Source organism: Larus michahellis, chromosome 23, assembly GCF_964199755.1.
Source record: "Larus michahellis chromosome 23, bLarMic1.1, whole genome shotgun sequence".
Lineage (NCBI taxonomy): Eukaryota > Metazoa > Chordata > Aves > Charadriiformes > Laridae > Larus > Larus michahellis.
Window position 1 is genome coordinate 4,802,470 of NC_133918.1, and position 132,986 is coordinate 4,935,455.

Below are 132,986 nucleotides of genomic sequence, written 5' to 3' on the forward strand. Positions count from 1 at the left end.
CTACAAACACTTAACAATACATTGTACAAACCCGACAGAACATTTAAAGGTTCACTGCAGGAAACAATTAAATACACTTGCTAAGACGGACAGTAGAAGAGCACAGACGGGTGTTATTTCATCCTGATTTCTCCCGCAGTTCTGTACAACCTGAACTACCCACGTGATTTTTTTTCTCACTCGCTTCTCGCCAGCGCGGCGAGAACTGCCGTACAGCACGGAAAAATTATGGAAAAAGGTTCATCCAGCATGATTTGGAGGGGTCAGTAATTCTCTAAAGGAAAACAGGACATTACCGAACCCCTTCTATCATAATTTTACTTTCTGGAGAATTTAGAAAAACTGAATAAAATTAAAGCAGTGAAGTAACATGGAATACGTTGCGCTGAACTCCATGTGTCCACAGGCAGCGTCGCAACTTAAGGCCCAAACATTTTAATCAATGTCCATTTTTCACTCCTGGTGCCGCAGCGAGTGCGCAAATGGGGGGACAGGGAATACATTTCAGGATTTTTATTTTATTTAAATTCCCTAGCTGCCAAATCTAGATTTTCTGCGCACGTGGGCCTTTCTGATGGTCATACTGTAGGAAATGAAATACAACAGGCAAACACTTCTTCAGACTGCGTTCTCTATACATATATAAGTTTTTACACTATCTACAAAACAGTGATTAGATGCTTCCGTGTAAGTTCTTGCTACTCCTTTAAAAATACTAGAGAAAAAAAACTGTACAGTTCTCTAAATTACATCTTTAGAAGAATAATTTTTTTTTTTTAGAAGTTCATAAAAGACTTCATGTTTCTTTCTATAGAGAATTAAATGATTGGACAAGAAAGATTAGAAATATGTTGTTCAAATCAAGTTAGACAGACCGAGCACTTAACAGAACATTAGCTGTAAACTTCTAGTTTTCTGTTCAACTTTACATACGCATTCGAAAATTAGGAAGAACTTCAGTCATGAGGTCCTTGTTTTAATCTCTGCTACATACAAAAGATACTGAAAAGCAAAAACTATTAAATAATTTAATATACAAGTGTAGTTAAAAAGCACTGTACATTGTAACAAATGTACATTGAATTTCAGAGATAGAAAAATCACCGAGTTATTTTCAAATTTACATGATTTTTTTTTTTTTTTTTTAATTGTGGGATGGGAAGAGGACTCTGGAAAAGGAGCAGAGTTGTGGACGCCCCCGGGCTGGGGGTGCGTGCAGCCGAGTGCGAAAGGCCCAGGTGAAGCTGCTTCTCACGGACGGGGAAAATCCCAGAGTTGTAACGTCGGGAGGAACAAGTTCAGCTGCCGCATTTCCCGAATGGTTCCTGTTAAAACCTGGGCGCACTTAGACCAGAAGCGAGCAGGAGCCTTTCCCTCAAGTACTTCCTTCCCTCCCCAGAACAGCCCAGCGAGGGATTTCAACTACAAACCAACTGGCTTCACGCACAAGTACCCGCAACCAGAAGCCGGAAAAATCAGCGCTTTTCGCTCCCCGTAACACAACCTTCCGCCCGGCGGGTCCCCCAGCTGGGAGGGAAGGTCAGGAGATGCGGGCACCCGAACCGGCGCTGATGGGCATCTCGCTTGCTGCAAAATGCTTTTTCTTAAACTCAGCCCAAACCACAGCTCTCCAGAGTTGGGATTTTTTTTTTTTTTTTTTAATATCGCCTTATAAAAGCAGCACTTTTTTTTGGGCCAGCATTTAAAGCAAATTATTAGCGTTGCCATGGGCATGTAATCAGTTAAATAACAGCCTCAGATTGGATGAAAAAAAAAAAAAAAAAGAAAAAGAGAATGCCTGAATTACCTGGATTATTTCTAGCAGACTTTAAAGTACATCTTTTTCAGTTACTCGTCATTCCTCCGCTGCTAAGAGCACTCAAGACAGTGGCCACTGCACCTGGGTGCTTAAAACCAGGTAGTGAGTTCCTGCAACTCAGTGACTTACAGAGGGACCAGCCAGAGAGAGGTACTGCCTCCTATACACGCCCCAAAAAACAGGGGAAAGACTTAAAAATAGTCCATGGGGTATCAATATTCCCAAGGCAGGATTTACCTGATCATTCCTGATCAAAATCCAAGCATGTCGGAGCCGCTGAAGTTGTTCTAAGGGCTGCCTGCGGCATGGCCCGGCTGTCCCGGACCAGCAGCGGAGCCAGTGAAGCCACCACCTCTCGCCACAGGCCACATGGGCAGCCAAGTGCCACCAAGGCGCCAGCATGGAGACGAGCTCCTGCCCCCAGTGCTGGGTGCCCGGCAGCTCCTATGGGAATGCCACAGCTCCCATGGGAATGCCACAGCAGGCCAGCCATCGGCTCTGCCACCCAAAGCCTCAGAGGGGACAGGAGACCGTGACAGCCGGGTGGCAGCCATGGAACAGGACCTCAACGAGCACGCGATGCAGAACAGGGTCCACCCGCATGGGTTCTCCCTGGATTTGGTACCTCCAAATACCCCACGCGCTAACTCACAAATATCTTTCCTATTTTTTGAGTTCTAAGGGAGATTTTAAACAGCCCTGAATTCTTTCCTTGCAAACCCAGCAATAAAACTCTCTCTTCCCTACATCAATACTGAGGCCATGTTTTCCCTGTAGGAGTTTTAACAAGGCCTCTTGTTATATACATGGCTTCTGCAAGAGTAAATGGCTAAAAACAGGATCTAAATCGGCATCGCGTGTCCAGTAGAGAAAAGATAAAATCCTGTTTTGGTGATTGGACAAGCGCTTGTCCAGTTATTGTCATTCAGTGGTAAAAATGGAGGGGTTTGAATGACAAAAAGCAAGTGTGTCCGTGAGCTGTTGCTAGAGAGGGGACAAACTGAAAAAGAATGACCACTGGAGACAGATTTCACAGTATTCCTTCTACAATAAAAGTTCTAAAGGTTTAAGGGGGTCAGATATTTCCTCTAAAACATTCTCCTCCTCCCTCAGAAAAAGAAGCAAGCACAGAAAGCCCTACGCAAGTTCATTTTTCTAGCAGATTCCTCTTCCCTCCCCCTTTTAAGTTGGGAGATAAATATGCAGAGCTACCAAGAGAGAAAAACACCTTTATTCAACCCCATGAACCTCGCAAGCTTTACAGGGCGCTACGACGGACTGGCACGCATCCTCGCTAGAAAGCTGCTGACGCTCCATGGAATTAACAACTCCCATTAACTATTTTGTGCAGAACAACCCTGGGCCTCGTCCCTCTCCTGTTCCGAGAGAGCTGCAGAGGCGCAGGCAAACGCAGCGAGAATTCACAAAAAACTGAGCTAGAACAGGAAAGCTAACACAGAAAAGTTTGGAAACTTTAAAATTTTTGCCAAGGGTAAGACTAGAGTTTAGTTTTTATCATAAGCCTCTGGCTTATATTAGATCTGGGTTTTAACCACCTCGTTTAACTCTGACTTCAATCACTTGTAAAAATCATTAAGGCACAGACGCTGCCTTCCCTTGGCGAGGCTGCAGCAAAGATGCAAAACGCTGTTTCCCAGTTGCTTGGCCACAGAGGGATTACACGGGGGGACGAGAAATTTCCCCCTTCCCTACGAATCATGACAAAGTAGCAGAGCTGGAGAGAGCTGTGGTTCTGCCTTACCCCGCGCGGGACTGGACGTCACTGCGGGGAGATGGAAGGAAGACCCTCATAGGGACAAAGCGGTGGCACATTGTCACACGCTCAGGAATCTGGGACACGGAACCTGCTCCTCTGCCAACGACGTCTGCTCCGCTCAGCCTGGAGCGGACCCCGAGGACACAAACACACCCCCGTCAGAACTCGCATCTCCCCAATCTCATCCTTACCTTCACCTGCAAGGCTACAACAGCACCAGCAGCAGCTTGCAGACAACGAGAAGGAAAGAATATTACCTCAGAAACTAAATTTAGAACTTTAGGGCACCCTACGATCAAGCATGATTTAATCCAATTATTCCCAGGAGCGAAAGGGTGCAGGAAACATTAAACTGGGCACGCATCGTACTTCGGGGAAGGTTGAAGTATTTAGAATACAATTAGTATTCAAAACTGTGTGAGTCCTCTTCATTTCCTGTGACAGTTTTTTTAAAAAGTCGGTATCTAAGAATTTAAGGAACAAGCGTCCTTTGGACTAAACCTTAATTCTCAGCAAGAGGAAAGCAGATTAAAACCAGCAGGTATATACACACTAGCTGTATATTCACACACAGGTAAAAGCAGCTTAAAATGCCCTTCTCACTTTGCAAGTCTATGAAATGTACGTTGTCTTTCTGCAATCGGTTTCCTACAAGGCCCTCACTAGAAGAGGAATTTGCTGCCTTTTCTTTGAAGAAAAGATTTTTGCATGAATTTTTTTTTTCTCCTTTTTTGGCATTTTTTTTTTTTTCTTTCTTTCTTTCTTTTTAAACATACTGTCCCGATAGTTATTCTGTTTCACAGGAGACTGGCCAGGCTGGTGGTGGGTCCGTTCTGTGCCTGGAACTGTACAGGAGGTGGTCCATCTGTCCACTGAAAGATAACAAACAGCATGAAAATCCTACAGCCGCTGCTGGGGAGGAACGGCGGCGGGGCTGGAGGAAGGAGCTCGCCATGCAGACGTTCACTTCCTCCTGACGAAATCTTTAATTAGCTCAAGAAGTTGCGTATCAGGTTTGACTTTGTTTTACGTGTGTGGAGCTCCCGGCGCTTGACTACCTTTGGAACCGCAGCCACTCCACGCGCCCGTCGTTCCAAACCTGACTCCCGGGCTGCAGCCAGGGTGAGCGACAACCCAGCGAAAGCCTTTCCTGCTCTCACCGGGAAACCTCCCACCCTCCGAACAGGGAAACTACGACTTGCACAAACAAGCGGCCCCGCTTTAGATGGGTCTGAGCCCATCAAACTGCAGCTACGGCCTTTCCAGAGCAAGTAACACGTCTGGTTCTCACCTGTTTCATCACTCAAGTATTTTCCTCTTTAATTAGTCAAAATCTCCTAAAATGGGCAAATTTAATATTTGGTTCTTAATCCTCTTCCCCCTCCAGATTTTTAATCCATCACAGATTATGCAAAAGCCAGCGCTGGCGAGCAGAGACAGGGGAGGTGGGAGCACGGGCCCAAGGACTGCCGTGACGGATGGAGTCGGGCACCTGGCTGCATCGCAAACACTTCCATTCTCCCAAGTCTCAGGATCCTTTTGCAAGTAAATCCAGGAAATAACATAGAATCATAGAATTGTTGAGGTTGGAAGGGACCTTTAAGATCATCGAGTCCAACCTTTAGCCTACCCTGACAAAAGCCACTTCTAAACCGTGTCCCTCAGTGCCCCATCTACCCTTTTTTTAAACACCTCCAGGGATGGTGAATCCACCACCTCCCTGGGCAGCCTGTTCCAATGTTTAATAACCCTTTCAGTGAAAACATCTTCCTATTGGCCTTTTTTCCTCCCTTCTACTCCCCAAAAGGGAATGTTGGGGAAAAGATCTCAAGTTCCTCGCATCCCACATGCCCATTTGGACATTATTTCAGTCCAGAACATTAAATTATCTTATGTTGTTGCTGAGTTGCAGCTTAGGAGACCATTCTGTATTTTTAAATCAGTGTTAAAAATGTTTCTCAGAGAAAGGACATCAATATTTGAAGTCCAAAGAAAGTTGCACTTTAAGGCGATGGCTATACAGGCATCAAACGGTGTATTAAGTACCAATTCAGATTTACAGGTAACGGGAGAAAACCCTTAGGAATGCTCAAGTATCAACAGAAACTGTACTTTTAGCAGCATACGACAAAGCATTCCCCAGAACAAGGGATGATCTAAACATTAAAATTAAAACTTGAGAACGCGGTAAGGTTCTTCCAAAAGTAATGGCTGGCCCCAAAACAAAGTGGCCACCTCCTACAAAAACCATTTAAAACGCATAAGTTCTGGCGTGCCAAGAAAACACTTCTAATGAAGAAAGACCATACTTACCAAATAAACATTACAAAAGTGAATTAATTAACTGAGTCACACTTCCTTTTCCTGTTATCAGTCCAGTTTAAATATAGGGAAGTAGCCCGAATTTTGGCAACTTCCTGAGAAGTGTGGTCAGCAGAAGGAATGGGAAAGGAAAGCAAAGCACGTTGTTTTGTCCCAAAACCGCTCGTAACTGCACGACAACGATTCTTACCGTGATGAGGTTGTGTTCTGGAAGACTGCACGCTTCGATGTGATCCTGCAGGAGCTGCTGTGAGAAGTTCTGATGCATCTGTGCCGCCTCGTGTGCATCCATGGCGTTTCCGCAGGCTTTGTTCAGGTCTGGAAGACAAGAGCATCGTGTGCTCACCAAGAAACGCTCTTTGTACTTGTTTTCAACGGAACCAGCTCTCTTATCTGAAAAGATCATTCTCTGTGTTTGGTGGATCCCTACATTTGATGGCTAAATCATTTAAACAGCCAATATACTGAAGTCACGTAACTTCTGAGTAAAAACCTCCAAGAGAAGCGGGGGCACATGGGGAACCCGAAGCCTTCCCTTTTCCAATAGCACTGGCAGAGCACACTGCAGGATTTGGTGTCATTTTAGTTGCCAACTATTAAAAAAAAATAGCATGACAGGAGCTCCAAGAGGAGGAAGCAAACGCCTCACTCCAAAAACAGCCCCTGCGCAGTTTGGGGCCGCATTCTGAGTTTCCAGCACCACCTAGTGGGAAGAGGGAAGACGCGTGGGTTCCTCGCTGCGGCTCCGCGCTCCGGCAGCACAGGTCTCAGACAGCAAGCAACTTTTATTTTTTTGTGAATCCTGGCTTTTGGGGTTCTACAGAAGGCTCCTGCTTTGCGGACGCTGTGAGCTGATCCTAGCGTCTCGTTTTCCGAGATTTACTCGCAGGCATTCGCTCAATCAGATTTAAGGCCGGTAACCTACTGAAAATCACGCTATTTCAGCTGTAAATTACAAGCAGCACAGCATGGCGGGGGCTGAGACGCTGCACCTCCTGTCGCTGAACATGTGGTTGTGTTTTGTTATTCCTCATCAAGCACCTTATCTTCAAGAGTAGGTAATTAGTTCTAGAGAGGAAGCTCTTAGGGGAAAAATGAAAGCAGAACGGAAACTGCCTCTTGCTGTTCCCAGGCTGGTGGATACGACCGGAGGCAACAGCAGCTGAGTACGGGACGGTGTTTCATCTACAGCAGATTCAACATCGTACTATCGGCATGTTTTGGACGTGAACTACCACTTGGAAACGAATAAGAAAATTATTTCAATTGCCTGGAAGCACTTTTGAAGCGAAGGCAATGGCAAAGCAGAAAATCAGCCTGGCCCACGGCGCTCAACGCAGAGCAGCTTACAGTAAACATGACAATTTAATATAAATGGAAGCTGCGGGGTAAGTTCTTGGAAAAAAGGGTAGAGTTACCGCTTTATTTTCTAGTGAGAGCAAATCAATTGCAGCATTAATGTTGATGGTCTGCCAAGAAGCTAGTCAATATTTGAACAAAGCATCCTGGGGCCTGTGCAAGTCAGATTAAACAATATTTACGTATGGAGTGATATAATTAAAGGCCATACACAGAAGAAAAGCTTAAGTGAAACTTAATCAAATGTTTACTACGGTTGGAACTGCAGTCAAAGAAAAGCAGAGCGGTGGCAGAGTGGCTGCTTCGCGGGTGCGAACCGGAGGGCTCCAAAGGGTCACCACTTACTGTTTCTATCATAAAGGCCACCCAGCCCCGACGGGAGAAACCCGTGCGAGGCACCAGTCACACGGGGATGCTGGAGCTCTGCGGGGCCTTCTCACCGCCCCCCAAACCCAACTGGAGGATCCGAGAGCAGTGCCAGGGCTGCAGACCAGTAACTGGAAGAACCATCCTGCAGCTCTACTGGTATTTCATAAACCCAGGCAGTCTCCTGGCGAGACACATCCCCGTTCTCAAGCCCCAGTCGGCAGCAACAGGCTTTTTGCCACTTTTTTTAAGAACAAGACCGTTTCCTAACTTACCTCTCAACAGAGCTGAGGACCACAGCTGCACAGACATATCTGGTATCTTGCTCGCAAGCTGCATGGCTGGTACTACCATATTATTACTTTCCTGGTGAAGAACAGATCATCAACATAAAATGAATATTATTTTTTTCCCCTCCTTGCAAACACACATTACATAGAGATATTAAACTTGTGATGAAAAATTTGCCTACTTTAATTGCTGCCGTGTTCTAGCTAACAAGTGGAAGTGCTTAATGGGACAATAACCCAAACACATCATCTAAAGCTGCCTAGAATTTTGCTCTGTCCTAGGAATTATGGTGTCTCTGTTGGGCAAGATAATAGAAATATTTCACGTGTTCTGGCATATGGTGAGAATTAAGGAGCTTGTACCCACAATTCCTTCCAAAACAATCCGGTTGAATGATGTTATTTGTCCTTTATTCAGCTCCTTTTTTTTTTTTCCCCCAAGTGATTTCAGGCATTATAGAAACACACGCTTCTAGAACAGACTCCCAACACCACTACTTCGTTAAAGTGTTATTAAACGTGCAAATTACAGCTGCAGAATTATGTAAGTCAATAAGCTGCCAACTTTTAGTGGGACACCAATAAACAAGTGTTCTTAAAATAAGATCAATTTCACAAAACGTCCTGATTCTCTTTGGCAAACGACAAGTCAAACCCGGACGCGGTAAGAGCAGCGAGAGCAGAGGCTTACCCTGTGATTCCCTAACACATAGAATATATGACCCAGGAGTACAAGAGAACACGCCGTTAATCGGTTCAAGTCTTCGGCATTTGACATTTTCAGCGTCTCTCGCAAAAATCGTCTACCAAAACAGAGCAAAAATAAAGTGTTTTAAAAACTCTGCTTTCCCTCCAGCATGCAAAAAAACATAATTAAGAACTGAATTAATTTGCCAACTGGCAAATATTAGCACTCGGGAATAAACATGTGCTGCAGGTGACCTTAAACAAAGCACTTAATTCCCAACGCTCACCTTTCATTTAGCAAAAATGACTTTAAGAGAGCTTTGAAAAGCTTGTTTCAGATGTGCCGTGCTCTGCGGTGGCACAGCTATTATTATTATCAGCATTCAGAACTAAAGAGGTCCAAACTGAACAACTTCCCGGTATTTTCCGCCAAGTAAAACAGAAGGTTGACTTAAATCCACAGGGAGAAGCGCTGGCGGGTTTGAAAGCAAGGCCTCGGGGGTTTCATTTTTATCTTAAAAAGCTTGATTTAGTTTCTCCTTTTTTCCCCACCTTCCAAGCGCAGCGATTTGTACTCACTTTGCCTCGTTGTATCTTCCTTGAAAGAAGGAGAAGAGGCCTCGGATGTAGAAAGCTGCTGCTCGAAGACAGTGAGAGCTACGGACAAAGGAAGGCACTGAGATCTCGGCATTGTGCAGGGACCACACGCATTACAGACAAGATTTCTAGGAATTTGCCTAATAATCAAATCTCCAAACAAACCATTATATTTAACCCATGGTCAGAACTTCTGCCTTGAAAAGGAGTCGATTATTTTGTTTTCTTTTAAAAAAAGCCTGCTGTAAATCCAGTATTACCATCACCAATGCAACATCAGCATGTAGTTTCTGGAATTCTCACCTCACAGGGAAGTTATGGTCTGGATTTATCCTTTCCAACAAGCTGTAAAGCTACAAAGTGGGAGGAGAAAAGAGAGACAGTCAGCGTTTCTCACAAATACGAGCTTACGGTACCGACAGCAAGTGTTTCTATAGGAAGCGCACATCAAATCAAAACGGTGCAAGTCACCACAAACACACCCAAAGTTTACTTGTGCTGGTTAAATCATAGCACAAACATTCCAATATTAGGAGTTTTCATGCCCATTTTGATCCTAAAATCAAGTTTTATACAAAATACGTTCCCTCAGACTTTACAGAACTTTCTATACAATGTTAATATTTCCTCAGAAAACTTATAGCTGTCGCGTCTAACCAAGCTGTTGGAGACCCAAATGAACGCTGTATCGGATCTGCTATTCAATTAAAACCAGAAACCAGCTAAGCAAAAAAAAAGGGTCATCTTTTTTTATTATTATTTTTGCTCTCTAAGCTTTTTAACAAAGTACTGCGTGCTTGGTGAAAGAAGTCGATTTACAGCCTCTGAAAGATCACGCACAGCTGAATTTTCACGTTAACGTTGCTTCAGGCCCAGTGCTGAGGCAAAAGGAACACACGTGTGCGTGTACCTATTTCTGGATGTTTAGTTAAACCTTGCTAGGTTTCACGCAATCTAATAAAACCCCCGAACAGATGGAAACCGAAGCAAACAGGTTGAATGAGTCGAGATGACAGAGTTAAGCACGCCCTTCACACTGGGAAGTTCGCTGGAGAGAATTCTGTGTACGATCCAGAACACGCTGCTTCGGCGCTTTGCGGGGACAGCTCATACCACTGGTTCTTTACCGTTAATTGACACTACGCTAATTAAGGAGGCGCCTGGCCATCAGACAAGGCACCGCTTTGCAAAAATGGTCAGAAAAAAAAGAATAATCCAAGCACAGGAGCAGTTTTCTCTCCGAGAAAAGTTCTGACTTTTAGAACAAGTCAGACGCAAGCTTACCTCTTGATGCCGGTTGCCTTCCCTGATGTACACGCTGGCTAAGTTCGTCACAATAAACGCCCACAGTTCTTGATGTGTAGTGAGCTAAAATAAAACACGATGACACCAGCACAGTCAAATACTTCAGCACCTAACTCAGGATTTGCTCACCCCATACACATCACAGAGGGGGTGTCCGACGTTTTGCTATTAATAAATCCCCCTGACCTGAACTGTAATCAGCACGGAAAAAAAAAAATGAACCAGTGCAACTCCTACAGATGATCCCCGATTTCCCTTCCAGCCTCAACTGTTCGGTGACCCACACAACCACCGCCACAAGCCCATTTCCACACTGAACATCCCCAGTAAATAGTTTGGGAAGAAAATCTTACCCTCAGTGCTGTAGTAAACTGTGCTTCTGCATTGTCCATGCAATTAACAGAAATGCAGTAGAGCCCCTGTAAAGACACGATATTTCTAAGGTAACGCAGAATACAATTATAGCGAGCCGAGAATGCAAAGAGAGGCGTGCACAAAACCACAGAAATCTCAAGATATTAGCAGGGAAAAAGGTAACCAACAAGTCTTAGTTTTGCTTGGCTCTGGGAAAAATAAGCAATTTCTACACAAAGTCCTTCAAAATAACATGTTCCTATAAAAAAATGCCCCATTTATCTAAAAAATAGCAATGCTACATAAATTCTTCCTCTTACGCAGTTGCCACAACACCCTGTCTGAAACGTGCGCAGCAGAAATCTCGCGTATTTACCTTGCATGCTATCACGCTACACGTCACTGATTTTAAACAGGGATTTAAGCTTTCCACAGGCTTAAATAACACCGGGCGCGAGTTCCCACAGCAGGGCTGGCAATCGGTAACGCACACCCCGTTACTCAGCAGGAAACCTCGCTGTCTGCATTACTGCCTCCTCAGCGGTTACTGGTGACCGATCAGTACGAGCCCTGGGCAGGGTCTTCCGAAGAGCCAGAAGTTTATTACTAATCACAGACACTTACTAATAGCGTGTGCAGCTGGGCAGCGTGATTAGAGAACAGCCTGGGAGACTGCTGGCAGAGCTGACAGACTTGTGAAATCTGTTAGGAAAAAAAATAATAACATTTTAAGACACTTCTTTTCTCCATTTCATTTGATGCTCTAAATCCATCTACTTGCATCACACACGTCATTCGGTACGTTTCGGTGACTGGTTCAAGAATCCCAAGTCAGGCTCCGAGGGAAAAGCGGAGGCTGGACTTGCCTGAAGCCAAGGCACACACGCCGCTCCATACACACTCCTCCCACGCAGCCGCACACTCAAACTGGTTTTGAATTATTTGCTTTGCAGCAGCTCCACCATATGGTGGCACCACCTGCAACCCAAGTCACAGCTCTCTTCTGACACACTCAGAATTTGGGTTGGCACGCAACAGGAAAAAACGAATCAAAACCTTCCACGGGGTATGTGCTTGTGACAAGTTTCAAGAGCCAGAAGCAATGACTATTCTTTAAGCAAGCTAAATGTCCCCCCGCCCCCCGAGTACGTTCACGAGAAGCTGACGGCAGAGGTTGAGATGATACAGCAGCACGTCCTATAAATAAGGGATGGATGAACAGGAATTAAAAATGACTGTGAGAACAGAAAAAGCACAGTTTTTCCTTGCATTAGAGAACACTGTTGCCCTCTTCCTTCCCCCCCAAACTACATAAGAGGAGGAAAGGACAGAAAGGCAGGAAACCTTAAAAACTGAGAAACACTCGGACAAGACAGGGACACTAACAGGAAGAGTTAAGAGCCACTCTGTCATGAATCCGAGGAAAAGGGAAAAGACACCAGAGTCAGACTGCAAAGTACGGTCAGGAAGGCGTCCGCTTTAGCCACCGATCAATTATTGGTGACTCCATGAGCAACTCCAAAGCGTTCTTAAAGAGAATATTTAAGAGGAGGCCAGTTCCACAGCTTCAGAGTTGCAGTACCCTGAGCACACCGCCAGGCCTGGCTGTAGCTGTTAGTTCCAGCAGTCTGCACCGCTGGAATCCCCATCTCAGCCCGAGTATCTTTCTCAAAACTAGAATTCCTGTATTATAGGAGTTACGACTGCATACACCCACAACTAGGGAAATGACGAAACCCCATTTTTACCTCCTGCAATGCTGTGGCTTTGTGTCCCGTGACAAGCCGGCACATGATAATGTGTTCCAACAAAATAACTTGGAAAGATGACAAGATGGGACTGCAGTCCAACACTGAGGAGGGAAAAGTAGTTCAGTAAGTGAAGTGAAGGCAACACGAACGTCCCAACCACACGGCCTCCCTGCACCCAGCCAGCTTCCTCAGTCCCAGGTGCCTCAGGAAGACTTCAATACAAAGATTCCTTTGCGGAAATCTTTGGCTGGACCACCTGGTGTCAGAAGAGCCAGCACACTGCCCTGCTCCTCTACCACATGCCATGGGGAGGATGGCATAGGTTTAAATAAAAAACACCACCACCACAAACCCAACAACTCCACCAAAACCACAATGCCTGAGCTGTCAGGAGCGAGAGTCTGAGCACCAGTTAAAGAAAAACATTATAGAGAATCGAAGGCTTGGAAAACCAAATACACAGACAATCAGAAAGGCAGCATGAACACGTGTGTATTTACAGCCCCATTTACTGAGTTACAATAAAAACCGCAAAACTTAATTCCCACATTCAAAGTAACTACCCAGTTTTAAAACAGAGCAAAGTTCCTAGCTGCAGCAGAAACAACCTGACAGCAGGCTGTTCCCGTGAGCCAAATAAGGTTGCTGTGGTTTTGGTTTGTATTTTTCATTTAAGTTAGCAACAAGTAATGGAAACTTGCAGCATAAGCTAAATGATAATCCTCATCCTTACTTTTTAGCTTCTCTAGCTGCATGAGTGCTTTGTCTGTGTACTTCTGAGCCTTCTCCAGGTATCCTGCTTGCATGGAATGCATCACTGTCACCTGCCGGAGAACAAAGGAAATATTACAAAATATTATCTTTGCAAAGAGGAAAGGGTTGGAAAACTCCTCAGGTTGAAACTCCTCAGCCAGCAGCTTTTTGAAATAACTTTTGTCATTATTTAGTAGTATAATCATATTCAAGAAGTGGGGCAACTGGTTTCAGGACTTTGAAGTCAAGATCGTCGCTCTTGCTGGTAAAAATAAGCCAACGTAGCTCTACTTGGTACAAGTTAATCCGATTCTATTTGGCTCAGATATTAATAAGTTACATTCTAGTTTCCAGACTTCTTGCACAGTCTCTTCAAACACTGACATCACCGAAAGCAACAGTCTCACAGATGCTGTGGCAGAATTAAACTGTCAGTGTAACGTAAAGCAGCATATGGTCTGCAGAATCTATCGCTGCTGGCTCTAAGCAATTTTTAACCAATTCCTCATTAATTAGCAATATACATGAAGTAAAAAAGCGCTTCTCACCAAGTAGACAAGCACACACATGTGCTCCTTGGGCAGCCAGTGAAAGAGATCAGCGGGGTTGCTGGGCAGAATTTCATCGTCGTGCAGCGTGGAGATGGTCTGGATGCACTGCTGAAGCTGCTTCAGGCACGGCTTCACGCTTTTCACCTGTGAAAGATGATTCACATCAGCCATCACTGCTGCAGCCCAGATGCCTGAACATTGACTTAGTTGGGAAAACTTGCCAGGCAATAAATAATCCCTACATTCAGGAAATTAGTTCATGCATAAATCCCAACACCATCATGACAGAACAGCGACTACTTTAGGCCCGTTCCAGGATTAACAACAATCAGCCCTTCGTATTTGCATATATGACCAACAGACGCCCAAAATGTTTTTCAAAATTATGCCCAAAGCCTGTTATCTCCACCAACATTATACAGAGGCAAGAGTGGCTGCTGTGGTTACGAGCATATCACAGTAAACATTTTCCTTGAGGAAGAAGTTGTTAATCTAATTTCTTCACTCCTCATTTTATTTGGGATTAAAATCTGTGGAAATTAAGTTTCATTAACAAAAAGCACAGCGCAGCAAAAAATAAAAATAGATCCCCCCGAATCACATCAGTGTAATAATTAACTACTTTTAAGGCAGTCGTCTTTTTCCCCAGTTCTCACCACACAGGATCTATAAGAAGCAGAACTGGGACGTACCTGCCCAGCATCCAGGTAATGCGTGACCTGCAGGACTAGGAAGAACACGCGTAACGACTCCTTCTGGATGGGGTTTCCTTGCCAGTTTTCAACTATTTGCCCACAAAGAGTAAGGAGAGGGTGCACCTCCTGCAGCTTCCGTTCCATTAGAAGGAGCTGTAATTTAAAAGAGAAATTCACTGTTTTTGCGCTAAACGGTTTAAACACTCCGAGAACCACGGCAGAGCCCCAGGTACATCGATCTATTTAAAACAAAACCAGACTCATCAAAGACATCTTATCACAAGAGCGCCAGCCTTTTCACATGAGCAGATTTCTTCCTCCCTAATTACAAGGGCTCCAGTGACAGTTTGCAGCTATCCATCCAGAAAATTATTTGTCATAATTAGTAAGGGAAGGAAAAAAGTCAAACCCATTCACAAGAATTCCACAAGAATCCTGCAGATATTTCAATACTTTGCTTGCTCACACACAGACAAAACAGTATATATAAAGCACAGATAAGCATGCAAAATACCTTAAAACAAATAACCTACATTCAGGCAAGTTACATTCTACTGCTCTGTAACATGCATTACGCTAGTTAAACAAGGAAATAGTTTATTTAAAAAGTACTTTCAACTTACCATCCCCTTGCTTAGCAGAAACAGTGCTCTGAAATGAAACAAAACGATGTCATACTCAGAAAAAGTTACTCAAACGACAACCGTATACAAAAACCCTGAGGAAAAAAAAAATATCTGCCATTCTCCCCCTCAAAGACAGTAGACAAAAGGGTATTTAGGAACCTGATGGAGAAAGAACATTTAAAAGCTAGATGGGACAGTTCAATCACAGCCCCAGGAATCCAAACCCCAGCCTCTCAGGTCTGTATCCAGGCTTTGGACAGTTTGAGTTACAATAGTATCTAAGGCCAAACCAGGCTACTGGGAAAATTTGCTGATAAAGAGAATAAGGAAAAGGAAAGACCTGGAGAAACTCTCAGATCCAAGAAAACCCTCAGAAATATTGGTTTGCCTTTAAAACCCATGTAGCAATCACATCTCTAAATAAAACCAGAATAACTCTAAATAAAAAGTAGAGGAAACCAAAATATTTTCTGTGGGAAGGGAAAAAAGTCCAGGGAACTCACCTGGTATACTCTGATCCTACCACCCGAGCATATTCTGCCCCAACTCCGAGAAGGTCACATGCAGATACTAAGTCTTTTTCAAGCGTATGTAGTTGCTGAAAAAAAAAAAAAAACAACACAGAAGAGATCAGCATTTTCTTTGTGAATCCAATTAGCAATTTTAAAAAACGTAATTATTTCTGTGCTTTACACGTGACAAGTGCTAAACTGGCACTTGTTAAATGTACCATCTGATTTTAGACGCATTTTCCCGGAAGACCTGGCATTCTCCAAAAAAAAGAAAAAAGAAAAGTCCGTAACATTTCAAAGAAAATGTCTCAGCCCAGTTTCATGCCACTCAAAGCTGTTAGAATTCATCAAGTTCAAGTGCAGATCAGATCCCAACAGCTCCAGAGTAACCATGGACCTTTACTGGAGTAACTGGAACGACAGAGTGTGTTTTCCAGCAGAAAGAGCAGAGCGAATCTGCAAGGTACGTTTCAGGTGATGGAGAGAGGATGACGCAGCTGCCAGAGCACCTCTCGCTCCCTCCTGCTGTGACTTTTGTGCCTTCTCCCAACTCAGGTAGAAAACCGCACGGTTGTAGAAGAACAGGCACCAAGACAACGAGACACACAGGCCTCCACGGTCAAGCAAATGGCAGAGAGGAAATACCACACAGAAGAGAAATCAGCAAAGAATGTCAAGCTTCGAGGAAGGATCCTCTTCAGAGGGAGGCACTGAGAAAAACGCTTAAGCTGCTTCTGAGTACTCAGGCATTAACTCATTGCAAAGTAAACATTTGTCCTTTAATCGATAGGAAAGTCAGGCTCTCCACAATTCCCTGTTCCTAAACTACACAAAGGAGCTTGGCAATTCTTTTTAAACTGAGCCGTCTGCTTGTTTAAGCTCATCAGGAAGGGGGAAAAGACAAGTACAGGTGACTATTAAGACAGTCTTCAAAGATAAAATTGCTTCCTAACTAGCTCTCTGCTGCAGAGTACTTGTAAAGAGCAATTAACTCCCTCAACTCTCACGTTAAACACCTCGAGGCTCTTTAGGAGCAGAGAAGAGGCATAACCTGGAAAAACAGGGGGAGGTAGTAATAATCTGCTTTTCCCACTGATCAGTTAACTTTTTGGATATACTCCCCACCTCATGCATTGGATCACTGAGGAAATTTCAGAGTAGCTACACAGATGAAAACTGTAACAAACGTTAAACACTGCAAATTCCAACACGCACCAGTTTATTCCCAGAAGCAAAGACGGTCCGACCCGTGCAGCTGAAGCCACGCTTAAGAGCACATTACAGAACAGGAAGAGTAACATTGCTTGGAGGCCTTTGCACCAGCTGCTTTTCCCATCCCGGTTCTGCTCTGTGTGCTAATTAGGTTCAAAATAATCAAACGAAGCTCCAATTCCAGCAGGCTTTATGAGATCATTTGCCCTTACTGCTAGCCATGCGTTTTATTTCGCTCTGTCTCTGAAGTCGTGTGTTACTAGAGCCCACAGAACGATCCTTGCTGCCTTCTGCCCTAAGAAGTGTGTCTTTATCCAATCCATAGTCATGAACATATCATTATTTTATAGCATAAACTTTTCTTCGTCTCCCCATTAGCAGCAATGATTGGTGGAGGGGGGGAAAGCATCCAAGCTCTTTTTAAGGACAATACAGATATTTTCCAGCCAGTTTTTCCAATCACAGCGCTACAGTAACAGGACTATCAATATAAATCACTTACTGCAAGTTGAAAAAGCAATCTACAGTGCCAGTACGGAGTCTGCTGTGAAATCTGAATGGCTTTGCGTAACAGAGGTTTTGCTGTATCCACTGAATTCTGAAACAGAAACATGCACCCTAGTCAACATAAAAACCAGGGTACTGGGAACTTCATCACTAACAATAACAACTTTTAAACTAGTTGCGTTCTCTGTCAACTCCCCATTAAAGTCTCATAGGTCAGAAACCTTAAGACATGAAACAAAACCACGTATTTAACACGCAGGCCCACACATCTACACTTGACGCAAAGTCTGAAAGTATTAAATATTTAATTCCTTTGACCACTATTCCGATATGTGCTTTTTTGCTGCATGCGAGAGAAAAGGCAAACATTTACTTTAGACAAAGTAAAGACTAGTTAAGGCTTTTCTAGAGAAAAAGAACAAAAATAGCCTAGAAACACAACAAAAGCCTGAGGAAAACCATCTACTTCCCTCCCTCCCCCCAAATTAGCTTGTCTTTGTCTAAACAAGGGCTAAAGAAATACTTTGGCCAAGTAAACTTCCTTTGCTGTAGGAGACCTGCACTGCAACTCCAGCAGCAACTTTCACATGAAGAAAGACCAAGTGTTTTTTAGGCTTACACCTTAGTACTCTGTATTTACATTACAGCTACCTTCTAAAAATTTAATAAGTCTTATTTTTAACCGCGATATACTGCTTCAAGACTAAAGATACTCAAATTAAATGCAGCCCCAGGACAACCGACAATTCCTGCGGTAGTCTCAGTGCACTCACCTCCTGACAATACAGCTCGGACAGAAGGCTGGCTGCCTCAAACTTAACGTCTTCAAACTGGGGAATCTAGCAGCATCAGAGTTAAGTAAATAATAAACACGGCCCGGGACACAGCAGCACCCTGACGTCCAAAAAAAGCCCTTAACAAAACACAGGTGTTAAGAAAGCGACCCGCAACCACGGAAGCAGATTAAAAATACCAGCTAAATCCCCATCCCCAGGGCCAGGGTCTCTCTGCCGAGGTGTTTTGCTGTCGGAGCCCTCGCTGCGGGAGCGAGGTGGCTGGGCAGCGATGCTCCTTGCCCGGGCGTTCAGGAAAAGGATACTTGTTGGGATATCAACCACTGCAAGAGAAGACAGCAGGTTAGTCTGCGGCCACCACAGCCCGGCCCCGCTGACAGGGCCTCTCCCCTCACAACCACCCTCCCCAGAGCCTCACCGCCTTCTCCAGGTGCCCGCGGGCCTGGTCGCCGTTGCGGGTGTGGTGGTAGAGGACGGAGCCGAGCTGGAGGTGGGTGCGGGCCTCCATGCGGGCCGGGGGCTTGCGGGGCAGCACGGCCTGCAGGCAGTGCACGCAGAGCCGCACCTTGGGCGGGCTGGACGTACGGAAGTGCTCGGCCAGGCCCAGCAACGCCAGGTACCACGACTCCCCCCCGGCCGCGCCGCCGCCCGACCCCGACCCCGGTGCGGGCCCAGCGCCGCCGCCGCCGCCACCTCCTCCACCCGCCCCACCACCGCCTCCGCCGCCCGCCTCCCCGGAACCCGCCGCGCCACCCGCTGCCGGCTGCGACGGCTGCTGAGGCGGCGGTTGCTGCTGAGGGGCCGCGCCGGCCGCCGAGCCCGACGCGCCCGCCGCCACCGCCGCCATCTCAGGGCCGCCGCGACAACACGGGCGGGAGGGGAGGGGCGGGGGCGAGGAGCGGCGCGCGGGGGCCGACGGGATATGGAGTCCGCCCCGCCGCGGGCCGCCGGGAGGCGGCGGCGGGCGCCGCCGGGAAATGGCGGGGCGCGCAGGGCCTCATGGGAGTCGTAGTCTAACCAACCTCCACCTCCAGGCTGCTTCAGGGCGCCGGGAAAGGAACGTGGCGACGGCAACCAGCCAGGTAGAAGGCCGGTTCAGCCCCCGGAGCGGCCTCGCTGCGGAAGGAGGCGCGGGAGGGGAGGGGGAACCCCCGGCGGGACTACAACTCCCGGAGGGCTTTGCGGCAGAGCCGCCTCGCACCGCCCGCCCCGCCCGCCGCGGTGCATCGTGGGACGGGAGCTCCAAAATGGACAACCCCAGAGATGCACCAGGTACCGCCGGTCCCGCTGTGCCCCCGGGCCCTGCCCCGCCGCCCCTGGGTCGCTGATTCCCCCCTCCCCGCTTCCCCCGTGGCCTGGTAACCGGCTGCAGCGCGGGAGTGGTGGCCTAGCGGGCCCGTCGGCCTCCCCGCCGCTGTGAGGGCAGTGAGCTGGGGCGGGGGGTGGGGAGGGGGGGTGTGGGTGTGTGTGTGCCCGGGGCAGGGCCGCGGCATCATCCCCCCCCGTCCCGGGGAGGCCCCAAAGGCCGCAGCTTTAATTCTTATCCCTCTCTTCCCTTAGGGAAAGCGAGTCGGTGGTTTGGGGTCGCGCAGTCCAAATCCGCCAAGACAAACGTGAATATTCTTCACCAGGAGGAGCTGATAGCGCAGAAAAAGAGAGAAATCGAGGCCAGGCTGGAGCAGCAAGCGAGGCAGAACTACCTGAGCATACAGCAGCTGCCTCTGTTGGGAGAGTATGTGTGAATTACGGTGCTTTTAGGCGTGAGCTTTGCTGGCAGAGACCAGGCATGAAACCGAAGAGATGAGCTGTACAAATCTCTGGTTCTCAGAGGCGAACACTGAGAGAGTTGAAATTGATAATTGAGTAAATGTTGGAATAGGGTAGTCGCACCTTAATTGATCTAGCCAGGTTTTTCAGACACTAGCAAGAACAGATTGGTGCCAACAGCAATCATATTTTTAACAGGATATTATTACACTTTTCTTCTGCTTCCTATTTGTTACCTTTCTTATAATTGCGACACCTAAGAGTTAATGCAATTCTCCAGCTAAATGCTTGCCTGAGATTCTTGGAAGCAGGGCGCATAACAGAGCGAGGTAGAAATCCTGTTTCAGCAGAGTAGTAAAGGAACCAGGTGGAGAGCGTGGGTAAATGCTGTAAGCAGCAGGCTGAATGGTTCTGCGTTTGAAAAGCAGGTGTGTTCTCAGCATTAGATGAGAGAAATTAATAATCATTAGTGTTTGTCTTGTTTTCTGTTCGCAATAAATGGGGAGCTGGGGAGGATGATGAGTACCATCACCGACTTTTCTTTTTCTATTCAGAGATGACGGTACTGACAATGAAGCCTGTGTTTCCAACAAGTTTGTTAATGATGGCAGTTTCCTCCAGCAGTTTCTCAAGCTGCAGAAGGAAAAGTCGAGTACTGGTAGGTCGACTTCTGAGAAACAGGAGGCCTGCCTTCTGGTGATACCAGCTTTGTGTGAGCTGCCTCCATGTATGTTCGCTTTAGAAACCCTGCTATGAGCTGTTACTAGTACGAGTAAGTTCTAAAGCAACAATGACCCCTTTGAATTTGGATTAAAGTCTTTCTTCGAGATGCGATAGGGAGGTTTGCCCTCTTCCCCTATTTAGGTACTGCAAAGACAAGCATCTCTCTTCTAGCTTCAATCTCGCGTTGTAAAAATCATCACAGCTTTCCTTTCATTACACAGCTTTTACCAGTCAATGTCTTTAACTTACTCTGAAAATAACAGCCTGTTGCAGCTGTGTTACTGCCTGAGTTGTTATTTGTAACCGTCTGAGATTGAAACAGTAAGGATGCACAGGAATTATTCTCCCCTCATTCTTTTCTAAGAACCTCCCCCGAGTTCTACTAATAACTCAGCAAACGCTTCTGCATCAAACGTTGGGAAGAAACCTATGCTGTTTGGGAAGCGCCCCGGTCAGGTCCTGAGCAGCATGCTGCACCAAGCGAAGAACTACTCGCATTCCAAACAGAGCCCAGTCGTTAACCGCCTCAGTGTGTTTCAGTCGCCAGATGAAGATGAGGAGGAAGATTATGAGCAGTGGTTGGAAATTAAAGGTAAATGGCACCTTGTACTACATTGTTTGTTTTGGGGGGCAGGTCCCCCCTTACCTTAGTGATAGGAGTTGAGTGTGGGAAGAGGATTCCCTCAATGCTCTTCCCCAGTGGAGGGTTGGATTTTTTCTCCTTATGCTGTGGATTGATATTCTTAGCACAGTTCCTGTGTGCAGACTTCTGCCTCATGAAATATAAATGACAGCGGTTAATGCTGGTGGACTCCTCCAAACCAGCTGCAGCAGAAAACCCAAGGTCTGAATGCTGTTAGATATTAGTGATCCGGCCTGAGCCCGATACGGGAGATGGGTCACTCACTTTAGCTAGACTGGGTCTGTTTTGTGCCTAGAAGATTTATTTTCTGAGTTTTCAAGGCAAGTGCCTCACCAGTCTATATATCCCTGTAAAAAATAATCTGTATAGAAGAAATATGTTCTGCTCTTAATGGAGCTTGATTGTTTGCTTAAGAATTCTGCTGTTGTACAATTGAAATCTGTTATGGCTAGTACCAAGTTCTCTAGAATCTATGTAGATATAATGCTTGTATTTAAAGTGGAATTCTAGTTTTTTAAATGATAGAAAACAAAAAGTGCTCAGTTTGGCTGTGGCTGTGCAGGGGGAAAAATTGTATGTGTTAATAAATAAGATTACATGTAAGGCATGGAACTATGAGCAGGTAAAAATCAAAGTTCCTGCCTCTCTTCAAAGTTTCATTAGTGAATCTCACCTCTAGGTCTTGCCTGCTTTAAGTAGGATGGAAAACCAGTGAAGGATATTGCAGCACTTAACCAAGTTTCTCTGGATAGCCTAGGTTAGGAAGCCAGAAGGCAGATTTGCTTAATAATCTGAATTTCATGCGTGTGTATTAATCAAGTATAAAATTAGATTGGAGTTGCTAAATAAGTCACACTAAGCTTTGTGTCATAATTTATTTCATTATAGGTTTACAAAACCGTGTCTAGCTATTTCTGGTGGGATTTATAAGAGCATAATCTTAGCCAGTCTGAACTTAAGCGTGAAATGCAGTACAGGATTGTGAGAAATAGCCATTGGTAGAATATGGACCCTTAATTTAAAGATTGTGGGTCTGAATCTAGTCTAGAGCAGTGTAGAGCGCTCTGCTCCTGTGTGCTCTTTGTTCAGCGCCCTACCCAAAATATCGTTGTCTAGACAAATGCCTGTGTTTAGTTCCTGTTGAATGTGTCCTGCATCAGCTCTGTAATCGCTCTCAGTGTTAGTGGGTTCCTTTCTTGGCACAGAAGCCAGAACAGTTCCTTGGAGACTGAGCTCTCTTCTTACCTCTGGTGGGATTCCCTCCAAGTGAGGGTTGAGACATGGGCATATGCCAGTCGGAAGAACTATATGCTCCAGCTACACAATCTGTCTCTGCTGTCTGGGTACAGAGCGATGTCTTGGGAGCTGGAATCTGTCATCTTTAGTGAGCAATGTGGTGGTTAAAAAAGACAAACCAAATTCCTGTTCCTCCCCATCGTGTGTTTTGTGTGGAGTAGAATTGTCAGAAGCAAACATGCTACAATTGAAGTTGCACCCTAAGCTGTGGTGATCCAAATCTTAGGCTTTTCCCTGTAGGAAAAATCTAGACAAACTATTAACTTCTACTAGGGGAGTGCAGAGGCTGAGACAGTAACCTAGGGATTGTAATTTGTACCGCTGTGTAAGACTGGGTCCCCCATTTCATCCTTTTTCTTCCCATTCCCGTTCTACTTTTGTCTGCCGCCGTGGTTCTTAGAAGTAATGTACCTGTTGCCTGTTTGGTGTGTGAGTTGAACCCCAGTACTGACAGCCTGCTTAAAGTTTTACCCCCAGAGGATGCGGAGACCCGGCAAGTGGTGGAAAAGCTGGCTAGGTTCGTGGCTGAAGGGGGACCAGAATTAGAGAAGGTCGCTATGGAAGACTACAAGGATAACCCAGCTTTTTCGTAAGTGTGGTGATAACTCTTGTCTTCCAAAGCAGAACGCTGTCTCTTTGTAGGAGAAAAACATCAGCCTTGTCTGTATAGTTCTTGTGAATATGTTTGGTTTAATTATCGTTTGGTGGATTCGAGCTTTGTTGCGAGTAATTTGGACTGGATCTCGGGACCGGTTGTGTCTCCCCTACCATTGACCCGCTGTGTGGCTGCGGACAGAGGGTTCCCTCCTGTATCAGGAGAGACCGTTATTTATTTCCCTTCAAGTGATGCAAAAAATTTGGATGCAAGTCCATAGATTAAAGCTATGTGTATTTACACATGCTGAAGACTTTGTAGTCCACATTTTAAATGCAATCTGAGTAATTTATCTATTTTTATTTTTTTGGCTTGAGCTGTTTATATCCCACACTATCAGTGTTTGTGTATACTTGTTGCTGATGCATGTTTTTTTGCCTTTTTTTCCTCCATCTCCACCCTAGGTTTTTGCATGATAAGAACAGCAGAGAATTCCTTTACTACAGAAAGAAAGTGGCAGAGATAAGAAAAGAGAATCAAAGTTCTCAGGCATCCTCTTCTCAGAAAGGTAATTAAGAGCGGGATCTGGAGAATATGAATTGAATAAGTCAAAATTGACTTCTTTACTCTCTGTAACTTCTTGTTAGGTCTGTTGTGGAAACAGTTGGAGTGGATATTCGGCTGTCAATCCACTACCTGTACATAAAACTTCAAAATGGAAGGAGACGGTGATCAAACATCACCATGATGGCGTCAAACTCTTGTGCCAAAATGGTTGTTTCCCAAGCCCAGAGCATGCTATGCCATGCTCTATGGGAAGGGCTATTGAAAGAGATATCCCTTCTATTTCTCCAAAATCCTTAAAGTGAATGGAAATGATTCTCCATTGTGTGTGTTCTGGAAAGCGTTTCAGCCCTGAAAATGCATTTAGGAAAATTGTTTTTTGTCAAATGTTCTTATTTGATTTGTTATAAATGAAGATGATTTGGTTGTTGAACATAATCCCCATTTCTGCTGCTGCTTCCTTATCTGAAGCTTTTATTTTCTGCTTGGGACGTGAGTCCATGCAAGTTAAGGGACTGTGTTTTCAGGTGGGGAAAACAGCAGAAATGGATGATCTGCCAACAGACAGGTGGTGTGAGCAGTGGAATCTGATTAACTGCGTTAAGAGAAGGAAATGATTTAGTGGGTGAAGTGTGGTCTGTGGGCCAGGCATTTATCGCTTCTTGTCCAGCCTGCGCGTGGCCCTGGCGAATCGCTCAGCCTCTCTGTGTCAGCTTCTTTTGCTGAAGAAAGGAGCCTTAATGCAATTTAGCTGTCACGCTGATGAGTTAACAGCTCAGACATAATAAACTGTAGGCTGAAAGAACTTGTTACCAATATCAACTAACTGATACCACAGTTTGGAAGCTAAGCAGTATTATCCATACTTTACAGGTGTGCAATATTAAAGCAAGGAAAGGTTATGACTTGTCTATGGCTTATAATCGTGTCTTCTGCCTCCTGGTCCTGTGTCAGCACACTGGAGTACTGGCACTGGTACTGTGCAGGTAGCAAAGGTCAGATAAGGCTGTCTGGCTAAATAACCTATTTGCCCGCCTCCTTATAAACATCAAATACGCTTGAAATATTAATGGTCAGAGCCTTCTCTGTGCCTTTGGACTAAGGCAGCAGTAGGCATCTCTTCCAGGTGAGGATTGGCACTATTCCTTGGAGAATTTCCTCTGGCCTATGACCTTCCCCTAAAATGGCCAGCAGATGTGTGGTGACAGTAGGTACAAGTGAGATTACGGAGCAGCGTTAATTTGCTATTTTTTCTAATGCCTTCCCATTGCTCCTGGGGACGTCAGTGGCAAAGTCTTTGACTAGAGATGATTGTGGGTGCTGAGGTGTAACCCTTTGGAAAAGTGCCTGACACGGGGAAGAAACAAACTTCCTCTGCAGCAGAGAGAACAGTGTTTCTTCCGTCTTTGAAGACAAAAGCTGGTTTGTCTGTTAATCTGCTCTCATCTAGCTCCTGGCACAGAGGAAGCTGATGTGTGAATGGGCACTCCTCTGGTTACAAAGTTGTTGTACCGCCTTATGCAATATCATGTTTTTGTGATATAAACTCTATGATTGTTTTTGTGTAATGTTTCTAAAAATTAAACTCGACCTTTTGCCCTTATTCTGCTCTTGGGGTTCTTAGAACAGATAGGCTTTGACTGTTGCTTGTGTGAGTTGGGCCCAGTACTGACAGCCTGCTTAAAGTTTCACCCCCAGACGACGAAGAGACAAAGAACTCTGCTGAGAAACTGGCCAGGTTCATAGCAGACGGGGGTCCCGAGGTGGAAGCTATTGCCTTGCAGAACAACCGAGAGAACCATGCTTTCAGGTAAAGGAAGAAACCTGCTGCGGGGTGTAATGGCGGGGGGGTGGGGGGCGCTTTGATAGGTTTGGGTTTGGTTTTTTTGAAGGGGAAATAATAGGCAATCTTGTGATAAGTCAGAAGTTACAAAGGACAGTGCCCTGCTGTGCCTTTACGTTCTCAAGCTTCACAGTTTGAAGGAAGTCACAGAGAGAGGAATCGATTGCTTCCCCCCAAATTAATTTATTACTTCCACCCTTCCTCCCCTGCTTTCGGTTCCAACGTGACAGTATATTTCTAACCTTTATACTTTTCCCTATAGCTATGTTTTGGTGTGGGCCCCCATCCACCACTCGTAGCGCTGCTGTCCAATTAATTTCCTGGGTTGCACTTTACAAAGCATCTTCACTAATGCACAGGTAGCGCTCCTTCACCATTAGGTTCCCCTTTGGAATATCTTTTTCAGCCTTTCCGATGTGAATTGTGCTCTTCAGTGCTCACTGGCAGCTGTTTAATGCCTCCCTTTGGTGTTCTGTGGCGTTATATGCCTCTACTTTGTGTTGTATTTTTCTGCTCTTACAAACAATTTGGTGCGTTCTCTGGAAATGAAGCGGGGCTCAGCAAGCCTTATTTTGTTGCTGATATTTTGGTGTTTTATTGGCTGCCTTCTGGCCCTCTGGGGTACTCCCCTTCTGTTGTGAATTACATTAGACAGATGTGCTAATATCTGAGCTGCTTCATTATTTACTTTAAAGCACTGCTGTGATCCCACCTGAGCACGGTCAAGTTAAACGCTATCGCCTCTGTTAGGATTTCATCAGGTTTGTTGTAGGGAGGGTCCTGTGCTGCCCTCTGCTCGCTCCTGAAGCGATCCTTAGTGCTGTTATTCCAATGGAGGGGGATGCAACACCACACTTAGTGAGTTTTAAACACGTCCCAGAGCTGTTTGTGTTTGCCTGCGCATGTTGTGCAGGGGTAGATGGGAAAGGCCCATCATCTCTTATGTTTTCTTGTGGGAGCAGGCACTATCCCCCAGGAGATGTTATATCAGGTATTAAACTGCTCCTCTAAAAAGGGAAAATTGTAGAGGAGTTAGGAATAGACAAGTTTTCTGTGTGAAGTATTTAAACTGGAGTGAGCCCAAAAAGATAACGTGTTTGTAACAAACATGACTGTATTGATTTTTTTTTTTTGCGTAGCTGCTAGATTGAGGATTGTTCATGTTCTTCCCACAGAGACTAAGGAGTTTTATTTTACCCAGAAGGTCAGAGATGCCTATTTCTGGAAGGGGTAGCAAATAAAGCAATGTTTTTCTTGTGTATGAGGGAACAGAAGGCGGAGTCATGGGGTAATTGGGCAGACTGGTAATGTCAATGCTTCCAGCTTGAATAGAGGGCTGGGAGCAGTTTCTTTAGGCAGTGGTTTGGTGTTCCCATTAGTAAGACCGGAATGTTTGTTTTCTCCTGTGAACTGAAACCTGACATGTTGGAGCCCTTTTGCTTTTTCCAAACGTGTTCTGGAAGGCAGGTGAATTCTGGGGGAGGACCTTGCATTTCCACAAATGTAACATGATCCTTTTTAGTCCTGTGTGTTTGTTTGGCACCAAAAATAGCTGTGGTTTGCTCGTGAATGGGAAATAACGCTTCCTAATCCCAAAGGCTTGCAGCCTACCTTGCAAGAGCACGCAGAGCCTGCGTTGCACAGACGTACACACAGGATGGTGCTGGAGAGCAAGGAGTGTGTGGGAAGGCGAGTTGTGCAAGAGCATTGCAGGAAAGAAAAGCCCTGGCCAAGCTGTGCTGTACCCAACCCCTGCATGTGGCTGTTACATCGAAACTTTTTCTTCTTTTTTATTTCTGTATAGGTTTTTATATGAACCAAACAGCAAAGGCTACAAGTATTACCGGCAGAAGCTGGAGGAGTTCCGTAAGGCCAAAAGCAGCACTGCGTGTGCCCCCTTGCCTGTAGAGCCCAGTCTGAAAAGGAAGACCAGTCCTGAGGCATCACCGTCGCCTTTGTGCTTACCGTCTTTGCCCTTGCCCTCTCCTCTGCCCTTGCCCTTGCCTGTTCCCTCTCCTCTGCCCTTGCCCTTGCCCTTGCCCTTGCCCGTTCCCTCTCCTCTGCCCTCACCCTTGCCTGTTCCTTCGCCCCTGCCTGTTCCCTTGCCCGTGCCCTCATCCTTGCCCTCACCTTCACCATCATCCTCTACGACTCCACCTGATCAGACGGCTACAACTACTGCTGCAACAACAACTACAGCTACAGGCACTACTAAAAAGAAGCGGAAGAGCAGGTGGGGGCCAGAGGAGGACAAGGTTGAATTGCCCCTCCCACAGCTTGTCCAACAGCTGGATTCTCCCTCCCCTCTTTCAGGTGAGTGGGTCTGTGTATTGTGTTGAATAACTGCTTTTCCTGGGGAGTCCATTCTGCCTTAGCCCAGCTGGCTTTGTAAACAGAAAGCCCGACACGTCTACCTCTTGTTGTAATCTCTGTGGTTGCCAGCCCCCTATCTTTCAGCTAGGTCTAGCAGCTAACTCTCCCCTGCGTGGAAACCCAGATAAACCACTTTATCTCGCTGACACCAGGGATTGGATCTTATCGTTCTCCAGCTGTATCTAAAACCCTGCTGTGCTATAGCTCATTACAGCCTCAGCCTCTACACTATTTAGGGCTATTTCACTTCAGGAAGAGAGTCTGTCAGAAAACAAATATCAAAGGCTGAACTGTGCTTATTCCCCATGGTAGGATGAAATCCCTGGGCAGCACTTCCATCTCGCTCTGACTGATCAGAAGGTTAAATGGGAAAAGCTGTTCCCCAAATGCCAGCAGACGCAAGGATAACTTCCAGTTCCAATTTATACCCATTTCAGTTCCTTTGATTATAGACGGGGTTCGCAGTCCTCAGCCAGCATTGAGGCTCATGCTGCTGTTACTTCACCTGCCAAGTTCACCCAGGGGCTGCAGCTCTCTTCGAGGGCTGGAAGATAATTCTTCCAGTCGAGGCACTTCTAGGGAGCTCTCGGAGGTTGAACTCTGGTGGCCCATCTGTGCGTGTGCAGATCAGTAATTAGGCAGGCGGTTAGAGATGCATACAAAAACTGAGTCACTCAAGGACAACAGGTGAATGCAGATATTTAAGATGGCATCTCTGAGTCCTTTGCCCAATTAGCGTGGTGCGGGGAAAGGATGTGAAAAGGAGAAAGAGAAGATGTGAGGCATTGGTGTTGGCAAACTGAGAGAATTAATAGTATGAGGCTGGAGTCACAGGAATAGTAATAAGCACCTGTCTCAATAAGGACCTTTTTCAAAAAGCAATAGCAGAACAGATGAAGTGGGACAAGTAATAGAAAACAAGCTATAATTTTCTGAGCTGCAGGGTGAGACCACAGATAATTTTCAAGCCATGGTCATCCTGTACAGTTCATTGTTCTGGCAAGTCTGTGGGTCTTCTGCTTTGGCTGGATTTTAGAGGAGATAATTGCTCAGCCGCTAATAGCTTTGATTGTTAGGCTGGGGTAAGACATAGGATTGGCCTGTGTGCTGTGGGGTCTGTTGATTCTGTGGAGGTCAGGAAGGAAGGACTCTTGTCTCCTAATCCAGCACTTCGAATGTAGGTGAAGAGAAGTTCCTATGTAATTCCATCTTCTGATCACAGCGCTGTGCAGAAGTCTTGGCTCTACATCTCACATGTACAGGACGAGATACCAGCATGGATGGCTTCTTCATTTGACCTTGAGTTGCTGCTCATAGTAAGGCAGAAATCGGATGCAAAAGCCTTTCCTGATTTTGTACCTCTAGAGTATTTTTTTTTTTTTTTCTTGCAGACAGTAATGAAGCTTCGATGATGAAGCTGGGCAGGCGCTATCAAAACAAGCATCAGATTCCGTCTTAATACCTCCTGCTGCAGTGGGGGGGCTGCAAGGGTATCCATGTGCTCATTCCAGCATGCTTCCTGCTGAAATCTCCCTTGGCTCTTTCAGCCTCCCCTTAATTAGACAGAGACATGCTCCTTGTGTTCACGCTCACTTTCTGCAGGGCTTTGTGTCAAGTAGAAGAAAAGGACAGCAAACAATTTGCCAGGCATAACAAATCAGCCGTTAATGCGCTGTTAATGCTCTGCAGGGGGAAGGATTTTTTTTTTTATCAGTTCAGATGGACTAATCCCTTTTTAGAATTGACATCTTCAACCTGACAGGTGAAGAGAATTCCAGATGACACCCCTGGTCCTGTGGAAGGTTAGAGTTGCACAGTACACTTTGGTACCGAAGTATCTATGTCTTAGTCCTTTATCCTTAGCAATTGTTTTGGATTTAGTAGAGGACTGTTCTCATTCTTTTCCTGTCTTCTCTTAGTAATAAATCAGTATCGTGGAAAGGAGAAAGTGTAGCCCTTTTGGACAGAAACAAATTCCTCTTAAGTGTATTTGTATCAAAACACTTTACTGCAGGGACTAATACATCTGGAAAGCTGAACAGAGCAGAGATACTGTGATTAGTGTACTCTGTGGGCTAATGGGAAATTACAGGCTGTCATTAGAATTTGCTGAAACCTAATAAGGGATTGGTTTGGGACTGATTAGCTTTAATTGAGTAAGATCTTCAGACTTAGGAAGCAAAAAAACCAGGCACTTCTGTATTGGGGTTTCTCCTGCTGTCCTTAAAGGACGTTCACTCCTCTTGTAACAAGCTCCTCTTTGGGCATGTGGGAAAGGGATAAACCTTCAGGTAGTCTTCTGCCAATGCTGCAGATAGACTGCACCATTAACCCTGTAGGCAAAGCTGATGTCATTCAAGGCAAAAAAAAAAAAAAGTCTTTTTCCCAGGCCTGCTGAACATGACTGAGAAGCAACTCCTTATCTTTTGGTTGGTGTTTGCCTGGTGCTAGACCAGTGTAAGGAACTTGCGAATCTTATCTATTTTTATGCAAATTCCTTGACTGATCTTATTTATGAATAGACTTTTCTATCTTCAGGTGTGGGCTAGGGGTGGAGCTTCGCTTTTTCTGTCCGCTTTGCCTCTGTTGTGATACTTTGGGCCAAGCCTACAAAAATATCCCCCAGAGCTAAATTTCTGCGGTGACTTTCAGCATCTCTCAGCGTAAAGTCTGCGAGGTACCAGAACGGTCAGACCAAACCAGATGTAGTTTTAGCACAAGAAGGAGCAGTGGCATATGCTTTCTGGGAACTAAAAGAAGATGGTACAGCCTCACCTTTCTCCTTTAAGGTGGTTATAGATGCTGGCAAGCCACCAGCTCGCGGGGCCTCTAGAGCCATGCCTGGCTCTTAGCCTGAGTGTTTATGCAATTCAGAACTAAGCCAAAGAGCTGCTGACCTCTGTGAAGGGCAGAGAGTCTTCCTCGGTGCATTCAGCGAAAGCTTTCCCATGCCCTGAGATAGGAGGTGAATCTTTCACTGGGGCTGATGCTGAAGTGCCCCAGTCCCACATAACGTTCGGGGCCAGATTCTTCTTTCCGTGGAACAGGCGTAGTGTGTTCATGAAAACCGTCTCCAAATCTCAGTGCTCTCCGAGACAAAAATTGGGCAGTTTATCAATAATAGATAGGTTTATTTTCCTATTCGTTCTTATTTCTTGGGAGCTGAAAGTGCATATCCTAGCACCAAGCCTAGTGTCACACGGCTTCTTGCTTCCCTTCTCTCGGAAAGCCTCTTGCAGTGTTTTACATAACTCTTCCTGCAGAGTTGACTCCCGGCGCGAATGTGCAGAGGCTGTAGCTGTGCGAGGGAGGGTGGATGCTCTGGTTTATGTTCTCCTCGGGAGGCTGGAGTTAAGGAAACCGCTTTCCAATCCTGGCGTGCTCAGCCGAAAGCATGCGGGGAAAGGAGGGGAGATAAGAGTGCTCAGATCAATTGCCCTGAGTGCGAATAAGAGGAAGGGAGAAGACGACCCCTGGGGCCTAATTAGCATGCTGTATAGACATTGGGTGTCATGAACAATGATCTTATTATTATCTGGCTTCATAATTAATAGATAATGAATAATTAATGAAGCATCATTTAACTGTAGTCTGGACTTACATTCAAATGGAGGTTTTTGCAGTCATTAGGAAGAAATCCTTTTCCTTGTATTGAAAAATGCAACACTCTTTCAAGTGCGGTTGTGTGTCTTCTTTTAATCCCTTAAATATTTAACTGTTAGGATCTTAGCTCGGAGGTGCTTCAGAGGGGAGCTGCCAGCCCTGTTACATATCTATGAACCAAGTTTACAAGGCAATCTCCCTTGTAAATCTCTCTTTTTGCAGCCCCAGCAATGTTTCTATTATTTTCTTTCATGGTGTAGCAATTACAAGTAGGCTTCCTTTCCCCCCCCTTTCCTTTAACTCGCCCTTTGAACTTAGAGTGTCATTTTAAATCAGTAGGTGCCCTGCCCAGATAATGTTAATGTCTAATTTCAGAGCTTATCTGATAAAACAGCAAAAATCATTCCGAAGGAGGAGCATCCAAAAGGGAATGCTGGAGAAAAAGGAGGGTACATCAATGGGATTGTCAAGCAGAGACTTAAAGTGCCCCCTCTTTGAAAGCAGCGGCAACATCCCCGGCAATGCTGCTCTTGAGCCTGTAGATTAGAAACTAAAATCTCCTTGGGGAATGGCAACTTCCAAAAGCAGCATAATGCTCATGTCTTTATTCTAATGTGGTCATTTGCTTTTCATTTTGAATGAAGTAGCTGTTTACATAGTAATCAGGAGACACTTACGTGTGCAGATTGGGCAATATGCTGACAGGCTCAGATCTGCTTGTGACTCAGTTCTGAATAATTAAGTATCGCTCTTCGCAATGGCTGGGGTTCATGAGGTTCATGAGGAAGCCTTATGAAGAGAATTAATCTTAAAGAGGAATGATTTTTAAAGCATGGCGTAGCAGATTGCCATGCAGCGTGACCTCTGAGGATGCGAGAGGCGGTTTGCAAGTCTGCTAACGTGGTATGGGCAGAGCCTTGGACCAGAGGGAGGGAATTCTCTGAGCTGGCTGGAGAAGGAGGTGCGACCCGGTGGCTCTTCCTGCTCCTCTGGTTCCTAAATCCTACCAGGCAGTTGTTATTCAGTTAGGCGTCTCAATGCTTGGAACCATGAAGTAAGTGTAAAACTTCATGTGGGGATCTTGAGATACGGTTTCGCTGGTCTCAACAGCTGTCTCAGATTTTTGAAAGTCTTTTAACATGTGCTTGTTACAGTTCAGGACCTCAAGGGTCTTGGTTATGAAAAAGGGAAACCGGTTGGTTTGGTGGGCGTGACAGAGCTCTCCGAAGCCCAGAAGAAGCAGCTGAAGGAGCAGCAGGAGGTAATGCCCTGAAATGATTTCCAAATTCATTTGTGTACCAGCATATTGCGTCGCAACATGGCCGGGTTAGCTGGGAAAATGGAGGTGGAGATAGCAAAGAAACTTTCCCAGTGGCCCACAAATAAATCTCGAGGATTTGTGCTGAATGCCTAAGAATCATGTGGTGCTGCAGTCAGCAGAAATATTAGAGGACTTTGGGGAATATGAATTAAGGCGGCCAATTGCTGTCCTACCGAACTAAAACCCAAAATCTATAAGGTCTGTTGTGTCACATCTGCAGCTGCTTATGTATTGCTCCAGCAGCGGGGAGAAGGTGAGTGATTACTTGCAAGTTTTGGGGGGGGATGAAAGCAGAATTAGCTTTTGTGAGACCGTGAGGGGGATGTTTAAACTGTGTGGGGCTGCTCAGATGGCAGCAGTCCTCAGTGTTCATAGCAAGGTACTTCTGTCGGAAGAACCAGCACATAATGCTCCTGTTTGATCTGCGAAGGGAGCGGAGCAGATCAAACAGCAGCGCTGCCTGGTGGGATTTGTAGTTGTCATAACCCGTATTCTGTACCGCAGCTGGGCGGGTGCGGGCTCTGCCGCAGAACTCTGTGGCAGACCCTGCTCCTGGGAACGGGTTGTTTTATTGAGTGCGCTGTTGCATCTCTTCCCTCAGATGCAGCAGATGTATGATATGATCATGAAGCACAAGCGAGCCATGCAGGAGATGCAGATGATGTGGGAAAAGGCAATTCAGCAGCACCAACATGGCTACGACAGCGATGAAGAGGTGGACAGTGAGCTGGGAACGTGGGAGCACCAGCTTCGACGCATGGAGATGGACAAGACGCGAGGTGTGTAGGGAGCTGCCACGCAAGTCTTGCTCTGTGGTTGCCCAGAGGCCTCCAGAGGGAGATGTCTGAGATCACGTTGGCGTTGGGAGCTGCAGGGTCGCTTTTCACTGGTCTGTGCCATGGCTTCCCTGCCTGTTGAGTGGAGATAATAACCCTCTGTTGCTGGGAGGCTTTATGCTTCACAAACCCGCTGAAATTCCGAGTCAAAGAACGCTGCCTTATTGCTGGTTTCTCTCATCTGTGCTCTTGGGCAGAGTGGGCGGAGCAGCTGACCCAGATGGGCAGAGGGAAACATTTCATCGGAGACTTTCTTCCACCTGACGAGCTGGAGAAATTCATGGAGACGTTCAAGGCATTGAAGGTGAAATAGCGGACACTTCGCAGGGCGGTGGCAGTGCTTCAGGCTCATCCCGTAGCAGGGAGGGAGAGATCTCAAGCGTGCTTGGCCCCTTTTCACAGCAGTTAGCTACCTTGCAGCCTTCAGGCACTTCTGCCGGGACCTCCGTTGCTTCTGGAGGAAACAAGGGGTCAGGTTTTTTGCTCTTTGCAGAGAAATGGCTGTAGCAAATTAGAGAACAGACAATTGGGCCGGTATTTGGGGGCTTGCTGAAATTACAGACAGACATCTCGGACTACCCACCATTTGTCTGCAGTTCCTGTTTCGAGTAAGTGGTTGCTGATGCCAAGCAAGGAAAACTTGCGGTTTTTATTCAGTGAAAAAGTGAAAAATAAAGTGAATAAAAAAGTGAAAATAAAAAGTCTGCAAAAAGCTTATGCAAAGCACTTCAATACCTGCCAATTCTTCCTAAACTGTAGAACTTCTTCATGCTGGCACATCCCTCATAATGTTTTCGTGTAACCAGCACGGGGTCTGACGTTCCCTGGAGATCCTGGCTTAAATAAGAACCGTATCTGAAGCTTGATCCAGTGAGCAATTTTAAATTCAGGAGCTAAATATTTCTCAGCTTAATCTCGCAGTAGCATTCCCTGCTTCTTGCAGATTATGTTATAGGGCTGCGCAGTGCTTTATCATTTACCCACTTTCTTCTCTGTGGTGTTGCAGAACTGGAATCCCAAGAAGTCATGCTAGTTATTAATTGTTTGCCAGAACCGTCCTAACTTTGAGTAGCTGAAGCTGGTTTTCCCCTCCTCTGACCCACAAAGGTGGGTGCATATAAAAAATAACCAACGCTACCTTTTGTGTCTCTGCAGGAAGGACGGGAGCCCGATTATTCTGAATACAAAGAGTTCAAACTGACTGTGGAAAACATAGGTTATCAAATGCTAATGAAGATGGGCTGGAAGGAAGGCGAGGGACTTGGCTCCGATGGACAGGGGATTAAAAACCCCGTCAGCAAGTAAGCAGAATTCTCCTACTATTGATTTAGTCCTTTCCTCTTGGTCTGGTAATTGATGCTCCGGTAGCCTACTGGAAGCAGCTGCGGTGAATGTGACTGTAATTCATCCCTTGAACAGAATATGGAATCCTCGCAGGAAAGGAGAAAAACGGGTTCTGATTTCTTTGGGGTTCCCTCCCCCCAAGGCCTGGGGTTGTTACTTTATCTCAGGCAGGAGGTATGATCTGAGCCAACAGTATTTTGTTTCTAGTCTCAGTTTGTGTCGTGTGCTCTTCTGAGAGGTGCCTTCTCCCCAGTTTCCCCATCTATAAAATGAAGATACTTGTCTGCGCTTCGCCTCTCCCAGGGCATGTGAGGATTAAGTCATGTCTTTAAAGTCATAAACTTATTGAAGTATTAAAGAACATGCCTTTTGCATCTGAAGCGCTGTTGGTGCCTGCTGGCTAATCCCCGGTGTGCTGTGGGTGAAAGGCGATTACTAGTATTGCTGCAGCTCGACCCGCGTCTGAAAGATGTTTCAGTCCAGATCAGAGCTTTGTGCGTGATCATGAAACAGTCTTGACGTCACCCTTTGGCACAGAAGTTTTCTGATTTGATCACACTTTGTGTATAATAAAGCTTTATGAGAGTTCTCTCCAAAAATAGATGAGCATCTCTTTTTAGGTAGATCATCTGGTGGTAACATATGCTGAACTTCAAAACCAAATATTGGGGATAGGAAATACTCTGAATTGTTTTTTAGCGTTAGATCTTTTTAGAAATATCAGTTGCTTGTTTACCGCACAATAGAAAGTATCTCTACAAAGCACTTCTGCTCCTCTTTCGCAAGACGATCTCTCTGGCAACATGTTTATTGGTTCAAAGAAGTCCTGTGATAAAAAATCGCTGTAATCAAAACAGCAAGGCTTACAGACAACAGCAGGAAGGCAGTTACTGTCCATCACGGGGTTGAACAAGGGTTGTGATTTGCTTGGGCTCTGCTATCTCTGGTGTTCTCAGAATGGGTAAGAAGGTGCTACTGTAGATGGAAAGGAATTGCTTCCGCTTCTGGACTGTTCTGGAGTGAAGGAACGGGAGGCAGGCACATTGTTTAACAGTTCCGTGTACCTCCAGTCAGTGCGGTACAAATCAACGCATTTGATTGCCAAAAGTTGGTCTGCCAGTCAGAGCGCCATTCAGCAGGGAGGCGTCCAAAGCATAGACGGTATTTCTGGTCTGGCTGTAAAAGGTTAAGCAAATATATGTTGACACCACTGCTTCATCTAACAATAGCAAGCCTCATTGATTTGGAAGGGCAACGTAGAAACGTGGCAAATGCAATAAGCTGCTCGGTATTAGCTGTCCGTCTCGAGGCAGCGCGCTCTGTGTGAGGATGCCCAGTGCTCCCTGGTGCTTGTTCCCTGGGCTCTGAGCAGGTATTTCTGGGGAAGAGGAAGGTGATCTGTCACATCGCCTTACCTCGGAGCCTTTGTGTCCTCTTTCCAACCAGGGGAACTACTGCTGTGGACGGAGCTGGTTTTGGCATCGATCGTCCCGCCGAGCTGACCAAGGAGGATGATGAGTACGAGGCATTCCGTAAGCGAATGATGCTCGCCTACCGCTTCCGACCAAATCCATTGGTAAGTGCTTCCGAAACCAGAGCAGACCTAGTGACAAATCCATTGAGGCTTCTGTGCGTGTCTTGGAAGGGTGGGAGTGTTTCTAGCGCTTTGCCAAGAGAGCGAATGCTGGGAAAGTTTCTCTTTGACTCTGTTCTCATGCTGAATCAGATTATCGCTGCCAAAACATCCATGGATGCGCCATTTTCCTTGCTGTGATTGCTTTTAATACAAAAGCCCGATTTTAATTTTAGCTGGTACGTACAAAGTATAGACTCTGCGCACAAAGGAAGCAGATGGATTGTCCATGAATTCATGGTTTATTTTGAATAATTGTTTCCCTGGTTGCCAAAGGCTTGTAAGTTTGCATTTGCCTCTGTTACACTGAGCATGCCAACACACCTAGAAAGCCGCATTTGTAATTTTTGATGGGAAACCTCAGGTTTCACTGTCAAAAAATGTCATGTTTCAGTGGCTTTTTCGGATAATTAAGCTCAGATGCTCATTGTTCTACGAAGACAGCAATTCTGATTAATTTTCTCTTGTTATTCCCCACAGAACAATCCGCGACGACCTTACTACTGAGAATGTTTTTGGGACAATGTATTTTCAAAACAATTGTAACTTTACTGTGAAATGTTATGAAACTGCGTTATCATTCTCTTATTTGCTAATATTGTAAAACTTAATGGAAGTCACAGTTGCCATCTCTTGCCCCGAAGAGGGGCCTGCGAGCCCACTCACTGCACGCTCGAGTGTCATGACAGCCGCGTGGTGACGAGGCCTGGGTGGTGTGCGGAGAGGAGAGCGGAGAGGTGAGAGCGGAGATCTTTACGCGGTGCCCTGCCGACGGCGGAAGGGGAGCACCAAAGATACCAGTGGGAATAGTTCAGGGACTCCATTCCTGTTTAGCTCAGTGCCATGTTACAAGAAATGCATTTTATTTTTTTTTTGCCTGACGGCAGATCCTCTGTCATTCAGATCTGCGGCTTGTGCTGCTCTGGGGTTTGGGTGGTTTTTTTGTTTAGTTTCTTTTTTTTTTTAATTGCAAATACAACAAGGGACTGTCTCTGACCCAGCTTTTGGGGCGGCTGTTCTGTCAGGCTATTGTTCCCTGAAGAACTGGGTTCTGATGGTGTCATGAAGCCGAAATTATAGTCTGACCTTCAAGTGACGTTGGAAAACCAGTGCCTAGGTGGTTTACCTCTGCCCTGTGGAAGACGAGGCATGGATCGGTGTGGGGCACGGCCGCAAGGCTTGAGGGGCGCAGGGCAAGCTCGTTCTTGAACTCTTAAGTTTCTTGGTTTCTTGAACACTAAGTTCACCCCCAGCTTCCTAGAGACTCGCTCACACTTTCTGTGGATTGGGGTGACGAAGAACCGAACCTCCAAACACATTTTGTCGAAGGCCATTTGCATTTTGTTGTCATAAGAAGACCCTCTACGAATACAAATTTTCCTTGTTCAGTCTGTAAATAAAATAAAACTCATTTGTTCCTTAGTTTTAATCGCTGAATTTTTGGAAAGGGTGGTTCTACTGTGGGTTTTCATAGGCTGAAAGACTGTTCCAGATCTCCTTCCTTCCAAGCATCTTAGAGAAAATGGGTTGAGGTTGGTCGGTTTGGTTTCTTTTGCGTTTGTTTTCCCTCAGTCCGAATAACTTGGTGTGTTGATTCTCTTTTGTTAACTTTTCTTAACAACGTAGGGTCAAGGACTTGGCTCTCAATAAAAACGCTTGAAACGGTAAATGCAGTAGGGCTTCATTCTGAGAAAAAATCAAAGCCCGAGAGCACCTTGTGAACACACGGAGCTGGGCGGCTCCTGGGTGCCGGCACATTCCGTACAGTCGCCACAGCTCCTGCAGGGGGCTGTTGTGCTTGGGCTGGCTTATCAGCACGGGCAGTAATCGTGGAAGATTGGGAAATAACGATAACAAATCTGGCGGGTCTTCAGCAGGGCCAAGCTTCTGCACAAATGATTAAGGTCACGGTGACAACTGCGCTTTCCTGGGAAGCTGGGGACACCCATCCCTTTGGTCTCTCCCTCTTGGGCTGGTGCTGCTGGTTCCTGGCCGGCACAAGCCGGAGCTGGTTTTCCTGAATTGCCGAGACTGGAGCATCGCTGGGCTGCCCGGCTCACGGCTGGGTTTTCTGGAGGAGTAGGGGAGGCTGCCGGGGGGCAGAGGCGTTTTCGGAGTCTGTTTTGCTTCCAGACGTGCGCAGTATGACATCCTTGGGGCACTGGCGCTGACCTGGTCCCAGCGTGGCGTTAGAGGCAGGGTGAGCGGGCTCTGCTGCTGCTGATCGGGTCGTTAAAGCTAATCTGATGCTACAGCGCTCCCCACGTACGTCGTTGATGTCGTGTTGGCAAAAGTTGTTTAATTCCTTTATTTCAGCACAGCAGCCTTGGTCTTCCTGAGCCACTTCTCTTGATAACCCTGTTCCAGAAGTGCTTTGCTCTGTTTTTTTTTTCTTACGTTGTTGTTAAGTCACGCACTGTTCCCCGTGCCCTGCCGCTGGGAGCAGCAGGCAGGGTCAGCCCTGCAGAAGCCACTTAGCGCCGTCCTCCTCCTTGCCATCATTAGCTCCAAGCGGGGATTCAGCCTTCAGAAAGCGAATCAAACGGGCGGCTGCTGCGCCGGGCCCAGAAGGGTCACCGGAGTTGGTGATCAAAGAGTAAATTCCCGATGCCCGCCGTGCACAGGCCGTGCCAGCCGCTCATGCGGCGTGAACCCACGGGTGACCGAGCACGGCACCGGGGGGGGGAGACACTGGGAAACCACCCGGTTGGGGCTGCTTTTCCCCGAGTGGCTGTTGCCGGAGCTGGGAGACCGGTGCAACACTCGTAGGGGTTTGGTGTTTGGGAAGATGTGACGGTTCTTGCACCGAGTCACCCCAAATTGCCTGGTTTCACCCCCCTTTTTTTCCGTCTCACAGGGCGTTGCGCTGGTTTTTGTGCATCTCCCTGTACAAATAGAGCTGGTGGGTGGTTTCTCAGCCGCAAAGCCACGTCTCGTTACTGACCCCCGGAGACTGAACGCCCCTTGCGCCCACCTAACGAGCCTCTCCTCGTCGGCGACGAGCCTGCTCGCGACCTCCCTGCTGACGAGGCACGCGGGGCTCCTCGGCCTTCCTCCCGCACGGAGGAATGACGAACAAACCCAGGGCAAAGTGCAGGGCGGGCAGCTCGGCCCCCGGACTCTGAAGCAAGAGGGCAAAAGAGTGACGTGACACGGCGGCAGGTTGGGGAAGGGTTTGTGAGAAGGGGGAAAGGTTGAGTGGACGCCTTGGGGCTCTGCTAAGTTCCGTGGAAGTTTCTAAGTGTGTTCCCATTTCGGGGCCGCTGGGGCAGGTCTCTCCCCGGGCTGGTGGGGAGGTAAACGCCCGTGTTTTGAGCAGAGGATGTGAGAGGAGGAGGTCGGGGGAACGCTGGGCTCCCAGCTGGGTGCAGAGACCTTGAAACTCCTGCTCTCTGCTCAGTTCAATTCGTTATTAAAGGCAGGGATGAAGTGCTGGCTTTCATGTGCTTCACTCCCTCTCTCTTCCTCTTACAGATCTGGAGAGGTATGTCCTCTTGGCTTTTTTTAAGTCCTTAAAGTTTCCAGAATGAATTGGGGAAAAAAAAAAAAAAAAAACAAAACACAAAACAAAACAGTCCCTGAGCTTTCAGAGCCTCTTCTGGAGTGGTTTTACGTTTCCCCCGCAGCTCTTAGCGCTGTTTCTCAAGGCAGTCCTTGAGCACGGAGACCAGCACGGACCATCGTACAGAGCTACGTGTGTTCAGCTGCAGCCTGCACCCCCCGAGACCCCCCCGGACCCCCCAGCCCTCCTCCTGGCCGGCTCTGGCGCTTTAAGGGCGCTGCCTGTTCTCGGGGCCAAAGTCCACGGGCTCCGGCGCGGCGGCCGTGCCGGGGATGCAGCTCCCCGCCGTGCCAGGCGCCCTCGCCCCCTCCCTGCTCGCCATCCCCGTGGCCTTCGGCATCAATGCTGCGACCGCCTTGGCAGAGTGAGTGCGGGACCGGGAGAAGGCTCTGGGGTTGGGATGCTGCCGTTCGGCTGGGTCTCGGGTCCCTCTGCGGTCCTGGATGGGTCCAGTCGGGGTCTTGGGGGGGAAACCATCCTGGGAGCGGTGTCCAGGGGAGGGTGTCCTGGGACTGGGGTCCAGCCCGGGGCAGGGGGCTCAGTCTGGGTGCTCCTGGCCCAGCTGAGCCCACGGAAGGGCCGTTGCGGGCTGGGACGTCACCGACGTGGTTCATGGCTGCCTTTATGCCTTTTAAATCCCGCTGGCAGCAAAGAGACACGCGCAGCAGGGTTGCTCAGGGCCATTGCACAACGCGGAGGGTACCGGGGCTCGCCGACAGCCCGGATCCCCCAGGGACGGGGGTGCTCAGCGCCTCCCTGGTTTATGAGCATCCTCTCAAGCTGCCCGGCCCTGGTGTAGCCCCCCAGGCCAGACGGACAGAACCGGGACACTGGGTGTCCCCTCTGGACACATCCATACCTCCCCAGGCACTGGGGACCCCTCCAAGCCCCATCTCCCCCTCCCAGAGCGACCCCCCCCAAGCAACTCGGCTGCTGGCACGTCCCAGCGTGGCCGATGCCACGCCTCCATGCCGGCCTCGTCATCGCCACCATCACGCTGCCTGATAACAGCCCCGCTTTCGGTTTTACTGCTGAGCGACACCCCCGCCATGCCCCAACCCAGCCTGTCCTGGCCGCCCAGCGCGTCCCCGGCTGCCCGTCACCCTGGCTTCGGGGCTTCGCGACCCACCACCAGCCAGAGTCAGCCCCCTGGTGAGGTGGCCGGAGCCCCACCACTTCCTTACATCCATTATTTCTGTAAAGCCACGCTCTGGCCGGTTATTTTCCTCTTTATTGCCAGTCTCACGCCCCAGGATCTGCCAGCTTTGGGCTCCCCCCTGTCCTTCCCTCCCTTCACTGGTGTCTGTCCCTTCGTTCCTGCCAGGCTCCTTCGCCCTCCTTTTCCCATTCCTTAGACATTCCTCTTTATAGCCAACTCTGCTTTTGCTGTTCCAGCAGGAAGCACTTTTGACCAAACTTCTAATCGCGGAGCCGGGGCTTTCCTGGCCACCTCATGAGCTTCACTTGAAGATCTCCCGATTTTCATTCCCATCTTTTCGGTCTCCTCTTTCCCTTCCATCCCGCAGCCCGGATCTCCGGGATCTCTCTCCATGAAACCCGCAGCCCATCTGCCCAACACGGTGCCGGTGAAAACCCTCTGTAGCTGTGGGGAGCGCTGACCCCCACCCCCAGCCCCCCAAACCCAAGCCCATGACAACACGATTCTCCTGCCCAGGCTGTGGCCGGGGGTTGTGGAGCGGGAATATCCCCCTGTTTTTTAATCCGTCCCTGCGGCAGGACGAGCGGTGGTGGCCTCCGAGCCCCTCAGCCTGGCCGGGTGGCCGCGGTGCCGGCGTGTGTTGGTGTGTCTCGAGCCCCGTCACCCGCACGGTCACGTCCCGCGGTGACCGGAGGAGCCGGGCGTTGTGCTGCTCCGCCGCCACATCTGCATTTGACTTCTGAATTAATCATTCCATGGGAGTAATTAGTTGTGTAGTAATTAATTATACACCGGTAATAATGCACTCAGGCGGTGGCACTTCAGTTGTTTGATTGTTTTGAGGTGGTTTGGGTTCTTTTCTGTGCTGGTTCGGATGCTTATGGCGTGCGGTGAGGACGGGCTCAGCGCTGCTGTGACACCCTGTCCTGGCGCTCCCTGTCCCTTGTCCCCATCCCCATCCCTGTCCCTGGAAGAGCGATTCCGCCTGCGCACGGCGAACACGAGCCGGGTGTTGTCGCAGCCTCCGAAAACGGGACCTGAGCTGTTCCCAGCGGGGTGACGCCGGGCCGGGGGGACGGCTGGCCTTTCGTCGCCAGCCCCCACGCTGCGCCGAGGAGCGCTGGGGCTGCCCGTCGGGTGGTTCCCCAGGATGAGCTACCAACACCCGTGTCTGCGCAGACGGCCGGCCGCGACTTTGCCTTTTCTTTTCCTTTGGTGACAGCGTTAAAGGCTTGAGTGAAAAATTCCGTGACGTTTTCCGTGTTTCCTAGAAGTGCTGGCTGGAGCAGAGCTGCAGCTATCCCAGCTGAGGCGGCAGCTTCTTGGAGGGGGCGCAGCAAGCTTGGGATAGATTTCCCTCCAACTTCTTCCCTCTCTTAGGACGCATTTTCAGTATCTGTCTCCTCGTTATCGATTTGCTTTATAATTGGTTTCCCCGGTCTCTTAGAGCACCGGCCCTTCTCCAGGGGGAGGGAGGACCACGCGGGGGCTTCTCCCCTGCGCTGCCGCAGGAGCCTTGGCTCCTTCCCCATCCATGGCCGGGTGTCAGACGCAGCCTTCCCCCAGCTTCGCTCCCCCCGGGGTTATTTCAGACCCTGCAGGAGCCCTTTCCCCGCCCCCCCGCTCCCGAAGCGCCCTGTGCCGCCGCGGGACCCCACCTGTGCCGGGGTGCGGGGTCTGATCCTGCCGTTCCCCCTGCTTTGGCAGAGACCGGTCAAAATCGGTGGGGGCAAAGGGTGTTTCAGCTGGACCGGGGGAAAGGGGGCTTCACACACCCCCCAGCCCCGTCTGCGCCCGGGGTGCTTGAACCCGTCCCGCTGTTCCGCAGCAGCCCGCTGGCGCTGATGCTGACGGGGGTGCTGCTGCTCGCCGGCCTCATCTCCATCATCTTCTTCGTAAGCGGAGGGAGCCACTTCCAGGACCCCCTTTTCTGCGGTGAGTCCGTCCATCCCCCCTCCTCCCCCCCCGCACACACCCCGGGGTGCGGGGATCGATCCCGTGCCGGGGCAGGGAGCGGAGATGTGGGATTTGGGGGGGGTGCCGTGGGACCCGCTGGGAGCCGGCTCGCTCTCCGGCAGTGTTCGTGGTGCTCTCCTTCACCTCCGTCGCCGACTTGATCATCTCGCTGGAGGAGGATGGCTACATTTCTGGCTTCATGGAGGTCTACGTCCGAGAGGTACCCCCTCACCGCCCCCCCTCGGGCTCTCGCACCCCCCGGTCGTGCGACGAGCAGCCCCGCGCACCCAGGGCAAGCAGGGATGCTGCTCCCGCTCCCAAAGGGACCGTGCAGGGAGCAGCCCCGGCTCCCGCAGGGTCCCCCGGGGTGGGGGGGGTGGGAAGGCGCCGGCCCCCGCCCCATATGATCCACAATCTTCCGAACGGGCAGGGCGAGCCCTACCTGCGCACGGCGCACGGCATCATGATCTGTTACTGGGACGGCATCATCCACTACGGGCTCTACCTCGCCATGATGGCGGCCATCGGCCAGAGGTGAGCGGGGACGGCGACGGAGATCCCGTGGCCACGTGGCATCTTCACGGATGGGGAGCTCGGAGGGGCTTGCGGGGGAAGGGGGCTCCCTTCTCCAGTTTTGTGGGAGAAGGGAGCTCTGAGCCTGGCCGAGGCGTCTGATCCCGGTGTCTCCGCAGAAAGAGCTACAGGAACCTGGGTCTCTTCTGGCTGGGCTCTCTGATGATGAGCATCGTCGTCTTCCTGCTTGGGAACCTGATAGGTACGGGGGTGCGGAGGGGGGCTCGGTGGGGACCCCCAGCCCTCACTGATGACCCAGTGTGCCCAGGTGGCCAAGAGGGCCAATGGCATCCTGGCTTGTATTAGAAATAGCGTGACCAGCAGGAGGAGGGAGGTGACTGTCCCCCTGTACTCGGCACTGGTGAGGCCACACCTGGAGCATTGTGTCCAGTTCTGGGCACCTCAATACGAGAGAGATCTCGAGGTGCTGGAGCGAGGGCAGAGGAGGGCAACGAAGCTGGTGAAGGGCCTGGAGAATAAACCTGATGAGGAGCGATTGAAGGAGCTGGGACTGTTTAGTTTGAGGAAGAGGAGGCTGAGGGGAGACCTCATCGCTCTCTACAACTCCTCGAAAGGCCATTGTAGAGAGGTTGGTGCTGGTCTCTTCTCACAGGTAATTAGCGATAGAACAAGAGGGAATGGGCTCAAGCAGCAGCAGGGGAGGTTTAGGCTGGACATTAGGAAAAAATTCTTCCCAGAAAGAGTGGTCAGACACTGGAACAGGCTGCCCAGGGAGGTGGTGGAGTCGCCATCCCTGGATGTGTTTGAGACTCGTTTAGATGTGGTGTTGGGGGATATGGTGTAAGGGAGAACTTTGTGGAGTGGAGATGATGGTTGGACTCAATGATCCCAAGGGCCTTTTCCAACCTAAATGATTCTATGATTCTATGATTCTGATCCCTCCAGGCTGCCTCCATCCCCCCGTCTGTCCGGCGGGTTTGCTCCCTGGCTCTTGCCCCTCGGGGAGAGGAGGAAGGTGCTGACCTGGGGGTGGGTCTGGGTCCTGGGTGCCCAGCGCTCCCTCCTGCCTACCCCGTGCTCTCCTTCCCCAGGGAAATACAGCTCCGACCTCAGCCCTTCCTTCCTGCTCAACCTGCCCTACATCCTCATCCCGCTCTGGGCTGGGGTGAGGCTCTTCCAGCAGCCCAAGGCCCTGCCGTGCCTCAGCCCTGAGAAGGTGAGCTGGGAGCCGGGGCGAGAGCTCCACGGGAGCTGCACCGGGAGCCATCGGTCTTCTCCCACTCCCCGGGGCTGGACCACGGGGTGCGGAGCCAAAAATACGGCGTTTTCCCTCTCCCAGGTTGCAAAGGAACAAGGCAAGTGCCTGTACCAGCGGCCCCAGGACATGGGGCTGGTCCTGGTCCTGCTCCTCACCGCCGCCTTCACCTTCTTCAGGGGGATGGTGAGTGCTGGGCCCACACGTGGGGGTCCTGGAGGGGTTGTAGGGGTCCTGGAGGGGCCGTGAGGGGTCCTCAAGGGGCCATAGTGGTCTGGGGTGGGTACATCTGCCCCATACCCACCTCCCCTCCGCTCTCTGCATCCCCAGGTGGTTTTGGACTGTCCTGCTGATTCGTGCTTCGAGTACATCTACCAGCACGAGCCGTACCTGCGCGACCCCGTCGGCTACCCCAAAGTGCAGGTGAGTGGGGTCGAAGCAGGGCCGGAGCCCCCCTCCCCGTGCCGCTGGGGACGGGGTGACCCTCTCCGTGTCCCCCCCAGATGCTGATCTACTTGTTCTACGTCCTCCCCTTCTTCTGCCTCTCCATCTACGGGCTGGTGCTGCCCGGCTGCTCCTGGCTGCCCGACTGGAGCCTGGTGTTTGCCGGCGCCATTGCGCAGGTGAGGGCTGCCCCATCATCCTTCCCCCCTCTGCGGGGCTGGGGGGGGACACACGGTGGGACCCCCGGGATGGGTTTTGGTCCCCAGCAAGTGGGGAGCTGGGGCTGAGCCGGGGGTGTGGGGGGAGAACAGATCCGCACCCGCGGCTGCGTGCGGAGCAGTTCCCACCGCCGCCGCCCGATAATTACTTTGGCCTCGGTGGATCTTAATGGAGCCGGGGATTAGTTTGACAGAAATAGGCTGGAGCGAGCCCGCAGGTCTATAGATAGGACGCGCTGGGTGTGCTCCTGCGAAACACCCTTTGGTGCCGGGTGGGACACCCCATCGCTGCCGGTCCCCCCCGTTCCCCCCCTGCCTCATGTCACCCTGTGTCCCCAGGCTCAGTTCTCCCACCTGGGCTCCTCGCTGCACGCCCGCACGCCCTTCCCCTACCAGACCCCCGAAGATGTCTGGTGGAGCTTCCTCCTCACCAACGTCCTCTACGCGCTGGGCCCCCAGCTCCTGGCCTTCCGCTGCCTGCGCTGCCCGGCCTTCTTCCTGCCCGCCACTCCTGCCAGCCGCGGCAAGAAGCACCAGTGACACGTCCTGCCCGCCCCGGGGGGGGGACTGCTGCCTGCCCCCCCTTTTCCCGCTGCAAAAGCGGCCTGTGGTGGGACCTGGCTGGCAGAGGTGTCCCCAGGGATGCTCCGGTCCCTGCCGTGTCCCCTAACGCCGTGGGGATCCCGGGGTGCTCTGCGGGGGCATTGCTGCAGTCACGGCCCTGCCCTTGTCTGTGCTTGGGGGGGTCTCACCGGCGGGGGGCTGCGGGAGCCGGACTCCCCTCCCGGCTGGTCCCCAGGGACTGTGGGGGTCCTGTCCCACCCTGGTGCTCCCGGCCACGCTGGAAGGACGCAGGAGCGGGGACCGTGCCAGGAAAACACTGTTTACAAAATAAAGGAGTGAGGGTACAGCTTCCGAACCCCTCTCCGTGCTCCCGACGGCAGCGTCACCCCCGTGGCGGTGGATGAAGCACCGCACCGCGTTCCCCCCACCCCACGTCATCCGCCGGTGTCCTGCCGGTTCCCAGCCCCTGCTGGCAACCGGGGCCGGGAGGAGCTGCCGGGCTTTGCCCCTTTGGGGTGCGGGGGGGCTCCTGCCGCCCGCGCTGAGCTCGGCCTCGGGCTGGGAGGGGGGAGCCGGGGCAAGGGGTGCCCCTGCGTGTGCCAGGGATGCCCAGGGGTGGGCAGGGGGGGCGAGGGGTGGGGATGTGTGCCCACGGCGGGGGGGGGAGGCACATGGGTGGGGATGCGCAGGGGGGGGCGCGCAGGTGGGGGTGCTGGCGGTAGCTCGGGGCTGCCCTTGCAGGGTCCGGGGGGGGTGGCGGATTTACCCGGCAAAACTCCTTTTGCCCCGCGGGTTCCCCGCTCGCAGCCCGGGCCGGGGGTACCGGCAGTACCGGGGGTTACCGGCGGTACCGGGGGGACGGTGCCGGGCGGGACGGTGACCTTGGCGAGCCGGCGGCCCTGCGCAGCGCCGGGAGCCGGGGCAGGGCCGGGCCGAGCTGAGCTGCCGGTGCCGCCCCCTGCGCGGAGCCGCACCGGCAGCACCGGCGGCACCGGAGCGCTCCTGCGGCCGGGCCCCTCCCGCCGGCCGGCACCGGCGCCCGCCGAGACACGGTGAGTGCGGGGGGCTGCGGCGGCGGCGGCGGCTCCGCTCGCTGCGGGGCGGCCGCGGGGAACCGGGACGGGACCCCCGGTACCGGCAGCCCGGGCGGGGGCTGCTCCCGGTGGGGCGGAGGGCGGTCGCGGTGGGGGTCGGCGGCCGGGCCGGTTCCGCCCCGCGCTGCGCTGCCCGCTCCCGGGCACCGGCGTCCCGCAGCCCCGGGGCTGCCGCCGCAGTGTCCCGCACTGCAACACCGCACCGGCCCCGGGGCCGCCGGCGGGGGGGAGCCGGGGCTCCCCGCTCCCGCCGCCCCCAGCCGGGCACCGGGACCCCCGAGGGGGCTCCCCTGCTCCCCCGACCGGGCACCGCTCCCCCTCACCCCGACTGGCAACCGGGTCCCTCGGTGGGGCTTCCCCGCTCCCCCTGCCCCCTCGACCGGACACCGGGACCCCCGGAGGGGCTGCCCCGCTCCCCCTGACACCGGCCGGGCATCGGGACCCGCGGGAGGGCTTCCCCGCTCCCTCTGCCCCACACCGGGCACCGGGACCCCCGGGGGCCCTTCCCTGTTCGTTTGCCCTGCCCCCGACCGGGAACCGGGACCGTCGGGGGGGCTTCCCTGCTTCCCCTGCTCTCCGACCGGGCACCGGGACACCCGGGGGTCTTCCCTATTCGTTTCCCCTGCCCCCCGACCGGGCACCGGGACCCTCGAGGGGCTTCTCCATTCCCCCTGCGTCCGACTGGACACCGGGACCCCCGGGGGGGCTTCCTCGTTCCTCCTGCCCCCTCGACCGGACACCGGCAACCCCGGGGGAGTTTCCCTGCTCCTCCGACCTTGACCGGGCACCGGGACCCCCGGGGGGCTTCCCCCCTCCCCCTGCCCCCCGACCGGGCACCAGGACCCTTGTGGGGGCTGCCCCGCTTCCCCTACCCCGCAGCCAAGCCCAGGCTCCCCTTCCCCTGCCCCACGGGGGGGGGTCATTCCCACCGGGGGGGCACACAGCCGGTCTGCCCGTGCTGGGATCCGGGGCACCCCCAAGAACACGGGGCTCAGGCCCCAGCCCGCAGTGCGGGGGGTTCGCAGCCCCCCAGGGACTGGGGGGGCTCTGGCCCACACTTCCCCCGTTGTCCCCATGGAAGGGGGGATGCAGCCGGAGGGGGCTCTGGGGGCTCCGGCAGCCGCAGCCCACTCCCGCGCCATCAGTTCAGTTTCCAGCTGTGCCATCGCGGACATAAATAACTCACGAGATCCGGCCCGGCGCGTCTGCCATGAAATATTCATCCCGCTGTAACTGAGCGGGTGAAGCGGAGTTCAGCGCAGGCCGGGGGCGCGGGGGGCCCCGCGGGCGGGGGGTGCTCGGGGCGGGGTGGGGGGAGGCAATGGGTGACCCAGCGCTTGGGTGGGTGAGGCGGGAGATGGGGTGGGGGCACCCCCACGAGGGGTGGTGGCGGGTGACGGCATCTCCTTCCCCTGGATGGGGGCGCGGGCTGGGGACCGGCATTGCTGCTGGGGGGCTACCAAAGCCGGGGGTCAGGCAGAGCGTGGGTTTGCCTCACCGCTCTCCTCCCTGGGGGGTCGGTGGGTGCTAAGGGGCTCTGCTCTCCCCCTAGATGCGTCCCCGAGGTCCCTGGGCCGCCGGCCCGGCAGCTCTGCTGCTCCTTGCTGGCGTCCTCGCCTCCGACGTGCTGCCCAGCACCCGGGGACGGAAGAAGGTGGTCCATGTCATGGGTGAGTGGGGACAGGGGTCCGCAGCGGGGAGCTGGGCTGGACCCCCAGGGTGGGACAGGGGGAGCCACCCTGCAGCCATCGGGCTGTTGGGTTTAAGATCCACTAAAGTGCCATCAGGGTTGCTGGGACATCCATTGTGTCCCCCTTGCCCTGGCCAGGAGCTGCCCAACCCTTGTTGGGGTTTGCAAAGCCCCCAAAAGAGGCAAATTGCCCCCAAAGGTGGTCCTGCACCCAACCTGCTTGTCCCCATGGTCCTGCCCATGTGCCAGCACTGCCTGGGGTGGAGGCAGGGGCAGGCTTGGGGACAGGGACTCCCCTGAGCTCAGTGTCCCTTGCAGAAGGTGACAGCGGGGCCGTGGTCGTGCAAACGGCCCCGGGGAAGGTGGTGACGCACCGGGGCGGCACCATCATCCTGCCCTGCCGGTACCACTACGACATGGCCGCCCACGACCCGGCCGAGATCCGCCTCAAGTGGACCAAGGTGACGGAGCCCATGGCCTTCGTGGACGTCTTCGTGGCGCTGGGGAAGGCGCGGCGGGCGTTCGGCAGCTACCGCGGCCGCACGGCCCTGCAGGAGGACGGCTTCGGCGACGCCTCGCTCATCATCCGCAACGTCACCCTGCAAGACTACGGCCGCTACGAGTGCGAGGTCACCAACGAGCTCGAGGACGACACCGGCATGGTCAAGCTGGACCTCGAAGGTAACGGCGCGGCTGCGCCGGGGAGGAGGGACAGGGACAAGGAGGGCCCCGGGTGTCCCCGTGTCCCAGGCGGGATGGCCAGGACACGGTTCCCAGCGCCGCGTTCCCAAGCTGGGCTCGGTCCTGCTTTACGGCCGGTTGTTTTTCCTGGCGTGTGCCGTGGTTTATTGCCTCGGTTATTGGCTTTTATTGTTGCTCCAGGTTTACGGGCTGGCAGCTAATAAACGCTGGAGATAGATAGCGGCACGGCCTCGTAAAGCACCGGGGGGGGACAGGGATGGGATGTGGCAGCAGCGTTGGTGCCGTGCATGGCTACAAGATGCTGGGATGGGGGGGGGGACACCGGGAAAGGGGGAAAACCCTTTTTTGGGGGCTCGGGAGGCACAGCAGCGCTGCTCCAGCTGGTACGGGCTTGCCCCGGGGACGCCAGGGCTTGGCTGGACCCTGCGTGGCCACCACCGATGTCCCCGTGTCCCAGAGCAGCAGCTCCTGGGACCCGGGGGTGCCCCGGGGGTTCTTGAGGTCACAGGGCTGGGGGGCTTTGGGGTTGCCGAGCACCTGGAGCACCCGAAGTCCCCGAGCAGGGACGATGGCAGCTCGGCTGCGCTGGGCTTTGCAGCCGGGTCTCCCCCCTGCAGCAGCCCCTGTCCCCCGCCAGTGCCTTGCGCCGATGACCCCGTTCATTGGGTGCAGCTGCAAAATAAGGTGGGGGAACCCGCCCCCCAAGACCCTAACCCTCCCTTCCGTGTGTCCCCCCCCGCCCAGGCGTCATCTTCCCCTACCACCCGCGCCTGGGTCGCTACACCCTGAACTTCCACGAGGCGCAGCAGGCGTGCCTGGAGCAGGACGGCATCCTGGCCTCGCACGACCAGCTGCACCAGGCCTGGCTGGAGGGCATGGACTGGTGCAACGCCGGCTGGCTGGAGGACGGCTCGGTGCAGTACCCCATCTCCCGCCCGCGGGAGGAGTGCGGCCGCAAGGACACGCCGGTGGGGGTACGCAACTACGGCTACCGGCACAAGGAGAGCGAGCACTACGACGCCTTCTGCTTCACCTCCAACCTCAACGGTAACGGCGGGGAGGGGGGGAAACTGAGGCACGGAGCACCCACAATGCACAGAGTGCATCACCCAGCTCCCTGGTTTGACCGGGCAGGGTGGGGGGTTCCCATGATGGTCCAGGAAGGCGCTTAGCCCTGGGTGAGACTTCACGTCCCTTCCCCAGGCTGCATGTCCCTTCCCCGGGCTCCCCAGCACATCAAGAGGGGGTTCGGTGTCGGGAACCCCCATAAATGATCAGGATCTGTCCCCATCACCTTTGGGGCTGGGGCACCCGGTTTTAGCAAGCCCCATCTTCCCCGGGCGGCAGCAGGGGACAGAGGTAATTGCAGCAGCAAACGGGCCGGGTGATGGATGAGGCCGGGGCCGCGCAAGACAGATGGGAGCCGGGAGGGCTCCCGGGCTGTGTAAATTCCTCCCGGCTGGCAGGGCCGCGCGGGGGGGCTCTGCCGATGTTTGTTTAATGGTGGCAGGCAGGATAAATAGCGGGTGTAATCGCCACCAGGAGCCATCGCCGACCGCCGCCGTGTAGCCCCCATAAATCTGCCAGCGCCGTGACGGTGGCTCCCCAGAGCCCACCCGGCCGGTCGCCTCCTCAGGACCGACCCCCCCTGCCCAAATATGTGTTTTGGGGTGGGGGGGTTCGCAGGGCTTGCACCGCTCAACCCCATCCTACCCTGCTGGGTACCGGTGCCGTGCCGGATGCGGGATGCTGCAGGTGGGTCCCCATCCCCGACACCCCCCAACTATGTGTGTGTGTGTGTGTGTGTGTGTGTGTGTGTGTGTGTGTCCCCTCCCCAAAGGCAAAGTCTACTTCTTGAAGACGTACCGCAAGCTGAGCTACGCCGAGGCGGTGCAGGCCTGCAAGAACAACGGGGCGGCCGTGGCCAAGGTGGGCCAGCTCTACGCCGCCTGGAAGATCCAGCTGCTGGACCGCTGCGAGGCCGGCTGGCTGGAGGACGGCAGCATCCGCTACCCCATCGTCAACCCCCGGGCACGCTGCGGGGGCCGGGAGCCCGGCGTGCGCAACCTGGGCTTCCCGGACAAGAAGTACAAGCTTTTTGGGGTTTATTGCTTCAAAAAAGCCGGTGAGGCCGCTCCGGAGAAGGCGCTGGGTGGGGGTCACCCCAATCGTGTGTGAGGCTCAGCCACGCTGGGAGCACCCCCAGATTTGGCCGGGGCGACCCCTCCTCGTGTGCTGGGCTCCCCGGCGTCGCTGCCTCCCGGGATGCGGCAGCGCGGGGAGCTGCGGGCAGCCCCTGCCTTGGACTGGGAGAGGTGCCCGTGCGATGCCGGGGCGGCTGCTGCGCCGCAGGCTGAGGACAAAGCCCGGGGACGCTTGGGGAAACTGAGGCAGCGGGAGGGGAACGACTTCAGGAGCCCAGCCAGGAGCCTGCGCGCGGATCCAGGGCCGGCTCCCCAGCTCGTTGCAGCTCTTGCTTATCAATTATCGCATGTGCTAACGGCCCAGCCAGAGCAAAGCAGGCTTGAGCCCTCGATGTCCTCATCCTCGTGCCTGGGGTCCCCAACTCCGCGCTGTCCCTGGGGCGTCTCTCTGAACCCCCCCGGGAGATGCTGTGGGCAACCACATCATGGGAGCAGCAGGTCTCTGGGGGGGGGGGGCTGACCTGCCACGAGCCCCCCAAAATCCCAGCGTGGTGCTGGGCAAGGACTGGGGGTGCTGGGCAAGGACTGGGGGCACTGGGCTTGGCTTTCATGTAACATGGGCGGCCGGGGGGGCTGGGGGGGATCGCCTGCAGCCCTTCCAGCATCCGCATGCACCCGCTCACCGCTGGCCACCCCGGGGGGCTGCTGCTGGGCCAGCCCAGTGCCCCACGCCGCCAGCCCGGGGCCGCTCCTTAGCGCTTGGCTTGGTGGGGAAGCGGCGGATGCCGGGAGCGGGAAGGTGCTGGGTGGGCACCGTCCCCTGCGCCCCCCCGGGCCGAGCACCGTCCCGAGGCTTCCTGCAGCCCCGGCGCTCCCCAGCTGGACGTAGATGAAATAAAAGCTTCGGCCGCTTTTGAGAGCTGAGCCGGGCTCTCGTGTCTCCTTGGCTGGTGCCACCCTCCGGGGGCATCTCGGGTGCAAGGGGACCCCGCGCCCTGGGGGCCACTTCCCCCCCCGCAGCTCTTGTATTCGCTCGGAATTCGAAGCCCCGGTGTCCCTGTCCCCGCTGCGCCCTCCCTCCCCGCCGGAGCTGGGCACCTTCGGAGCGTCGCGATGGCATCCCCCTTGGATTTATCAGGACCAAATCCAAGGGTGCAGCATCGGCAGAGCCGCCTCGGGGCATCGCAGCGCTGGCAGCCACCACGGGGGACAGCGGGGGACGACCCTGGGGGGTCCCCCATGCCGGAGGGGCTTCCTCCACGGCCGGTGCAGCTGAGCCCAGTCCATCCATCACCGTCACCGACTGCCAGCGCCGGTGACAATAAATAGCTGCTGGGAGCTGCCACCCCTAGCCACCGCGACCCTCGGGGGGCAAGAGTGGGGACCGCAGGTGCCGGGGGCCACCGGAGCCCCAGGTGGTGGCCACCACACGCTGATGGATAGCAGCTGGGGTCGGGGGGGGGTCACGCAGCCCCTGCACCCATGGATAACACGGGCAGCACCCCGATAAAATTCATCAGCGTCTCCGCAGCTCGTGGGGGCGGGCAGGGAAAGCCGCGGCCGCGCTGCTCCCCGCTGGCGTGATTCATGAGCTCTCGGCTCACACGGCCGGGCCCGCGAGAAGGATTAGGTTTGCTTAAAATTAATTTAGTGGCGGTGAAAGGAGGCAGATGGAGAGCGCCGGCGAGGCACTCCCCGGCCAAGGGCCGCACGGGGACTGTCCCCGGGGTCCCCGTCCCCCCCCCGCCCCGTCCCCAGGAAAGCACAGAGTCGAGGCCACTCAACTGTTAAAAAAATTTATTAAAATGTCCAGCAGTACAGAAAGGCAAAGTCAGAAATGGCACGGGGCTCGGGGAGGGGAGGGGAGGGGGGGGACAGGGATGGGGAGGGGGCTCGGGACACGGCAGTCACGTCGCAAACAGCAGAGATCAGAAAGCGCCGTACACACACACACACACACGCCAACTCCAACGGGGACCCGACGACAAACGGAAAGGGAAAATAAAAATCAACCCCCAAAACCAGGCGGCAGAGTGGGACACCGGTCCCGGTGGCATCGTCATCGTCCCCCCCCCCCGCCACCCAGCGCCGGGCAGGGTCCCCATGCCGGTCACAGGGACGCCCCACGAGCAGGACTGGGGGGCTGGGGCGGGAAGATGGAGGGGGGGCTGCTAAAAAACTGGAGCCACCCTGGGCCACGATGGCCAAGGTGGGACACGGGAAGGGGGGGGGCTGGCGGATTAACCCCCCTCTTTGGGGAGGGGGCCGGAGCCCAGCCGGGGAACAGCCCCCACGCGGGATGGGGGGGTCCCCATGTGGGGCTGGGGGCTCGACCCCGGGTCGGGGGGGCTGAGCGTGGGGCATGCAGGGAGGGCTGGGGACGCACACGCAGCCGCCCCCTCCGGATCCTATTCCCTACGGGGCCGGGCATCCTAGGAGCTAAAGCCAAGGGTTGGCGGGGGGGAGGTTATAAAAGAGGGAGAGGGGTTGGGAGGGAGGGGGCCAGGAAATGTCACCGCATCCCTTCGGGGACCTTTGTGCTTCCTCGTCCCCCCCCCGGCTCTAGAAGTAGTGGCCCTCCTCCATCCAGTCCAGCCGGAGGTGCTTGCGGTGTTTTCGCCGCTCCTTGCGGGGTTTGTGGTGGTGGTGCTGGTGGTGGGGGTGGCTGTGCCGGTGGTGGTGGTGCCGCCGCGCTCGGTGCGACCGCCTGGCTAACGGGGGCAAGGGAGGGCACCCGGGGGGGTCAGGGAGCGCGGCCCCCGGCAGGCAGCCGGTGCCTTGACACCCTCCCTTATCCCTCCCCCCCGCCTTCCCCGTCCCCACTAACGTTTTGTGCAGAGGATTTTGGGCCGGTCCCACTTGCCGGTGCTGTGGCACTTGATGGTGGGCACGTGGCGCTGGGTGAAGCCCTCCTCGCACTGGTAGCGCACGCTGGAGTGGATGCTGTACTTCTCCTTCTTCTTCCCCACCAGGAAGGCGTTTGCCACCTCCGGCGGGGGCCCGCACAGCACTGGAGGTGGAGGGGGGGGACACAGACCGCTGTCACCCCCCTGTCACCAGGAGGGGATAAGGGGACACCTTGTCGATGCCACCGGTTCTCTCCGGAGCGGTGGTGGATGGCTTTAGGAGGGGCTCCTCCGTCAGGTTGGCAGTGAGGTGTTCCCCAGGATTAACTTCGTTAATTAATGGCCTTATCGGGGCCAGCGCATCGTTAAGACGCAGCCGGCGGGAGAGGGCGGCACGCTCCTCCGGCTCGCAACGAGCAGCTGGAGGTTAATATAACTTTCAAGATAAGGAATGAGAACTTAATAGTTTTAATGGTGGCAAATTAAACAAATTAAAGCGGAGAGGGAAGAATTGACTGCAGGGGCGGGGGGGGGTGGGGAGGAAAAAAATGGAGATTAAGGGGAACTGCTCAAGTTTTCCTGGGTGAGGGGCTGGGAGAGGTTTCCCGAGGATGAGGAGGTGCCTGGGGGCTGCGGGATGGGGATGTGGGATGGGGATGCTGGGGGCTGCGGGATGGAGAAGTGGGACAAGGATGGGGATGCCGGGGGCTGTGGGACAGGGATACGGGATGAGGATGGAGTTGCCGGGGGCTGCAGGATGGGGATGCGGGACACGGATGGGGATGCTGGGGGCTGTGGGATGGGGATGCGGGACATGGATGGGGATGCCGGGGGCTGCGGGATGGGGATGCCCAGGGTGGGGACGCCGGGGCGGGCGGTACCTGTGCCTTTCTTGCAGATGTAGGGCAGGTTGTAGTTGCAGGGCACGTCGTTCCACTTGCCGATCTCGTGGGACACCAGCACCACACAGTCCTCGCCGCCCGCAAAGAAGTTGTCGGGTTGGTTCTCCCGCCAGTTCTCGTATTGCTGGTGGGACAGGAGAGAGGGTGAGAACCCCTGCGCCCCCCCCCACGCCCTGCACCCTGAGCCCCCCCACCCTGCACCTCCCAGGGTCTCACCAAGCCGGTGTTGTCGGTCCACTGGAAGTCCTGCTCCACGATCCTGTCATTGAGCCCGATCCAGGTGTTCTCGTGCCCGAAGCCTACGGAGAGAGGCACCCACGGCTCGCGCAGTGCAGGCCAGGAGCACCCAGGGGTGCTGACGCATGGAGAGCTGCAGGAGGGGGCGTTACCCGCCCCCAGCCCGCACCGTTGATGAAGCCGTGCTCCTCCTGCGAGTGGATGCTGGTGAGGTGGCCGGCGCGGCGGCGGCAATCCCGCTCTGCGTCCTCCCAGGAGCGCCGGCGGGCGAAGTACCGGTAGCAGTGACCCTGGAACTTGTGCCAGTTGTGGTCACAGCCCTCCGTGTCTGCGGGGAGATGGGGACGGTGGGGACAGCGAAGGGGACCGGCCCCCCAGCACCCTGGGGAGGGATGCGGAGAGCATCCTGCATCCTCTTCCCGGCTCCCCATGCTGATCCCCAAAGGGACAGGGGCTGGGCAGTGTCCCCGTGGGGGTCTCGCCCACCCCATGGCGACACACCCCGGGGGGGACATCAGGGGCTGCGCTCCCCACCTTTCTCGCAGCGGCTGCCGCCGTAGCTGGGCAGGCAGAGGCAGACGAAGGAGTTGACCTCGTCGATGCAGGTGCCGCCGTTCTGGCAGGGGCTGGACAGGCAGTCGTCGATGTCTGCGGGGACACGCCGAGAGCTGCAGGACACGGGAGACCCCCCGCCACCGCCCACCCAGCCCACCGTCCCCTCCGCCAGCACCGGTGCCTGAGGATGGGGGGGATCGAGCCGGACTTAGAGCGGCAGCCCCATTCCCCTCCCGGATTTCCAAGCTCCATGCGGCGCCTGGCTCTGCCCCGGCACAGCGGGATGCTCCGGCCGCTCACCGATCTCGCAGTTCTCCCCGGTGAAGCCCGGGGCGCAGCTGCAGCCGCAGACGGTGCCGTTGGCGCGGCAGGTCCCGCCGTGCAGGCAGGGGTTGTTCTGGCAGGGGTCGGACGGGGCTGCGGGGTGCAAATGGGCGCCCTGAGCCAGGGGCTGGGGGGGACGCCGCGGCACCCACCCCCTTCCCCACCAGGACCCAGGGCCTGGCCGTGACCCTGCCGGCTGCCGCGCATTAACCGTGGTGCCTTTTCCGCCTGGCTGTGGCTCGACTCTTTAAATACATTTGTTGTTTGTTTGGCAGCCGGGGCCGGGCAGCGTGTGCCACGCGTCCCCCGCCAGCAGCCGCCTCTCCAGCTATTATTATTACGAGCAACTGCAAATATTAAACATTTAAGAGGATGCTTTCCCAGCTCACGTTGATAGCTCGGCTCCCTTCGAAAAACCCAGGACCTGCTTCCAGCCCACCGCAGTTGCCAGAAACTCCCCGGAAAGTAAATTGGTTTGGCTGAAAGGCGAGACCCGCAAAAACTTCCGCCTTAACCCCCTGGGTCGGTCCTCTTGCCACCCAGCCTGATTTTCCCCAGTGCCCACCAGCTCTAGGTGCCCCCAGCACCCCGACCCCCCCAGCGCCGCACTCACCGTGCCGGCTGGCGTTGTCGGCGCCTGCCCAGGCCAGCAGCTCCCGCTCCTCCAGCCCCGGCTCCTCGCCGCTCCCGCTGTCGGCATCCAGCAGCGGGGACCCCCCCGTCAAAGCTGCCGTGGAGGGCTCAAAGAGCAGCCCCGTGCTCGGGGACTCGGAAGCCTCCGGCACCCATGGGTGGGGGGCAGTGGGTGACGGCCGGGGGCTGCGGGTGGCCGAGCCAGGGGGTGCAGGGGTCTCTTCCCTCTTCGCCTGCCCGGAGGCATCCTCCTCGCCGGGGGCCATTGGTGCATCCTCATGGCTGGGGACACCCGGGGGGCCGGGGCTGGCGGGAGGCTGCCGAGGGGCTGGGGGGGGCAGGAGGAGCTGCTCCGCTCCCCCCAGCTCCGGTGCAAGGTGGCTGGTGGGCTGTGGGGCCACGGAGGCGAAGCCCGTGGACCCCTCCTCGGCTGCCGGCTCCAGCGCATCCGCCTCCACCGGCCACTCGGTGCTGGCCCACAGGGTCACCTCGCTGGCCACGGGGGCAGGCGAAGACGAGGGGACATCACGCACTGGGGGGGACACGGCTGCTTCGCTGCTTGGCTTGGCTGAGCCCTTCCCGGCATCACCATACCCGACCAGCTGCTCATGGCTGGGCTCAGACGGCGGCTCAGATGGCGGCTCAAACGGCCCGTGGGGAGCCGTGGGGCTGAGCTCCCCCCGGGGCTGGGGAGCAGCCACCTCGGTGGGGCTGGGGGTGACGGGGTGCCCCATGGAGGGGCTGGCTGGGTGAAAGAAGGTCACCGCTTTCCTCTGCCTCTCCAGTGAGCCATTGCCCGGGGCCCCGCTGCCGTCACCGCCGTCACCGCGGGGCTGCGGGGCCATCTCGGGGCTCTCGGCCACCAGCGGGGCTGGGGGCAGCGGGGGCCGTGGCGGGACGGAGCCACCATCCTCCTGGGAGAGAGCGTCCCCGGAGAAGTCCTCGGTGGCATCCGCGGGTGGCCGGGGAGAGTCCCCGCGGGCGCTGGGGACGCGGGGCTGAGCCCGGAGTGTGGTGATGTCCTGGTGGCTGAGAGCATCGTGGGGACCAACAGAGGCAGGCAGGGCTGGGGACGGCAGAGGGGGCGTCCGTGCGGGTCCCTCGGGATTGTGGGGGGCCATGCGGGGGCTCCACCACGGCAAATCCCTCCGGGAAGGCGCCTGTGGCGAGGGTGACACTGGGGGGGTGGCTGGTGCCATCAGCTCTGCAAGAGATGGCACAGCCATGGGGTCCCCGAGCTGGCGCAGCCCCCGCCGGGACCCCCCCGCCCGCTTTCAGGCATCACTTACCGGGGCCGATCTCCTCCTCCACCGCGTTGGAGGGTGAGTAGGTGCCCTCCCGCCGGAGGCTCTCGGTGCCGGTGTGGGAGATGCTCCACGTCTCCACTGCGTTGGCTGCAACCCCCTTCACCTCCAGGGCCAGGACGGGGGCCTGGCTGACCGTCCCCACCGGGTCACCCACCACCGTGGGGTCCCCAGCCGCCACCGTGGGGTCCCCAGCTGCCACCGCGGGGTCCCAGCTTTGCCGCTGGAGCTGGAAGTAGCGCCCGTTCAGCCCGGCATAGCTGCTCCGTCTCGGGGCGCGGGAGCTGGCCAGGGGGGTGCTGGGGGTCTCCGCTGCCATGCCGGGGACCGTCCCCAGCCCCGACGGTGAGCCGGTGACGTGCTGCCGGGCTGGGCTTTGGGACTGCGGCAGGAGGGCGGCCAGGGGCTCCTCGGGAGCAGGGGCTTCGTGCGCCGGCGGTGCTGGGCTGGATGGATCCTGCCAGGAGCTCACCGGCGCCTGGTCCACCACGTTGAGAGCTTCATCCTCGTGGGGCCACGCCGGCGAGGAGGCCGTGGTGGGAGGCAGGGATGTGCCGCCATCGCCCACCCCCAGGCCAGCAGCCGCCGTGGCAGCTGCGGGGAGGTCACCGCGCCGCGCCGCTGGGCTGCTGCTCGCCAGCCGCAACTGCTCGTCCTCATCCTCGCCCAGCCCCGCGGGCCCCGCCTGCGGCGGGAGGCTGTAGCGGTCACGCAGGGTGTCCCGGGCATCCCCCGACGTGCCCAGGTCCTCGCCGTGCTCCACCAGCACGTTGTCGCTGCCCGGCGGGTCGGGAGTGGGTGGCACCGGCTCCTGCGGCTCCCTCTGCCCTGCGGCCACGTGCGCTGCGGTGAGACCACGAGCATCAGCCGTGCCGTCGGCGGGACCGAGGGGCAGGACGGGGATCCGGGACCAGACGGGGATCCGGGGCACGAGCGGGGACCCACATCCCCCCCCCACAAGGGCTCGGTACCAGGAACCGCATCCCGCAGCCTTGCACCATGCCAGGGTGATGCACGGAGCTGGGCTCCCTCCCAGCGCAGCTCTCCCCATTGATCTCATTAATTCCCCAATTAAATATTCATCCGTAGCAATTTTCCCAGCCATGCCCACCGATTCCCAAGGGAAGAAGGGCCAGGGCTGGTGGGGGGCTTGCGGGGTGGCACGCGGTGCCGGCATCGCGGCCGGTCCCTCTTACCTTTATAGCAGTAGGCGTCAAATTTGGAGGTGGCGGGGGGGAAGCCAGTGCGGTTGGGGAACTGGTAGAGGGTCCTGACGCCCGAGGCCTCGCCGCCACATTTCCTGCGCGGGAGCCTGATGGGGTAGCGGACGCTGCCGTCGGCCAGCCAGCCCGGGTCGCACTGGTCCAAGCCCTCGCGCCACGCCAGGTAGAGCTGCCCCGTGGTGGCTAACGAAGCCCCCCGGCTCCGACAGTGCCTGCGGGCCCCCTGCCAGGTGAACCGCCCCGGCACCGTGGCGTAAAACACCGTCCCTGCAAGAGAGCAGAGCCCGTTGGGGATGCGGGGACGGAGAGCCGTGACGGCTCGGAGCCGAGCGGTGTTTTGTGGAAGTCTCCATGAATTGAGTACGACAGCCAACACCGCGCCACTTGGCACCGGCACCGAGGGTGACACCGAGCACCCATCCCTGCAGCCAAACCGTGGCAGGCAGGAGATCCATGGAGATGCCTGCGGTCCTGGCCACGGCCGTCTCCTCGGAGCAATGTCCCTGGCACCCACCCGCCCGCCCGGCGTGCACCCAGCCGCCGCGGCACCACTTGCCTCGCAGCTCCTGGGCGTAGCAGTAGACATCGTACTCCTCGCCGGGCTCCCTCCGGCCGTAGCTGCGGACGCCGGGGAGGCTGTTGCGGTCTCCATAACAGCCAGGCCGGGAGAGCGTGATGGGGTACCTGCCAGAGAGGGGCACGGCCGGCGCTCAGCCCCGCGGCTGCCCGTGGCGAGGTGTGCCCGGCCGGCAGCCCGTGCCGCACACTCACCGCACGGTCTGGTCGGCTAGCCAGCCCGCGTCGCAGTTGTCGTAGCCGTCCTCAAAGGCGGCCTGGAGGTGTTGGGGTGAGGCGATGACGGCCGAGTTGTCCAAGCAGGCGCGACGGGCGGCGGCGAAGGTCAGGGCATAGCGCTGGCCCGCGGGGCGGTAGTGGAAGACGACACCTGGAAGGGCAGCGGATGGCACGGCTGGCACGGGGCGCGGAGCTGGCAGGGCTCGCGCAGGGGTACATGGCTTGTAGGAGGTGCAGGGCTTGAGTGGGGTGCACGGGGTGCACGAAATACATGGGGTGCACGAAATACATGGGGTGCACGGCTTGTACGAGGTGCATGGCTTGCAGGGGGCACATGGGGTGCACAGCTTGCACCGGGTGTATTGGTTAACATGGGGTGTATCGGGTGCACGGCTTGCACAGGAGGCACGAAACACAAGGGGTGCACAGCTTGCACGAGGTGCATGGCCTGCACGGGGCACACAGGGTGCACAGGTTGCATGGGGTGCAGGGCTTGTACAGAGTGCACGGGGCGCGTGGAGTGCACGGCTCGCACGGGGAGCATGGCTTGCATGGCTTGTACAGGGTGCACAGGGTACACAGGGTGCACGGCTTGCACAGGGTGCGTGAAGTACATGGGGTCACGGCTTGTACAAGGTGCATGGCTTGCACGGGGCACATGGTGCACAGGTTGCATGGGGTGCACGGCTTGTATAGCATGCACGGGGTGCACGGGGAGCATGGCGTGCATGCCTCGCACGGGGAGCACAGGGTGCACGAAGTCCATGGGGTCACGGCTTACACGAGGTGCCTGGCTTGCACGGGACACACGGGGTGCGCGGGCTGCACAGGGTGCAGGGCTTGCATAGAGTGCGCGGGGTGCGTGGCTTACAAGGGGTATATGGAGCGCATGGGGTGCACGGCTTGCACGGGGTCCACAGCTCGTACGGGACGCACGACCCCCACGGGCACCCACGCCACCCCGCCACGGTACCCGCGTCGCCCCCCACGGCCCTCCCGGCAATGCCACCCCGCGTCACGGCACCCGGCTCACCCGTCACCTCCAGGGGCAGCAGGTCCTGCTCATCGTCGATGCCGGCCACCACCTCGCAGCGGTACAGCCCCGCGTCGCTGGCGCGGGCGGCGCGCAGCACCAGCGTGGCATTGTAGCGGTCGCGGGGGTAGCCGGGCAGGGACACCCGGCCCTCGTAGGCTTTCACCACCTTCACCGCGTTGTCCTTGGCCACCAGGATGGGGACGTCCTCCCTCTGGCCGGTGGCCGAGCGCACCTTGCTCCATTTGACGCGGGGGGGGTCGGGGGGCTCGTTGGGCCCCAGCGAGGCGGAGGGATGGAGCAGGAAGAGGCAGGGGAGGGCGATGGGCTCCCCCAGCCCCACGCGCACGGCCTGGTGCTGCACCCTGTTGATGTGGATCACCTTCCCATCGTCCTGGGAGCCTGTGGGGAGAGGCGCCCAGATACCACGGGGATGGGCGGCGGGAGCTCCTGCAGGGCTCTTGTTCGTAGCGGGGAGAGAGCTGGGGGCACTGCAGGGTTTTGGGGGCCCCATACCGGGTACCTCTGAGCCCCCCAGGGAAGAACATGAAGCGGGATGATGTGCAGCCTCCCCGGCTGGTGGCTGAAGAGCGGCTTTGCCAGTTAAATCGGCCAAGTCCCCGTCCCCGCCAGGCTGTAGCCGCTGCTCTGCACCCATGGGTCCCACACCGCTCCCGTTGGGATATCAATGCTCCCCATCCCTTGCCCGCAGAGGTGGACCCCTCGCCAACGACTCGGTGCCACTCAGCCCCTGGTGCACCAGCAGGAAAGCCATCCCCACGCCGGGATAAAGCGCGACAGCGACTGTGACCTCCTCCTCCTCCTCCTCCTGCACTAATCCTGCCCCAGCCTGTCCCGGCTCCCGGCTCCACCGCTGCAAATCCCACAAGTCTGGGGAACTCCCGCGGCCTGGCTCTCCCTGCCCGCAGCGGGGTCGGGGGGGGGGCTGCTCCCCACAGAGCCCAGCCGGCCGGGGACTGGGGATGGCCACTAACCCCCACCTGCCACCCTCCGCCCCCTCCATCCCACCCTCCGTCGCACCCCAAGCCCTTTGATCACCGGGAGATGCACAGGGAGGGTACCAGGGCGGGGGGATCCCAAATGCCCCCCTGCAGCGGGATGCTGGGATGCCCCCACCACGCACAATGGGGGGGGACATGGGCTCTCCCACTCAGAGACATGGCAAATCCCTTGGGGGGGGCTCAGCTCCGCGGCGGGGAGGGGGTTGGGGGTGCCGCTGATGGGATTAAGGATTTATGGTCTGGCCTGCGGGGATCCCAGCGTGGGGGGGGGTCCACGGTCGCCTGGGGGGCTTCTCCCTCGCTAATCCCCTGCATGCAAGGGCAGGGAGGCATGGGGGGCTGGGGGGGGCACAGCTTAAACCCTCTCCTGGTTATTATTCACCCTCACTATTTATTATTGCTGATAGTCCCTCATTTGCTGCTGTTTACCGTTATCGGCTAATTAGCCCCGGCTACGGAGCGCTGTCTCACTCACCCAGGACGGCGATGGGGAGGAGGGAGAGCCCGAGCAGGAGCCAGCAGCCGGCATCCCCCATCACATGGACCATCCTTGACCTGCAACGAGAGCCGGGGGGGGGGGTGGGAATGGGAGGCTGCTGCTCGCCCTCCCCCTGCGCGTGCGGCGACGCCGTCGGGCCATAAATCACCGCGAGGCCGCGCTGACACCAACCCCCGGGAGCCGCGGGGAGAGCAGGATTAGCCCCGCTTAGCGAGATGCCATTAGCCCGGAGAGAGTTTGATTTCGCTGCCGGCATGGAGCTGGTGTGGGGCCGGGATGGAGGATGAGGTGCCACCCATCAACCCACCCACCGAGCCCCCAGCCACCCCACCGGGGCATCCCTCTGCGTCCCCCTGCCACCAGTGGTGACATCCCCGCACCCTCACGGTGCGCCGCTGGAGGTGGGACACGCGTCTCCATGGCGGGGGCAGCAGGGAAGCCCAGGGGGTCCCGCGGCCCCCCAGCCCGGCCGTGGCAGAGCCGGCGGCGCTGGAGCCGGCCCTCGCTCTGCCCCCAGCATTAACATGCAACGGACGCCATCGGCTGCCGGAGCCGGCGTGCGGTGCGCGGAGCACAAAGCCGGCACCGCCGCTCGCCGAAAATCTCCCATCCATCTGTTTGACTGCAGCGACGATTAGTATTTTCTAAATCATTTGGTCTCTGGGCTCGGAGGGAAGTCGGAGAAGTCGCCCGCCCGGCGCGGGCACAACCATCGCCCGGCCCCCACCACAACAAGCACCGGGGTCCCACAAGCCCCACTCAGGCTTTGTTTGGGATTTTAACCCGGCTCCGGCACCAAACTGGCCAAGCAGGGATGCAACCGGCACCCCCAGACCCCAAAGGGGGCCGTGATGGTGCTTGGCACCACGTGGCTGCGAACTCGAACCAGACCCAGGGTCCCCCCCCCGTGTGCCGGCAGATCCAGCGCAGGGTTTGCTGGTCCCCACGGGGGTCCCTCATTTCTGACACTGACCCCCATCCAGGACAGCGAGCCGCGGAGCACCTTGGGGGGGACACCAGGATCCCCCCTGTCCCCCTCCCAGCTGCCCGGAGCCGAGGCTTCGGCTCAGTCCACAGGTTCTCCCATCCCTGATGCTCCATTTTTCCAGCCCTTGATTTCTCATTCAGTCCCTTCTGCTTTTATGGGACAAAAATAGCAAAAAAGAGCAAAATGGCGAGAGAAAAAAAAAAAGGAGACCCCCCCCCTGTGTTCAGCACTGGAAAAGGGCCTTTCGGGGGGTGCAAAACTGGGTTTTATCTTCTCTTTTCTAAAGAAGAAAGCGTTTGCTCCCCCTTCCCTCCCGCAGCTGCTCCGCAGGGCTCTCTGCCTCCAAACCCAGCTGCGGATAGAAGATGTGGAGGTGACTCAACCCCGGCTCCGGCCGCAGAGGGAAATTCCCGGGATGCGGAGCAGGGAGCGGGCTGCGGCTCACTGCACCTTCACCCCACCACGTCCCCCGGGAGCCGAACAGCCCCGCGGCCACCCCACGGCACTGACAGCACGACGGCAGCTCCTTCTTCCCTGCTCAGAGATGCTCCAGGAAGGAATTTCCCCGGGGCTGGCGGCCCCGGCAGCACCAAACTTTTCCCTGTCTTCCCACTATGGGTGGGAAAAATAAATGGCTTGGCACAGTTGGGCTCCGGAGGTTCCAGCTCCTCCCCATTGAAATGTGAATTGTGACTTTCTGGGGGTGTCAGGAGCTCGCCCAGCACCAACCATCAGCGCCGGGGTGTGGGATGGTGTGGTCCCTGCCTGCCCCCCGGCCCCCCCAGCCCATATCCGTCCCCGAGCCACCCCCCTGGGACCCGCTGGACCAGGGTGGGGGGGCGGGTGCAGGCTGGGGACATCCAGGACACTCAGCACCCGGGGAGAAGGGTGCCCTGGGCTGTGCTCGCACGCGTCCCAGAGCTTCAAATCACCCACAGCCCCCTTTTCTTTTTTTTTTTTGGCTTTTTACCCATTTTCTTTCTCGCATCCCTCGACATTCCCCCTCCCTGCAGCTTCTAGGAGACTTTTCCCATCGAAGGACAAACCGGACAATTTCCCACGCGGGAAAGCGGCGACCAAGTCTCGCTCCCCGACACGTCCCCACGCCATCCCTGAGACCTTCCCCTTCTCCATCCTCCTCCTCGCCAGCCCGTGGCTGCCCCAGCTCCCAGCGTGGCGGCCCCAATTCCCAGCCCCAACCCAGGGCCACCAGCCCCAAACCATGGGGTTCCAGTGCGCTGCCCGGGGCCACGTTGGGGTGGTGGGACGGAGCAGGAGCCGAGGGGATCCAAGAGACCCATGTAAACGTGCTGGCGTATAAATACTCCTCTAAGCTCTCGGCTGTTTACCCAGAGCCGCTCTTCTGGAGACGGGTCCTCGCTGAGCAAACGCCGGGCAGCGCCGCTGGGTAAACATTTAAATGTTAAACACAGAAGTTGCTCTTTGGATTTGCAACCGCTGGAGCCCGGCACACGCCGTGAAGGGGCTGGATGGATGGGACCACGGTCCCCAACCCCGCTGGGGACACCCCAGGGTGGCGGCACCAGGGGAGCGGGTGCTGCCGGCGGCGCGGGGCCGGGAGCCGCGGGGCTGCGTGGCTCTGGCCGCGGCCGTCGCCTTCCCTGACATCAGCATTTCTGCAGGTTTTGCTTCGGCAGCAGGGATGGTGCCGCGGTGGGAAGGGCCGGCAGCGCTGGCAGCACCCACTGCCTCCTTGGGGACCCCCGGGGACAGGACACACAGTCCCAGCCTGCCGCTCCCTTGGGGCCACCCTCCTGGCACCCCCTGCCCTCAAAGCACGCAGGGACCACGTCCCCGCTGGCACCGCGGCTCCGCTCCGAGCTGTGGAGACAAAAGAAGGTCCCTGCCACGCTCTGCTCCCCCCAGCCCCTCACCGGACCCCCGGCCACCCCCGCCACCGAGCCTGGCCCTGCGCTGAGCCAGCAAAAAGTTTATCCCAAGGTCAGGGCGAGCGGCACGGCAGCCTCCGTCCCCGCCGGTGCCGGAGCCGCCACATGCGGCGTCCCCCACGCAAGGACCCCCGTGCCACACCGGGGGCTGCCGAAGCCACAGCCAGGCAGCGTCCTCCCAGACTCGGCGCCTCGTTAATTATTGAGACCGTCTCCCTCCCACCTCCTCTTGATCCACTAACCCACAATCCAGCGCCAGTGAGGCAGGCCGGGGCTGGCACGGCCGAGTCCTGAACCCCCGGCATCACCGGGATCAGCCCTGGCCTGATCCCGGCTCCCCACCGCAGGCAGGGAACGCTGCTGCCGGCACGGCTCAGCACCCCCAGCCTCCTGCCAAGGTGGGGGGAAGCAGCACCAGCCCCATCCCATTGGGGCAGGATCCAGCCGGGGTCCCCATGGAAGGGGCCGCGGGCTCAGCCATGCCGGGCATCACCGCGCCGTCCCCAGCGGTGACAGCAAGGTGAGGAGGGTGGCGGGGAGAGCCAGCGCCAACCATGCCGCCGGGAGCCCAAGGGGCTGAATTTCGCGTGCGGGGTCTCTCCGCGCAGTCAGGGCAATGCCATGGGCTCAGGGCACAGTGACGTCCCCGGTGCCACGCGGCTGGGCCCCCTCGGGGACAAGGAGCGTGTCCCTGTCCCCCTTGGACCCAGCCCCAGCCGGGGGAACGGCAGACGAGAGAAATTTAAAATAACGGCGGTGCAAAGCCACCCCCCCCAGTCTTGGGCGAACATTTTCACATCTGTCACTAGCTGTCACCTCATGAATAATTCATCTGGCTCATGAATATGCAAAATCGGGGCTGGTGATTAGCTCCAGCTGAAACATAGCTTAATTCCTCGCAGGCCATTGGGCGCCGGCACGGCCCGGACGGTTTTGGGGTCCCCTCTCACCCCACCCTGCCCCGAGCCATAGGCTGGGACTGGGGTGGCCACGGACCCCGGGGGTCCCCACGGCGAAGGGGACATCTGGGACGGTGGCAGGGGGGACACGGGCTTGGGATGGGTTGGAGGGGAGGGGGGGCACTGCCCACCCACCCAGGTGGCCTGGATGGCACAGGACAAGGGTGCCCCCCACCCTGGGGACGCCCCAGCCCTGGGGGTGCCCCCAGCTCCCCCCCCAGCCGGGATGCAGACCCTGTGACCTCTGCTGTCCCCACGGGTCACTCCGGTCCCCAGTGCCACCAGCGCACACACAGCATTTCGGTGCCCACCCACCCATCGTGTCTCCCCCCCCCCCCGCTGCAGACACCCCACGGGGCTGATCCTGCACCCTCCGCACCCAACCCCTCAGAGCCACCAGCCCCCCCCTCTCCACAGCACCCACCTCCCTCCCAGCGCCGCGATGCCTCCGCCACCCCAGCGGGGAGGGGGGTGTCCGCCGAGGGCCCCCCCCAGGGCTGCGTGGCCGTGACGGGAGCCTGGCAGCGGGGCCGGCTCCGCGTCCCCTCCTCTCTGCCCACAACAAAGGAATTCTGCAAACCTCGCTGCCGTCACATCTCACAGGCAACGTGATGCTTCCCGCTCCCCCCCAGCCTGCGAGAATAAATTAGCACCTCGGAAAACTGTGATCCCGTCCAATATGGGCCCTTTGCTGGGTGCGATTTTTATTAGGCAGACAGTCTGCAGCCTTTATTTTAGAATTTGCTCTTCTTTTTAATTTTTTTTTTTAATCCACCCCACATCCCCCCCCCCCCCCCCCCCAGCTTTTCTGTCTCTCCCCGGGAAGCTGAAAGCGGGAGCCCCGAAGCCGGTGCAGCATCACGGCAAGCCCCCGGCCCCATCCCTGCAGATGGCTCGGCCGCACACCGGTAATTCCGAAAGCAGCGCCGATGCCCGGCACCGAAAGCGGGGAGAACACCGGGCCGGTGGGCCTGGCACAGAGCTGGGCCTCTGGCACCGTCCTCCCCACCGGCGCTGGGTTTGCCGAGCCCCTGGGTACGATGCGTGGGAGCGAGGAGTCCCCCCACGCAGCCCCAGACCCCTCACCGGTACCCGCACCCACCTGCACCCACCTCTGTCCATCCCGGCATCCCTCCATCCCAGCCTCATCGCGCTGTCCCCATACCAGGGCACACGGGCTGGGCGTCATTCTGCCCCCGGCGCTGAGCGCCCCAGGGATGCAAAACTTCCCGGCTCCCTCCCCTCCAGGGAACCACCCGCGGCACCAACGGGGAACCGGGTGGCCAAGGCAGGGGAAGGGACCGAGGAGTACCCGTCTCCGGCACCACGGGGTGGGGGGGTGGCGGCGGCTCCCCGGTGGGCACCCACCCGCCAGCACCCACTGCCCTCCTGCCATCCCTCACCCCTTCTCCCTGCCCACCGCCACGCTGCCGGCTCCTCTGGGGGCTGGGCAAGGGGTCAGGGCATGGCACCACGCTTCCAGCGTCCCCCAGTCCTGCCTGTCACACTGGCCCCAGTGCCGGTGTCCCCCAGCCCCTCTCGGCCCCAGTGTCCCCATCCCCTCTCGGCCCCGGTGCCAGCATCCCCCAGCCCCTCTCGGCCCCGGTGTCCCCCAGCCCTGAGAGCCCTGGTGCCCCCCAGTGTCCCCCTGTCCTGGGTGTCCCCACAACACTGGTGTCCCCAGCCCCATTGTCCACCTGCCCCGGTGTCCCCAGCCCCACTCCTGATCCTCCCCCAGCCCCGGCCCCAGCATCCCCTCCATCCCCACTGTCCCCAGCCCCAGCGCCCCCATCCCTGACAGCCCCAGTCCCCTCAGTGTCCCCAACCCTCAGTCGCAGCATCTCCGCAACCCCCAGCAGCCCACATCCCTGCCCACCCCTGTCCCCACAGTGTCCCCCAGCGCAGGGTGTCCCCCGCATCCCCCAGCCCTGACACCCCCCTTGTCTCCGAGCCCGGATCCGTCCCGCTCCTGCCGTAGTGGTGCCGGTGCCACCGCCCCCGTCCGTTCCCACCGCCCGACCCGGCCCCGCCGGCACCGGGCACCGCAGCGGGGGCGCGGCGCGGGCGGTGCCGGTGCCGGTGCCGGTGCCGGTGCCGGTGCCGGTGCCGGTGCCGGTGCCGGTGCCGGTGCCGGTGCCGCACGTACCTGGGGCCGTGCTCACGGCGCGCAGGGAGTCATCGCCGCCGGTGGAGCCCGAGCACCCCGCCGGCACCGGGGGCTTAAAAGCGGGGCGCGGAGGGGGGCAGCGGGACGGGCCCCCCCGGAGGGGGCCGAGCCGGGCCGGGCCGGGCCAATCGCGGCTGGCGGCAGGCGCGGCCCCCCCGCCCGGTGCCGCCGGTGCCGCCCGCCCGCACCTGCCCGCAGCGGCGGCGAACCCGCGCCCGCTCCGCGCCCCGCCGCGCTGCCCGGCGCAGGGCGAGGGGCGGCCGCGCATGCGCCGACCCCCCAACCCCCCCCCCCCCCCCCCCGTGAAACCGGGGCCGCCCCCCCCCCAACCCTCCCGGCGGGGCCGCCCCCTCCCCATCGAGGGGGGCCGCCCCCCGCCGCCGGCACCGCAGCCCCCGCAGCCCGGGTTGGCAGGGGCTTGGGGGGGGGCCTGGAAGTGGGGGGGGTCCCTAAGAGGAGAGGGGGGGCTGCCTATAATGGTGCGGGGTCCCTAAGAGGGGAAGGGGGTGCCTCTAATGGTGGGGGGGGTCCCTAAGAGAGGAGGGGGGGGTTCCTGTAATGTGGGGGGTGTCTCTAAGAGGGGAGGGGGATTGGCCATAATTGGGGGGGGGTCCCTAAGAGGGGAGGGGAGGTCCCTGTAATGGTGGGGGGGGGTCTCTAAGAGGGGAGGGGGGGTTGCCTGTAGTAGGGAGAGGTCCCTAATAAAGGGGGGAGTCCCTGTAATGGTGGGGGAGAGTCTCTAAGGGGGTGCCTGTAATGGGGGGGGTCCCTAATAAGGGATGGGGGGGTCCCTGTAATGGTGGGGGCGTCCCTAAGAGGGGAGGGGGGTTGCCTGTAATAGGGACAGGTCCCTAGTAAGGGACGGGGTCCCTGTAATGGTGAGGGGGGGCCCTAATGGGGGGGCAGTGTGCCAGTAATGTTGTGGGGGTCCCTGTAATAAGGGGGATCCCTAATAAGGGACGAGAGGTCCCCGTAATGGGGGGGGGGTCCCTAAGAAGGGAGCAGGGCGTCCCTTCCACCCCCTCCAGAGGCCCCCCCAGTCCCGGCGTGACCCCTCTCCGCATGCACCAAACCCCCCCCCCATCTTTGAGCCGGCTGCATCCAAGCAGGATTTTAGGGGGTGTCTAAAAAAAGGGGGGGGGCACCTCCCAGCCCCTCTGCACCCCAAAATCCCTTCCAAGCCATATAGGGTGCAACCAACAGCATCTTCCAGCCCCTCCGCACCCCCGTACGGCCCCCCCCGGGGTGTGGAGGGGCTGGAAGATGCTGAGGATGGATGAAGGCTAGAAAAAGCCTCAACAACCCCCCATAAAGCGGGTGAGACACCCCCCAACCCCCCCCCCCCAGGGAGCTGCGATACCAGAAACAAACCCCAAAATGGGGGGGGTGGGGGGGGAACCATCCCTGAGTTCTTGGAGAGGATCTAAGGCCGGGGGGGGGGTGGTGTCACCTTCCCGCCGGTGAATGGAGAATGCCACCCTGTCTCCCACGGCTCGGCAACAACCGGTGACAAAATATGTGTGTGGGGGGGTGGTGTTCCCCCCCCCCCCCTCCTCATTTTACCCCATAGGATGGATCCGTGGAAACCCGAGAGCAAAGTTCTCATTTCCGACTCCATTGTGCCAGACTTTTTTTCGCGGCGTTTCCTGCCTTTTGTCAAACCACCACCACCACCACCACCCCCCCCCCGTGCCGCCATCCTTTCCCCCCGCACAACCCCGGCGTTGTCGGCGCACAGAGCTCTTCTGTTCCCCTTCTTTATGTGGCTGCAGCTGGCGTCCCCCCCCCGTCCCCGTGTAGGTGCCCGAGCGTGGGGGACAGTGACAGGGGTTAATACCCCCCGCCGTGGTTGCCAAGCAGGATTGGGGAGAAGGTCCCAGGAGCTTTGCCGGCACCCTGATGTCCCGGCTGCTTCCCGCTCCATGAGGATCCAGGTGGCCGGCGCTGCCACCCTACGGGTCTCCATCCCACCATCCTGCTTTGGAAAAAGCACCCATGGGTGCCGGTTGGGGTTTGTTGGAAGGAGGGTGCTGCACCATCTCCATGCGCCTGGAGAGGACGGTCCAGCATCCCGGTGGAAGCAGGACGGCTGCCCACACGTGGCTCCCAAATGTCACCCCACTCCTGCAAGGGCCTGGGCACCCTCTGGGGTGAAGATGCTCCCGCTGCCCCACCACCACCGCAGCCAGGTCCTGCACCCGCAGCAAGACCCGCATCCCACCCGCCTGCTGCCCCCATGGGCTGCCCAAACCCTTCCTCCCACTCTTCATCTTCCTAAGTTTCATCCGGAAAACAGGCAGCACCGGCAGGGTCTGATCCGCATGACGCATCATGCGCGGGTCGGGGATTCACCCGGGAGCCCGGCTCCTTCCTGACCCAGGGGCGGGATGGGGGAATCCCCCTGCACCCATGTCCCATGGGCCACCCTTCGCTAACGAGCACCGGGCGCCGTGACGAAGCTGCACCCAGCCGTGACCCTGTGCCAGGATGGGTCTGCGGAGCGCAGGGGCTGTGGGGACAGCGGAGCCGGAGCCGCTCGGGGACACAAACCCCCCCGTGGGCTCGAAGCAGGCGAGAGGGGAACGGAGGGACCTCAGCACCCACCCGTCTGCCTCCCAGGGAGGGGGGACAGGCCCCCGGCAGAGGCAGCGTGGCTGATGCGCCGCCGGCCGTTTGTCTTGCCGAGGAGGGTGCCGGCAGTGAGTTATCGGAGCTCTCCTCTCGAGTGCAGATAAATGTCATAACAGACACCAGCCAGCGCGGCTTATGGATGGGGATTTAATAGACACCTCTCCCCCCGCCACCCGCCTCCCCGCGCCGGCAGCTGCTCCGCACCCGGGGACCGCAGCGGGTCCCCTGGGATGGGCACCAGCTCCTCCACCAGCACCGGTTTGGAGCCCCGGTGTGTCCCCCCCCAACCCCGGGTTGCTCCCTCCAGCTGGGAGGTGACTTCATGGGGTCCCCCCACTCCGTGGCCCAGCCTGGAGCCCTGACATCCCGCCGTGGCCATCCCTTCATCCAGGTGGGAAAGCCAGCTCCACCTGGCGTGGAGGGTTGTCCCCATGTCCCCATCCTTGCCTGGCTTGGGGTCCCCTCCGCACCCCCAGCCCCACGTCCAGCCCGTCCTTGTGATGTCGCCCCGAGAGTACCGATGGCCCCATCCGGAGCTGCTCCCACAAGGCAGAACCTGCTGTCGCCCAGTGCCCGCTGCTCCCCGTGTCCCCCAACCCCACTGGGGACAGGCTGGGTGGCCCCCGGGGCAGCGGTGGTTGGGGTGACTCCATCCCTCAGCCCCTCGGCCCCGGCCCCGGCAGGTTTTGCATCGGCGCCTGCTGGGGTGAGCAGGGACCTGAACGCCTTTTTGAGCCGGAACGCTGGGTTTCTGGTGAAATCCTGCAGCAGTGTTGCCGTGACGACCCTCCTGCAGCTTCCATCCAGAGATGTTTTCCTTTGTTGTGACAGGGATGTGGGGAGGCGGCCGCCGGCAATTGGGGTGCGCGGTGGCGATGGCGAGGAGCTCCCACTGCCAAGGGCCAGGACCCGCCACCACCCTCGGGGAGACCCGGTGGGGCTCCAGCTCCGGCGTGGGGCTGGGGGGGGGGTCTCCACAGCTCCAGCACAGCCCTGGCTTGGCCTCAGCCACCCAGGGGACAGCGGAGGGGCCCGGAGCCACAAGTGACATGAGTTTGATAGGTCTCAGCCAGGTCTCGCTCCCATCAAGGGCCACAACAGAGAGGTGGCGGGGCCAACCTGCAGCGTGGGGACAGGTGTGGGGACACCGTAGACTCCTGAAGGGGATGGAGGAGTTGGCTCTGCGAGAGCAGGAGGTGAAACACCCTCGTCACCCAGACGGCAGAGCCGGTTTGCCGGGGGTGGCGAGGCTGGGAGCCTCCTGAGCTACGGTGCTGCCCGGTTTGGCAGCCGGGGCCACGGCTCCGTGACCGGGGTGCTGAGCAGCATCGCCACGGCCACCCCACGGGTGCTGAGCACGGGGGGCCGGGGTGCCTGGCACCCTCCCTGCATGGCGAGGGGCTCCCCAGCTCCCTGCAACTGGAGCGCGGCCGCGTGTCCCAGTCCCCGCATGGCCCGGGGTGCGCGGGGGGACCCCGTCCCGCGCCCCGCGGAGCCGCTTGTTATTCCGCTCAGGTCCGCTGGCGGCTAATGAAGCCCGTTCCAGGAGAGCTGCCACATTCATCGGGAGAGCGGCTTATTAATGAGGCCTCTGCCACCGCAGCTGGGGCCAGCGCTCGGGGCACTGGCACGGGGACAGGCAGCGGGCGGACGGATGGATGGACGGCTCCATGGCAGCCGGTGCCTGTCCCGGCTGAGACGCTGCTCCGAAGCCGGGGTTGGAGCCGGGCAGGACGCGGGGTCCGCTGGGGAGGGATGGGCTGAGACCCGGCACCACGGACCCGCTTCCACGCTGCCCCCGACCCCTGGCCCGTGGCTCCTCGCCCCCGGCTGCGGCTTGTTCCTGCTTTTGGCCGGGGCCAAACCCGCCCCGCGGCACCACAGCGGCGAGGGCACGGAGGGGGCCAGGCCGGGGGCTGCAGCGTCGTTTCCCCCCGCTCCAGGGATGCAGGGACCCTGCCCTGGCCAGGCCCAACTTTCCTCCAAACCCGCCAGCAGGATGCATTGATTTTATTTTCTGTTTCCATGGCAACTGCCTCCTTCCCTTCCCCCTTCCGGCAGCCGGACCCGCTCCTTCGCCCTCCCGCCAGCACCCACCCGCCAGCGGGGACACGGGCAGCGAGCCAGCACCGTCCCCTCCGTTGTCACCCCTGGGTGTCACCTGTTGTCACCCCTGGGTGACAACGCCACCAGCTCAGCATCCACAAGCAGGACCCGACCCTGCACCCAGTGCCCGCCGCGGTGCTGTTGGGTGATTTTGGGGGGGGAGCAGCCATCGGGGTGGGGATGGGGGACACCAAGCCCGGTCAGCCCCTCTCAGACACCGGCAATAATTAGCAGCAGGGCGGGTGGGATGCCGTGCGGGTTCATTAGCCAGGGCGGTAATTGCCCAGCCGGCACTGGGGATGGCGAGCAGCATCTCCCGTTAGCAGAGCCAGGCTCATTAACGGCACGTCCTACCCCGACACCTGCTCACGGCCGATGATGTGCCGCATCTCCGGCGGGGAGGACACCGGCACCGCAGCAGCCCGGTGCCCTCACCCTTTGGGAGGAAACGCCGGTTTGTGGCTTAAAAGCAGGACTACGATAAGATAATTATAATGATATCCTTTTATCCATCTCCTTCCAGAGGGACGCACTCGTCACCGCCCCGCACAGCTCCTTCCCAGCGCGGAGATGCCACCACATTGTTATTTAGCATTAATTACCGGCTCTGCCAAATCCTGCCCTTCCCGGGCCCCCCCACCCCCCCCGGGGACCCCCGGCCCCTCTGTGTGGGCAGGGGGGGAATAAAGGCAGAGGCGCATCCCGGAGAACAGGCAGGGCCCTGTGCCGGGCGGAGAGGCCGCGGCGGTGAATAGCGCCTGTGCCGCATTCACCGGTAATCTCCAGTGTTTACACGGAAGTGGAAATCAATTGCCGCAAGTAATTAACGGCAAAGGGCACAACCACCCGCTTCTTCTTTGGGAAGCGGATCCCGGCGCCGGACGGGGGTTGCTCGGCAAAAGTCACACGCCGGCACCCGCCGCACAAAAGGCATCGGCACCCGTTTCCTGCACCGTCGGCATGAGGTGGCCGCGCCGGCACTGGGCCAGCATCCCAGCGACTCCCGGGTGGGAGCTCGCACCCGGTGGGAGCCGGGGCGGTCTGGATCGGTGCCGGTGCCCGGTTTGGCACCAGCCTTCCCATTAGCTCTTGGATAAACCGCAAAGGCCCCCCTGGCGGGCGGCTGAGCGCTGGGGCTGGACGGCAGCCGGGAGCCAACGCCGCCAAGCTGCACCCGGCACAGCCCGGCGCGGAACAGCTGCGGTCACCACCCGCCACGTTCCTCGAGAGCGAGGAGGGTGAGGAAGATGCTGAGGCCGAAGAGCCCCAGGGCCAAAGCGTTGCCCCCCCACCTCCCCCCAGCAGGGCTGGAGGGGCCGGGGGGTCACTGAGGCGAGGGGGGGATGGTGCCGGCAGGCGCAGGCAGGAGGTGACACAGGCAGCGGTGGCACTAACAATAGCCTTGTCCCCAGCACGCGATGAGCCAAGGGGCAATTAAGGCGCCTGCGGTTTTTGACCCAATTTCTCAGGCAAAACTCGGCGGGGGGGAGAAAGGGGGGAAGGAGGAGACAGACAGAGCCTGTCACGCGTGTCCTAGCGTGTGTCGCCACCTGTGTGTGCTCGATGACATGCGTGTGCAGGCGTGTGCACAGCCCCAGGCAGGGACCGAGCCCCCCACGCCACGCTGCGAGGGGGAGGTGACGGCTTTGCCGCACTCGGCTGGTTTTATTTTTGCTTGTGGCTGAGCGCAGGCAGCCTCGGCGCGGCCGCCGTGACTCATGCAGGCAGCCCGGCGGCCGGGGAGCTCTGGGGGGGCTGCAGAGCACCGCTGCGCCGTGTCCTGCCGCTGCCTCCCCCAGCAAGGCGGCCGCGGGGACCAGACGGGGACCTGGGACCACCGCGGGGTCAAGGCTTGGCAACCTCAGCAAGCAGCGGGGCACATCCACAAAGAGCCGGGGCCGTGGGCAAGCGTAGCGGCACCATATGCCTGCGAAGGATAATTTTAAGCAGCTGCTGTGTTATATGTGGGGGGGGGGGCGGGGGGGGGGTGATTTCTCTGCAGGGATCCTCCAACGTAGGGATGCTCTGGTGCAGGGATGCTGTAATGAGCAGGGATGCTGTAACGAGCAGGGATGCTGTAGCATGCAGGGATGCTGGGATGGGCAGGGATGCTGAAGCACACAGGGATACTGGAACATGCAGGGGTGCTGGAGCACGCAGGGGTGCTGGGAAGTGCAGGGATGCTGGGATGTGCAGGGATGCTGGGATGAGCAGGGATGCTGGGATGTGCAGGGATGCTGGAGCATGCCGGGATGCTGGGATGTGCAGGGATGCTGGAATATGCAGGGCTGCTGGGATGAGCAGGGATGCTGGGATGTGCAGGGATGCTGGGATGAGCAGGGATTCTGGAGCACACAGGGATACTGGATCAGCAGGGATGCTGGGATGAGTAGGGATGCTGGGATGTGCAGGGATGCTGGGATGCTGGAGCACGCCGGGATGACAGGATGTGCAGGGATGCTGGAGCACACAGGGATGCTGGGATGAGCAGGGATGCTGGGATGTGCAGGGATGCTGGAGCATGTCGGGATGCTGGAGCATGCCAGGATGCTGGGATGTGCAGGGATGCTGGAACATGCAGGGCTGCTGGGATGAACCGGGATGCTGGGATGTGCAGGGATGCTGGGATGAGCAGGGATTCTGGAGCACACAGGGATACTGGGATCAGCAGGGCTGCTGGGATGAGTAAGGATGCTGGGATAAGCAGGGATGCTGGGATGAGTAGGGATGCTGGAATGTGCAGGGATGCTGGAGCACGCCGGGATGCCGGGACGAGCAGGGATGCTGGAGCACACAGGGATGCTGGGGTGTGCAGGGATGCTGGAACATGCCGGGATGCTGGAACATGCCGGGATGCCGGGACGAGCAGGGGTGCTGGAGCACACAGGGATGCTGGGGTGTGCAGGGATGCTGGAACGTGCCGGGATGCTGGGATGAACAGGGATGCCGGGATGAGCAGGGGTGCTGGAGCACGCCGGGATGCCGGGATGATCAGGGATGCCAGGATGAGCAGGGATGCTGGAACATGCCGGGATGCCGGGACGAGCAGGGATGCTGGAGCACGCCGGGATTCCTGCACAGCCCGCACTCCCGGCGCATTCCCTCTCTCTCGCTCTTCTCAGCCGCGCTCCACCAGTGCCACCTACAGAGCTGGCCCAGGAGGGCACCCAGTCGCCCCCAGCCCAGGGCCCGCCGGGGTCCCCCCCTGGAGCCGGGTCCGGGAGGGGAGCGTACCCCGACCCCAGGACCCTGCAGCGGCCGGGGAGGGGGGGGGGGCGGCTGGGGCGGGGGGGGGGGGGGGGGACGACCTTTAGGGGGTTGGGGGAACACGGGGGGACGGCACCCACGAAAGTGTGGGGGGGTGGGGGGGGTGTCGCCGGGGTGCTGCACCCCCACACGGACGGCGGGGGGGGGGGGGGGGGGGTCGGGGGGGTGTGCAGGGCGGTCCCGCACGCCCCGGTCCCGGTGGCGGGGAGGGCGGAGCGCCGCGGCGGGGGCGGGGGCGGGGGGGGGGGCGGGGAGGGGGGGGCGTTCCCGGACGCCTGGGGCCCGGGGAAGCAGTTCCGCCGCTTCCTGCGCCGGGCGGTGAGTGAGAGCGGCCCGACGGGACGGGGGTGGGCGCGGGGAGTGGCGGCGGCGGGTCCCGGGGGTGCCCGGTGCTCCCCGGGGGTCCCCAATGCTCCCCGGGGGTCCCCAGTGCTGCCCGCGGGTCCTCAGTGCTGCCCGGGGGTCCCCAATGCTCTCCGGGGGTCCCCAGTGCTGCTCAGGGGTCCCTAATGGTATATGGGGGATCTATGGGGATCCCCAGTGCTGCCCGCGGGTCCCCAGTGCTGCTCAGGGGTCCCTAATGGTATATGGGGGTCCCCATTGCTGCCCGGGGGTCCCCAATGCTATCCGGGGGTCCCGACTGCTGCTCAGGGGTCCCTAATGCTGCCCGGGGGTCCCCAATGCTGCTCAGGGGTCCCTAGTGGTATATGGGGGATCTGTGGGGATCCCCAGTGCTGCCCGGGGGTCCCCAATGCTGCTGAGGGGTCCCTAATGCTGCCCGGGGATCCCCAATGCTGCTCAGGGGTCCCTAGTGGTATATGGGGGATCTGTGGGGATCCCCAGTGCTGCCCGGGGGTCCCCAATGCTGCTGAGGGGTCCCTAATGCTGCCCGGGGATCCCCAATGCTGCTCAGGGGTCCCCAATGCTGCAGAGGGGTCCCTGATGGTATATGGGGATGCCCAGTGCTGTCCGGGGGTCCCCAATGCTATCCGGGGGTCCCCAGTGCTGCTCACGGGTCCCTAATGCTGTCCGGGGGTCCCCAGCTCTTCTCAGAGGTCCCTAGTGCTGCCCAGCGATCCCCAGCGCTGTCTGGGAATCCCCAATGTTTCTCGGGGGTCCCCAATGCTGCCAGAGTGCCCCAAGTGCTGCCGGGGTGTCCCCAGTGCTGTCTGGGGGTCCCCAATGTTTCTCGGGGGTTCCCAATGCTGTTCATGGGTCCCCAGTGCTGCCCGGGGATCCCTAATGTTTCTCGGGGGTCCCCAGTGCTGCCGGAGTGCCTCCAGTGCTGCCAGGGCATCCCCAGTGCCGTCCGGGGGTCCCCAATGGTGCTCAAGGGTCCCCAATGCTGCCCAGGAGTCCCCGTGGCTGCTGGGTGTCCCCGTTTTTGCCCCTCGCTGACCCCGTCTCTCCGCAGGCAGCAATGCCCGTGGAGCCCCTGATCTGCGCCGACACGGCCACGCGGTGAGTCCCAGCGGCCACCACCCCGGCGGGTCCCCCTCCTGGGTGCCGCGCGCTGTCCCCTGGCCCTGTGGGAGACTCAAGTCCCGTCACTGACGCTGTCCCCGTCGTGTCCCCGGGATGGTGGCGCGTGTCCCTGCAGGGTGAGCTCCGTGCTCAACCGGGACGTGAAGCAGTTTGGGAAGAAGCACATGTTCGACGCGAGCGAGGAGACGTGCTGGAACTCGGACCAGGTAGCGGGGACGAGGACAGGGACAGCCGGAGGGGTGGGACGGGAGCCACGCACAGGGGGACGGGAGCCGGGCACACGGTGAACACCCCGCTGACGGAGCCCCGGTGTCGTTCCTGCCTTCAGGGCACGTGCCAGTGGGTCACCCTGGATTTCCCCCGCACCGTCAAGGTCTCACAGCTCCACATCCAGTTCCAGGGGGGATTCTCCAGCCGGCTTTGCATGCTGGAAGGTGAGGAGCTGGTTGGGGGCGGAATGGGGGTCCCTCTGCCTCAGTTTACCCACAGCTGCTCCTTGTGGGGCCCAGAGGTCTTTGTCAGCCATTCCCAAAACCCGAGAGGGGCTGAGGCTGTGGGATGGAGCAGAGCGGGGTGAATAGCGAGGACCTGGGGTTCTCTGGGACAGTTTGGGTGCAGACGGGAACTGGGTCCGTTAGACGGCCCACTGCTCCCGGCCCCGCAGCGGAGCCATCGCGGGGAGGAGTTTTGGGGGCAGCGGAGGCTCCCCCAGCACCCGAGCTTCCCGCGGCTGCCTCCACCCTCGCCCTCCGCAGGCTGCAGAGCAGGGGAAGAACTGGTGAAAATCTCCGACCTGTACCCCGAGGACACCCACGCCATGCAGATATCCTTTGCCGCGTTGCGGGCCGGGTCGAAGGGCTCGGTGGGGGCGTTTTCAGAGCCACCCGCGGCTGCGGAGGGACACGGGGGGCGATGGCAGAGCTACCATTTAAACGACGGACCTGCGGGTGCTCTTGGCACTTTGCTACCGCTAAAGCAACTCGGCAGAACGGGAGCAAATCCAGACACCACCAGCCGCGGTACGCCGGGGTGCGAGCCCCACGCGTGCCCCCTCGGAGCAGGTCTCCCATGTGTCCTGGTGTCCCCCTGACTATTTTTTTCCTTTACGAGCCCCGCACAGATTCCAGGTGGAGGAGACGGTGCTGGATAAGCTGAAGATCACCTTTGAGAACAGCACGGACTTCTTCGGGAGGATCGTGGTGTACCACCTCGGGGTGCTGGGCGAGAGGCTCTAGGGCAGCGGCGAGGGACAGTGGGGGGCTGCTGCCCCATCGCCCGCGTTCCCCCAGGGGGGCTCTGCTGCGTGGGGGGAAACGGGACAGCAAACCCTGCCAGCGGGGACGTGATGCCCCCAGCTGCACCCCAGGGTGCTGAGAGGGGACCCCCGCCCCACGGGATGGCAGTGACAGAGGGACGCTAGCGCAGAGATCCACGTGCTGGACTTCTGAGCTTTCGGCGGGACGCAGCCTGTGTAACTGGCCAAATAAATGGTGTCCTCGCGCCTTCTCGGCTGCTCCATGGGCAAGTGGCACCCCGGGACCGAGCCCTCTGGGGTTTGTCGTGGCCGTGCCAGTGTGTGGCTTGCGGGGGAGAGAGGAGAAGTGCCACCTCCGCGTGCTGTGGGCTCTGGCTCACTCTCACCTTTGCTAACCACCCCAGAACTTCTCGGAGTGGCTGTTGGTGGCCTCGCAGGGCTACAGCTCGGGGTCGCAGCGTTGGCCGGAGCCGTGCTGCGTTCCTGGCTGGCAGGGTGATGCTTCCTGCAGGGTTTTGCTCCTGCCTATGGATATCTCCCTGGCTGGTTATAGCACTGCGTGAACTTTATGAGCGCAAGAGGGAGCTTCCCTCTTCAGAGAGACAGCTCTGGAGAGGAATACCAGGGCACTGGGGGGGTCCAGGCCTTGAGGAGGTTGGTTGGCCCAGTTCCCCTCAGTTCCCCAGTAGATGGTACTGGGATTGGGCAGCTGTGACAAACTGAGGCACTTGGACAGGGCTGCACACGGCTGCTTTAGAGTTTACTTCCAGCAGTGTAACACCTGAATGCACGCACGCGTGAAGCAGCCGAGCCTGGACAGGGCAGAAATGCAGCTGCCCTGAGGAATGAGTGTCCCGGGGCGCGAGGCACCGTGGCCGCGCCACCCGCCGGGAGAGGCACAGACCCACCGAGGGCAGGCAGTTCCCAGCCTCCTCCCCGTGCTCCTTGCTTGAGGCATCGCACCGCTGCCCATTTCGGGCCGGCGTTGGTCCCAGAGGAGAGCCCTGCGTCGGCCAGGAGACGCGCTGGTGCTGCAGCAGCGCAGAACAAGCCGCCGCGTCACTCCGCCTCCTTTTTCAGAAATAGCTTGAGGATGTGATTTTCGATAACCTGTTGGACTAACGGAGGGGAGAGAGGTAAAGCCCAGGGAGGCCAAGCCTGTGAGAAGCCAGTACCGCTGTGGGCAGGACCCAGTCACCATTTTCCTCCCGTTTTCCAGTGGGAGCCTGGAAAACCCCTTTCTCCAGGGGCCTGTCCCCATCCGCCCTGGGCCAGCCCTGTCTCCAGCACAGCTCTGATTTGGAGGGGGAGCAAAGGGAACAAGACCCGTCTTGATTTCTCTGGCTCGGTTTTCTCTGCATGGCAGACTGGGGAGCTGTGGTGGAAGGTCAAAAAAGGCTCCGAGCAAGGCTGGAAGCTGGGAATTGCCTGGAAGCTTTCCGGGGAGGGAAGGCAGGGCTCCTTGCCAGGCACAGAGGGGACACTTGCCTTTCTTGTGTCCCAGGGCCACGGCCAGATCCATCGGGGTGTAGCCAGAATCTGCCTCCGTCGTCAGGTCGGCGCCGCGAGCTGCAAGCAGGCAGTGGAGATCAGGGCACGGTGCTCCCCTGCCAACGCGGCGTCCCCTCTGGGTCAGGCACAGGGTGAGGGGACCCCCAAAAGGTGCCTGTCCAGGCTGGGCAGCCCCCCGTGACACCCCCAGGCTGCTCTGTTTCTCCCCCCAGGCGTGTCACGCTCTCTCCCCAAGGCGGTTACCAACAAGCAGCGATTCGAGGCCAAGGACTAAGTGCAGATCTTCCGCGTTACCTAGTAGGGCCTCGACACACTTGACGTGATTGCCACGCACGGCGTAGAGCAGAGGAGTGCCGCCGTTCTGCAGGGAAAGGGAAGGGGCTGTGTCATTGCCTGCCTCACGCGGGGCTGTGATGACAAACTCCGACTTCTCCCGGAGCAGCAGGTCCCCGTCCCACTGGGATCCCCTTTCCACCTTCTCCCAGCTCCGGGCTGGGTGTTTTCTCGCAGAGCGGCTCTGCGCAGGTTTTATTCTCTGTATGCAATACGATAACTTTTGAATTGAGTAATTTTAAAGACAACCTTAAGTTCTGAGCGCTCTTTCCTCGTGGCTGGTAACGTCACCAGTGTGAACAACTGAGGAAACCATTTAAAATTATTATCCAGATTAATTTCTCGGAACAACTGCATGAGCAGGCAAACGAGCGCTGCGAGCCTGGGAGGCATCTAAGAGAGAGGCATTGCTGCTAACTCAGCCCAGTTCATGATGTGAACTCGCTGCTGCTTTTTAAAAATGAGCTTTGTGGAGCCCCGTCCGGAGCTTGGTGTCGCTCCCAGCGCTGGCACAGTCCCCGCAGCAGCCTGGGCCCGGCGGCACTCACCCAGTCGTAGATGTTGATGTCCACGTTCCTCTCCAGCAGCATGATGACGATGTCGGTGTAGCCGCCCATGCTGGCCAGGGACAGGGCGCTCTCCCGCTCCTTCGCCAGCGCGTGGGGGTCAGCGCCCTGGGGACGGCACAGGCGTTAGCCCCGACGGGCGACGGGAGCCCTGCTGAGACCTGCGGCACTCGGCACAGCTCTGCTGGGTACCCCAGGGGGGCTGATCATGGAGCCAGGTCCCGACGGCCTCTTAGGGCAGAGATGGCTCACACGTTCCCAGGGACCTCTCCTTACCAAAGTCCTTACTGGGCATATTTTAATCATCATCGAACATGTCGGGTGAGGACGTAAAAGCCATTCTCCAGTGTCAGTAAACTAAGCCTGATGGTTCCTGTTACTCAGCCCTTTCCCCCATCACTATAACACTGTTACCTGCCCTGTCCAGACATCTGTACGGTATCCACCGTCTCTTTTGTTGCTCATTTACCTAGAAAACCTCCTGGTCCTCCAGCCCTGCCCACCACGGACCTGTCCCGGACTTCATTATAGCCTTTATCAATGTATCACCTCATTTATTTTGGGTTCTGTTTGTCTCTCTGGTAATGCATTGCAATTTTGCTGCTAATACAGTAACGGAGCCCGTGCTTATGTGGCGCGAGCGCTCGCTGGTCATTGGCCACACGTGGATGTGGGACTGAGCTTTGGGGAGCAGCTTGATCCGTAGGATCCGGTTCCTGCTCACCCCCAGACAGTCCTCGACTGCAAGCCCAGCACTCAAGGACGATGCAGCAATGAGTTCATTAACTGCAACGATACCTCGGCGAGCACATTTGCTGGCGGATTACAGGGCCCAAGTGATAAGCCTGATCTCAAATTACCAATAAGCAGATATTTAATTACAAACAGTTATTGCTAGCTGGGAGATAAGGCTCTTCATGCTTCTGACTTAGCTCACAGCCCAACGGGGAGTAGCATCCGACAGCGTCTGAGCCATTAGTTCTGCAAACGCGTCCTGTTTGGTGCCACGGGAAAGGTCGGCTGAGACGGTACCAGGACGGTGCCGGACAATTTGGCAGCCACCGGGGTCGGAGACGGGAAGTCTCCTGTTAACGAGGTGCTGCGTGAGTGTGGCCTTACCCATTCCAGAAGGTGACGGACCGTTTCGATCTCTCCGAAGGCCGCAGCCCAGATCAGCGGCGTGAAACCTCTCTCATCGGGTTTATTTACCAAGTTCTCCCCTGCGCAAACAAGGATGAGACGTAAACAGGAAGGGTAGAGCCCCCTCCGCTCCCTATCTCCCCAGGAAACCCAACAAAGGCTGTCAAACTAAGCCAAGGGTTTATCAAAAGGCATGCTATGACCTGGCAGGACTCTACGGGATCTAGGGCAAGAATCCAAAGGAAGAGACGGGTACCTTTCCGAAGGTGCTCTTTCAGCTGGCTGAGCTCTCCTTGGGCAGCAAGCTGGTGGATGGACAACGCTGGGGGACAGAAAGAATTCACCCATCAGGACAAACTTTCCCCAGCTCGGCACCCACTCTCTGTAGGTGGGTCCCTGCAAGTCTGGGGTGGTGGCGACTGGGCAGCCCCTGGCTGAGCCGCAAAACCCCAATGGGTAACTAACACCCTCCCGCCGTACCGCGGCAGGGACAGCCAGCCACGGCGGGTGCTGAGAGCAACAGCACTGCAGGGCGACGCCTGAGGCCATCCTGGAGGACGCTGAACAGCGTGGCAGCAGGAGACGGAGGGAGGCTCCAGCCCCTCTGTCCCTCTGCTCCCTCTACACCTCATCTGCACCCACGGTCTGGGATGCGCAGCCCGCTCTGCCCGGTGATACTCACTGTCCAGCGTGGCTGGCAGGGCTGAGACCTCGTTGCCTCGCTGCCTGTTCGTCAGCGTGTTCGAGTGCTTCAGGGGGAAGCCTGTTCCAGGGAGAGGAGAGAGTCAGGGCACGTCTCCTCCGTGCACAGGGAGGAACGACACTGACTTGAGGCCAAGAGCTTCAGGAAAGCTCAGGTCTCACGCGCCTTATCTGACACAGGTCCCTCCTGTCCCTGGCAAAAACTGAATCCTGAAAAAAAGGAATTATTCCCTTGCAAGTAATGAGCCTGGAGACTGAGGTTTCACTGGTGTGCAGGGACCGACAGCTGAGGAGGGAAGATAAACCAGCCCCAACAGCTGCCCAAGGGTGGGCAGGGTCCATCTGGGGCACCACGGGAGGCAGGGATGTGGCATTAATGGCATAATTGCACACGACATACTGCAGAGGACAGCCTGGGGGATGCACTCAAGTTCATCCTTGTATTTCCTACCCTTGAAGAGCTCCACTTAGAAATCTGAATGTTTTTTCAACAAGTGATTCGCAGTTTAATCAGGAAAGTAGACGGAAAGAGTTTGCCATCTCTGGTTCCACTGCATGGAGCTGCAGCGACCTCTCACTGCTGTCATGAGTCATCAGCAAGGTCTGGATTTGGACTTGGCCTTGACACGTTATGGGAGGGACCGGCAGCAGCAAAAGACTTTTTTCTAGCTGCTTTTGTGGGATGAGTGATCCAGATGACCTCTCCCACGCCTGTCTCCCACTGGGGCTGCGCCTGAGCATCTGCGAGCACCAGGCTCTGCAACACTCACTGTCGAGGGCCGAGAGCTCGGTGCTCCTCTGCTTGTCCATCGAGGCAGCCGAGGGCTTCGGGAGAGCGTCTGTTCCACCTGCAAAACCAGGGTGGCCATTAGGGACCTTTGTGCCACTCGCTGGGGAGCAGGCTGGGCTCCACGTGCAGCAGAATGGGACCCAACCGGCACAGTGAGCACCCCATGTGGACCCCAGGGAGGAGGGCACGATGATCCTGGTTTACAGCGGGACAGACACTACAGGATCCCGGGTCCGCGTATGCCCTGAGCCAGCTACCACCACCATCACCCCCAGCACTCACCGTCCCCATGCTCCAAGTGTGGCATGTCCTGCTCCGGCTGCAGATGCCCCGGGGGGGCACCACTGTCCCCTGTGTCCCCGGTCCCAGACAGCTCCTCTGCGGCTGATGCTCCCTTGGCTCCTTTTTCACCCTTTTTCCGGAGCTCCTGGGCATCCCTGGTGTTCGGGGGGGTCTCCACAAGACGAGGGCCGCCTTCTTCACCTTCCATGGGGCAGCTGCCACACAACAAGGCAGTAGGAAGGGGGAAAAAGCAGGGACATCTCCCAGGACGGAGAGGGAAGCTGTGGTGGGGGGAGGCTGCCGAGTCCCCAAGCACAAAAGGCTTGCGGCCACCAAACTCTGCCGTGCCGGCAGCACAGTTTGGGGTCCCGCTTGCCCTCCCTGGCCAGAATCCCGTGCCCCCCTGTGGACAAAAGCTCCCGTGGCGGCAGCGTTGTGAAGCTGCACCGCGACCGTCTCCGTACGGCTCATCCGAGCATGGCCGCCTTCCCGCTCGCAGCAGGACCAAGCCAGGGCTGGTGGGAGGGAACCCCCCCCCTTCTCCCCAGGCACCCCACTGCCGTCCCCAGCCATCCCTGCCCGCCTCGCCGTCCCCGGGCTGGCCGGTGGGGCCTGTCCCGGCTCAGGCCAAGCCGCTGTTCCCCGGTGAGGAGTCTGGGCTCACCCGCGGCATCCTCCGGCGCAGGCTCCCCCCGTGCCAGCACTTCCCCTTCCTCCGGCCTGGTGGGGCCCAGCCGGGCTGGGGGGCACCGTGGGGGCCCCCGGTCCAGCTCCACCTGCCCGGTGACGGCATGGAGGCCGGACGAGGCGGAAAGCCTGCCGTTAAAGCGACAGTCCCTCTCCTGGGATGGTGGCGGGGACGCGGTGGCCATGGCAGTGGCCATGGGGCAGTGGGTCCCCACTGACTTGGGGGGGGCACCCACCCCCCACCATTTGTCCCTTGTCCCACACGGGGCCCTACGTCCTGCTCCCGCCTGAGGAGAGCGGCTCCGGCCACCCGGGGCCTGAGGGTGGGAGCGCTCCAGCCCATGGCACCATGGTGGGGCTGTGAGGGGACAAATGTCTGGCAGATGGGGGGGGTCAACGTGGCGGGGGGGGACGACCCCGGGCCTCACAGTGAGGTGACATCCCCACGGCCCCATACAGCACCAGGGGGTCCTGGGGTGTCCAGTGCTGGGTGACCGAGGCCATCGCCCGCCCAAGGCCTTCTCTCGCCCAAGGCCTCCACGCACCGACCGCGGGGGGGGCATCCATGAAGAAAGGGGCGATGGCGGGCTTTTAACACCAGCCCCCCGGGGCTGGGCTGGCTCCGCGTAGCGGGGTCGCAGTGGCCCGCCCGGGGGAAGGTCGCCCCGGGGCATCCCCGAGGCCCACCCGGGGTATGGGCCCGGCCTCGGGGTAGGGGGGGGGCAGTCCGGGGCGGGGGGAGACGCTTGAGGGGAGGGTGGGAGGGCTGACGCGGAACGATCGTGCTGGGGCGGTGTTTCCGCCCGGGGCCGTGTTTCCGCCCGGGGCCGTTTGCGGGGCGGGGCGGGGGCGAGGATGTTTCCGGCCGGGGCGGGTTTGGCGGACGCCGGCGGAAGCGGAAGCGGCGGCGGCGGGGCGGGATGGAGGAGCCCGAGATGCAGCTGAAGGTGAAGAAAGGTGGGAGCGGGCCGGGACCGGGGGTAGCCGTCGAGTGGCAGGGCTCTGTCAGGGCTCGGCCCGTCTGAGTTGACCGGTCGCGGCAGCACCCTGCGGGTCGTGACAGGGCGCGGGTCGTGACAGGGCGCGGGCACGACAGGGCTGTGTCAGCGGCGGGAGAAGTCGTGACAGGGCCCTGAGAGGGAGGGGCGAACGACAAGGCAGGGCAAGTTGCGACAGGGCGGGTGGCGACACGGCGTCGCGAGTGGTGACGGGGCTCTGCAGCCACAGCAGGGCCCAGAAGGGCACGACGGGGATAGTCACGATGGGGGTCGTGACACGGCAGGGGGCGACGCGCCCCCGACAGGATCCCGCAGAGCTGTGGGGGCCCGCCGGAGCCTGGCCCTGTCGTGGGGCTACCTTGTGTCCCCCCTCGTCCAAGTTTTGCCTGCCCCTGGCAGGGCCTGTGTGTCGGGACAGCAGACAGACAGACAGACAGACAGCCCCACAGCCCCGTCTGTCCCGGTGGGGGTAATTACTCCCGTGAAGTTTTACATTTATTCCCATTTGCATTCAGAAGCTCGGCGTGTCTCCGGCGCTACAGAACTGCCGTGTCTGAGCAGTTGTCACTGAAACAAAAGCTCAGAGGGGAGGAGGAGAGAAAAATTTTTTCTCAAAATAGAAAATTCTCTGAAAGATGTTGCGCTTCAGCCTGGTAAAATCCCTCCCTGGTTCATGCCCCCGCTATGAACAATGAAACGAGCTCTGAGCTTTATGTCTGTTAATTATTAGGAGCTGTCAGCGTTCTTGCGAGCCCGCAGGGAAGGAGTGGTCAGAGCTGTGCTGTGGCTGTGGAGACCTGCGTGCAGGGTGGCCTGGACAGAGCCTGGGCTGGGATGAGAGGGGTGGAGGGGGAAAAGCGGCTCCGCAGGCTGCTTGGAATGGCAACAAAGCTTCCTGAGCCCTGGAATGCCACTGTGTCTCCTCCGTGAGCACTTTTGGGATGTCACCTGGGGAAGGCATCTGGTGGGGAGCAACAGAAGGACCCCACAGCAGGGGGTGGCTGAGACGCAGGAGAGCTTGAGGCCCTGAGATGAATCCAAATGGCCGGTAACGAGACAGGGAGCCTCCAGACCGGGAGATGCCAACTCTCCCTGCAGCTGCAGACAGAGGAATGGGATCCAGGCCACTGCCGGGCTCTGCTCATCTCCTGTCCCACTCCAAATTGGTCAGAAAGGGCCCAGTGACGGGCACAACCCAAGTGGTCCCCGAAACCAGAACAACCAGAGCTCGTAGGGGACCATGGAGGCGGTGACATCCCAGGCTGGTCTGTCTGCGGCTGGAGACAGCGCTGGCTGCAGATGCTGTTATGGGCAGAGTGGAAGTGGAACTGCCTGTTCAGTGGGGTTTTGCTTTCACATCCTTGTTAACAGACTAGTTATAAAATGTATGTGGGGTTTTGCTCTGGTCTCTCCATTGTTGTGTTGGAGACAGGACCAGGGCACCCTTTCCCACCCTGCCTTCCCCCCTGTTGCTCCTTGCTTTCCGTAACTGTTGTTTTTCTTGTTGCAGTTACGGACAAATTCACTGAGAGCATGTACGTCCTGGCCAACGAGCCCTCCGTGGCGCTGTACCGGCTGCAGGAGCATGTGCGGAGATCCCTTCCGGAGCTCGCACAGCACAAGGTGAGTCGTGCTTCGTGTTGGGCTCCAGAGCTGCGACAGGGTCGGGCACAAGCTGTTTTCCTGACCTGGCACGTCGTCCCTATTTCACCTCCCTCAGTGGGTGGGAGGAAATCAGCCACTGGGGTGTGAGGTGCTGTGGGACTCCTGCCAGGTCTGAAATGGGGGTGAGGGGATGTTGCAAATTTACCCGCGGACCTGAGGAAAAAAACCTTGAGAGTCCAGCTATGGTCCTGTGCTCTCATGGCTGGACTTGTGCATGGAGACAAAGAAAAATAAGTAGTCTGTCTTGTACGGGGAGGAGGGAGATGTTAAATCTTATTACCCCTGCCTACGCTGTGAGATTTTTATTTCCTACATAAAATAAAGGGGGGCGGGGGGAGAGGAGGGAAAGGGGGGCGTGAAGAAACAAGTGCAAAGAGCCCACATGAGGCAAAGCAGGATAATGAATCGCATCTCGCAGCTGTGTTCCTACTTTCCTCCAGAGCACGGAGCACAGACACTTTAATGCCAGCCTTGTTGTCCTTCTCCCTCTTCTGCCAGTCATGATTCATTAGGAGTGATGTCTCATGAATAGATTACTGCTTCATGTCTATGCTAATGCACTGTCAGGCTCCATTTTTCACCTTTGCTTTACAGCCCTGGTTTCCAAATTAACCTGGATTGTGACACTTTATTATTCAATTATTTATTAACGTTTTATATACGTGTCTGTGTGCAATGGTAGGTATATAGAGATGTATATGTATGTATAGCGCATGCTGATGCAATTGCATCACTGGCATGCGGGAGACAGGTTTGTAATATTATTCCTGAGCTGTCACTTGCTTTCATTTAATCAAGATAGTCCCAATTTCAGGGAATGTGTCCTGAACAAAAGGAAATTGAGCAAATTGTATGACAAGTCATGCAGAGGGAAGAGATCAGTTTCCATCACTGAAGGGTGCGTAACGGGGATGAGGGCGAGGGGCAGCGCAGAAGCGCTAATGGAAGCGACAGCCGAGTGGAGGTGCCAGATGCAGAGCGTGTTGTTAGGCAGTGGGGTTTATGCTGGGAAAGATCTCGGAAAACCGTTGATTCTCTCATTTCCCCTGCTCGATGCAGTTATTTGCAGTGTTCTGTGACCTCTCCGGCTCATCTGAGTTCCTTTCCTTGCTGCAGCTATCCCAGAGAATTCTCTTTTGCGGCCAAAATTGCTGCTGTTTTCCACTTTCTTCCTGTGAGAAAGGAGGTCATGCGGTCCTGTGGACGCCAGCAGCAAACACAAGGACCGTGCGTCCCCCCATGTGACTGCAGCCATCACAAGCACCCGATACCTTTGGTCTTTGATGCCTTCATCTTGCAGCCTCCCCTCTGCCCTGGCTGCTAGCCCCAGCTGGGGCAGCAGTGGCCTTTGTACATGAGGAAGAGCTCGCCGTGCTCCCTGCAGTAACGGTGCACGTCAGGACAAAGCTGAACTGACCGTGCAGTGCCCCCTGCCCCAGGGCACTGCCCCGCTGACACGCCAGTACCTGTTTCCCTCTCTAATGTTAGAAAACATTTCCCCATGCTTGCTCGGAGGTGCTGCTGTTTCCATCCATTTCTTTTTTGCCCCCTGCATGGGCACTTCCAGCTTCTTAACTGCTTTCCTGGTTCCTGGCTGTGTTTAATGGTGCACTGATGTGGCAAGAGCTGGGAGAAAATGGAAAGAAAATTGATTTTTGGCAGCTGGAACAACAGTAGATCCAGAGCTGCTGCTAGTGACTTCTCCTCCAGCCTCGTCAGCTGCCGGGTTTGTTTTTCCCAAGGCCGCAGCATCGTGTTTGGGAGCATGTTCTGCTCCCTGCTGGTAACCAGTCCCTGGTAGGAACTGGGAGGGTTAAACATAACTCATCTAGGCCGGTGTCCTGGCTGTGTTGCCAGGCTGCTCGTAACAGCCTTATGGCCAGGTTCTCTTTGTTATACTTGATCCCACTCTCATTTTATCCCAGTTTCGGGCATTGCTGTTTGCAGCGAACGGGCTGGGCCTGTCAAGCCCTTGAACCCAGGCAGCCAAACCCCAGGAGAGAGGGATGTGCTCAGGGCCCTGACAGGGCCATCGGCACAGCGGAGCGTTCAATTAACTGGGGATGGATATTTTGGGTTGCTCTGCCAGAGCCCATCGGCTTTGTGGCTAGAGACTGGAACAGGAGGGTGTCAGCAGGGCTGTGCACCGTGAAAACGCTGTCAGGTTTTATCTAAATCAGAGCAAAGGCATTAAAGTGCGGTGGTTTTAATTCTTCAGAACGGAAAAGAAGAAAAAGGAACATTCTGTGTGGATCCGTTCTCAGGTAATTTAGTCCCAAGATGTAGGTAATGTATAAAGGAAACAGGATTTATTGGTGGTTTCCAGCTTTCCTTCAGCAGCAGCAACTCTGCCTCTGGCTGGCTGAGTTCTCCTGAGACTCAGCCTTTGAAATTCCCAGAGGGATTAAACCAAGGAAAAATCGGGAGGGAGGGGGCTGGGAGAAAAGTTTCTGCAAAGAGAAGGTCACCTCCGTGCCTTTACAACAAGCAACTTTCTGTGATTTGATAAAACAATAATCTTAATACCTTCCGCAGCATCTCAAACTCTCCGAGCAGATTTACCGCCTCCCCGATAAGACACAGCGTGATGCGAGGCCCTCGCTGCCTCCGCGCGTCGTGGCTGCGCTGCTAAGCCCCGCTTCGCACAGAGCCGCCTTTCTGTATCTCGCCTGGTCTTTTGAGAACTTACATCTCCTCGTTAATTCACTTCCAAGCGACAGTAATATATCATTAGTGCTATTGTATATTAATAGCTGGCTTTAGTTCTTAAACTGCATCCAAGGGCACGTCGTGGGAATTTGAAGAAAGGACATCAAGAAAAGATTAAGAAGTGAGGAGCTCTAGGGAAAGGCTCTTGTTCCTAATTAAGGACATGAAAATCCCAGGAAGTGGTGGGAATGCTGGGAACAGACATCACTGGCTCTGATACTGGGAAACGATTAAAATCTACTGGTGCTCAGAAACGGCAGGAGCACAGGCAAGTGGCTGTGACACACACGACTGAGCCAGAGCACTGTCGGGGTGTAAATCGGTGTTAAAGATCATCTGGTACCTCTTGGAGAGAGCAGGGTGAGGAGCTGCAGGAGAGTTTCTGCACCTTTTGCGGCTGCCTCTGCGCGCAAAGTGTCTTCCCAGCAACAGATACAGTTGTGTAAGATGCGATTGGGCTCTTGACGAGCGCAGTCTCTGTGGGGTTGCGAGTCCTGGGTCAAAGGACCCTCTCCTGCAGCGAACTGCCTAGAGCGTTGCATGTCAAGGCTTGTTTCTTTTGTAGTGTAAAGCTATGTGGTCAAGCGTCCTGATGTAGGACAGGCTTTGAACAGCACAAGTGATTTTGGATGAAGTCCAAGCTCCTACCCGACCTCCTTCACTCGCAGAAAGAGCCCTTTGGATTTCCTCGGGCTTGTAACTAGACCCAGCAGAATAGACCGGAGAATTAGCTCCCATGAGAATGTATTTTGAAGAGTGCCCGAACTACTTAAGGACTTTTGAAATAGTTATCTATTGAGCTACACCTCTGAATTCAGCTGCGCTTTCATGGTGATTTGCGTATTTGTTTGCTTTTCCCTTTCCTTGGAGCTACGGCGTACAATTATGTCCCGTGGCAGAGCTGGCTGCATGCGGTGCTGCTCCAGCGTGTGTGGAGTTTACAGGGCTCCTTCCAGCTCCTGGAGGGACGGGCACAGTGCTGACTGCTGCTTGGCATCAGGTGCCAGAGTTTCGGAGCAGACCGGGGGACGGGGATGCTTGCGGCTGTGAAAACATTTAAGAGTGGCAGGTCTAACGAAACGAGAACTTCCAGTGCTGTGAAAGGAACTTTTACCTGGTTTTGCATGAAGGACTAAGGACGGGACTCCACGGGAGCTGTGTTAGTTCGGATCCTGGCTGCCTGCTGGGACAGACGCACCGGGAGATCCGAGTGCTCTGAAACATCCCGCTGGTCCGTTGCTCGCAGCCTGACTGACATGGGCCCTCAGCTGGCTCATGGGCTAAAACATCTAAAAACAAGGGGAATTTTGCCAGAATATCCACAGTGTTGGCCTGAACTAGTAGCCCTTCCAGAAATACACACAATAAATGTTTCTTTTAAATGCTAGTGCTTGGCCTGGAGCTTGTCATAGGCTGTCAAGCGGGAGACAGAATCCAAATGCAATTTCCAGTGAAAAGCAGCCAGAGCCCTTGTTTGGGCAGGGCTGGCAGAGCGTATGGCTGACAGACCTCCAGTGCGCGCCTAACGATGCCACCTCCTTTTCTCTTTCAGTCCGACATGCAGAGCTGGGAGGAGCAAAGCCAAGGAGCCATCTACACGGTGGAGTACGCCTGCAGGTATGGGAGACTCCTCCAAGCAGGAGGGTTGTGCTCGCGGGCGGAGGTGTTGTGGTAAAAACAAAGCAGAAGCCGCCTGCGCTTCGCTGACGCCTCCCTGGTGTGAGGCAGGGGGAGAGCACAGTCGGGGTGGGGGGTGAGGCAGTGCTCTCTGAACCGTTACCGTGAATCTCGAGGGCTTCGCTTTGATGAGCGTGCCAGCTCTTCCCCAGTGCTGCGCGCGGTGCAGACCTGCCAATCTCCGGCGGTAAATCCACCCACCAGCTCGCTAATGTGTGAAAATGCAATGCGCCGTATAGGCTTGAGGTTTCTTATTACCAGCCCTCTCTGTCAGGGGGTGTGCGCGCTAGAACCACGATGCTTTTGGAAATACTAACCAGGCCTCCATCTCCCTCCACCCCCCCTCTTTTCTCCTTTCAGCGCCATAAAGAACATGACTGACAGCAGCGTGTACTTCAAGAGCATCGACAGTCTGCTCAAACACGCCATCGCCATGAAGGACCAGCTGAACGCTGCTCAGGGCCGCAGGTAGCGAGGGGGTGTGACACTGCCTGTTTATCCGAGGGCTGGCAGAGGCTTTGGTGATGTAATGCAGCCCAGTGCAAATACGTTATCTCAGTAATGTGATTCTAGACTATTATTTGAAAGAGCATGCTGCTTGCCTTCCAGTGATCTTCTGGCTTTTGTTTACTGGGAAGCAAATAATCTTGTTTACAAAAGGTTAACTGGAAAATAATTTATTTCCTTATTTAAAAAGGGACATTTGGTTGTGTAATACATGAAATCTTTGTTGTGTCAAAGGCATTTGGAGTGAGATGATGCTGCCGAGATGGAATAGGTGAAAGGCTGTGTTTGATGCTGTTCTCTGTCATGTATCTGGCCCTTTTTGGGCAGAGTCCCATAGAGATAAGTGGTAGCAGAACGACGATGCATTTTTGTCTGTTTGCAGTTGAACTATAGCTACTAAAATATCTTCCAGCAGATTGTCTGAGTCTAGTGTATTTGTCTCTCCTGAGAAGGGTGTTGGTATTGGAGTCTGACGGGCTAGGAGTGAGAAAATTCCCAAATGCCCGTCCCTGATAAAACCACCGCAGCGAACAGAGAGCCTCTGTCTCTGCAAACGACTCTGCCTTAGACACTTCTGGGTCAGATTCCGGACTTCCCCAGTTGCCCACGTGGCAGAGTGACGCTCTGTGCAGCCCAGAGCGTTTTCAGCGGTTTTCACAGTGGTGTGTGGCTGCAGAGGTTGCTGTCTCGACACCCACGGGGGCTGGTGCGTGCCGCTCCATAGTCTGTACAGCGCACGGAAAGGTGTGCTGGTCTAAGCTGCTCCCCTGCTGCGAGCAGTGAGCTTTTATTTGCAGAAGTCCCCGATTCTTCACATTCCTATGGCTGCTGGTGTCCTGCCTGCCTGCTGGACGTGACTGTCTCTTTCTTTTTACAGCACTGTTGCCCCACCAGCCAAGAATCCTCCAGCCAGTTCCTGATTTCGGACAAGACTGGCTGTCCTCTGCTGCCTTCTCCAGCCCAGCTCTATGTTCTCCAGCCACGGGAAGGAGTGAGAAACCACCTGCTCAATCTGTGAAGCTGCACAGAGGCCTCTGCCTTCCTCTGCGTTCCCAGTAACAAGGTGCTGCACCCGAGCAGGCAAATCCTGCCACTGGGGTCAGGACTGCCTCTGCGGGGTGCTTTGGGGAGCAGTTGTGTCCCTTCCCATAGCACGCTGCAAAAGGGAAACGGGGTGGTGCATTTGTCCTTTCCAGCTCTTTTCGATGGCAGACTGTTATGGGGCGTTTTTCTCTCTACCTCTTGGCCACAGAAGTATCTCAGAAAAACTAGGTCTTGCTTTCAGTATTTTGTAGATGGCTGTGTAAAGATGTAATGTGGGCACACTTCAGCTTTGTTCGGGAGGCATTCTGCAAGGAGAGTTTTTCATGTGTGTGCCAGGGAGTTGCTGAGTTTGGTCGTGGAGGGAACAATAATAAAAAGAAAAAACAAGAAAGTTCTGTCTAAAACCTTCCCCTGTTGCTCAGTCGGGCTGGGGGGTCTTGGAGCCTGCTGGCTCTGTGTGTTTCAAAGGGCATGGAGCAAAACAAAGGCACACAGAGTTGGAGCCTTTCAAGTGAAAAAAGAAACTGTCCTGATCTTCAAAAAACAACAAAAAAAGGACTTTCTTCATCCCCTGTCAAGCAGTGGGAGGCAGAGCTGTACACACGGCTTTGGAGGTCACTTTAAAAAGGATGCAACCTCAGTGATAATCTCTCCTGGAACCAACAGTTCCATTCTGCTGACGAATTTACCAAGGACGCAGGGATCAAAGCAGCGCTAGACTCAGTTTCCAAAGAAATTACTGTGCTCGGGGTAACAGGTGTCTTTCAGGGTGATAGCGCAGGAGGTGAGAGGGGATCTGTTTGAATCGGTGGCCTCCCTTCACTCCCTGAAGTGCTTTACTGCCTGCTGAATGATAAGGAATTGGGGAAGAACCAAGCGTGGCAGAGCGTGGGGCTGTGAGGAACCAGCAAGGTGTTTGTCAGCGCAGGGACAGAGCGAGCTAAACCTGCTCGTGTGTCCCGGAGACAGCGCCTGCCTTTAGTGCGTGTGCTTCTGCCCTGCACGCAGCAGAGGGCCGTCAGTGCCAATGTAGACCATTTCCTGGACCTCAGCCTTGATGATCAACACTCTTCTCCTGGTGGCACCCAGGTAATCCCGGGAGAGGTCCCTCCACCACTGAGCAAAGCCAGGGTGGCCCCAGCACAGCCCCTTTCCCTGCTAAGCGACCCTGCTTAGCAAGCCGTGTCCTGCTCAGAGGGTGGACGTGCTGGTGACCGAGCAGCAGGCTCTCTGCCACCCCAAACCCACCTTCTGCAGCTCGCAGGCTGCTCTGGTTCCGTCTCACTTGCTCCTCTGTCACCTCCCTCTGTTTCTTACCCCTGCCTGGCTGCACGCTGGGAGGAATCCCTGCTGGGTCCGTTGGATGAACCGTTGCTGTAGTGCTGGCTCCTGGGGATGGAGGAGGAAGGAAGGAGACGGGGAGGTACGGACAGCCCGAGAAATCAGCTGGGATCTGCTGGAGAAGGAGGGTGCGTCTGTTTGTGGACAAGGTCCACTCTCTTCTCACCCACGTGTGCCACTTCCTTCGCTGCAGTCGGGGCAGCCATGGGGGTCCTGCATGGGTCACTGCCAACGCCATCCTTGTTCGTGGGGTGACAAGTGCCAGCAGCACCGCTGGTGGCAGGAGGGGCTGGGGACTCAGGGCAGGCAGCCGAAGGCTTTTGGCTTTGAGTGGAGGTGTCAACTTCTCGGTAAAAGAAGCAAAGAGCATCGGGCAGCGGCCGCACAGCGGAAAGGCAGCTGTCCCCCTGCCCTGCTGAGACGTGACCTATATTAAGCTCTAAGCAGAGATGCAAATCTTGGCCCCTGGTGCCTGCAGCTCCCCTGGGACGAGATGGGGCGAAAAGGTCCCGCTTCCACTCACACCAGAGTCGAGTCCTTGCCTGAGGCTCCAGGTTTGCGTGACAGCACGTTCCTCATCTCCTGTGTGACGCCGTTCCAGGGCTTGCCCTGCGCCTGCAGCAGCCCTGACTCTGCCGACAGCGTCCTGTGCGTCCGGGACGGGTTGTAGCTCTCCTTCTCGGAGCGGAGCCCGGGGCTGCCCGAGGAGGTGAGGTTGCTGCTGGCCGGAGAGCCCAGCTGGGATTTGTGCTCCAGGAAAGGAGGGAAGGAAAATTCCCGATGGATTTCAGGCCGGGGCCGGGGTGCAGCCACGTTTTTGTTGTTGAGATCGCTGGCAGAGGATTCGCCGTGCTGGGCAGAGTCGTTCTCGTACAGGGTGTGAGAAACCTCGGAGCGGCTGCGGCGTGAAACCTGGGAAGCCCGTACCAGGGCGTGCGTCACCGTGATGAGCAGGACGATGATGCCGGAGGAGAGGATACAAGCGCTGGCAATGCCGGCCTCCAGTTCAAACAGCAGCAGCATGTAGATGGCGAGAGCTGGAAGGAAAGGGAAGTGCAGAACACCTTGAGGAACCAGAAGGACTAAAGCGATGCAGCTGACCTGCAAACTTCGGGCCAGAGGAGCTCTGGAGAAGGCTGGTCACCGAGAACAGAAAGTTCACGCTACGGGAATGAGCTGGCAAAGCCATTTGCAAAACAAACCCGATGCTGAAGTAGAAACTCAGCAGCTCACGAGCACTCAGCGACCGGCGCAGGGTGCACGGTCTGGGCTGGAAATGCCCGGTCCCTGCTGGGCTGCGCTGGTGGGAAACGAGGACTTGCCTGTTAGGTAGACTGAGACGCCGCAGCAGAACAAGCCGATGGCAGCGTGGCGAACCATCCGGCTGTCCAGAAGGAACCAGTCTGCCCTGCAAAACAGATGAGAAAAACACAGGTCTGTGTAGTTTCTGTGTAGTCTCCTGGCCCTGGGCTCAGCAGAGGAAAAACGCTGATGCTCTGGCCCCTGCTGAGAAACTGAAACGCTGGTTTTGCATAGAGAAGAGGTTCAGGGCCGGGTCACAAGCCCAAGGACCTCTGCGGAACTGGGGTTTCCCCCAGGCTGCTGGGTTGTACAGCTCTGGGCTTCGTCCTTCCCACTCTGGAACGGGAGATTTTGAGATCATTTGAAATTTCCACCCCTCCCTCCCTTGCTTCCAGCTGTGCTGTGGGAGCCAGGTGGGAGCAGGGGCTCAGGAGGGACAAATGGTTGGAGGCTTTTTGCAGGTGCTTCGCCCCTTTTTGGCAAACCCAGAAGAGCAAGCAAGGAACAAAACTGAGGCGTGTGGAGCCCATCTCCCCCTTAAATAAAGAATGACAAGTAAAGTGCTGGCGCATTGAATTAAGCAAAGCCAGGTTCTCTCTTCACCCCTGGGCTTGGATTTCTGTGCTCAGCTCAGATTGCAAGCCTTTTGTCTGGAGGGGGCTCGGTACTTGAATTGGGCTTAAAACACATGAAAAGACCAGTTCCTTTCCAGCAGGGCCTTTGTCTCCCACCCAGCACTGACCCCTGCGCCTGCTGCCTGCGCTTTCCAGGGCTCGCTCTCCTCTGAGCCGCCGACAGCTCTCCTTGGGCGTCTTGGGAGCCAGATTGACCTGGCAAACCTGGGTCCTCGCTGGGCTTTGGAGGCCGCTGTCACCAGAGGATGCCTCCGCTAATTGGGAAAGCGGGATGAGGTCGTTAGGGGACGCAGCGTAGTGTGGCAGACGGGTGCCAGGCGGCTCGGGAGGGGGGAGTTTGGAAACGTGAGGGTTCGGAGAGATGCTGGCAGGACTGCGGTGCTGAGAAGCCACAAACAGTCCTTTGAAACAACTGGGGGGGTACGGGGCCGCGCCGGTCCTGCCACCCACCTCCAGAAGTCCCAGGGAGCCGGTTGGAAACGTGCCCTGGCTTGGAAGGACCAGCTGAAGGGGCAGCAGCACAACCATCCCCCTGCTGGGACCAGCCTTGGTCCTCTGCCACGCCAGCTCCTTCCACCCCGCAGCTGAGGATGCTCTGCCCCGGCCCAGGCTCCCCCCAGCATGGCCTGGCCCCCTCCCCTCCTCCCGGGCTTCTTGTAGCCCCTCGGCTGTTGCCACCCGCAGCCGGGAGCCGTTAATAGACCCTGGACCCGCTCCCGGGGAAGAGCAGCCGCTTTGTTTTATTAATTACCTGAGTCGGGGCGGGGGGATTAGCGGGGAGGAGAAGGACTTTGTTTGGAGCTGGCTGAGGCTATTGAGCGCGGGGCTGAGGAGCGGGGCGGTAATTCAGTGTGACAGGCCCAACGTGGGAAAGGTCCCTGGGACGTGAGCGGGTCCCCTAATGAAACCGGCGCCCGGTGGGGCCAGGCCAGCTTGGCCACCGGGAGACGGTGGCTAACGGCATCCCGCATTGTGGCGGAGAGGGGCTACGTTCTGCCAGCACCTCCTGCCCTGCAGACCAGCATCCCTCTCTCCCGGGAACCTTGTCCTTTTCCTCCCAAAGGTGAATGTAACCTTCAGGTCGCAGTTGGGGAAACTGAGGCACAGCTGGACTGAGCGACCTGCTGGAGCTCGCAGGCAGAGGGACGCCAACCCAGGGCTCCCAACGCCTCGTATCGCCTGCAGCAAAACCAAAAGCAGCCTCTCGCTTTGCCGGGGCTCTGAAGCAGAGCAGAGAAACATGATTTAAGATCAAATAGTTTGGGAAGAGCTTTCGTGCTCGGCCAGACGCACCAGCGGGGCCCGCAGACGCACGGCGATGGCCGCTCTCTCCTGAAAGCCCTTGAACAAGTCGCTGCTGTCGCATGTTCCCTCTCTCTACCTGTGACTTTGCATCTGGCTGCCTGATTAGCGCCGCTCCTGTTTCACGCTCGGGACTTTCAAAGTTGAACCTCACAACTCCGAAATCGAGCATGTAACAGCCCAAATCGACAGCAGATCTCAGACGAATTTCCAGCTGGTGGGGAATTTTCCGCTGTAACAGTTTTCCAGCAGAAGCTCTCAGCTTCCGCAGAAAGCAGAGCGTGCTACGGGAACTTTGTGTTTTGCAGAAATGTTTTCCTTCGTTAATGAGCGGACAAAGCATCAGCTTCGCTTGGAAGATGCTGAGAGGAGACGCTGCCGCTTGCTGGAGTGCCTCCAGCCGCCCTGCTCCACGCGGGGCAGGAGGCATTGACGGGTTTGTCTAATTAGGGGCAAAACTAACTGTTGAAACCTTATCATTTCCTTTAAATCAGCTTTCACTTGCTGAAGTGGTCCCAAAATGGTCCTGTGGGGACCGTCAGGTGAGCTACGTGGGGAGACCCCCACGTACAGCCCAGTTTCCACCAATATGGTTTTAAATCTGATTATTCACAAGTTGTTTTTTTCTTTTAACCCCGCAGTGGAGCTGGTGCTGGGCCGGGCCAGCGCAGGCAGAGGAGCCGCCAGCCCAGCCCAGGTCTTGGTGGAGGATGGAGAGGGGAATTGCTTCAAAAACGGTTTTGCAAGTGTAAATGTGCTGGTAATGATTAAGTCAACACGTGTCTATGGTTAATGATCCCAGGCCTGTGGTCCTTTCGGTGCTGCATGAGCGGCCCGTGCCGTCACCCCGGCAGTGACCCGAAGAGCCCAGCTCTCCCGCTGCAAAGGGACAAATCCTGGTGCTCCTGGGCGTCGTGGCCTCGGCCCTGAACTGGGCTGGCAGCTGGTGTGGCCCCACGCGCTCCGACGAGCCCCGAGGGGGACCCTAACGCACGCGCTGGGTTGACACAGGGATGTTATCAGGGAAATTAAATAGTGTGTATTAGTGCAGCCGGGAGGATGGGCTGGTAGAAACTTGCTCCTGGTCAATAGAGTCACTGCGCAGAGCTGCGCCCCAAATTAAGGGGCACCTTTACATCCTGGGCTTCATTGGCCAGAGATAACCCTCTGTCCCGGGCAGGGTCTGCAGAGGTGGATTTTGTGATATCCCAGTGCTCAGTGAGTGCCAGCAGCATCGTTCGCCCCCCGCAAACCCCATTTCGCAGGGACAGTGACTGGGGGGACCCAGCAAAGGCCGGATCTTGGGGCGCAAGGGCAGGGCTGTGCCTGCACCCCTCACCCTCCTTGCACCCCCTGAGCCCTCCTTGCACCCCTCATTCCCCCAATCCCTTCTGCACCCCTCCAGCACCCTCCTTCCTCTCCAGCTCCTTGCTGCCCCCCAGCCTTCCGGTGCCTGAGACCCCCCCTGAGCCTCCCCTGAACCCCCACAGCATCCCTGGGGCTCCAGAGCAGCCCCGTGCCCCCCAAGCCTTTCCTGCACCCCCAAACCCCAGTGCCCCCCATGCCCCCCTGCACCCCAAAGCCCTGGTGTCCCCCATGCCCCCCGGTGCCCCCCATGCCTCCCCTTACACCCCAAGTCCCCATGACCCCCAAGCCTCCCTGCACCCCCAAGCCCCAGTGCCCCCCATGCTCCCCTGGACCCCCAGGCCCTGGTGCCCCTCTAACCCTCCCGCACCCCCAAGCCCCGGTGCCCCCTACAACCCCCCTGCACCCCTGGTGCCCCCCACGCCCCCCTTGTACTCCCGGTACCCCCCAAGCCTCCCTGTACCCCAAGCCCCGGTGCCCCCCACGCCCTCCCGGACCCCCAAGCCCCGGTGCCCCCCACGCCCCCCCGGCGCCCCCCGCGGCTCTCACCGGTCGGGCCCGGGCTGCCCCCGGCACAGCTCGGTGCTGAAGTAGCCGTGGAGGAGGCAGAGCAGGAGGCAGCTCACGTTGAGCACCAGGCAGAGCGCGGCCAGCACGGCCGACACCGGCAGCAGCACGGCGGCCGCCGGCTCCGGTAGAGCCCCTCGACCGGCACCGGCACCGGCACCGGGACCGGCCCGCCCCGACGGCAGCTGGAAGATGAGGCTGGAGGCGAGCAGGGCCATGGCGGCGGCCAACGTGCCAAAGAGCAGCAGCACCGTCAGGGCCCGCTGCGGGTAGGCGGCGGGCATGGCGGGGCCGGTACCGGGAACAGGGGACGGGGGGGACACCGGGAACCGGGGGGGGAGCGGCGGGCCGGCAGACCCGCTCCAAAGTTGCGTGCGCTCCCCTCGGTGTTTCCGCAGCTGGATCTCGGACCGGGAAGCGGGACCGGGCCGGGAGCGGCGCTCGGGGCGGCGGAGCTGCGGCCCCGCCGGGCGTTCGCCTCCCTCCCTGTGCCGCTGCCTGGCCGGGGCGGGCCGGTCCTGCCCCCCGGTCCGGCCCCTCGCCGCGGAGGCTGCAGCCGAGCGGCTTCCCCGGGGCCGGGACCCCCCTCCCGGGAAGCGCAGGGCGGCTCCGCCCAGCATCCTCCCCCCGACGGGACCCGGGAGGCGTTTGGGGGGCGGAGGGAGGGAGCGGGACCGGGGGGGGCTCCGAGGGTGGATGGACAGAAGGACAGAGGGACGGGGGGAGGGAGGGACAGGAGGACAGGGGAATGGAGGGACAGGGGGAGAGGACGATGGAAGGAGAGGGGGATAGAGGGACAGGGGGGACAGAGGGATGGAGGGACAGGGGGACAGGAGGCTGGAGGGACAGAGGGACGGGGGGGATGGAGGGACAGGGGGACGAGTGGGTGCTGCAGCTGCTCCGAGCAGGACATCCCCCCCGCTCCCCTCGCCTCTCCCTCTTCCCAGGCCCAGCCCCGGCTTTCCTGCTCCTGGGAAAACCCTGGGATCAGCCCCGCCAACATAACCCCGGCCTCAGCGGGGAGCGAGCGGGGATGAGGGCGGTGAGAAGGGGACACCACGGTGGCCTCATCCTGTTTCCTGCGGGAAGAGGCGCATTTGGCCCCCACCTGTGGTGGGAGCATCCTCGCCGGGTCGGGAGCGAGCACCCAAAATGTTCTCAGTCCCCGCAAGGCTGAGAAAGGACCCGCGAGGTGCTGCCCTGCCGTCAGCCGCTGGCCCTTGGGGACGGCACCAGTTTCCCGTGTCTTATAAATATCCTGGGAAGCAGAAGTGCCTTTCCCCCCGGGATCTGCCCCACCAGCTAATCCCCCCTGGGAATCCAGAAGGATTCAAGGAGGATTAATTTAGGAAAAATTGACTCTACAGGTCACCTGTTACCTTGGGAAAGACCCTGCGCCTTGGAAGCTGTGGGGAAACTGAGGCAGAGTGTCCCCACTCAAACCCACACCCCCTGTGACAAGGGAACACCAGGATCGGACCTTTCCGTGCACGTCCCGGGCACCCCGCCAGCGCCAAGCCAAGGGACCGGGTCCGACGTTGACTCCTGCAGCCCGGTGTCATCAGCGCCTGGCCCGTGCCCAAGCCCGGCTGTGGGATCCGGACGGGGTGACCTTTCCGTCTGGCGGAGGAGCGCTGCCCGCCGCGGCGCTGCCGGCCTTCCCGTCCCGCGTGGGTGGTTCCTGCTGGCAGCCTCCGCTCCGGCCGGAGCCACGCGGGACAGGGGCTATTTTGAAAAGCTGGTGTGTTGGCCTTGGCAGGCAGCGCGGGTTTGGCTCCCGGCTTGTTTCCAGCCCCGCTGGCATTTTTGGCTGGGGAGGGGGGATGTCGCTCCCCGCTGGCACTTGGCCCAAAGTCCCCAAACCAGCTCCTGGTGACGGTGTCTCTGTCCCTTCCCCGTGGCCGGGAGAGTGACGGGGCTCAGCCGTGATGTCCTACTTGGGGGTGCAGAGCACTGCGGGGCTCAGCCCGGGGCACCCGGCAGCTCGGGCTCCCCAAAACCCCAGGATTTGGGGGCAGGAAGGGCCTCAAGAGGGAGCTCAAAGCTTTCGAGCTGCCGACCTGGAGCTTGCGGGGAGCAGCCAGGCAGAGCCCGGGCCCCCCCTGCCCCGGGGGGTTGGGGCAGCCCCTGCATCCAAAGCGGGGGTTCAGCTGCCGCGGCTGGAAGCGGCTCAGCTGGGCCAAGCCCCTGGGTACCCCGAGGTGAAGGCGGGGGGACAGGGCGGGGGGGGGGTCCCACACCCCAGGCAGGCAAAGGGCCACCCTGCCGTGTCCCCAGACCCCGGCCTGGGGCAGGACGGGGCATCGGGACGCGTCCCCTCAGACTCCGTGGCTGCCGGGACACCGCTCTGCCGATGCTCTCGCACTTCAGCTCTCCCTCCCACCTCCTCTTCAGGATCAATTAAGATTATGAGCAAGGGCTAATTAACAGTCTGCTAATTGCACTCTGAAGCCCTCTATAAATCATGAGCTTTAAAAGCAGCTTTAAGAAAGATGTCATGTCCTTTCTGCCAGCGCAGCCTGCACCAAAAGCCTCACCCAGAGTCCCTGTCTCTCCAGCCCCTCTTCCCAAACCCCCCGGGCTGGGACCGGACCCCCAGCATGGCTGGGGTGGAAGGATGTGTCCCCGCCATGGGGCTGGTGTGGGAGCTGATTTCCAGCGAGCCCTTGATAAGCCCCTTCCCACCTGCTGCCCGGGCGGCTCCGCTCACGCAGCAGGAGCTTGGGAATTGCATCAGTTCCCCCTCGCTGCTGTAAACACGGGTGCTCCCCACGGGAGCCCCACGGCGAGCGGCTCCCGGACAGCCCTCCACCTCCCCACCATGGCCCGAGGGAGCGGGACCCCCAGCACGGCCACCTGCCCCACGGCACACAGCACCCCCCCGGGGGATGCGCAGTGGGTCGTGGGCTCGGGGGAGCCAGAGCAGAGCGTGGCGGTCACGGTCACAGCACAAGGTGGTCACGGTCATCCCTGCGGCTGCAGCGTGGCTTTGTCCCCCCGAGGCAGAGGTCACACAAGGACAGGAGACGAGCAGGGGCATGAACTGGGCAGTGCCATCTCTGGGGCTGATTTTGGGGCCGGGTTTGGACCCGGGCACAGAGCCAGGGTCTATCAGCATCCCTTGAGCTCAAGTTCTGCTCCCCCCTCGGGGAAAAGCACCTTCTCATTCGGCTGCTCCATGCCCTGCAGCCGGAACGCTGGCTCCCAGCTCCGCTGTGCCATCCCCCCCGTCACACCCAGGCTGTCTGCGGGTCTGTCACCGTGTGACGGAGCAGCGTCTGCCTCTCTTCGCTCTGCAAAGTCCACTCCGAGTTGTCTTCATGGGCTTCGGGATGCGGCATCCGCAACAACCTGCATCCTCCGGTCCCCGCTCAAGATGCTCCGATGCAGAACAGGTTTCTGCCACCTCTCCCGGGCTGGGAGCGGGGACAGTGCCAGGAAATCCCAGCGCTGGATCGTCCCAGGTGTCACCAGGGCCTGTCCCCCAGCTCCGCGCAGGGTGGGGGAACCCAGCGGCGTCGGGGTTTGCAGCGAGCGGGCGTTGGGTGGCTTTTTGTTGCAGCAGGTCGCCGGCAGCGCGCAAGCTGGTTTGGGGCTCGGCCCCCCCGGTGCTTCCTCGCAGCGTCCCTCGCGTTATGTCACTGCGGTTCGGCGGCCACCGCGCAGGACGCCAGGGCCACACGCTGCAGGGTGACCTCGCTCGCAGCACGGGGACAGGCTGGGGACAGGAGCACGGGGCAGCCCCCTCCCCACCCAGGGCAGGTCACTTCATTTATAAAAATAAAAGAGAAAAAGGAGCAGGAGCGTGTTGAATGTCTCCTTTCGGATCTGCAAACCAGCGGTGAGGTTTCGAGACGATGAGGTGGTTTGTTTTTTTTTTTTGCTGTGGTTTCGCCGAGCCCTCGGTGACCCTGGGGACCAGGGGACTGGCACCCCCAAACCCTGTGGCCAAGGGGACCAGCAGTGCTGAGGGGGGCCCCTGAAACCAAGGGGGGGTTCCCAGGGATCTGGCATGGGCCAAAACCAGAGCCTGGCCCTAAACGTGCCCCCAGGACCCCTCCCCTCAGCCTGAGCCTGAACACCCCGGTGAGGGCACAGCATCCCCCGCGACACCCCAAACTTCTCCCCCAGGCCCCCAAATTCCCACAAACTCACCCACGTCCTCCCCAGCCAAATCCCCCATCCCAGTCCGACGGGTCCCCCCAACCTCACCCCAATCCCAGCCCCCTGGGTCCCCCCAACCTCATCCCATCTCAGCCGCCCAGCCCACCCCCCCCAACCTCACCCCCATCCTAGCTCCCCAAGTCCCCCCAACATCACCCCCATCTAACCCCCACAGGTCCCCCGAAAGCCACCCTCCCCCAGACCCCCAGGTCCCCCCAACCTCACCCCATCCCAGCCCCCCCAGGTCCCCCCAAACCTCACTCCTCCCAGCCCCCGAATCCCCCCAACATCACCCCCATCCCAGGTCCCCCCAGCCCCATCCCAGCCCCCCAGAACACCCCAGCCCCGGCCCAGCCCCTCAGGTCCCCCCCAGACTCACCCCTCCAGCCCCCCCAGCCCTCCCAACCTCACCCCCTTCCCACCCCCCCCCCGGGTCCCCCCAATTTCACCCACCCCAGCCCCTCAATTTACCCCAGCCTCACCCCCCAGCCCCCTCCAACCTCTCCCCATCCCAGCCCCCCACGCCCTCCCAACCTCACCCCCATCCCAGCCCCCCCGGGTGCCCCCATCCCCATCCCAGTCCCCCCAAAACTCCCCCTCCCCAGCCCCCGAAGTCTCCCCAACGTCACCCCCATCCCAGCCCCCCATGACCCCCCAACCTCACCCTTCCAGCCCCCCCCGGTCCCCCCATCCCCATCCCAGCCCCCCGGGACCCCCCAGCTCCCCCCCGACTCCCCAGCTCCCCCCTTCCCCGCCCCTCCGCCCCGCCCCGCCCCTCTTCCCGGCAGAGGCGGGGCTATGCAAAACAGCCCTCGCCGCGGCGGCCAATGGCGAGCGAGCCCGGCAGCTCTATGCAAATCTCCGGGCGGGGAAGGCGGGGCTATGCAAATGTCGCCGGCGCGGCTCGGGCAGGCGGCGGGCAGCGCGCGGCTCCGGGGACACGCACCGGCACCGAACCGCGATCGGGATCGGGATCGGGACCGGGACCGGACGGCGGCGGAGCCGCACCGGGGCCGGGCCGGCTCCGCTGCAACGCCGGGCACTCACGGCCGAGCCGGCGGCGAGTTGCCGAGGAGGACGAGCCGGTGTCCAGGTGCGCGTCCCGGAGTGGGGAGGGGGATCCTGCACTCACCGGGGCACGGCCGCGCTCCGCTGTCTCCGGTACCGGGGATGGGGGGGGCGGGCAGCGGCGGCCGCGCACCCCTGGGTCTAACCCTTCTCCCCGACAGGGCTGCCCTCGGCGGCGGGCCGCCCCACGCATCCATCCGGCCGCCCCGTCGGGGCGCGGGGGCAGGGGGAGCGGGGCCGGGCCGGGGAGGTGCCGGTGCGGCCGGACCGGCGCCCCGCGGGCTGCCCTGGGCACGGCGGAGCCCCGGCCCCCGCCCCGCCGTCTAGGGATGGCGGGCTATAAAAAGCCTGTGGTTTGCGCCGCGCTCGGGGCGGTTATTTTTACTCGTGTCTGTGCAGGGAGGAACGCCCGGGTTTAACCCAAAAGTGCAGCCTGGATGGCAGCCGCCCTGCCCCGGCCCCGCCACCCGCCTCCCCACCACCCCCGGGCCCGCCGAGGCCTTTGGGTGCTGGGGCTGAGCCCGCTGCACAGAGGGGAAACTGAGGCACGGCACCGCAGGGCTGCTGGCTCGATGTGGCGTAAGTTGTAACTCCGCTGGTGACGCAGCACCGGGACACTCCGATGCAGGGCCAGGGCCTGTTGTCACCGTACCTTTGCTGGGGTGTCACACCAGTCTGGCAGTTCATGGCACTGAATTGCAGCCCTTACTCCCTCCCGGCTGGGCATGTGACCCGTCCACGGCTCTTGCCAGCGTGTGGCATCTCCAGCATGTCCCAGCGCACGTGAGACTCCCTCCATCACCCGTCCCCGCGGGGAGAGCGAGGTGGATCCTCTGCCAGATCCTCCTGCCCGCTGCAGCCGATTGCCAGCGAGTCCCCGTCCCCGGGGCTTTAGTCTTTTAATGAGAGAAAGTTTCCCAGAGCTGCTGGCTCTGGAGATGGGGTTTCGCAGGTAATGAATTAACGCGGCAGCTGGCGGGGGAGCTGGAAGGCAGGGACCTGCGCCGGGGAGACGGTGCCCCCTCGGTCCACGCACATCCCTTGGGGCATCGGGTACGGTTGGGAAGGGAGCGTGGGCGACCCGTCCGGGGAACCAGATCCTGGCCTTTTTCCGTGTCGCTGGCTGCCAACTGGACACGTCACACGCGGGTGACGTCGGGGGGAGACCTGTGCAGCTCGGGGAGGGGATGGGATTCGGGATGTAGATGCAGGCCCCAGGTTTGGTTTAACATGTCAAACGTTCCCGCTCGCCTCCGAGCCCCGGAGCACCGATGGCACCCTGGTGCCGAGAGCCGGCCGGCGCAGCAGCGGGGAAGGAAAACATCTTTGGGAAACTTTGCGTGGTGCAAGGGGATGGGGATTCCTGCTGACACCCGGGAGAAGAATCCCAGCAGCGAGGGGGCTGGAGAGGCTGGCGTGTCGTGCTGCCGTGGGGGTGCCCAGAAGGATCGGGGGAAACTAGTGTGTTTAAGACCCTTGGATTTCCCTCCTCTTTACAAGAATTACAGCAGGATTGTGAGGAGCAAAGCGGGTTTGTAAGCCATACAGCCCTGAGGCTGCAGGGATGGGCTCAGGCCAGCCATCAGCAATTTGTGGCTGCCCCCAGCAAACCCTCCAGCAGCAAACGAGCATCATTTCCCCTATTAATGTCCAGCTGCAGCTTGGGACGGCCCAGTCCCATGGGAACAGTGTATTCCTTCCCTCAGCTGCTGCCAGGGGGGTTGCTGGACAGTGAGCACAAAAGGTGTTCTGGGCCCTGGAGGGCTCCGTGTGTCTGTCCGTCTTCCCAAGGGAAAGAGCTGCCTTGTTTTTTGGGGACATTTCAATCCTTCCTCCTTCCACACAGTCATTTTGGAACCGAAAAGCCTCCACCCATCGCCACGCTTCGCCCGTCGGCACCGGGCCGTGGCAGTGCCGGGCGCTGGCAGGACTTTCGCTCTGTGTCACCCCGAGCGGGATGGAGACGGGGCTGGATGGTGGCCGGGTCCCCATCGACCCCCTGGCCCCAGCCCAAGCCTGGATTTGGCTCTGGAGGGGCGCAGGGCAATGCCATGTCCGGGCCCTGCGCTGTGATGGGAGTCGATAGATGAATTATAATTGCCCTCGGGGACTTTGCTGGCTGCTGGGGTGACACTTGTGAGCTGGGGGAAGGTGTTAGCGCAGGCAGCCCCTCGTCCCCCGCGCCCTGACGTGTCCTCGGTGCCCCAGCGGCCCCCAAGCCCCCACAGCACCCCGTCCTCTCCTTTCCCCTGCTTCCCAGCAGGCTCCTCCTGCCTTCCCCGCTCCCCTTCCCGCGCTGCCGGCCCCGCTCTGGTTTATACTGGTTAGTTGTTTAAACAACCTATAAAAAGCAGAAGGGCCTGACAAACCCCCGGCAGAAACCCTGGTAAACTTTGACTTTTCCCTGCGCCGGGCTCGGGATGCTGCTCGCGCCACGAGGCCCCAGCCCTGCCATTCCCCGGGGACCGGTGAGAGCCGGGGCCACGTCCCCGGTTGGGACCGACCAGGGATGGATGCAGCCCATGGTGGCCCCAGCACTTTGCGTCCATCCACGACGGGTGGTCCTTAAAGCCCCGTTTCGAGCCCGTTGCCCACCAAACCCCGGCCTCTGGCCTGGCCCCCCCCACCACCTCTGGGATTTCACTGCTCCTGGTTCAGATTTTCTCCTCCTGGCGAAGCTCACTTCTTCTCCCTGTAAAAAAAAAAAAATGGGATGGAAACTCTTTCTCGCCCTTTAATCAATATTTTTCTCCGCCAAAACGCTTTTCGGAAGCCGCTGAATGCCAACAGCGGGTACTTGCTGGCGGCTCTCTTCCCCCCCCTCCCCCCCCATTTCTACCCAGCCACCCCTAGTTTTCAGATTTGCAACAAAATCCCCATAAATTGGTGAAAACGGCCTTTTCCCCTGATTTTTACATCCCTGCTGCTTTGTCTTATGGGGATGGGAGAGGTGGGAGGATGAAATGACGGGGAGCTCAGAGATCCTGGACCTGGGGTTATTAGGGGAGCGCTCGGACCCCGGAGCGGCTTCCGCCGCTCCGGGGTCCGAGCGCTTCCCTAATAACCCCCCCTGCTTTGACTTTAGGATAAACTCGGTGGATTTAACATTTCTGGAATCATTCAGGGATGGAGAAGGATATAAAGGTGGCCAAAGGCAGTGCTGGGACCTCCCCCCACCGCCGGCTACCACCCCGAGCATCCCGCACCGGCTGCGGCCCGCGGAAAAAACACGTCTCCCTCGAGGGGTTCGTTTCGTCTCAGCGCGTTAATTAGGAGCCGGGATAGGAAGTTTACACGCTCCGGCGTGATGCAAATGACCCTTAAAGATGTACAGGGTCCGGGGAGTTAATTATAAACCCCGTCGCAGCCCAAGGGTCGGGGTGACACCTCGCTGAGGGTGTTGGCGAGGGGATGGAGGCGGAGGGGGGGATAAGGGGCCGTGCCGCGGCGTGGAAGGGAGCCCGGTGCGTGCGAGCGTGCAGAGAGCCCGGGCTAAAGATAAGCGCGCGTGGGAGGGCGAGGAGGCCGGCGGGATGCCAGGCAGCGCAGGAGCCTCTGCTCAGGGCGGGCAGGGGAAAGCGTCTCCATGCTGAAAGGTTTCGAGGGCTCGAGAGCTTCGCTTGCGCTGGGTTTTGTTCACCTCCTTCGTAACGCCGATGCGGAAAGGTGCTTCGTCGCCGGAGCACGTCGTGGCTCCCCATTGCGGCCACGCTAATGAGGAGCCCTTTGTCTGAGATGTGACCTCGCGGAGACAATTAGAAGTTGTGGGGTGTCCCCAGGGCCAGCACCCCAACTCTGCTCCCTCCTGCTCGGGGGTCCTGGGCTGTGAGCCCCTCGCTGGGTGCCGGCTCCTTACTGCTGCTCCCCAGGCTGGGGTGGGGACCAGACAGAGATGCCACCTCACTGGTCCACGGGATGGCAATGCTGGGCAAAACCACCCTCTTATGCCCGTCACCGCCAGCTGTGATAATCGCCTGCAGCCGTAATGCTGCTTATCGCCTTATCACCCGGTGCAGCAATTAAAATCTGGAGTTAAAGTTCCCCCCCCCACCTCCCAGCCCTTAATACCTGTCCAGGGGGAACCAGGCATCGATGCCCTGCCGCACTGCGGTGGCCGAGGCACCAGGACCCGTGGAGGCAGAGAGACGAAACGCCTTGTACCCCACTCCCAGAGAGCACCCCTCCCCTGCCCCGCGGCCGGGCCGAACCCTGTGCCCATCCTGCAAGACCCCGGCACGTGGCGCGGTGCTGGTGGCAGCAGTGGCCAGGGCTGCGCATGTCCCCGCGGGTCCCACGTGGCCGCGGTGGCCGAGCGGCCGAGGCGATGCCCCAGGAGGAGCGGAGCCATAATGAGTTGCTCGGGGAGGCGGCTGATGAAACCGCCCCGCGTGTTGCACGAGGCCTCAGACGGTTTCCCTCGGGGGGGAACGAGCTGCCCCGTGCCCGGCTCAGCCCGCGGTGAACGTGCCCTGAGTCCGGCCGCGTCCCCGGCTCCCCTGGCTCCATGGCGCTGCGGTTGCCGCTTCCTCTTGTCTCCCACCCCGCCTGCTATTCTGGGCTGGGACCCACACAGCATCACCCCGTGGGTGCTGTTACCCCCTGGACCCTGACACAGCATCGGCCCCTGGGTGCTGGTACCCTCCTGGGCCCCCCGCAGCATCACCCCATGGGCGCCAGTACCTGCCCTGGACCACCTCCGACAGTGCTCCATGGGTGCCAGTACCCTCCTGTACCCCCTGCAACATCATTCTGTGGGTGCCTGGACCCCCCTCAGCATCGTCCCGTGGGCACGGGTACCCTCCTGGACCTGCTGCTGCATCACCCCATGGGTGCTGGTACCCCCTTTGGACCCCCACAGCATCACCCCATGGGTGCTGGTACCCCCCTCAGCATTGTTCTGTGAGTGTGGGTATGCTCCTGGACCCCCTGCTGCATCACCCCATGGGTGCTGGTATCCCCCTGGACACCCTGCAGCATCACCCCATGGGTGCTGGCACCCCCTTGGACCCCTGCAGCATCACCCCATGGGTGCTGGTACCCTCCTTGGATCCCCCCAGCATCACCCCATGGGTGCTGGTACCCTCTTTGGACCCCCACAGCATCTCCCTGTGGGTGTGGGTACCCTTGAGCCCCACTCCCAGAGCACCCCACCAGGGCAGATGCGGCTGCTTTGGGGGTTCAAAGCTGCGCTGGTACCTGGGGGTGGCTGCTGGCCCTGTCCCTTGTGCCCTGCCCTGGAGCAGCGTGGAGGGGGGGATGCGGCCAGGCATGAGGGCAGGCTGGGGGCCAGGGAGAGCAGGATGAGTCCCAGTGTAGGCACCGTCTCCCTCTGCATTTCCCATACAGCTAGAAACTGGGGTGCTGGAGCAGGGCATTGGGGTGCCACATCCAAGGAGCTGGGGGTGGTGACCCCAGCCGAGGGGTCCTCGGCGGCATTTTGTGTCCCCACTGCAGATGGAGGGACACGTCCTTCCCTCCCCGGCACCCTGCAGCCTTTAAAACCCCCCCGGGGTGAGGCTGTGCAGGGACGCGGGGGCGCGCAGCCGGGCGAGCATCCCCTGACCCAAACAGGCCAAACCCAGCTGCGAGCCGGAGCCCCCCAGGAACAGCTCTTGTTTCCACACCCCGAATTAAAGATTGTGGGATGGGGGTGGGCAGGCAAGAGCTGACACCCCCCCCGCCCCCCGTATACCTGGGAGTGCCCTGGCCCGGTGCCGTGCCGCAGGTGTCGGTGCCAGGAGGGCAGGAGCAGCCCTGGCCCCGCGCGGGCAGCAGAAATCGTTGGGAAAACCTCTGCCTTTTCACCAGGGAATCGTTGGCTTTTTCCGGGGCGGGGGGAGGGGGTTGGGGGGACCGGGGTGGTCTTGGCACCCTCCATACCTTGGTGTCGTGCGTGGGCCCGGGGACACAGGGTGGCAGCGGGGCCGTGGGAACGGCAGCGCAATTTCCTTCCATAAATTAAAATTAGTTTTGATCCGCTAAATATAGCAGCTGAGCAAGATGGTAAATGGCAACGTGCTTGAGAGGGGGAAGCGGGACAAGCTGGGGCATCGGGGGAGCAAAGGGCTGGCCGGTCCCCAACCTGCACCCCTGGGGTGCTCCCCGGGATGGCGGGGGGTGCTGGCCAGGCTCGGGGGGCTCCCGGGGGTGACTGCTGTCCCCAGGGAGCCACAGCACAGAGCTCCCAGCCCCGCCGGCTTCCCAGCTCGGCTCTGGCCCCATGGACGTGTCTTGGGGATGGCAGGGACCGAGCTGGGCCACGTCTGCACCCAAATCGGGGTGGAGAGACTGGGTGCGAGGGTCCCATTGGGAGCATCTCGGTGCCACCCATGGCTCTGCACCGGGCTGCGGTGGCACTGGGGCGTCCCAGAGGGGTTTTGGGGCGAGCGGTGCTGGGGGGTAACAAGAGGAGCAAGAATCGGGTCCCTGCGGTGGCAGGGGGATGTCACGGGGGGGTGTCACGGCCCCGTGCCGGGCTGTGATGGGTGCTGGCACCCTGCAAGCGGGGTGGGATGCGGGGTCCCCCGTCCCCTCGTCCTTCCCACCGCCGGCTCACGTGGCCCAAAGAGGTGGGTGGTTTCGCTTTGCTGTCTCCTCATACAGCCACTTCCTGACCTGCGAATGGCGGAGGTCAAATTTAGTCTGTTCGCTTTAGTTTTAAAAAAAAAAAAAAAAAAAAAAAAATTAAAGAAAAAAAAAAAATAACCTTGTACCTAAAAACAGCCCTTTTGTTTTACGGACCCTCCCCGCAGCCAGCCCGGCCTCCCTTATAACCGCCCTCCCCGGCCGAGGGACCCGCCGTGACCAGCATCAGCGTGTGGGGCAGGGTCGGAGCAGCCCCCGCCGCTTCGGGCGGGCGCTTGGGGATGCAAAGGCTGATCCCGTGCTCCCGGCGAGGGACCTGGCATCGCGGCACCGCGGCTTCCCGGCCGGCACACGCAGGTGCTCGGGTCCCTGGGGCCGGTGTGGGCTTGGGGGGGGGATGGAGCCGGGGCGGTGGAACCGGCTGGGTAGACCTAAGGGGACTTATCCCCCTCTGGCCCAGCAGAAATTCCCAGTAATTTATTTTTCATTTTTCAGTTTGCCACCGCCTTTGCTGAAAAGGAAAAAAAAAAAAGCCAAATTTTTTTTTTTTTTCAGCAAAAACTTATTTTTGGCAGCCGGAGGGGCCAGGGGGTTCACGCAGGGCCGGGGCGGATGCTCACTCGTCTGGCCCTGGGCTGCGGGGGCTCAGCGGCTTCTCGCTCTCTTCCAGCCCCGCTTTGAGTGTAGCAGGCGAAAATGGGCCGGAAAAAAATACAGATCAGCCGAATACTGGATCAACGGAACCGGCAGGTAGGAGCCGCTTGGGGACAAGGTGGAGACAGGGAGCCACGAGGCCACGAAGGGAGGCAAAACCGCTCTGCTCCCACCGTCCCCACGGGCGTTGGGTCCTCCAGAGCCGGAGGGGGTTTGGGGACCGACGAGGAGGATTTGGGGCTGTATCCAGGGGCCCTGGGTGCAGCATCCCATCCCCTTCCCTGCTCCGCAGGTGACCTTCACCAAGCGGAAATTCGGGCTGATGAAGAAGGCGTACGAGCTGAGCGTCCTCTGCGACTGCGAGATCGCCCTCATCATCTTCAACAGCACCAACCGCCTCTTCCAGTACGCCAGCACCGACATGGACAAGGTGCTGCTCAAGTACACGGAGTACAGCGAGCCCCACGAGAGCCGCACCAACTCCGACATCCTCGAGGTAGCGGCAGGGGGCGGCCGGGGGGGGCCGGGGCGGGCGCAGGACCCCGCTCACCACCCCCCTCCCCGCAGACGCTGAAGCGCAAGGGGCTGGGGCTGGAGAGCCACGAGCTGGAGCTGGACGAGGGGCCGGATCCTGGGGAGAAGGCGCGGAGGCTGAGCGAGGGCATGGACCTGTCGGTGGCACGGCCACGGTTTTACGTGAGTCGCTGCCGTCCCACGGCGCTGGGGTCGAGAGTCCCTGAGGGTCCCCGTCCCCTCCCTGTCCCTCACCTCTGCTTTGCCCCACAGAGCCCGGTGCCGCTGCCCGAGGCAGCCTACGGCAGCTCCCCGCCGGCCACCGACGGATCCCTGAGCAGCGCCAGCGGCTCCCCGCAGGGCCAGGGACGCCCACCCGCCTTCAAGCCAGCAGCGCCGAAGCCACCGGGACGCTCACCAGGACCGCTGCCCCCAGGTAGGCTCGGACCCATCACCCAGGGAGGCTGGGGGGAGCGGGGGGAGAAGGTCCCCGTGATGGCCACCCCATCCCCGCCGGCCCCGCGGGGATTTTCCCGGCAGGGCGCCGCATGCAAAGCTCCTCTCGCAGCATCTCCCGGGGATTTACCGGGAGCGGGTGCGTGGGCAGGTAGCGCCGCTGCAGCTGTGGAAACACCGGCCCCTGCCGCCCTCCAGCTGCTTCCTGCGCCCTGCCGGCACCCGGCACCCGGCTGGCCCCGGCACCCCGGGCATCCCACACCCCCGGCTCGTCGTGTCCAGTGTGGCACACACAGCTCGGAGCTGGGCACAAGGGGCTCGTCCTGCCCAGTGGGATGGCAGCAGCCCGGGGTGGCGATGGGGACAGCGGTGCCTGTGAGGCCACGCAGCAGAAAAGCAGCTGGAAAAAATGATGCTGGGGCTCGACCAGTGGAAACCCCCCGGGTGGGTGGGAGGCATCACGGGGAGTGCTGGGTGATATTCCCAGGGCAAGACACGGGCGTGCAGCATCCCCACATCCTGGGATGGGGACAGCGTGGTGGCCCCAGGCACGCTGGCCATCCCCAGAGGAGGTCTCAGCTGCTCTGTGGGGAGCTGGGGCAAGGGGGCTGCCCACGGCAGGGTCTGGCCGGGGAGGTTTGCAGCCTACTGGCCCCCAGGGCCGGATCCGGCCACCGCCTTCGCGCGCCGTTTCCGCTCGCAGCACGCGGCCGCCGTGGGTCGGAGGCAGCCGCCGCAGCCCAGGTGCGCCGACGGCCTCGCGCAGGAAGTGGGTTTGCCGGAGCGCGGCACAGTTGCACGCACGCACGGCAGCCAGCGGCAGCGAGGGCATCGGGGCCACCGGCCACAGCCATGGGGATGCCCCCAAGAACCAGAGCCCCCAGGACCCCACATCCCTCAGGGCCGCCCTGGGCATCCTCCTGTCCCTCTGTCCGTCCAGGTATCGGCTACCCCCTGTTCCCTGCCGGCAGCCTGAACCGAGCCCTGGCCACCAAGACGCCCCCGCCGCTGTACCTGGGGGCCGAGGGCCGTCGCGGCGAAGCCCACGGCAGCTTGGCGAGTGGCCGGAGCGCTGGCAGCGCAGCGGTGAGTGCCGTGGTGGGGACGCCGGCTCTGCGGTACCTGCTGCCTGGGCGGGCGTGTGGGGACACTGCTACCAGGGGGGAAACCAGTCCCAGCATGGCCCCATCGCTGCGACGTGTCTCCCGTGTGTGCGGCAAAGCCCCCCCAAATCCATAGCCCCCGGGGGTGGGCTGGCTCTGGGTCCCCGTGTTGCCTCTGACGCCCTGCGAGGGGGTTGAGACCCCCTGGCCATGGGGTTCCCGTGGGGGTCGGTGCCAGCAGGGTGCTCAGGGGCCTTGGACACCCCCTCCCCAGCAGTGACACTGTGGGAGGGGGCAGCAGGGTAGGCAGTGAGGGGTCCCCCCCAGCTCGCTGCAGCCAGGCATTGCCCTGCAAGTCACTGTGCCCAGTGTCCCCGGGGCCACCTGCATGTCCCCCTCCCCTAATTCAGCAAGAAGCTCCTCCGATCCACTCCCACCTCCTCTTCCTCAGCCCGACACTGGGGCTTTGCTGGGGGGCACGGGAAGGGGCTGGGGGGGAGACGCTGTCCCCCAGGGGGTCAGCAGCACGAAGCCTGAAGGGGAGCACCCCAATTCCCCGCAGCGGCCGCTGTACCCCGCTCTGCAGACCCTGAGCCCCGTGCTCGCCCCGGGCAGCGCCGGCGTCCCCAGTCACAGCCTCAGCGGCTTCCCCTTCCTCGCCCCGGCACAAGCGGGTAAGTCCTGGCCCCTCACTCCTGGGACAGCATGATGCCCCCTAGGCTGTGCCCCCCCGACATCTCCTGCTCACTCTTGACCTCCCACTTGGCAGAGTTCGGGGCTGGCGAGACTCCGCCACCCCCCGGTTTCCTGCAGCCCGGCCCCACAGCGTGGCAGCACCCACGGGACATGGCAGCGCTTGGGTAAGGATGGGGGACAGCCACGGGGCGGGGGATGAGCCTGTTGGTGGGGAGCTGCGGCACCCATGGGTGCCACCTCCCAGCCCGGGGTGCAGCCAGCACCGTGCTGGGGTCTGTCCAGCGTCACCCCAAAACTGGGGCACATGGGGGTCACCCCAGGACCCCCCTCTGTTGGCAGAGCCTATTTCCAACTGGATTTCCCCAGGGGACCTGGTCCCCATGTCCCCCTGGTCACACACCAGGCTCCCAGCAGCCGGGTGGGCAGCTGCCGGGTGCCCGGCTGGGTCGGAGCTGGTACATGAAGTGAGTTTGGGGGGTCTCAGCCCCTCTAGGGAGGAGAGGGGGGATAACCTCGGCCTCTGCCCACCCCACGCACCTCGGTGAGGGATGCAGGGAGACCTGACCTCACTCCTCCTCCCCTCTTACTCCAGGGTCAGCAGCCGGATTGTCCCCACCGAAGAGGCGGCCGCGGCCCCCGGCGCCTCCCCCCAGCACCAAGCCATCAGCATCAAGTCAGAGCGGGTCTCCCCGGGGCTGGGCTGCTCCTCGGGCACCCCCCAGTCCCCCCTGGCCAGCCTGGCCTCCCTGAGCGAAGCCTCCCGAGGCCCCGGAGACCTCCAGCCGCGGGATGACTACGCCAAGGGGTACCCTTACCCCCTGGGGCCCCCCCGGCCGCTGGCAGAGGAGCAGCGGGCCCCCCTCCCCGCGCGGCGAGCTCAGGCCATGGACGCTTGGCAGAGATAGCGAGGCCAACGGGGTGCAGGGGAAGGGGGGGGGACAAGCCTGGAGAAACCACCCCCCCTTTTTACCCCCATCCTTGGACCCCCAGGAAGCCCCCGTGCCCTTTGCAATGCAGCCGGGGGGGGGGTCAGCGGTGCCACGGGGTCCCGGTTTCCCACCGTGGGGCTGCAGCTCCCGGCAAACCCCCTCCCCACCCCAGTGCCCCCCACATGCTGCCGCTCCCCCCTCCCTGCAGCTCTGCTCCCCCCCAGTCCCCTGCGAGGCCAGGACCCCAGTGGCGAGGAGCGCTGCCCCGGTCCCCTGTCCGGTGCCGGACACTCGTCCATCCCCGTCCGTCCGTCTGTCCGTCCGTCCCTGCGCCAGCGTGTCCCCAGCCAGCGGGAATGCCTGAGAAGTGCCACGGGGTGGCAGCAGGACTGAGAGCACCAGCAGCGGGTCCTGCACACCCCTGGCCCAATCCTGCACCCGGTCTTGGGGGGGGGAGCTGCTGGGGGTCCCGCAGCGGGATGGAGGTGGGGGGGCGGGGAAAGCAGCCGGGGGCGGTGGGTGCTGCTCCCCCGGCCCAGGGGCTCTTTTCTATTTATTATCTTCTCACCAATAAAGAGCTGGGGGTGTTGGGGTGTCTGCTGTGAGCTTCTTGGGGTCGGGCAGTGCTGCTCGGGGCGGCTAACGAGGTGGCGGGTCATTAATGTCCCCCAGGGGAGAAGTGGCCCATGCCCTGATGCCCATCTGCTGAACATTGCTGTTCCCCCCGCCGTGTCCCCCAGTCTCACAGCCGCCTCTCCAGGGTCACCAACTAGCAAAGCAGGTGACAGCCGGGTCACCCCCCGCTCTGGCCAGGTCCCTGGGGTCCAGCTGTGCGGCTCCCACCCCTCGGCTCACCGGGAGACCCCCAAAAGCTGCTCATAAGGTCTCAGCACCCCAAACTGGCACTGGGAGCGAGTGGGAGGAGGAAAAACACCTTCTGTGCCCTTAAGATCAGCATCAGTGGGGGCAAGGATGGGGTTAAGGGTGGGGGGGTTCTTATAGCTCAGGGCTGGGCTGAGGCGGGGGGGTTTGCTGCTCCCTGGAGTGGGGAAGCATCCCCTGGGGCCTGCAGTGTGCTGGCCATGGCCACTGCCACGGCCACGGCCATGGCCATGTGGCATGAGACATGAGCGAGGAGGGGGGGACCAGGGTTTGACATTGCTCATCATCCTCTGGTTTTAAGGGGGGGTGGGGGTTCCACCCAGCACTGCCTGGGCACACACAGGTTGGGTGGGGGTGGGGGGGATGGGGGTCCCTCCGCACCGGCCGCTTGCCGGCGCTGAGCTGGGCCCCTTCCCGCGGGGGGATTACTAGTGGCCGAGCCCCGAGATTAAAACCTGGGCGGGAGATTAATCCTGGGAAGAGTTTGCCCCGTTTAATAGAGCCCAGCGAGCGACACAAATACCAGCCGGGATTAGGGGCTGTGCAGAGCCCCGAGAGCCCAGCTCTGGATCCGGCCTCGGCCCAGGTCCCCCCCCCGGCTGGCAGGTCCCCTCCTGGGCCACCCCTGGGGCTGGGAAGGGGCTTCTGCGTGCAAGGAGGCGGCGAGACACCAGGGGAAAGCGTGGGGGCTGGGGTAAGAGACACTGATTGAATAGCAATGACTGCATGATTTATGGTTTGCATTATTGCATGGCTCATTTGAATATATGCTAATCAGGCTTTTCTCCTCGTTTTGTTTGTAAGATTTAGATTTGCTATGGCAACCCGCTGGCATGGAAGGAGCGCCAGGAAATGTCAGGGCGAGGTGAGCCCCGGGGAGGGGCTGGGGCTGCTGGGGGAGACTCGCCGCATCCCACCGCGGGGATGCGGGAGCAGCCGGCGGGACCCGGAGGGCAGCGACGGGAGACCCGGGAGCCGACCGGAGCCGTGCATCCCCCTGGCTGCCTGCAGGTCCAGTAACGCCCCATTGCGACAGGTCCGAAACCGGGGTGGGGGGGTGCCCTGGGGTGCCCTCAGCCCTGCTTTGGTCTTGCAGGGACGCCCCTCTCGCCGTCTTGCCCCCAACTTCGTGCCCCTGCCTACCCGCCGAGCATCCCCCCAGCACAGCGGAGACGGTGGGATGCCCCTTTACCCAAAGGTGGCACACAGGGCCCCCCAGTCTTGTTGGGAGGGACAGTGCTCGGGATGGCATCGGGAAGACACAGAGCATCTGCGTTTGCTTTGTGTCCCCCACCTGTCCATCTTACTGGGTCCTGGTCCATAGCAGAGGGGTCTGGGATACCTCCCCACCTCTGTGGCTCCATGTCCTCTTCCCAGCTGGCCAGGGAGCTGCCCCAGTAAAGCCCAGTTACCTGCAGGCCCAGCATGGCAGGGGGCTGCGCTGCTCCGGGAGGGCGCTGAGCTCTGGCACTCGAAGCTGCTGGGCTTTGTCTCCCACCCAGTGCCGGTACCTCTCCCTCTGCCGGGGGGGAACGTGCTGTCGGGGCTCTGCTCCCCAGTGTGGGGGGCTGCGGACCTTGCAGTCGTGGTGCTCCCTTGCTGGGGAAAAGGCAGAGCTGTTGGCTTTTGGGGGGACCGTCCCCTCCCCAGAGCAGTGGGGGAGCAGCCCCGTGTCTTCGGATCCCAGTCCGTGGGGGTGGACTGATGGTCCGTGTCCCTCGGGGTCGTGGTGCTACCGGGGGGTTGTCCCGGGTGGGGACGGGGTCCCCTCGTTGCCCTGGCCCAGGCGGGTCTGCCCCCACCGGGAGAGCACCGGTCCCGGTGGGCGCTGCGGGAGCCGGGGGTTACGGCCCCTCGGAGCTCCACGGCCACGAGCAGGGCCGGGGGGGCTCCGGGCTGTCGCCGTGGCCCCGGGGCTCAGCTTTAGCTGGGCGCTGCGTGTCCCTGCAGCGACCCGACGGGACGGGACGGGCTACCCGGTCCAACCGGGGGCCGGTCTCCTCTCCCGGGTTATCCGGAGCCGTTTCACCCCTTACAACGGGGTAGGAACGAGCCCCGGGCCGGGGACGAGCGACCGCAGCCCCGGCCCCGAGTGGACGGGGGTGCCCGGTCCCTCCTCGCCTCCCCACCGCAGCAAACCGGGGGCGAGCCGGGCACCGGGGGCTACCCGCCCCCCTCCTCCCGTGTATCCTCCCCCAAACACCCACTTTGTTGTTTTGCAAAAGCCCTGAAATATTCATGGCGCTGCGCCGAGCGTCTCTTAATGAATTTTTGATCAAAACGTTATCAGGGAACCAAAATACGCCGCCCCCCCAAAAAAAACCCCCGCTGTCGCGGGGGGGGCGGACCGGGCCCACCGGTACCGGCGGGCTGGGGGAGCCGGGCCCGGCCCGAGGGCGCTTTACCGGGGGAAGCCCCGGCAGCGGGGCCGGGCAGCCCGGCGGTGGCATCGCCACCGCGGGCGGGGGTCGCACTCGGTCGCCGGGAATTCTTATTTCGGGGCCGGCGGCCGGATTTGGGGCGCCCGCCGTGCAGACCCAGCCTCCTGCTCCCCCCCGGGGCCGGGAGGGACCGGGAGGGACCGACCGGTTCCCCGTGAAGCCCTGGTTGGACGGGACGGGCGGTGGGCGGCCGGGGCAGCGCATCCCGGCACCCCCCAGCCCCGCCGGGGGAAATATTCGTTGAGGGGGAAATGCATAAGCGGAGCTCATTAGGGGAGAGCACGGAACCGGCGGCCTCCCCGGCAGCGGGGGCTGCCCTTCCCCGGGGCGGGCAGGGCTGGAGTGGGGGGCACCGGGGAGGCCCCGGGCACCGGCCCGGTCGCGGCTCCGCGGCGGGGGACGCGCACCCCGATGGCTCCGGTGGCTGGAACTGTCCTCGGCCCGCCCCGGCCCCGCTCCACGGCTCGGTGTCGGCGGGGGTTTGTGTGTGTGTGTCCGTCCCTCCCGGGGACGGATTTGGGGCGCAAACCCCCGCCGGGCGCTGCGCGAAGCCGCTTTCGCAGCCGCCGATTTTTAACGCTCTCCGAAAACCCCGGTGAGCCGGAGCGGGGGCGGGGAGGGGGGTGCTCCGTTCCCGGCCACTTCGGAGCTTGGAGGTGTTAACAGCCGGGGCAGGGGTGGGGAATGTTGATTTAATTACAAAATAGCCGATTTCTGCTTCGTTTCCACGGAATAAACCTGCACCGGCCGGGGAGCGGGGTGACCCTGGCCCCGCCGCCTCCGCCGCAGCCCCTGCCCCACTCCCGGGCCGGGGGGCGAACGGCAGAAGGACCCCCCCCCACCTTCCTCTCCGCTCCGGCTCCGGCCCCGCTCCCCCCGCGCCCACTGGGGTGCCCCGAACCCTGACGGTCCCGCCGTACCGGGGGCCGGGAGGAGGCGCGGGGAGGGGGGGAGGAAATCCGGATCCGGCCCTGCCTCCCGCTGCCTGCGCGGGGCCGAATCCGCGGGGTCACCGGCACTATTATTTTTTTTATATTTTTTTTAAATAATAAAATCCCCGTTATTTTTAGGTTCTGCCGCCAGAGCCGCCCCCGCCCCCGCCCCCCCCCCCCCCCCCGCCTCCAGCCCGGTGCATCCCCCCCAGCGCAAGGCTAACCTATCCTGCTCCCGACGTGAGGACGTCATGCCTTACGTAGTAAAATATGGAGAAAGCAAGGGGAAAAAAAAAAAAAAGGCAGAAAAAAAAAAAAAAGCGCATTTTTCCCTCCTCTCTCCCATCTCCATTTCCAAAAGGGACAAAATGGATGTTTGGGAGGAATCAGCCCCCCCTTCCCTTCCCGAGGGCCCGGTGGCGGCGGGCCGGGGCTGTCCAGGCCCGGTCTGGGGGCTCCTGGCGTTAAAGCCCCTGGCAGACGTTATCTGTTTAACCCCACGTAAAGGCAACGTGATCGCGGGGGGCTCCGCTTCCCCCAGCCCCGCTGCTCCTGGCAGTCCTCGCCGGGAACCGCAACCCGGCTCCGCATCGCCTGGATGTCCCCGGGCCCCGCGTCCTCCCCGCTGCCGGTGCCGCGTCCCCTCAGCCCCGCCCCGGTGGCTCCCGGTGTCCCGGCGGCTCTCGGCTCCCGCTGTCTCGCTAAGTCATTAATGGATGCAGATGTGCGGAGGGAGGTAAATAATCCCCCCCCCAACTCCCCTTTTTTCGTCGCTGGTTTCCCCCTCCCCCCTTCTCCCTGCCCCGCACTGAACTCCCCGGGCCGGGGCAGCGGGCGGCCGCCGGTGCTGGCCGCCGGCGGGGCAGGGCTGTGCGGGCACCGGCGGCCGCCCCGCTCCCTCTCCCGCTCCTCCCAACTTGGAGGAAGTCTGCGAAGGGGGACCCCGCGCCCCGCCTTTCCCCAGGCCTTTTTTTTGGGGTGGTGGTGGGGTGTTTTTTGTGGGTCTGCGGGTCCCGGTGTGAGTGTCGGGGTGGGGGCGAGGTGGTGGTGGGGGACGACGAGGCGTGGAAAGCTGCCCTCCCTCCGGCTCCCGCAGCGCCGGGAACAATGGCCACGGGCTCCGTGGGGACAATGCCCGGCGGAGCCGAGCTGCTTGGGTTGCAGGACACGTCCACCACCGCCTCGGCCACCCCGGGCCCCGGCCCCCCGCTCCCCCGGGGCAGGGACCCCCCGCTCCCGCGGGACGGGCACCCCCCGCTCCCCTGGGGCTGTGGGAAAACGCGTGGCCGGCGATGGAGGGGGGGGGGGCACCAAACTTAGAGAAAAGTGTGTCCCCCGGCCACCCCGGGGGCCGGCTCCGTCCCCTCCCGGCTTTGGGGACACCCCCCCCCGCCCCGCCGGGACCGGCGGTTCCCTCTTGCCCATCCCGACTTTTGCCGCAAACTCCACCGGCTGCTCCCGACCGGGGGCTCAACAGGTCGGTACCGGACAGTCCCCAGGTGCGCGCTCCTCCGCTTCGCCCCCCCCATCACCACCACCCCCTTTTCCCAACCCTCCATCATTCCCCCAACACCCCCCCCCCCCTCCTTTCCCCCCAACTCCCCCCCCTCATTATTCCTGTTATCCCAAGGCAGCCTCCGTGCCCAAACGCCGGCAAACAGAGCGCGATTGTTCCGAGCCTGGGAACGCGCGGAGGGGGCGCGGGGGCCGCCGCCCCCCCCCACCCCCGCCCGGCCCCCGCTCAGACGCGATTGTGATGGAAATCGGCCTTTTTCCCCCGCATGCTGTTGAACTTGATGTTGACTCCTTTTTCTTTGGGGTTTTCACATCTCCTCGGCCACTTGTTTTGTGGGAAAATTTTCTCCCGAGCTCCGGTGTGAAATTAATTAATCAGGGCCTCTAGATGGCAATGGGACACAAAAGGGGACAGCCCGGGGAAACTCCGGCAAACTCACAAAAGCCACCCCCGGGGTTTATAGCCCCCGGGCCGGTCGGACCGACTGCCCTGCCCTGCCCGGTGCCCGAGGTAAGGGGCTGCCGGAGCGAAGTTTCGGCGTGTGGAGCTATTTTTTACTGGAGGGAGAAGGTTTGGGGGAAAAAAAAGGGGGAGCAGGGAGACGCGGGGATCTGGGGGTGCTGTGCCGGGGTGGTGTGTTTTGTGAGCATCCCCCCCCAGTCCCCTCCCAGCCCTTGGTGCGAAGCTGTATCCCAGCCGGAAAAAAAAAAAAAACAACCCAAACAGGAAAAAAAAATTCCCCACGCAAAAGGCTGGGGCTGAATTCGGCATTTCTGGAAAAAGGGGGGGGGGGGAAATATAATTATCTTGGTTTATTATTATTTTCCCCGCCCTAAAAAAAGTAACTGGGGGTGTTCCTGTGCTGAAGAGCCTGGCTCTGCCCGAGCGGGCACGGCGGGGATTTCCACGCCGTTGTTTCCCGAGCGGGGAATCTCTGCCGTGCGAGGGGGGAAACCATTTGCTCCCAGTTTGGACTGGGGAGGGGATGGTTTGATTTCCACTCCCCTTCCTCGCTATTAGTTTCGGCGGGTGCCGCGTGTGTGTGTCCTCCGACGGGCTTAGCAGCAACGGGGGAAGAAATATAAAATAAGATTTTCTTTGGAAGCACTTTGCAGGGCAGGATGTGATTGTTTTTTTGGAGGGAGGTCAATCTTTGCAAAGCGTTCGGGGCTTTGGGGGGAATATTTCTGCACGGGAACAGGCCAAAAATACGAGCGTCAACTCCCCTCCCGCTCTTTGTTGCCACAACACCTTTGGGTGACAGCGGCTGCAGAAAGAAAAATCATTAAAATCTGTTAAATCTTTAGTTTTCGTCCGCATCGATATTTCCAGCCGGGCGGGAATTCGGGTGGATTTGGCCGGGGGTTTGGGGACCCCTTTACCTCGGGGTCGGGCCCCCCCTCTCCGGTGCTGGTTGAATTGAGCTGCGAAGCGATATGCAGGGGAACGAGTCGTTGTATTTTAAATGCAAATAATTCCCAGCGACGACGTTGGAATCAAACGGGGGAGGAAAAAGAAAAAAAAAAACAAATAAAAACGGGGCTGGAAAAAAAAAAAAAGGGGGGAGGAAATCTCAGTGGGAGGAAAAGAACAAAAAAAATAAAACCACGTTGAAAAATCCGCTTTCGAGGGGCGCCGGGCCGGGCGGGCGAGCGGCTCCGCTGCCCGGGGAGCGGCGGCGGCTTCCCGGTGCGATGCTCCGGTGCCCGGTGAGGCTCCGGTGCCCACGGCGCGGGGGAGCTGGGCCGCCCCCCGCCCGGCAAAGACAGACAGATAGACACTGGGTGTGGGGCTGCCCCTCCGAGAAGGTCTCCTGCATTTCCCCGGCAGCAGGGGCCGTGTCCCGGCTTGGCCCCCCTTGGCCAGGGCCGGGGCTCCGGGTGGGTGTCCCCACTCCACGGGTGGAAGGGACCGGCTTTGGGGCATCCCACGCCCCGGGACCGGCCCCGGCTGACCGGGCAGGGGCTCCAGCGCCGCCCACCCACCCCCCGCCCCCGCTGCCAGCCTCACCGGCAAAGTTGCTCCAAGTTGGAGCGATGGCGGTGGCGGCGGCAGCTCCTCCTCACGCCTCTTCTCTCTTTCCCTCCCCAGGTGGGCTCGGCTGAGCGGCGCGGCGGGGGACCGGCACACCGGGCGAGGCGGAGGTAACCGCGGCTCCCTCCCTCCACACCCCACACCCCTCTTTTCCAAAAGCAGCCCCGGGATGCGGCCGGTTCTACCGGAGGGATGCGGGGCAGGTGCGGGACCCGCAGTTAGTGGCGTTACCGGTAACGGTGCGAAGTTACCGGGCTGGCGGGAAGCGACGCACCGCGGCATCCCTCGGTGTGATGGAGAAGGGGGCCGGCGGCCGGCTGGGCTGCCCAGGCTCCGGTTCTCCGGTGGGCACCGGGGCCCCCGCTCCGCTCGGAGCCGAGCCCAGCCGCGCTGTCTCCCGCCGAGGCGGTCGGCGGCTCCTGCGGCGAGAGCCGTGCTCGCACCGGAGCCCAACATGGCTGCTGTAGTGAAGGTATTTGATTCACACGAGGGTGTAGGCGAGGGAAAGAAGGGACGACGAAAGGCGCCGGGGCCGGAGCCAGCGCCCGCAGCCGCCGGGGCGAGGGGTACAGGCGGGCAACGACTCGGTAAGTGCCGGGGAGGAACGGGGCCGGGCGGGCTCCGTGGAGCCCCCTCCGCGGACACGCGTGGGGCGGCCGCCCTTCCCGTTTCGGCGCCGCCAAGCCTCCCCCGCGGCACCTCGGGGGCAGGGAGCCGTGAGGAGCGGAGACCGGCAACCGGCGGGGGCGAACCGGGCCGCTGCGGCCCGCCCGGGCCCTGCGCAGCGGCTACCGGGCCCGCGGGCAGCGGAGGAGCGGGGACGGCGCGGATGCTGCGCCTCGGCCCCGCCGGTGCCCGAAACGGCCCTTCCCCGATCCGGGCCCGGCCCCGAGGGTGCTCCCGGGGCGGCGGAGAAGCTCCGCCGGTCCCGTTCGTTCCCTCGGCGGAGCTTTGGGGCCGCAGTCGTTGTTGGGATTTTACCCCTTGGGGAAGGACCGCGGCCGGGCCCGCCCGGGGAAGGAGCCGTTCGGTAGCGGAACCCACCGGGGCGGCGGAGCGGGGCCGGGACCGGCCGTGCCCCCGGGCAGTGTGGACGACAGCGGGGCCGAGCCCGCCGGGGCCGCCACCGCCTCCCGGGGCCGGGCAGGAGAGGCATTTCGGAGCCCGGTAACGGTACCGGCTCGTCCCACGAATGGTGCGGACCCACGGAGGGGAGAGCGGGCGGCAGCTACCGGGGGTGCGCGGGGCGACGACCCGTTAATTTGGCAACAGACTGCCTCGCTGGCACCATCTTCCCGCTCGCAACGGTTGGCCGTGGCCGCCGTGCACCGGAGCGAGGGGAACCGCAAGGGATGATAACGACAATAATTAGTAGCAATAATAACAATTAATTAGCGGCGGCTTGGAAAGAGAAGGACGGAGGAGACGCGACCCCGCACGGCCCCGGGGCGAGGCGGCGGCGGCGGCCGTGGCGGTTCAGCACCACGGAGAGCGGCAGGGCTGGTGCCGGTGCCGGTGCCCGGTGCCGGCGGGAGCGTCCCCCGCCCGCGCCCCGCGATGCCGCGGCCGCCGCTTGCGGACTGGGCTCCTGCCAAGGGCAACCCCCCTCCCGGGGGTCCCCGGTACGGGGCACAAAGCCCCGCTGCTCCCGGGGAGCCGCCGGTGCGTAAGGGTTGGCATTTCGGCAAGCGCCGCCGTGCATCGCTCCCAGCCCCTTCAAACACAGATATTCGTATTTATTATATATTTTTTATATATATATATATATATATATAGGTGTATATATATAGAAGGGCGGGTGTGGGCAGCGGGGGACGGGACGGATCCGTGCCTCCTCCCCGAAACCCGGAGCGCCGTCAACGGGAGCCGGGCCCCGCCGCCCGCCCCGACCTGCTGCTCCCGCTCCCCGTTGGAAGCGGAGCCCGCTCGGGGCTGCCCGGAGCCGGGGCACTGGCACGGCGCTGTGCCCGGGGCCGGTGCTACGCCCGTGCCGCCTCTTGGTTTCGTTTTCCGTCGTTTCACTGGAGCGAGGTGCGAGGATGCGGCCCCGGGAAGGGGGCACAGCCCGTCGGGCCGGGGCAAGGCTGGGGGTCCGGGAGTGGGGGGGCGGTTCCGGGGAGAGCCGGGGTGTCCCGCGTGGGTGTGTGCGTGGGTGTGCAGGGGTGCGTGTGCGGGACCGTGCGTGCACCAGGACGAGTGTGAGCATCCGTGTGCGTGTTTCGGTGTGAGCGCTGTCGGGTGTGCACCGGGGGTGGGGGGGTGTGCGTGTGTGAACCTGTCTGTGCTCCCGGGTGTGTGCACCGGTGCCCGGGCACCCCTGGGTGGGTGTGTGGCACACGGGGGTCACGGCTGTCCCCGCCGATGAGCTCTCGGTGTGAGGCGGTTGGGGGTGCTGGGGAAAGGACGCTGCCCCCCCCGCCCCTGGCGGGGGCTGGGAGAGCGGAGCGGGTCCCCTGCACCGGGGCAGGGCCGGCCGGGACCGGCCCCGGGTGGCCGCACGGGGGGGACGTGGAGCCGGACCTCGGCACCGGGCTCTGCCCCGCCACCCCTCCGAGCCGCGGCCCCGCTTTGTCCCGAGCCCGGGGGGGCCCGGCTTGGCCAGGGGGCAGGCCCGAGGCCGGACCCGTCGGGGGACCCTGTTACCGCCGGGTCGGGGCGGGGGGGGTCAAGCCCGGTTCTACTGCCGAGCAGCCCCAAATTTGCCCCACTGCCAGCGGGGCCCGTGAGCGCAGCCTCGACGGGAGGGTCGGGCCTCCCCCGCCGGCCCCCCGCCGTTTCTCCGCCCCGGGCACGTCGGGTTTAACCCCATCCTTTACCGGCTGGGCGGCTCCGCCACAGCCCTGCCCGAGCGGGGTTACCCCCGGGGCACCGCCGCCTCCCCGACGGGGCGGGCCGGCTGCTGCGGGAGGCTGGGACCGGGGGGGGGGCCGGGGCGAGCAGACGGGCCAGCCCCCAGGGACAACGGCGGCCGTGGCGAATGGCTCTGCCCCCCCGGGGGTGTGACCCCTGCCCCGGCCCCACGCCCGGGCTGTCCCAGCCCCGCCACTCGGGCTTTGTCCCCGCCGGCCGCCCCGTCCCTCCTCCCGCCCTCCCCCGCCCTCCCGCCATCCCTCCGCCGCCGGCTCTGCCTCAACTTTAGAGGCAGGTCCCGGAGGCGCCGGGGAGCGGGAGCGGGACCCGCACCGGCACCGGCACCGGGCGGAGGCACCCGGTCTCCGTCCCGGACCGAGCCTCCCTCCCCACCCTGCCAGCCTGGGAAGGATGCGGCGACCCGGAGCCAACGGCGACCGCCGGCAGCACCGGCCCCGGCGGGGCGAGCAGGTACCCCCTCCCCGGGATCCCTGCCCGGGTCCCCACCCCGGGTCCCCTCCCCGGGGTCCCTCGTCCTCTCCCCGTTCCCCGCTGGGGACCGGGGGCAGCCGCTTCGCCGAGTTTCCCTCCGAGCAGCCGCACGGCCGGAGCTCCCCGGGAGCGTCCCCCGCGGCGGCCCGGCCGGCGCCCGGAGCCGGTGCCCGCAGCCTTCCGGCCGGGACGGAGGGACCCTGCCGGCGAGGACGGGGCCACTCCGGGGCGTGCAGGGTGTCCCCCCACAGGGAGATTCACGCCCCGGACCCCCAGGGTACGCGGGGTCCCTCCCGGGGATGCGGGCCCGGTTGCAGGGAGCGGATGCGGGAGGAAGGGGAGGAAGAGGAGCGCGGAGCCGGGGCTCGGTGGAAATGGAAACCCCCGGGGGGACCCTTTCGGCTGGGCCCGTCCCTTGCCCAGCCGCTCTCATGACTCAGCAGTTCCTTGCCAGTAATTTATAGTAATTATAAAGTGGGAGTGGGCTCCAGGGTGGTTCTGGGGGCAAATTTGGGGCTGGGAAGGAGGCAGATCCCTGGGCCGCAGGGATGGATTCTGGGGGAGCATCCTGCCCCGTGACGGCTCCCAGGCCACGGGGGGCTGCGCGGGGCTGAGCCTGCATTAGGGTGTGCGTCCCCTTTGGGGTGCAGACATCGGGTTGGGGCGCTCGGGTGGGCATCGGGGAGCACCGGGGTTGCGTGCTGCATCCCGAGGTGCCGGGGATAGATTCCTGTTCTCCCACGGAAACCGTTGGGGTTTCTTCATTATTGTCGGTGAGGGGATGTGGATCGCGGCTGCCCCGGGGGGCTCCGACATGGGTGCAAAACACCCCCCGGCGCACAGCGCGGCCGAGGCCCGTTTTGTAAAGACCTGGGTTGGTTTTTCTCTTTGGTTATCTAGCTGTATGAGTGTATGTGATATCATAAAGCTAGAGAACCGAATGTAAAAACCCGCTCGCTATTCTCCCGGAGAAGAGCCCTGCCCTCCCGGCAGGAGAGGGGCTCGGTGGCCACCGGCCTCCCCAAGGCACTGGCCCCGGTGCCTTTGGAGGAGGAGAGCGGCTGGAAGCCAAACGCGGCTGTGGAGTGGAAATTTCAGCGGGGTTTTGTCTTTAATCATTTTTATTGAGGCCCAGAGCTAGCGCCTATGCCTGGGTGATTATTCCAATTCCAACCTGGGGTTCCTCAGGCTACCTGCAAACCCAGCACCTTTATTTTATTAATTTTTTATTTTTTTTCCGCTGTCGTTTTAATTTCCACGTCGACAATTAAGCTGGCTTGCACCGGGTGTGCCGGAGATAAATGAAACGGGGCCAGTTCGGAAATAACCCCCAGAGAAACCCTGTTTATAACGAAGTAGCAGGAAAGTTGCTTAAATATATTACCGCATGCAAATTGTAATTTAGCACAAACCCGTTTCCGAGGCTGGTTTATCTACTGGGGAAGAGAAATAAATCATTGGCGCTCGTTGGTTATTCTGCATCTGCAGAGAGGTTGCAGCTTTGTTCTTCGGAGAGGGGGATTTGGGAGCATTGCTCCGAGGGTGCTCTGGTCTCAGCCCCCCCTCCGGTCTCTCCCGGTGCCCCCCCCGTGCTCCTGCTTTGCTGCCCATGGGTCAGGGTGTTGCATGCTCCAGCTCCCTCCTTCCCTCTGGCTTCCTCCAGCCCCTCTCGGTCCCCACGGTGCCCAGGGACACTCTCTGGTGCGAGGGATGCGGGGCTGAGCCCGGGCTGTCCGGGGGCTGGATCCGGCTCCGATGGCTGATGCTGGGAGAGGGGAGCGGCTGTAGGTGGTGACCCCGAAGGCCGGGTGGTCCCCAGTTATTCCTGGGAAGCTCAGGGAAGGGGGGAGCGGTGTATTCTGGCCTGTGGTTTTGGGTGCAGCTTGGAGCGGGCAGTAAGGGAGGCCCCTCTGTGGATGCAGAGTCCGGCCCCGCGCCCTCGGGCATTCGGCAGCGGGCAGCGGGGAGGCTCCGCAGACGGACCCAGGCACTCCCGTGCTTAAACCTTCACAGGATCAGGCCCTGGCCATGCCGACCCGGCCTCCGCTCTCCCGCGGGAGGCAGGAACGGTGCGAGGGCACAGCAGCCCGAGCACAGGCTCACGTCCACTCCCCCCGTCGCCGCTCAGGGCTTCGGTGCATCGGTTCCCTGGCTGGGTTGGTGCCCAGAAATGAGCAGGGGAAGAGCATCGGCTCCAAATACGAAATAGCTCAAGGCCCCGATCCCTCGCCCCAGCAGCCTCTCCCCACCCTGCGCATCCTGGCCAGGGTTTTGCTTCGAGGTGGGGCTGCGCCTCCTGTTCCACCTGACGTCGCTGCAGCAGAGGAGGAATTTGGGGTGCGGGAGGCAGGGGGGCACCTTCCGCCCTCTCGAGAGGTCTTGCTTTGTTCAGGCAGGAGAGGGGCAGATTCCTTGTCCCGGGTCTCCATGATCCCTGGCACTGATCCTGCACCCCGCACCTGCTCGAACACCCTGGGCTCGCCCAATTTTGGCCTTTTTCTGGGCAGGGAGGATGCGGACTCTATAGCGTGGGATAAAGGGGGAACACCCCCTGTACACCCCAAAATATGGTGTGGGATAAAGAGGGGATGGTCCCTCATACACCGTGTGCCCCGTGGAGCTGCTCCGCCTGCGGCCTGGGGACAGGGACAGGAGTGCGGGCGCTTTAGCGGTGACGGTGCTGAGCTGGGTGAGAGCTTTTGCTGCAGCACAACACAGGGCCGCTGCAGCATCCGGAGCCACCGCTTTGTCTCCTTGGTGGAAACACAGGATCCTGGGGGGGGGAAATGTGCCCCATCCGATGGCTGATGCCACCCTGTGCTCTGCTTGGGGGGCTGGACGGATGGAGCAGGAGGAAAACCTCCCCCAGCCCCTCGCTTATTTGCCCTGAGCACCTCCAAGGGACGGCAGGTTTCTGTCGGGCTTTCCGTGCCGGACCCGCTTCCACCCCTTTGACCGAATCAGGCTTTCCAAGATCCAGACCAGCCGTGAATCCCACGGCTTTGTGCGGGGGTTTGGGCAGGGTTTGGGCAGAGGTTGCCTGCACGGTCCCGCCGGCGTTCCCGGAGCGTCAGCAGAGGAAGCCACCGGCTGTCGGGAGAAGCATTTTGGCAGCAGCGAGGCCGCATGGGGACAGGCAGGAGGATGCAAAGTGGCGGCCGAGCAGCAGCAGGAGGGATGGAGGGTGCGTGCGGTGCGGGGACACGATGCCGTGCATCAATCCTGCCCTCGCCGCTGTCGGTCCCAGCCTGAAACACCCCAAAACACCCCACCACGCACCCCCACATCCCGCCTGGGAGCAGAGGGGGAACCAGCGCAGGCTCTGCCGCGCTTGGGAAACCTTCTCCTCCCTCCTGACTACTTGTAAACCATTCAGCAAGAATTTCTTAAAATAGGTTCCACTTTAAGGACTTATCAGCTGAATGCCATTAATTTTCTGGGGTTCGTTAAAAGCAAACTTGGTATCATAGCAACTGAATCTATTCCAGGGAAGCAGCCAATTGCGCCGCGTGGTGTGTGCAACCGAAGGCGAGAGAAAGGAGCCTTTCAGGTTTATTCTCGGGCTTGTGCCTTTGCAAGTGAAGTTTTAATTTTCAATGTTTTATTCCTCGCAGAATATTTTGTAATTTCTCCCGGCGAATCTGCAGGGAGAGGGAAAATCACCGCGCTGGCAAATATTTGCAAAATCGCCTTCGTTTCGTGCCGGCCGCGTGCGGGCAGAGGCGGTGGCAGGGGGATGCAGAGGGTGCTCGGGGTGAATCTGGCGCCAGCAATTCGGCCTCGTGCTCGGGACAGCCCGGCTCGTCCCTCCGGGGTTGACGCCGCCAGCCCCGATGTCACCCTCGGGAGTGACACCAAGCGCAGGCGTCTTTGGCCGCCCCGCGTGGATCCGGGACCGCCCAGCGGGATTGGGGGCTGCTGGTAAAGAGGACGCTAATCCCCGTCTCATTTCCCCGGCCTCGCTAAAGAAATAGTCATTATTTTCCTTTTAATCCCATCTCTCTCCTCTTTTCCATTAGGCCCTAAGCTGCAATCTTGTTCCCGGGGGATGTTACGCTCAGGATAATCCCAGGCGCTGCCAGGGTGCTCGGTCCGGCTACTTTGGGGCAGGGGGTGGCTTGCAGCCCTGGGCTGCTGCTGGTGGTCCGGAGTTTAGCCTGGGGGTCTCTGGTCCTGGTCCCCAGCACCGGGAGAGAAGCCAGGCTGAGCATCCCAGTGCCGGCACAGCAGAGCGAGTCGGGGGCAATGGGGGGCTCCCCAAAAGCC

At 59.4% G+C, this 132,986-nt stretch overlaps 10 protein-coding genes across 21 annotated transcripts; 6 read left to right on the plus strand and 4 right to left on the minus strand.

The window, feature by feature from the left end:
* Positions 1–1,152: 1,152 nt before the first annotated feature.
* MAU2 (MAU2 sister chromatid cohesion factor) lies at positions 1,153–19,144 on the minus strand. Its single transcript, XM_074565941.1, has 19 exons — positions 18,696–19,144; positions 18,583–18,600; positions 18,257–18,322; positions 17,479–17,574; positions 15,756–15,850; positions 15,250–15,277; positions 14,624–14,779; positions 13,929–14,075; positions 13,361–13,451; positions 12,625–12,728; positions 11,501–11,578; positions 10,876–10,941; positions 10,502–10,585; positions 9,521–9,570; positions 9,200–9,277; positions 8,625–8,736; positions 7,919–8,009; positions 6,109–6,236; positions 1,153–4,468 (listed from the first exon to the last, which is right to left on the minus strand). Exons 1-19 carry the CDS (start codon positions 19,122–19,124, stop codon positions 4,394–4,396), a joined length of 1,992 nt encoding a protein of 663 aa, XP_074422042.1. The 5' UTR covers positions 19,125–19,144; the 3' UTR covers positions 1,153–4,393.
* A 345-nt stretch (positions 19,145–19,489) lies between these two features.
* SUGP1 (SURP and G-patch domain containing 1) lies at positions 19,490–38,240 on the plus strand. 3 transcript variants are annotated; one of them, XR_012584452.1, is made up of 15 exons: positions 19,490–19,549; positions 19,838–20,009; positions 20,599–20,702; positions 21,132–21,359; positions 23,172–23,295; positions 23,766–23,869; positions 25,552–25,675; positions 27,513–28,021; positions 32,839–32,945; positions 33,607–33,784; positions 34,039–34,145; positions 34,997–35,142; positions 36,632–36,761; positions 37,299–37,555; positions 37,844–38,240. XR_012584452.1 is itself a non-coding variant. In XM_074565468.1 (14 exons), exons 1-14 carry the CDS (start codon positions 19,525–19,527, stop codon positions 37,323–37,325), a joined length of 2,085 nt encoding a protein of 694 aa, XP_074421569.1. In that variant the 5' UTR covers positions 19,490–19,524; the 3' UTR covers positions 37,326–38,240. The 3 variants fall into 3 exon arrangements, 2 of the variants coding, with proteins under 2 accessions (XP_074421569.1, XP_074421571.1); XM_074565468.1 differs by having other exon boundaries at positions 37,299–38,240; XM_074565470.1 differs by having other exon boundaries at positions 25,564–25,675; positions 37,299–38,240.
* Positions 38,241–40,027: 1,787 nt separating this feature from the next.
* Positions 40,028–46,856, plus strand: TM6SF2 (transmembrane 6 superfamily member 2). 4 transcript variants are annotated; one of them, XM_074565958.1, is made up of 10 exons: positions 40,034–40,744; positions 43,371–43,474; positions 43,618–43,715; positions 43,926–44,029; positions 44,188–44,270; positions 45,121–45,245; positions 45,369–45,470; positions 45,615–45,707; positions 45,788–45,907; positions 46,286–46,856. In XM_074565958.1, exons 1-10 carry the CDS (start codon positions 40,653–40,655, stop codon positions 46,484–46,486), a joined length of 1,122 nt encoding a protein of 373 aa, XP_074422059.1. In that variant the 5' UTR covers positions 40,034–40,652; the 3' UTR covers positions 46,487–46,856. The 4 variants fall into 4 exon arrangements, with proteins under 4 accessions (XP_074422055.1, XP_074422057.1, XP_074422059.1 ...); XM_074565957.1 differs by having other exon boundaries at positions 40,035–40,744; positions 43,368–43,474; XM_074565954.1 differs by having other exon boundaries at positions 40,028–40,744; positions 43,368–43,474; positions 43,618–44,029.
* A 564-nt stretch (positions 46,857–47,420) lies between these two features.
* Positions 47,421–53,063, plus strand: HAPLN4 (hyaluronan and proteoglycan link protein 4). Its single transcript, XM_074565485.1, has 5 exons — positions 47,421–47,562; positions 49,157–49,274; positions 49,613–49,975; positions 50,741–51,043; positions 51,837–53,063. The coding sequence occupies exons 2-5, from the start codon at positions 49,157–49,159 to the stop codon at positions 52,172–52,174; spliced, it is 1,122 nt and encodes a 373-aa protein (XP_074421586.1). The 5' UTR covers positions 47,421–47,562; the 3' UTR covers positions 52,175–53,063.
* Positions 53,064–53,922: 859 nt separating this feature from the next.
* On the minus strand, positions 53,923–69,654 carry NCAN (neurocan). 3 transcript variants are annotated; one of them, XM_074565891.1, is made up of 15 exons: positions 69,517–69,654; positions 63,490–63,569; positions 61,993–62,394; positions 60,936–61,110; positions 60,721–60,848; positions 60,138–60,431; positions 58,927–59,784; positions 57,618–58,841; positions 56,981–57,097; positions 56,660–56,773; positions 56,295–56,453; positions 56,105–56,187; positions 55,868–56,012; positions 54,968–55,150; positions 53,923–54,847 (listed from the first exon to the last, which is right to left on the minus strand). In XM_074565891.1, the coding sequence occupies exons 2-15, from the start codon at positions 63,560–63,562 to the stop codon at positions 54,573–54,575; spliced, it is 4,230 nt and encodes a 1,409-aa protein (XP_074421992.1). In that variant the 5' UTR covers positions 63,563–63,569; positions 69,517–69,654; the 3' UTR covers positions 53,923–54,572. The 3 variants fall into 3 exon arrangements, with proteins under 3 accessions (XP_074421992.1, XP_074421994.1, XP_074421993.1); XM_074565893.1 differs by having other exon boundaries at positions 53,923–54,851; XM_074565892.1 differs by lacking the exon at positions 69,517–69,654 and adding an exon at positions 67,795–67,919.
* An 8,150-nt stretch (positions 69,655–77,804) lies between these two features.
* On the plus strand, positions 77,805–80,528 carry NR2C2AP (nuclear receptor 2C2 associated protein). 4 transcript variants are annotated; one of them, XM_074565472.1, is made up of 6 exons: positions 77,805–77,859; positions 78,956–79,002; positions 79,142–79,232; positions 79,355–79,460; positions 79,782–80,045; positions 80,147–80,528. In XM_074565472.1, the coding sequence occupies exons 2-6, from the start codon at positions 78,962–78,964 to the stop codon at positions 80,179–80,181; spliced, it is 537 nt and encodes a 178-aa protein (XP_074421573.1). In that variant the 5' UTR covers positions 77,805–77,859; positions 78,956–78,961; the 3' UTR covers positions 80,182–80,528. The 4 variants fall into 4 exon arrangements, with proteins under 4 accessions (XP_074421573.1, XP_074421574.1, XP_074421572.1 ...); XM_074565473.1 differs by having other exon boundaries at positions 77,816–77,859; positions 78,960–79,002; XM_074565471.1 differs by lacking the exon at positions 77,805–77,859 and having other exon boundaries at positions 77,876–79,002.
* Positions 80,529–81,024: 496 nt separating this feature from the next.
* RFXANK (regulatory factor X associated ankyrin containing protein) lies at positions 81,025–86,404 on the minus strand. Its single transcript, XM_074565908.1, has 10 exons — positions 86,271–86,404; positions 85,607–85,821; positions 85,305–85,382; positions 84,515–84,595; positions 84,089–84,154; positions 83,812–83,912; positions 82,675–82,800; positions 82,088–82,154; positions 81,770–81,850; positions 81,025–81,399 (listed from the first exon to the last, which is right to left on the minus strand). Exons 2-10 carry the CDS (start codon positions 85,812–85,814, stop codon positions 81,341–81,343), a joined length of 867 nt encoding a protein of 288 aa, XP_074422009.1. The 5' UTR covers positions 85,815–85,821; positions 86,271–86,404; the 3' UTR covers positions 81,025–81,340.
* Positions 86,405–87,180: 776 nt separating this feature from the next.
* On the plus strand, positions 87,181–94,861 carry BORCS8 (BLOC-1 related complex subunit 8). Its single transcript, XM_074565849.1, has 5 exons — positions 87,181–87,250; positions 88,802–88,914; positions 93,218–93,282; positions 93,703–93,810; positions 94,727–94,861. Exons 1-5 carry the CDS (start codon positions 87,214–87,216, stop codon positions 94,767–94,769), a joined length of 366 nt encoding a protein of 121 aa, XP_074421950.1. The 5' UTR covers positions 87,181–87,213; the 3' UTR covers positions 94,770–94,861.
* Positions 94,007–101,889, minus strand: TMEM221 (transmembrane protein 221). Its single transcript, XM_074565848.1, has 3 exons — positions 101,388–101,889; positions 97,557–97,642; positions 94,007–97,271 (listed from the first exon to the last, which is right to left on the minus strand). Exons 1-3 carry the CDS (start codon positions 101,687–101,689, stop codon positions 96,754–96,756), a joined length of 906 nt encoding a protein of 301 aa, XP_074421949.1. The 5' UTR covers positions 101,690–101,889; the 3' UTR covers positions 94,007–96,753.
* A 4,646-nt stretch (positions 101,890–106,535) lies between these two features.
* Positions 106,536–118,162, plus strand: MEF2B (myocyte enhancer factor 2B). Of its 2 annotated transcripts, none has more exons than XM_074565576.1 (9): positions 106,536–106,662; positions 113,893–113,972; positions 114,169–114,372; positions 114,444–114,572; positions 114,663–114,825; positions 115,786–115,931; positions 116,511–116,622; positions 116,718–116,808; positions 117,237–118,162. In XM_074565576.1, exons 2-9 carry the CDS (start codon positions 113,919–113,921, stop codon positions 117,547–117,549), a joined length of 1,212 nt encoding a protein of 403 aa, XP_074421677.1. In that variant the 5' UTR covers positions 106,536–106,662; positions 113,893–113,918; the 3' UTR covers positions 117,550–118,162. The 2 variants fall into 2 exon arrangements, with proteins under 2 accessions (XP_074421677.1, XP_074421678.1); XM_074565577.1 differs by lacking the exon at positions 106,536–106,662 and adding an exon at positions 113,461–113,579.
* The last annotated feature ends 14,824 nt before the right edge of the window (positions 118,163–132,986 follow it).

What these genes read in the sequence shown, in the direction of transcription:
- SUGP1 (XM_074565468.1), top strand. Translation starts at nt 19,525, where the DNA reads ATGGACAACCCCAGAGATGCACCAG. An exon ending in CAACCCCAGAGATGCACCAG is followed by an intron (nt 19,550 to 19,837) that starts GTACCGCCGGTC and finishes CTCTTCCCTTAG; the next exon opens with GGAAAGCGAGTCGGTGGTTT. An exon ending in AGCTGAAGGAGCAGCAGGAG is followed by an intron (nt 32,946 to 33,606) that starts GTAATGCCCTGA and finishes CTCTTCCCTCAG; the next exon opens with ATGCAGCAGATGTATGATAT.
- MAU2 (XM_074565941.1), bottom strand. Translation starts at nt 19,124, where the DNA reads ATGGCGGCGGTGGCGGCGGGCGCGTCGGGCTCGGCGGCCGGCGCGGCC. An exon ending in GCAGCTAGAGAAGCTAAAAA is followed by an intron (nt 12,729 to 13,360) that starts GTAAGGATGAGG and finishes TTCCCTCCTCAG; the next exon opens with TGTTGGACTGCAGTCCCATC. An exon ending in AGTTTACTACAGCACTGAGG is followed by an intron (nt 10,586 to 10,875) that starts GTAAGATTTTCT and finishes GTTTTATTTTAG; the next exon opens with CTCACTACACATCAAGAACT.
- BORCS8 (XM_074565849.1), top strand. Translation starts at nt 87,214, where the DNA reads ATGGAGGAGCCCGAGATGCAGCTGAAGGTGAAGAAAG. An exon ending in CGGAGCTCGCACAGCACAAG is followed by an intron (nt 88,915 to 93,217) that starts GTGAGTCGTGCT and finishes TTTCTCTTTCAG; the next exon opens with TCCGACATGCAGAGCTGGGA. An exon ending in AACGCTGCTCAGGGCCGCAG is followed by an intron (nt 93,811 to 94,726) that starts GTAGCGAGGGGG and finishes TTCTTTTTACAG; the next exon opens with CACTGTTGCCCCACCAGCCA.
- NR2C2AP (XM_074565471.1), top strand. Translation starts at nt 78,884, where the DNA reads ATGCTGCCCAGGAGTCCCCGTGGCTGCTGGGTGTCCCCGTTTTTGCCC. An exon ending in TGCGCCGACACGGCCACGCG is followed by an intron (nt 79,003 to 79,141) that starts GTGAGTCCCAGC and finishes GTGTCCCTGCAG; the next exon opens with GGTGAGCTCCGTGCTCAACC. An exon ending in CGTGCTGGAACTCGGACCAG is followed by an intron (nt 79,233 to 79,354) that starts GTAGCGGGGACG and finishes TCCTGCCTTCAG; the next exon opens with GGCACGTGCCAGTGGGTCAC.
- HAPLN4 (XM_074565485.1), top strand. Translation starts at nt 49,157, where the DNA reads ATGCGTCCCCGAGGTCCCTGGGCCGCCGGCCCGGCAGCTCTGCTGCTC. An exon ending in GAAGGTGGTCCATGTCATGG is followed by an intron (nt 49,275 to 49,612) that starts GTGAGTGGGGAC and finishes TGTCCCTTGCAG; the next exon opens with AAGGTGACAGCGGGGCCGTG. An exon ending in GGTCAAGCTGGACCTCGAAG is followed by an intron (nt 49,976 to 50,740) that starts GTAACGGCGCGG and finishes CCCCCCGCCCAG; the next exon opens with GCGTCATCTTCCCCTACCAC.
- NCAN (XM_074565891.1), bottom strand. Translation starts at nt 63,562, where the DNA reads ATGGTCCATGTGATGGGGGATGCCGGCTGCTGGCTCCTGCTCGGGCTC. An exon ending in CTAGCCGACCAGACCGTGCG is followed by an intron (nt 60,849 to 60,935) that starts GTGAGTGTGCGG and finishes CCTCTCTGGCAG; the next exon opens with GTACCCCATCACGCTCTCCC. An exon ending in CATCTGCAAGAAAGGCACAG is followed by an intron (nt 55,151 to 55,867) that starts GTACCGCCCGCC and finishes CTCCACCTCCAG; the next exon opens with TGCTGTGCGGGCCCCCGCCG.
- MEF2B (XM_074565576.1), top strand. Translation starts at nt 113,919, where the DNA reads ATGGGCCGGAAAAAAATACAGATCAGCCGAATACTGGATCAACGGAAC. An exon ending in ACCAGGACCGCTGCCCCCAG is followed by an intron (nt 114,826 to 115,785) that starts GTAGGCTCGGAC and finishes CTGTCCGTCCAG; the next exon opens with GTATCGGCTACCCCCTGTTC. An exon ending in CGGGACATGGCAGCGCTTGG is followed by an intron (nt 116,809 to 117,236) that starts GTAAGGATGGGG and finishes CTCTTACTCCAG; the next exon opens with GGTCAGCAGCCGGATTGTCC.
- TM6SF2 (XM_074565954.1), top strand. Translation starts at nt 40,653, where the DNA reads ATGCAGCTCCCCGCCGTGCCAGGCGCCCTCGCCCCCTCCCTGCTCGCC. An exon ending in ATGGCGGCCATCGGCCAGAG is followed by an intron (nt 44,030 to 44,187) that starts GTGAGCGGGGAC and finishes GTGTCTCCGCAG; the next exon opens with AAAGAGCTACAGGAACCTGG. An exon ending in TCGGCTACCCCAAAGTGCAG is followed by an intron (nt 45,708 to 45,787) that starts GTGAGTGGGGTC and finishes TGTCCCCCCCAG; the next exon opens with ATGCTGATCTACTTGTTCTA.
- RFXANK (XM_074565908.1), bottom strand. Translation starts at nt 85,814, where the DNA reads ATGGAAGGTGAAGAAGGCGGCCCTCGTCTTGTGGAGACCCCCCCGAAC. An exon ending in CCTGCCAGCCACGCTGGACA is followed by an intron (nt 84,155 to 84,514) that starts GTGAGTATCACC and finishes TCTGTCCCCCAG; the next exon opens with CGTTGTCCATCCACCAGCTT. An exon ending in ACATCAACATCTACGACTGG is followed by an intron (nt 82,155 to 82,674) that starts GTGAGTGCCGCC and finishes CTTTCCCTGCAG; the next exon opens with AACGGCGGCACTCCTCTGCT.
- TMEM221 (XM_074565848.1), bottom strand. Translation starts at nt 101,689, where the DNA reads ATGCCCGCCGCCTACCCGCAGCGGGCCCTGACGGTGCTGCTGCTCTTT. An exon ending in GGGCAGCCCGGGCCCGACCG is followed by an intron (nt 97,643 to 101,387) that starts GTGAGAGCCGCG and finishes TCTGTTTTGCAG; the next exon opens with GGCAGACTGGTTCCTTCTGG. An exon ending in CGTCTCAGTCTACCTAACAG is followed by an intron (nt 97,272 to 97,556) that starts GCAAGTCCTCGT and finishes CTTTCCTTCCAG; the next exon opens with CTCTCGCCATCTACATGCTG.